Raw genomic sequence first — 144,179 nt, forward strand, 5'->3', positions numbered from 1 at the left:
GACTGTCGTTTCAGGTTAATTTCTGGATCTCGAGTTCGAGTTGAATTATCTACAGGGATGCCGCGGCGATCTCGGTACGAGCGTGCGCCCACCAACCGGCCCTTTGACTCCAACGACAAGTGCTATGAGTGTGGTGAGCGGGGACACTATGCCTACGACTGCCACCGCTACAGTCGACGCAGGAGGAGCAGGTATGCCTCCTTAACCAATGCATCAGATTTTGGTATTTTTTCTTATTTTGGTAGTTGTCGCTTATTTTTCATTGTCTTATGTAGATTAAAAAAAGTAAAGATGATTATTATACAATCTTGACAAACTGCCTGTGTCTAGGCTACCTGTTGTTGTTGCTACTTTTGTCTCCGCTTGTCACTTAATCCCTTTTAAAATATGGAAATACTTCTGAACTGTTATGTGGGAATCTTTTTGTTAACAACTCACCTGGTCAAAACATTTCAGGTTTCGTCGTTTGATTCAGAGTGTCACGATCCTTAACGATTTCATGAGGCATCTAGCAAATTCCACACTTTTGATCCTTCTATGACCATGGGGTTGATCGATCAGCCAGACCTCCCCTTCTCAAGCAACTGCCACATCTAGCTGCACCTTAAAGATTTCATAGAGGGCTGACAATGCACCAGATGATTTGGTTATCAATTTGGGCCTGGGGTTTTGTAAAGAGGACAACCTGGTAGACCATGGTCCCGTCTAGAAAAATCGCCTTGCATCTATCAAGTCTCAATCAAGCGATTTGGCTGTCAATACGACCATCATCGTTAGAAATCGAAGAACACGACTAGATGCAGAGGTCGGCTGATAGATACTTCTAGATCGCCTAGATCTGCTCGAACCTTGGTCCAAAGTGGGTCAACCGGGCAATCTTGCAAGGTTTATTTCAAGTACCAATTAATGTGTTTTTATCTCCAATGTAATGTATGACTTGACAATAACATTCCTCTCTTCCACTCTTTACTAGAGAACTGAAAGGCCTGCTTTAAGCAGGATACGTTAGCGCCATGAACAGCTATGTCTATATAGTGACTCCTACTACCAGTATCATTGCACGTGTAATGTTAAATCTAATGTAATCCCCCCCTTTTTGTGTTTTGATTTGAGTGAGTGTCAGAGCGTCAGTGGGCTTAGGGTGATTGTTGTTGTCAGTGGTCAGGTTAGAAATAAAAACAGACTAAGGCAGTCTTATGTGGGGTTTCGCGGGGCCTGCTCTGAACTGTCCTTCTTTCCCTCCCTCCCCCTCGTTTGGATGTGGTTTAGGTCCCGGTCTCACTCCAGGTCCGGTGGGAGGAGGTACTCTCGCTCTCGCAGCCGGGACCGTGGCAGGAGGTGAGCGCTCGTATGCATTGTCCTTTCTTGTTCCAAAGGCGCTGTTGTCCAACTTCCTCAATCATCGATGGTTCCTCAAGGGTCTATTCTTGGTCCTCAAAGGAAAAACAGGTTTTTAGAAATGTTGCAAATGTAAAAGAAAAATATATATATAAAATCACATTTACATAAGTATTCAGACCCTTTACTCAGTACTTTGTTGAAGCACCTTTGGCAGCATTTACAGCCTCGAGTCTTCTTGGCTATGATGCTACAAGCTTGGCACACCTGTATTTGTGGAGTTTCTCACATTCTTCTCTGCAGATCCTCTCAAGCTCTGTCAGGTTGGATGGGGAGCGTCACTGCACAGCTATTTTCAGGTCTCCAGAGATGTTCAATCGCGTTCAAGTGGTGCCTCTGTCTGAGCCACTCAAGGACATTCAGAGACTTGTCCCATAGCCACTCCTGTGTTGTCTTGGCTGTGTGCTTAGGGTCATTGTCCTGTTGGAAGGTGAACCTTCGACCCAGTCTTAAGGTTCATATTTCCCTTGATCCTGACTAGTCTCCCAGTCCCTGCCGCTTAAAAACATCCCCAAAGCATGATGCTGCCACCACCTTGCTTCCCCGTAGGGATTAAGACCTCATTGGAGTGCTGCAGAGATGGTTGTCCTTCATCTCCACAGCAAAACTTTGGAGCTTTGTCAGAGTAACCATTCGGTTCTTGGTCACCTCCCTGACCAAGGCCCTTCTCCCCCGATTGCTCAGTTTGGCTGGGTGGCCGGCTCTAAGAAGAGTTTACATTTAAGAATGATTGAGGCCACTGTGTTCTTGGGGACTTTCACTGCTGCAGAATTAAGTTGTAGAAACATCTCAAGACTGATTAATGGAAACAGGTTATTTCAACAAAGGAGCTGATCGTGGACTTCAGCAGAGGGAGCACCCCCCCCCTCATCCACATTGACGTGACCGCAGTAGATAAGGTGGATCACTGACGAACTGAAATGGTCCACCATTTCCACACAGATAGTGTGGTAAACAAGGCGCAGCAGCGCCTCTTCAACCTCAGGAGGCTGTTGAAATGTGGCTTTACACCTAAAACCTTCACAAACTTTTACAGATACACAATTGAGAGCATCCTGTCGGGCTGTATCACCGCCTGGTACGGAAACTGCACCACCCGCAACTGCAGGGCTCTACAGAGGGTGGTGTGGTTGCCCAACGCATCACCAGGGGCAAACTACCTGCCCTCCAGGACACCTACCTCACCCGATGTCACAGGAAGAACAAAAATATCATCAAGGACAGCAACCACCCGAGCCACTGCCTGCTCACCCCGCTATAATCCAGAAGGCGAGATCAGTACAGGTGCATCAAAGCTGGACCGAGAGACTGAAAAACAGCTTCTATCTCAAGGCCATCAGACTGTTAAATAGCCATCACTAGCACATTAGAGGCTGCTGCTTTTATACATAGACTTAAATCATCACTGTCCACTTTAATAATGGAACACTAGTCACTTTAATAATGTTAACATATTTTGCATTACTCATCTCATGTATATACTGTATTATATCCTATTACACTATATCTTACTCCACACCGCTCTGACATTGCTCGCCCAAATATTTATATATTCTTAATTCCATTCCTTTAATTTAGATTTGTGTGTATTGTTGTGAAATTGTTAGATCAGGGCTGCCCAACCCTCTTCCTGGAGATCTACCATCCTGTGGGTTTTCCGTCCAACCTTAATACCCTGACTACACTGCTCGCGTGTGTGAGCGTTGCAAAATAAATGTAGAAATCTATATTATTCAGTTATTGCACCCACGCTGCCCGCGCGCAGCAACGTGTGTCTGCGTTGCTAAGGGCTAAAATAGTAGTCAGTTTTATTTGTGATGCAGATTGGGAGAGGCAGGACTTGCAGTGCATCTCCTCATTGGTTTATAGAAGCAGGTATCCACGTGCCATCTCCTCATTGGTTATACCCCCAGAAAAACGAACGAGCCACTCGCAATATAAAGTCAAGAAAAGAAAAGGCCTAGAAGGAGGAGAGATGACTAGAAACGATTCGGTTGACCGTCTTATGTGTGGATTAGTAGAGGCCCTTGTGCATTTCAGGTAAAATAACAACTATATAATAACAAGTATATTAATAATAACTATATTTAGCTAGCTAGCAACAGAAAGCTAGCTAAATAGGACAAATTAGCTAGCAAGTGCTAGCTAGCTAAATTGCCATAAATGTTGAATGGTTTAGAGTTTGTTTTGATATTTTAACCTGCGTGTCGTGATCGCGTTTGATGTGGGGGGACAAAATAAATGTATGCACGATGGCGCACACGTGCAGCCGGTTTGGGTTCCGTGTAATTTAACACGCCTGGTTCTACTTATTAGTTGCTCAACAAGACCTTAACTAGCTGAATCAGATATGCTAAATTAGGGTTGGACTGAAAACCTACAGGACAGTAGATATCCAGGAAGAGGGTTGGGCAGCCCTGTGTTAGCAATTACTGCACTGTTGGAGCTAGAAACACAAGCATTTCGCTACACCTGCAATAACATCTGCTAAACACGTGTATGTGACAAATACAACTGGATTTTATTTATTTACCTGAGCTCAATTTTGAGTCTCACAGCAAAGAGTCTGAATACTTATGTAAATAGGTTTTTATATATTATTTTTGCAACAAACAAAAAAACTGTTTTTGCTTTGCCATCATGGGGTATTGTGTGTAGATTGATGAGGAAAATGTTTTGTTTTGTTTTTATTTTTTTAATAAGGCTGTAACAAAACAAAATGTGGAAAATTTGGAAGGGGTCTGAATACTTTACAAATGCACTGTATATACACTGAGTGTACAAAACATTAGGGACACTTTCCTAATATTCAGTTGCACCCCCTTTTGCCCATAGGTATCAGGGCATGTGTGTAGATTGATGATGTTGATTCATTACAAATGTTTTGTTTTGTTTTTATTTTTTTAATTACAAAGGCTGTAACAAAACAAAATGTGGAAAACTCCGCTGTTTGGAAGGGTTTGTTCCACCATTGAATACAGTTTTACAAATGTACTTCCTCAATGGTATATACACTGAGGGCCTGTACAAAACATTAGGGACACTTTCCTAATATTCAGTTGAACACCACGGGCCCGTTCTGGATGAGTTGTAGGGGTTTAATGCCCAGTAATAGAAAAGTGCCTCAGGATTCCTGTGTCGGGGCATGGAGTCCACAAGGTGTCAAGTGTTCCACAGGGATGCTGGCCCATGTTGATTCCAATGTTTCCCACGGTTGTGTCAAGTTCTCTGGATGTCCTTTGGGTGGTGGACTCCCCCTTCATCTCTACACTGATTGAAGTGGATTTAACAAGTGACATCAATAAGGGATCATAGCTTTCACCTGGTCGGTCTGTCACGGTTCTCCAACCCTGTTCCTGGAGAGCTACCTTCCTGTATGTTTTTGCTCCACCCCCAGTTGTAAACTAACCTGATTCAGCTGCTCTAACAGCTTATTATTAGAATCAGGTTTGCTAGGTTAGGGTTGGAGTGAACCTACAGGACGGTAGCTCTTCAGGAACAGGGGTTGGAGAGCCCTGGGTTGTCATGGAAAGAGATGGTGTTCCTAATGTTTTGTACACTCGGTGTAGAGTAAATTGTCATTACACTTATGCCATACATAACTCCACATACATACATTCACCACATAAACATATACAGATTTGTATGTGTTACGGTAGTACGATAGAGTAGTTGATCAGGAATGGCTAATAGCTTTGATATCTATGTTCTAGATCAAGATCCTTCTCTCCACGCCGCTCTCGTTCTCCTAGAAGATCGAGAGCCCTTACCCCCAAGAGATCAAGGTAAATTGTAGAAAAATGGAGTTGCTTGCATTATTTAAAGATCCCACATTGTGTATAAATAAATAAAGGTTAACTAAAAAATAATATTGTTCACTTATTTATTAAAGGATGGGTGTTGATGCTTTTCCCCCTCATTTCTTTTTAGATCTCGGTCAAAGTCCAGATCAAGGTCTAGGTCACTTTCTCGTGCAAAGACCAGGTGAGAAATATAACTATTTCAATGCTTTGATCAGCGTTTCGTTGCTGTTGTCAACAATGCAGCTACATAAATTGAGTAATTAACACTTAAACTGCTGCATTATGTCAATCCCCAAAGATTGTCACTACCGCAACAAAATACAATTTTGTGTTGACCGTTTCAGGTATTACAATGTCCCCTTCATATATTATTTCACTGACTTAAGAGACTAAATCAGGTGTCAAACTCATTCTATGGAGGGCATGGTGTCTGCGGGCTTTTCCTTTTAAATGAAGAGAGAGACAACCAGGTGAGGAGAGGTCCTTACTACATTGGAACAAAATTATAAACATAATTGTTTGTCCCATGTTTCATGAGCTGAAATAAAAGATCCCAGAAATGTTCCACAAAAAGCTTATTTCTCTCAAATGTATGTGCACAAATTTGTTTACATTCCTGTTAGGGGGCATTAATTGCCAAGATAATCCATCCACCTGACAGATGTGGCATATCAAGAACCTGATTAAATGGATCGGATCATTTTTTGGATCAGCAAAAAAAAGGGAGACAAATATAACTCTGCTTTTCATTTTACTTAACGAACACTTAAAGCAAGGAACTTTTCAATGTTTACATAAAATATTAAAATAAAATATTCAATACTTAATTGTTAAATTAAAGTGCAATATCAGGCATGATGCCTTCTTCCTTTTGTTAGGTTCTTATTTTTGATAATAAATGACTCACGGACACTAAAGGACCTTAACCAAGTTTAATTATTCCCAAAGGTTCTGCACAGCTGTATTCAGACAGCAAGACATTTCTCACCATCACAGTTATATACATCCCACTTAAGACGTTCCTCCTTCTCTCCAATCCTCTCCAAAAGAGTAACAGGATACCAAACCCGTATTGCCCCCCAAAGGGGATCTGACCTCACCTCCTGAACTCAACCCCCTCCTTCACCTAATCCACAGATGTCCATCTGTCTTTCCTGTATCAACACGGTGCTCTCCTCCCGTCCCCCAACACGCCAAAGCCACTCTGTCTTTCTACAGATCTCACTCCTTATTATACTATACGTCTAATCTATCATGTCTTTAACATCTCAAATGTTCAAAATGTCGAATCCAACACTGAACAATAGTGAAAAAATTGCCTGTCCACATCATTAAAAAAAAGTTAAGAAAGCAAAGCAGACCTGAGTATAACTTCAAATTATTTTTCAAAAAGATGATGTCTACATTGTCTGGGGAGAGGGTAGACCTCTTTGCAGTCACTATGTCACCTGCCGTGGAGAACCCTCTCGCTAGGTGCTGTAATGCCAAGCACAGCCAGGTAGGGCCTTGCCATCATGGCAATGTGAGGGCTGACTTTTCCACCTTGCCAGTGGATCACCATCCACTGGAATGCCACTTGCCTATTGTAGGATGACGCCTCCTCTTTGATGGTGTTGGCAAAGATCTTGCCTGTGTCCTTGCTCGCAAAGGTCTCCCTGAAACGCTCCTTCATGGCCAAATTATTTTGTGGAGGAGTTGCCTCTGAGAAGGCTCCTGTCGGCTCTGTGGCTTGACCCTGCAGAGAAAATTACTTGATCTATTAAACTAATTATTTATTTTCGTATTTCTTCATAGAACTATAATTGTGGCAATAACATTTAATAAAATCCATTATTGTTCCAAATCAAAAATGGATGATTCTAATAGCATTAGCATAGACTAAGATTAGACTGCAGTATATTTATTGTTTAAGTAATTCACCCTTATTTTTATTTTTACCTCTTCAGTGACCACAATCTCAGGGGTGAGATCACTGTATGTCCTCCGGTGTAGGGCAGGGTCTAGGTGAGACAGGGACTTGAACCTTGGATCCAGTGCAGTAGATCTATGAAGGTAGTCCTGTACATTAGGGGGTATCTGGGGTTAGGGACACAATTGCATTTTATTGTTGGCAATTTGAATACACAGCGATACCGTGACGAGATCCTGAGGCCCATTGTCGTGCCATTCATCCTCCACCATTACCTCATATTTCAGTATGATAATGCATGGCCCTGTGTTTGGGATGCTCTGTATCGACATGTACAACAGCGCGTTCCAGTTCCCGCCAATATCCTGCAACTTTGCGCAGCCATTGAAGAGGTGTGTGACTATTCCACAGGCCACCTTTAATTTTTTAAAAGATATCTGTGACCAAGTGATGCATATCTATATTCCCATATGAAATCCATAGATTTTTGGCAGAATGAGTTTATTTAAATTGACTGATTTTCTTATATGAACTGTAACTCAGTAAAGTCATTGAAATTGAAGCATATTGATTTATATTTTTGTTCAGTGTAATTCGTGACTTATTTCATCAATCAAATACAAGGGAAGAGCGAAACCCCGCAGATACTCGGCTCTCAGTGCATTGAGTTGAAGTGAGGGCTGAAGCCTTGTCCACACTGCAGACCTTAATGCTCAAATCAGTTTTGTTTCTCAAATGCGTTTTGTAGTAGTGACTGTCGTACTTGTGACCACATCTTACTTGCCCTTTGTGCCGTTGTCTGTACACCAATAATGTTTGTACTATGTTTTGTGCTGCTACCATGTTGTTGCTACCTTGTTGTTGTCATGTTGTGTTACTACCATGCTGTGTTGTCATGTGTTGCTGCCATGCTATGTTGTTGTCTTAGGTCTCTCTTTATGTAGTGTTGTGGTGTCTCTCTTGTCGTGATGTGTGTTTTGTCCTATATTTTATTTTGTAATCCCAGTCCCCGTCCTCACAGGAGTCCTCTTGGTAGGCAGTCATTGTATATAAGAATTTGTTCTTAACTGACTTGCCTGGTTAAATAAAAGTACATTTGTGTGTACAGACAGCAGTCATATGCTGTCATGGTTACACTGGTTGTCATAGTAACAACGGGTATGTGCACGGTGGTGTAGGCTGATTGGTGGTGGTGCTCGTGCTTCCCATCACTTTGTAGAAAACTAAGGTGACAACTTTGCCTGCCATGGACGTTTCCCAGTTGCTTTGAATGTTCAAAATCATAGTGTAAGATCAAGCCTCAAATGATAAGATGATCCAACTTTCAAAGCTGACTAGCCACAGCAGTCAACTAGCTAGCTAGGTAGAGGTTTAGCTTTCTAGCACATTCACTAATTTGTTTCTAAACGATTAACAAGCCAGTTAGCTACAATGTCATGTTCTTGTCAAACTGTCAACAGAGTAGCTTGAGTGCAAATAAATCAGATTTGACCATTCAGACAAGTCACATGGCCAGCAATCAGATTGAAGGTGGTTTGAAATATCCGATTCCATGTAGCTTTTGAATGTTCATACTGCAGGAAAAGTAACAGAAGTGATCTTAAGGTGGAGATAAATAAATAAATAAATAACTTACACGAAAAAGGGACACTTTAAATCTAAAGAATGCCTTGTATGTTTACTTCTTCAGGACTGGTTCCCCCACGAGGAGGTATGCAGAAGTATTGAGTCTGACCCCAATTTTCTTCCCACCATTCTCCTCTCTAAACGAGCTATGGAACAGTTTGACAATGCATGATAAGCAGCAAAACGAGACAATGAAAATGTTGTCTATCCATACAGTTTAAACGGTGTAGATGCATGATGGTTCATTAAGTCGGGCTACTTAAGCATTACAAATGAAAGGTAGACTCAGCAATAAATCAACAACAATTAGATTCAATCTTTCAGTTCAATGTGTGAAATATGTATTAAAAGGTTATTTGAATTGTATTCTTTAAATTCACCAAAATAATAAATTTGCATGACAAACTTATATTAAATGCATGTTCCTTAAATACTTTGCTTGCTACCAGTTGCCATTGTCGAAGTCTTTTAAGAATGAGCACTAAAATTAAAATTAAAAGCTGTTCAAAATCTAAAGATTCACCTCAAAAACGAAGGTGCGTTTTTCCTCACAGCTGAGGTAATGACTTTAATTTGGGTTTAATGCACAGCAAATAAATGAAGAGGGAAAACTAATTTCTCTTTTTCTCTCTTTCAGCCACTCTACCTCGAGGAGTCCTCGTCGAGGTGACAGCTCGGAGAGAGACGACTGAACTTTGAAGTTTTTGTTTCTTTATGTAAGCATTTCCTGTGACTAAGTTCTTTGTTAACCCATTGTATTATTTGAAAATATGTAGCTTGTTAATTTCCTCTTGAGGCATATTACTGACATTTCAAAAAGAAGCAATTGGGACCCAGTTTGGAATGTGTTTGTTTTAGAAATAGTTGTTGGTTAATAAAGTATATTTGATTTAAAACTGTTTGGTGGTGTGTTGTCCATCTGGGCACAGTTGGCCTGTATATAGCACAACTCAATGAAATGGTTAATAAAAGGTTTTTGATTGAGTGTTTGTGTTAACTCTTCCTATAGAGGGCAATGTTGCACTTCTTTGAATTTTGAAATCAGGATCATAACACACTGTTCTTGTTTTATCCTTGATACCAAACGGCTACTAAACTCAGCAAAAAAATAAACATTCCTTTTCAGGACCCTGTCTTTCAAAGATAATTTGTAAAAATCCAAATAACTTCACAGATCTTCATTGTAAAGGGTTTAAACACGGTTTCCCATGCTTGTTCAATGAACCATAAACAATTAATGAACGTGCACCTGTGGAACGGTTGTTAAGACACAAACAGCTTACAGACGGTAGGCAATTAAGGTCACAGTTATGAAAACTTAGGACACTGAAGAGGCCTTTCTACTGACTGAAAAACACCAAAAGAAAGATGCCCAGGGTCCCTGCTCATCTGCGTGAACTTAGGCATGCTGCAAGGAGGCATGAGGACTGCAGATGTGGCCAGGGCAATAAATTGCAATGTCTGTACTGTGAGATGCCTAAGACAGCACAACAGGGAGACAGGACGGACAGCTGATCGTCCTCGCAGTGACAGACCACATGTAACAACACCTGCACAGGATCGGTACATCCAAACATCACACCTGCGGGACAGGTATAGGATGGCAACAACAACTGTCCGAGATACACAATCACTCCATCAGTGCTCAGACTGTCCGCAATAGGCTGAGAGAGGCTGAACTGAGGGCTTGTAGGCCTGTTGTAAGGAAGGTCCTCACCAGACATCACCGGCAACAACGTTGCCTATGGGCACAAACCCACCGTCGCTGGACCAGACAGGTCTAGCAAAAAGTGCTCTTCACTGACGAGTCGCGGTTTTATCTCACCAGGGGTGATGGTCGGACTTGTATTTATCGTTGAAGGAATGAGCGTTACACCGAGGCCTGTACTCTAGAGCAGGATTGATTTGGAGGTGAAGGGTCCGTCATGATCTGGGGCAGTGTGTTACAGCATCATCGGACTGAGCTTGGTGTAATTGTAGGCAATCTCAACGCTGTGTGTTACAGGGAAGACAACATCCTCCCTCATGTGGTACCCTTCCTGCAGGCTCATCCTGACATGACCCTCCAGCATGACAATGCCACCAGCCATACTGCTCGTTCTGTACGTGATTTCCTGCAAAACAGGAATGTCAGTGTTCTGCCATGGCCAGCAAAGAGCCTGGATCTCAATCCCCTTGAGCACGTCTGGGACCTGTTGTATTGGAGGGTGAGGTCTAGGGCCATTTCCCCCAGAAATGTCCGGGAACTTGCAGGTGCCTTGGTGGAAGAGTGGGGTAACATCTCACAGCAAGAACTGGCACATCTGGGGCTGTCCATGAGGAGGAGATGCACTGCAGTACTTCTTAGTATCTGACTTTTGATTTTGACCCTCCCTTTGTTCAGGGACCCATTATTCCAATTCAGTTAGTCACATGTCTGTGGAACTTGTTCAGTTTATGTCTCAGTTGTTGAATCTTGTTATGTTCATACAAATATTTACACATGTTACGTTTGCTGAAAATAAACGCAGTTGACAGTGTGAGGACGTTTCTTTTGCCATGTTTACTACTACTTCTAATTTAAGCTCTTGCCTCTACAAATGTGACCTACTTGTGTGTATGGACTGACATCTATGTGTATCTGATAGTTGCACACCAGTGGCGGTCAGTGCCGTTTAAGATGAGGGAGGACACATTTTATTTTCAGGAGCATGGCCTTATTTCTATTACAGCATATTGGATGACTCTCATTCATATTCCATTCACCTGGTTCAGTGTAACAGCTATAGGTTTAGGCTGCTACATGATACTCAAATTTTCCCTATAACCATCATGAGGTTGCTACAACCTAGCCTATGAATAAAAGTTTACAACGTAGCTGTACACAGGTCGAGAACCAAATTTTAGGTGACAGACAGGGACACATGGACAGACAGTGGCATACAGCCTGATTATAAAAGGAAATAAATAAAAATCCTCAGCAATCTATGCACAATACCCCATAATGGCATAGCGAAAACAGGTTTTTAGAAATATTTTCACATTTATTACAAATAAAAAAAACTGAAATACCTTATTTACATACGTATTTGGACCCTTTGCTATGAGACTCGAAATTGAGCTCAGGTGCCTCCTGTTTCCATTGATCATCCTTGAGATATTCCTACAACTTGTTTGGAGTCCACCTGTGGTAAACTCAATTGATTGAACAAGATTTGGAAAGGCACAGACCTGTCTATATAAGGTCCCATAGTTGTGCTTGTCAGAGCAAAAACCAAGCCATGAGGTTGAAGGAATTGTCTGTGGAGCGCCGAGACAGGATTGTGTCGAGGAAGGTTGCAAGTTCAAACCCCCGAGCTGACAAGGTACAAATCTGTCGTTCTGCCCCTGAACAGGCAGTTAACCCACTTTTCCTAGGCTGTCATTGAAAATAAGAATTTGTTCTTAACTGACTTGCCTAGTTAAATAAAGGTTAAAAAAATGTATAGATCTGGGGAAGGGTACCAAAAAACTTCTGCAGCATTGTACGTCCCCAAGAACACAGTGGCCTCCATCTTTCTTATATGGCAGAAGTTTGGAACCACTGACGCTTCCAAGAGCTGGCTGCCCGGCCAAACTGAGAAATCGGGGAGAAGGACCTTGTCAGGGAGATGACCAAGAACCCGATGGTCACTCTGACAGAGCTCTATAGTTCCTCTGTGTAGATGGTAGAACCTTCCAGAGGGACGACCACCTCTGCAGCACTCCACCAATCAGGCCTTCATGGCCACTCCTCAGTAGAAGGCACATGACAGCCCACTTGGAGTTTGCCAAACGACACAGAAACATGAGAAACAAGATTCTCAAGTCTGATGCAACCAATATTGAACTCTTTGGCCCGAATGCCAACTGTCACCTATGGAGGAAACCTGGCACCATCCATACGGTGAAGCATGGTGGTGGCAGCTTCATGCTGTGGGGATGTTTTTCAGCGGGAGGGACTGGGAGACTAGTCAGGATCGAGGCAAAGTACAGAGAGATCCTTGATGAAAACCTCCAGAACACTGATGACCTCAGACTGGGGCAAAGGTTTACCTTCCAACAGGACAACAACCCTAAACACACAGCCAAGACAACTCAGGAGTGACTTCGGGACTAGTCTCTGAATGTCCTTGAGTGGCCCAGCGAGAGCCCGGACGAACTCAATCAAACATCTCTGGAGAGACCTGAAAATACCTGTGCAGCAACACTCCCCATCCAACCTGACAGAGCTTGAGAGGATCTGCAGAGAAGAATGGGAGAAACTCTACAAATACAGCTGTGCCAAGCTTGTAGCATCATACCCAAGAAAACTTGTAATCACTGCCAAAGGTGCTTCTCTAAAGTACTGAGTAAAGAGTGTGAATACTTAAGTAAATGTAATATTTCAGTTTTTTTGTTTTCAATAAATTAGCGAAAATGTCTAAAATCCTGTTTTTGCTTTAAATAAGAATAAGACTGTATCCTACCAAAATGTGGAAAAAGTCAAAGGGTCTGAATACTTTCTGAAGGCACTGTATAGGGTGTAAACAGTTGCAAACAAGAGTTTCTATTGGGCAAATGTACTTATGTTTTATCCCGTTTTGTTCTGTTTGTTTCCGTTCACACGTAAACACAGTTCACTTTCATAGCAGACGCATTGTGTTCATTATCGCATATTAGGTAAAGTAATGTCATAGTCAGCATAGCTAATATAACTAATGCATTAGTAAACCCCATACAATCATGTATTAACATTAGTGTACAGTCAGTAAGCATTAAATGAGTAATACCAAAAGCTTACCGTGACTTGGAAGAGTTCCAGTGTTGTGTTGGAAAGTCATAGCCAGCTAGCTAACATAGCATCCCTCTGTTTGAGTATGCTAAGTATGCTAGCTGCATTTGCTTGCTAAGTTAAGGGAAACTGGGAAAAAAATGACAATCTCTCTCTGTCTCTATTTCTCTCTTCTCCTTCGTTTTGGAAGATATTAATTTGTTCAAAACTGTTCAACTATTGTCTTTCTTTCTCTTTGAGTCAACTACCCACCACATTTAAACACTGCAGTGCTAGCTAGCTGTAGGTTATGCTTTCAGTACTATATTAATTCTCTGATCCTTTGATTCGATGGACAACATGTCAGTTCATGCTGCAAGAGCTCTGATAAGCTGGAGGACGTCCTCCGGAAGTTGTCATAATTGCTGTGTAAGTCTATGAAAGGGGGTGAGAATCATGAGCTTCCTAGGTTTTGTATTAAAGTCAATGTATCCAGAGGAGGACGGAAGCTAGTTGTCCTCCAGCTACTCCATAGTGCTACCTTACAGAGTGCTGTTGAGACTACTGTAGACCTTCTTAGCCAAATAGTGTTTTAATCAATTATTTGGTGATGTGATTATATTTAGTATAGTTTTATCTAAAAAGGATAGCTTTTTAAAAAATGTAAAAATTAAATTCACTCAGGAGGATGGTTCTCCCCTTCCTCCTATTAGGAGCCTCCACTGATGCACACTACAGGTAATTCTCTGTAGTGTGCAATTGTCTGTAAAATTATTTTTCGTTATGTGTCGAACCACAGTAAGACTAGCTAATGGGGATCCTAATAAAATAAAATTGTTAACACATTTGATTGTGAAAACGCCCAAGGTCACAGAGACAAAGGAGGGGGTAAGAGATGGTCATAAAATAGGATAATCATGATGCAGTTGATGAGCCTCCAGTTACCCTCACCACTCATTTTCACTTGGCCAAAGATTTGACAACAATAAAATAAAAAATCTCATGGTGCAGTAATATCTGAAGTGTTTTTCAGACATGCCAATCTGCTCTTGGGCAAGTAAAGACCAGGGAGCATTTAGCCTGTAACAGCAGTGGGAACGAGTACATTATGTGCATCCCAAATCGTACCCTTTTCCCAATATAGTGCGCTACTTTTGACCAGAGCCCTATGGCCCCCTATCGGCACTAGTCAAAAGTACTGCACTATATAGGGAATAGGGTGCCATTTGGGATGCACATTTGAAATGCAGCTGTTTACCGCTTGTTTCTCCCCCCTTGTTTTTCCCTTTTCTTCCCAGCAGTTTGATCATAATCCAAAGAGACTGCTCATATCTTTTAATAGCCTCATTAGCCAAAGGCAAAATGCCAACTACCTAATGTGCGTGACCTTATTCTGGTATGCAAGGGGTTCGAAGATGAATCAAGGTTATGTGGTGTGTTGGGGAAATGGGGAATTAAATCCTCTCACATGAGGAAGACATGCATTAGACTAACAATCATCATCGAAGCCTAAATTTCTTTTATAATGTCCACCTATATTTTGTTGATATGGCAAGTGCTGTTTCCTGCTGCTTGTGTTTATCCATGTAAACCCTCAAAACAATTTAGATAATTTAAACATAGAGCTCAATCTTTTGGTTTGTTGGTTTCTATAAAGGCAAAGGATCAGCACTGGAAAAGAACACAACCAAAAGTGAATCACGGGGTGTTATGCAATTGCAGGGATTTACGTTATAACATAACTTCATAACACTTAACTTATTGCACATGTTGTTGTGTTACAGCCTGAATGGATTAAATTGATTTGTTTTTCTCACCCATCTACACAAATACCCCATAATGATGAAGGGAAAACAAACATGTTTTTAGAATTTTCTATCAAATTTTGTGAAAATGAAATACAGAAATATCTCATTTACATAAGAATTCAGACCCCTGAGTCAAAACATGTAAGATTCATCTTTGGCAGCGATTACAGTTGCTAGTCTGTCTGGTTAAGTCTAAGAGCTTTGCACACCTGGATTGTATACTGAACAAAAATATAAACGCAACATGTAAAGTGTTGGTCCCATGTTTCATGAGCTGAAATAAAAGATCCCATATGTTCCATATGCACAAAAAACATTTGAAAAAAATGTTTGCACTAATGAGTTTACATCCCTGTTAGTGTGTATTTCTCTTTTGCCAAGATAATCCATCCACCTGACAGCTGTGGCATATCAAGAAGCTGATTAAACAGCTTGATCATTACACAGGTGCACCTTGTGCTGGGGACAATAAAAGGAGACTCTAAAATGTGCAGTTTTGTCACACAACACAATGTCACAGATGTCTCAAGTTTTGAGGGAGCATGCAATTGGCATGTTGACTGCAGGAATGTCCACCAGAGATGTTTAATGTTAATTTCTCTACCATAAGCCGCCTCTGATGTTTTAGAGATTTTGACAGTAGGTCCAGCCAGCCTCACAACCGCAGACCATGTGTAACCACGCCAGACCAGGACCTCCATATCCGGCTACTTCACCTGCGGGATGGTCTGATATGAGCCACCCAGACAGCTGATAAAACTGTGGGTTTGCACAGCCAAAGGATTTCTGCACAAACTGTCAGAAACCGTCTCAGGGATGCTCATCTGCGTGCTCGTTGTCCTCACCAGTGTCTTGACCTGACTGCAGTTCGGTGTCGTAACCGACGTCAGTGGGCAAATGCTTACCTTCGATGGCCATTGACACAATGCAGAAAGAAGTGTGCTTTTCACTGATGAATCACAATTTCAACTGTACCTGGCAGATGTCAGACAGCATGAATGGCGTTGTGTAGGCGAGCAGTTTTCTAATGTCTACATTGTGAACAGAGTTCCCCATGGTGGCGGTGGGGTAAATGGGATATATTATTATATATTATGGTATTGGCAGGCATAAGCTTGCTGACAACAAACACAATTTCATTTTATTGATGGCAATTTGAATGCACAGAGATATGAGATGATCCTGAGGCCCATTGTCGTGTCATTCATCCACCGCCATCACCTCATGTTTCAGCAATATAATGCACGGCCACATGTCGTAAGGATCTGTACACAATTCTTGGAAGCTGAAAATGTCCCAGTTCTTTCATGGCCTCCATACTCACCAGACATTGTCACTCATGTTTGGGATGCTGTGGATAAACATGTACGACAGTGTGTTCCAGTTCCTGCCAATATCCAGCAATTTTGCACAGCCATTGAAGGGTAGTTGGACAACATTCCACAGGCCACAATCAACAGCCTGATCAACTATGCGAAGGAGATGTGTTGCCCTGCATAAGGGAAAATGTGGTCATACTAGATACTAACTGGTTTTCTAATCCACGCCCCTACCATTTTAAAAACGTTGTCTGTGGCCAACAGATTCATATCTATTCCCAGTCATGTGAAATTAGGGCCTAATTAATGTATTTAAATTGACTGATTTCCTTATATGAACTGTAACACAGAGTAAAATCTTTGAAATTGTTGCATGTATCGTTGATATTTTTGTTCAGTGTTCAATATTTGCAAATGATTCTTTAAAAAAATATTCAAGCTCTGTCAAGTTAGTTGTTGATCATTGCTATCATTGACATCCATTTTGAAGTCTTGCCATAGATTTTCAAGCTAATTTTAAGTCAAAACTGTAACTAGGCCACTCAGGAACATTCAATGTTGTCTTGGTAAGCAACTCCAGTGTATATTTGGTCTTTTGTTTTAGGATATTGTCCTGCTGAAATGTGAATTTGTCTTCCAGTTTCTTTTGGAAAGCAGTCTGAACCAGGTTTTCCTCTAGGATGTTGCCTGTGCTTTGCTCTATTACGTTTTTTTTCATCCTAAAACTCCCGAGTCCTTGTCGGAGACAAGCATACCCATAACATGATACAGCCACCACCATGCTTGAAAATTTGAAAGTGGTACACAGTGATGTAGGTCAATGTTTTTAATTTGCTGTTTTATACTCTTGTTTTTCATGTTGTCTGTCTGTAATTTTTTTGTAATGACTTGGTGCTGCCTCTCTTGACCAGGGCGCTCTTGAAAAATATATTTTAATCTCAATGAGCCCTTCCTGGTTAAATAAAGGTTAAATTAAATACAAATAAAAATGTAGCATTGGATATGCCCAAAACATAACGCTTTGTATTCAGGACATAAAGTTAATTTCTTTGTCCCATTTTTTGCAGTTTTACTTTAGTGCCTTACTGCAAGCAGGAGGCATGTTTTTTAAATATTTTTTATTCTGTACAGGCTTCCTTCTTTTCACTGTCATTTAGGTTAATATTGTGGAGTAACTACAATATTGTTGATCCATCCTCAGTTTTCTCCTATTACAGCCATTAAAGGCTGTAACTGTTTTCAAGTCCCCATTGACCTCATGGTGAAAGCGTTTTCCTTACACTCCAGAAACTGAGTTAGTAAGCATGCCTGTATCTTTCTAGTGATTGATACACCATCCAAAGTGTAATTTTTTACTAATAGGTGCTCTTCTTTGCGTGGCATTGGAAAACCTCCCTGGTCTTTGTAGTTGAATCTGTGTTTGAAATTCCCTATTTGTCTGAGAGACCTTAAAATGTATTGTTTGTAGCGTCATACCCAAGAAGACTTGAGGCTGTAATCGCCAAAGGTGCTTCAACAAAGTACTGAGTGAAGGGTCTGAATACATATGTAAATGTGATATTTCAGTTTTTTTTTTTTTATAAATTCGAACAAAAATCTAAAAACCTGTTTTTGCTTTGTCATAAGGGGGTATTTTGTGTAGATTGATGAGGGGAAACGACAATTTAATCCATTTCAGAATAAGACTTGTAAAGTAACATGTGTGGATAAAATCAAGGGGTCTGAATACTTTCTGAATGCACTGTATACACTGAACAGAAATATAAACGCAACATGCAACCATTTTTAAGGTTTAACGGAGGTACAGTTCATATAAGGAAATTAGTGAATTGAAATAAATACATTTGGCCCTAATTTATGGATTTCACATGACTGGGAATACATGGTCACAAATACCATTTACAAATATCAAATACCACCACTGGCTTTCTAGTCGCTACCGATCCATGTTTCATTTTCGTTTGGTTTTGTCTTCATTATACACACCTGATTTCTATTACATTAATTATGTTCCTTATTTAACCCTCTGGCTTCCCTCTCTGTTTTGTGCATTATTGTTTGTCATGTGGGTTCGTGTTCTTGTGCTTTGGATTTTTGTGTTTTCCATGTTGGAATATTATTCTTCATTTTTGAGTAAACTGTCAGACTATACTCATCTCTGTGTCCTGCGCCGTGACTCTACCTTTCTCCATTCACCAACACCCTCACAATGGCTGACATTTTACATGCCTGTAACCAATTGTGCTATTTTGTTTGTTTTTTTGCGTTGTTTGTAACTTATTTTTTAACTTATTTTGTGCATAATGTTGTTGCGACCGTATGTTATGACCGAAAAAAAACTTCTGGACATCAGTACAGTGATCCCTCACCACGAACTGGAAGAAGCTTTTTTCTTTTAATGAGTCCGATGAGGAAGATGTACTGCTCTCCTGGGAACAGGCCCAGATCCCCGTCATTTGCGTGAAGAAAAGACAGAGGGAAAGAGGATGCAGATCAGGCTGCCTTTTGAGAATCCGTAGGCGAGCGAGTAAACTCCTACTGCCATCAATTCTACTTGCTAACATGCAATCCTTGGAAAAAAAATTTGATGACCTACGATTTTGATTATCCTACCAACGGGACATTAAGAACTGTAATATCTTATGATTCACCGAGTCGTGGCTGAACGACGACATGGATAATATCGAGCTGGAGGGATTTTCAATGCACCGGCCGAACAGAGAAGCTACGTCTGGTAAGACAAGGGGTAAGACAAGGGGTGGGGGTGTGTGTCTTTTTGTAAATAACAGCTGGTGCATGATGTCTAATATTAAAGTCTTGAGGTATTGCTCACATGATGTAGAGTACCTTATGATAAGCTGTAGACCACACTATCTACCAGGTGAGTTCTCATCTATATTATTCGTAGCCGTTTATTTACCACCACAGACCGATGCGGGCACTAAGACCGCACTAAACTAACTCTATAAGGCCATAAGCAAACAAGAAAATGCTCACCCAGAAGCGGCGCTCATTGCCAAATGTCACATGTGCAACCAGAGGAAAAAAAATCTTGACCACCTTTACTCCACACACAGAGACGCATACAAGGCTCTCCCCCGACCCTCCATTTGGCAAATCTGACCATAATTCTATCCTCCTGATTCCTGCTTACAAGTAAAAACTAAATCAGGAAGCACCAGTGACTCGCTCAATACGGAAGTTGTCAGATGACGGGTATACTACGCTATAGGCCAGTTTTGCTAGCACAGACTGGAATATGTTCTGGGATTTATCCAATGGCATTGAGGAATATACCACCTCAGTCATCGGCTTCATCAGTAAGTGCATTGACGACGTCATCCCCACAGTGACTGGACATATCCCAACCAGAAGCGATGGATTACAGGCAACATCCGCATCGAGCTAAAGGATAGCGCTGCCGCTTTCAAGGAGCGGGACACTAATCCGGACGCTTATAAGAAATCCCGCTATGCCCTCAGACAAACCATCAAACAAGCAAATTGAATCCTCCTACACCGGCTCAGACACTCGTCGGATGTGGCAGGGCTTGAAAACTATTACGGACTACAAAGGGAAACCCAGACGCGTGCTGCCCAGTGACGCGAGCCTACCAGATGAGCTAAATGCCTTTTGTGCTCACTCCGAGGCAAGCAATACTGAAGCATGCACAAGAGCACCAGCTGTTCTGAATGACTGTGTGATAACGTTCTCGGTAGCCGATGTGAGCAATACTTTTAAACAGGTCAATATTCACAAAGCCGCGGAGCCAGATGGATTACCAGGACGTGTACTCAAAGCTCAAAGGCTGATCATGGCTCACATCAACAGCATCCTCCTGGATACCCTAGACCCACTCCAATTCACATCCCGCCCCAACAGATCCACAGATGATGCAATCTCAATCGCACTTCACGCTGCCTTTTCCCACCTGGACAAAAGGAACACCTACGTGAAAATGCTGTTCATTGACTACAGCTCAGCGTTCAACACCACAGTGCCCGCGAAGCTCATCACTAAACTAAGGACTCTGGGACTAAACACCTCCCCCTGCAATTAGACCCTGGACTTCCTGACGGACCGCCCCCAGGTGGTAAGGGTGGGCAACCACATGTCTGCCAAGCTGATCCTCAACACTGGGGCTCCTCAGGAGTGTGTACTTAGTCCCTTCCTGTACTCCCTGTTCACCCATGACTGCGTGGCCAAACACGACTCCAACACCATCATTAAGTAATGGGCTGAACAGGCCCCCATTAACATCAACGGGGCTGTAGTGGAGCGGGTCGAGAGTTTCATGTTCCTTGGTGTCCACATCACAACCAATCTATCATGGTCCAAACACACCAAGACAGTTGTGAAGAGGGCACAACAAAACCTTTTCCACCTCAGGGGACTGAAAAGATTTGGCATAGGTCCCCAGATCCTCAAAAAGTTCCATCCTGACCGGTTGCATCACCCTCTGGTATGGCAACTACAGAGGGGAGTGCGTATGAACCAGTACATCACTGGGGCCAAGCTTCCTGCAATCCAGGACCTATATAATAGGTGGTGTCAGAGGAAAGCCCATAAAATTGTCAGAGACTCCAGTCACCCAAGTCATAGACTGCAAGTGGTACCGGAGACTCCTTAACAGGTTCTACTCCCAAGCCATAAGACTGCTGAACATATAATCAAAAGTCCATCGGACTATTACATTGACCCCCCACCCCCCAATCCATTTGTTTTGTACACTACTGGTACTAATTTATTATCTATGTATAGTCACTTCACTGCTTCACCTACATGTACAAATGACCTCTATCCTGTACCCCCGCACACTGACTCAGTACCAGTACCCCCTGTATATAGCCTCGTTATTGTTATGTTATTGTGTTACTTTTATTATTTTTTACTTTAGTTTATTTGATAAATATTTTCTTAACTTTCCGTGAAATGCACTGTTGGTTAAGGGCTTGTAAGTAAGCCTACACTTGTTGTATTTGTCATTTGTGACAACTAAAGTTTGATTTGATTTGACTGTGGCCTGTGGAATGTTGTTCCAATCCTCTTCAATGGCTGTGCGAAGTTGCTGGATATTGGTGGGAACTGGAACACACTGTCAATCCAGAGCATCCCAAGCTTGGTCAATGGGTGACATGTCTGGTGAGTATGCAGGCCATGAAAGAACTGGGACATGTTCAGCTTCCAGGAATTTTGTACAGATCCTTGCGACATGGGGCAATGCATTACCATGCTGGAACATGAGGTAATGGCGGCGGATGAACGGCACGACAATGGGCCTCAGGATCTTGTCATTGTATCTCTGTGTATTCAAATTGTCATCGATAAAATGCAATTGTGTTCGTTGTCCGTAGCTTTGCCTGCCCATACCATAACCCCACCTCCACCATGGGGCACCCTGTACACAACGTTGACATCATCAAACCGCTTGACCACACAACGCCATACACGGTCTGCCATCTGCCCGGTACAGTTGAAAACGGGATTCATCCATGAAGAGCACACTTCTCCAACATGCCAGTTGCCATCAAAGGTGAGCCATCAAAATTTGCCCACTGAATTCGGTTACAACCCCGAACTGCAGTTAGTTCAAGACCCTGCTGAGGATGACGAGCACTCAGATGAGCTTCGCTGAGACGGTTTCTGACAATTTGTGAAGTTATTCTTGGGTTGTGCAAACTCACAGTTTTAATCAGCTGGTCTCAGACGATCCCGCAGCTGAAGAAACCGGATGTGTAGGTCCTGGGCTGGCGTGGTTACACGTGATTTGCGTTTGTGAGGCCGGTTAGACTGTCAAATTCTCTAAAACAATGTTGAAGGTGGCTTATGGTAGACAAATTAACATTCATTTCTCTGGCAACAGCTCTGGTGAACATTCCTGCAGTCAGCATGCCAATTGCACGCTCCCTCAAAACTTGAGACATTTGTTGCACTGTGTTGTGTGACAAAACTGCACATTTTCGAGGGGCATTTAATTGTCCCCAGCACAAAATTAACCTGTGTAATGATCATGTTGTTTAATCAGCTTCTTGATATGACACATCTGTCAGGTGGATGGATTAACTTGGCAAATGAGAAATGATCACTAACATGGATGTAAACTAATTTGTGCACATTTGAGAGAAATAAGCTTTTTGTGTATATGGAACATTTCTGGGATCTTTTATTTCAGATCATGAAACATGGGACCAACACTTTACATGTTGCGTTTAGATTTTTGTTCAGTATAGTATTCAATTTGATATATCTTTGTCCATATTTTCCATTTGTTTCTAGTGGATAGGCGATACTTTTCAAGATTAAATAGCCTAGTTAAAAAGCATCTAATCAATAAGGGCCTTATTTTCAATTAACTTTGCATGTCCTTTTTCAACCATGGACTTTTTCACAACTGTTGCCAGTTTGGCGACAAAACATTGACAACAAATACATATTGACATAGTAAAATAAATAAAAGTGCGTCAAACAAATATAAAGGATATTTCATGCTAAAACCCTCATATTAAACATCAATGGTATTCACTAAGTTTTATATTTAGGATTAGGATTGTTTTACAGCTTTGTCATTGTATTTTTTATTTTAAAAGCATCCTTTTTGGTTGTTTTATATATTTAACACGTGGTAAGGCCACACAGCGAACTCCAAGATGGCGTAGCAGTGCAGACGTGTTTGTCATTAATTAAAAAGTCTTTTTGTGTCTTTTTTTGTATATATTTTAATATATTTCAGTCTCTTTTTCCATTTTTAAATTAAATTTACCTTCCGGCAACCCGCCTCACCCAATGTGATACGGATCTGCTATTTTTTAGACCTTATAGCTAGAAGCTCCATCAGCAGCTAGCCAAAAGATGCTAACCAGCTAATTAGCTACTAGCTATTTAGTCATTGTTAGCCACTGCTAGCGGCCTTTACCTCTAGCTCAGACACCAGCCACTTTTACCCTGGATAATACCCGCCAGTCTGCACAGCGCGATATAAACCCTGAGCATATTGGACTGTTTTTCTCCACCATTACTCCAGATTATCACAGATAGCTGCATGCTACTGAGTGGCCCAGTCCCGAAGCTAGCATTTGAGCCAGGCCCATCTCCCAGCCAGCTCAGTGGACCCTATGAACACTTGGCTACACTGCTGATGTCTCCCGAACTCTTCACTAACACAACTTGAAGCCACTACATCGCCAGATTCCTGCCGTAAGCTCTGGAGCTTTGCATCGGATCATCGCAGCTACCTAGCTGCTACCGAGTGGCTATAGTGGCTAATGCCCTTGTCCTGAAGCTAGCACCAGTTAGCCTCGAGCCAGGCGCATCTCCTGGCTAGCAAACTAAATTACTCCAGCTACAATACCTCTTTTGCCAATTGGCCTGGACCTTTTGTTGACATGGAGCCCCGCCGATCCATCACGTCTGGTCTGCTGACGTAATGCCGTCCGATGTGCCCTCAACCGGCACCACTCAACATGCCTCAGATACCTCTTTTGTCCCACCTCCCACACATGGGTGACCTCACCTAGCATAACTAGTGCCTCCAGAGATGCAACCTCTTATCGTCACTCAATGCCTAGGTTTACCTCCACTGTACCCGCACCCTACTATACCCCTGTCTGTACATTATGCCCTGAATCTATTCTACCACGCCCAGAAATCTGCTCCTTTTATTCTCTGTCCCCAACACACAAGACGACCAGTTTTGATAGCCTTTAGCCGTACCCTTATCCTAATCCTCCTCTGTTCCTCAGGTGATGTAGAGGTTAACCCAGGCCCTGTGTGTCACCAGGCACTCTCATTTGTTGACTTCTGTAACCGTAAAAGCCTTGGTTTCATGCATATTAACACCAGAAGCTTCCTCCCTAAGTTTGTTTTAGCACACTTCGCCAACCCTGATGTCCTTGCCGTGTCTGAATCCTGGCTTAGGAACGCCACCAAATATTCTGAGATTTCCATCCCAAACTATAACATTTTCCGTCAAGATAGAACTGCCAAAGGGGGAGGAGTTGCAATCTACTGCAGAGATAGCCTACAAAGTTCTGTCATACTTTTCAGGTCTATGCCCAAACAGTTTGAGCTTCTAATTTTAAAATTAATCTTTCCAGAAATAAATCTCCCACTCTTGCCACCTGTTATAGACCCCCCCCAGCTCCCAGTTGTGCCCTGGACACCATATGTGAATTGATTGCCCCCCATCTATCTTCAGAGTTCATTCTAAACCTAAACTGTGATATGCTTAACACCCCGGTCGTCCTACAATCTAAGCTAGATGCCCTCAATCTCACACAAATCCTCCAGGAACCCACCAGGTACAACCCTAAATCCGTAAACATGGGCACCCTCATAGATATTATCCTGACCAATTTGCCCTCCAAATACACCTCTGCTGTTTTCAATCAGGATCTCAGCAACCACATCTGTTATGGGTCCGTGGTCAAACAACCCCCCCTCATCAGTGTCAAACGCTCCCTAAAACTCTTCTGCGAACAGGCCTTTCTAATCAACCTGGCCCGGGTATCCTGGAAGGCTATAGATCTCATCCCGTCAGCAGAGAATGCCTGGTTGTTCTTTAAAAGTAATTTCCTCACCATTTTAAATAAGCATGCCCCTTTCAAAAAATGTAGAACCAAGAACAGATATAGCCCTTGGTTCACTCCAGACTTGACTGCCCTCGACCAGCACAAAAACATCCTGTGGCGTACTGCACTAGCATCGAATAGTCCCCACGATATGCAACTTTTCAGGGAAGTCAGGAACCAGTACAGATAGTCAGTTAGGAAAGCAAATGCTAGCTTTTTCAAACAGAAATTTGCATCCTGTAGCTCTAACTCCAAAAAGTTCTGGGACACTGTAAAGTCCATGGAGAATAAGAGCACATCCTTCTAGCTACCCACTGCACTGAGGCTAGGAAACTCTGTCACCACCGATAAATCCATGATAATCGATCATTTCAATAATCATTTCTCTACGGCTGGCCATGCTTTCCTCCGGGCTACCCCTACACTAGCCAACAACTTTGCATCCACTTTCACAACCCCCCCCTGTTTCTCCTTCACCCAAATCCAGACAGCTGATGATCTGAAAGAGCTGCAAAATCTGGATCCCTACAAATCAGCTGGCCTAGACAATCCGGACCATCTCTTTCTAAAATTATCAGCTGAAATTGTTGCAACCCCTATTACTAGCTTGTTCAACCTCTCTTTCGTATCGTCTGAGATCCCCAAAGATTGGAAAGCTGCCACGGTCATCCCCCTCTTCAAAGGGGGAAACACTTTAGACCCACTTTAGACCTATATCCATCCTGCCCTTCCTTTCTAAAATCTTTGAAAGCCAAGTTAACAAACAGATCACCGACCATTTCGAATCCCACTGTACCTTCTCCACTATGCAATCTGGTTTCCGAGCTGGTCATGGGGGCACCTCAGCCACGCTCAAGGTCCTAAACTATGTCATAACCGCCATTGATAAAAGACAGCAATGTGCAGCCGTCTTCATTGACCTGGCCAAGGCTTTTGACTCTGTCATTCAACACATTCTTATCGGCAGACTCAATAGCCTTGGTTTCTCAAATGACTGCCTCGCCTGGTTCACCAACTACTTCTCATATAGAGTTCAGTGTGTCAAATTGGAGGGCCTGTTTTCCGGACCTCTGGCAGTCTCTATGGGGGTGCCACAGAGTTCAATTCTCCGACTCTTTTCTCTGTATATATCAATGATGTCGCTCTTGCTGCTGGTGATTCTCTGATTCACCTCTACGCAGACGACACCATTCTGTATACAGCTGGCCCTTCTTTGGACACTGTGTTAACAAACCTCCAAACGAGCTTCAATGCCATACAACACTCCTTCCGTGGCCTCCAATTGCTCTTAAATGCTAGTAAACCTAAATGCATGCTCTTCAACCGATCGCTGCTCGCACCCGCCCGCACGAGTAGCATCTCTACTCTGGACGGTTCTGACTTAGAATATGTGAAGAACTACAAATACCTAGGTGTCTGGTTAGACTGTAAACTCTCCAGACTCATATTAAGCATCTCCAATCCAAAATTAAATCTAGAATTGTCTTCCTATTTTGCAACAAAGCCTCCTTCACTCACGCTGCCAAACATACCCTCGTAAAACCGACCATCCTATGACTTCGGCGATGTATTTTACAAAATAGCCTCTGACACTCTACTCAGCAAGCTGGATGCAATCTATCACAGTACCATCCGTTTTGTCACCAAAGCCCCATATACCACCCACACTGCGACCTGTATGCTCTCGTCAGCTGACCCTCACTACATATTCATCGCCAGACCCACTGGCTTCAGGTCATCTTTAAATAAGTATTTGTTAGGTATCTCAGCTCACTAGTCATCATAACAACACCCACCCGTAGCACACGCTCCAGCAGGTATATCTCACTGGTCATCCCCAACACCTCCTTCGGCTGCGGGTGGTTCTCTGCAGCCAATGATTGTAAAGAATTGCAAAAATCGCTGAAGTTGGAGTCTTTTATTTCCCTCACTAACTTTAAGCATCAGCTGTCAGAGCAGTTCTCAACTTTACATTTTTGGGCCCTAGCTGTTATTCTCAGCTAAATAATTTGGTAACACTCTCGTAATGCATTTAACCTACCTGCAGCCTACTACAGTGTTAACAATATTTTCTTCTAGATATTGCTAAACAGAAAGCCAATATACAGCAAATAAAATATTATTTGCCTGAAGCATTTGGCATATTTAATATGCCACTAGCTGTATTGCAAAGAGCCTTTTAACAATGTCTGCCATTAGACTGAAGAGACCTGACGCAGGTGGACACTCTCTCTGCAATATTAATAGCCTTGTTCTTCCTTTTTATTGTTTTCAGGCCAGACCTTACGGCCATCTGAATCCCAGCCGTGTGTCTCTTAAATAATCATTGCATTGGGCCTTGTAATAAGAGCACTAAAGATTTATAGCACAATAAATACTCCAGCTACTGTTCTGTGTTGTTCTCCCACCTGTTCTCTCTTCAGAACAACACAACGCAACACTAACAGAGATTAAGCTTCCAGTTGGGCGATGAGTTTCTTTTTGGGGGTGGATTTGTGGACGGGAAGACTTTTAAATGTCATCACTGAATACATTTGAATAATGTATTCATTATTACCAAAGCACCTTGAGCCCCTGTAGTTGTGAGCATGCCAAAGTGGTTGTATTAGAGAACACAGGCGGCGTGGGGGGCACAGTGGGACTCAACCAATCAGATGAAGCCTTCATTCACACACACCCAATGGGAGTGTTGTCAGATAGGCGGAAACCAAGGGCTTTGGTAAAATACTTGGCCTTGTCTTGTCTGGAGCCCACCGTCATCGCTGTGGATTTGTGTGCGTGCATGTTCACTGACCCTGGTGGCCCCTGTGGAGGCTTTTGTGCGCTGTAAAATTCAGCCATGGGTCCTATTCAGAACAATGTTTTCTTTTATTCTAAGAAACCATATTTGATTCCATATTCTGTGGAGTTTCTTTTTGCCTCCGACAGCAATCATTGTTTTATTGATTAAACAAACTCCCTCGGCACAACATTTTTGTTTTATCGAACTCTGGAGACTTGAGATTGAGAGTACGGAGTGCAATTGTAATGTATGGAAGTATGTATTGGTTTCTATGGCTCATGCAGAGGACAATGTTGAAAGACAAGTATAGATGTTTTAGGCTGTAACTTCTCAGCAGAGGTGTGTGTGTGTGTGTTTGGGAGTTCTTGGAACTGATTTCTCCTCCTTCATCCATGGCTTTCTCTTTCACTGAGCACCTCTTCACAGGGTTGAGAGCCTAATCGATTTTTATCTTCCCCAGCCACCCACTCGGCCTTCAGAAAACTGTGCAAGTTTTGACTTATCGCATAGATAATCCAGCTAGAGTCGTCAATCACAGAGTCATTTGCGCTCATCTCGTTTGGGGTGAATATTCAGTGTTTTAGTGGAGCAATGGCTTTGAGCGGAGTTCATAGTAATGCCATTCAACCTGTTCTGTTACACTCCATCATCTACCTAAATGTCTGCCCTTAACACTGTTGCTGCCCAGATTCATGACCCTCTAAATGGGGTGCTTGAAAATATTTCTCAGGGGTCCTTTCAAATTAGCATTAAACATCAGGGGGGTAATAAATAACAAAGTCTAATTGAATTATAACACTCCCCAGAAAAAAGGAAATTATTGTGGGTTCGTTTGTCTAAATTACTTTCTAATGACACCCTGCAGGTCTTTCTGCTGCAACTGAGTTAGAAGACGGAAGCTCATTCAATTCATTCAGCTAGTTCGTCTTCCCAACGACGTTCAAGGCCAGCCTCTGTACAGTATACCTTTGGGGCTGACCAAATTGGCTGCTCCTATCTTGGGCCTCCCACGGTGCCAGTTTTGAGTGCTTCAGTTCCACTGTCGGTGCTTATGACAGCTAATGCTGAGCCAGTCCTGAATGCATACAAGTTATTTTAGATGATTTGCCCCTAACTGACTGCGCTCTTAACTGTCCAACTGGGATGCCTTGGAATATCCGAAGTCCTCGCTTGGGTAGCTGATCTGATCCATTTTGGGGGCGGGTGCGTCTTAAGGAAGACGCTCCAGTAGTCGAGGATAATCCCGCTACTTTCTCTGGAACTCCTGGGCAGAGCAGAGTTGGCAGTGGCAACAGGCGAGAAAGCAGAACAAGGACTCCATTGAGGAGGACTTGGTTGCCAGCGGCCCTTTGGCACAGTCAAACTGCACCAATTCAGGAGTACACAAGGGGGAGAGGCTGATCACCAGGGCACAATGGTCTATTACATATAAACTGAAAACATCTTAACATGCTCCCCGAGGCAGGGGAATGACCAAAACTCCTCCTCCTGAGATTTTCTTAATATAAAAATGTTTTGGGTATCCTAGCAGTTCAGTGAACCTTCTTTTTCATTTGCTCTGTGTCGGAATTGAGTATGTTACACCACTCACACCTTTTTAATAATGCAGTAGGCGTGTCACCTTTTCCAGGTACATTTTTTTTCCGAGGGGACAAAGGAGCGTGTTATGGAGTGGAGCTGGCAGGTGTAGAGTAAAGCAGAGAGAGAAAAGCCAAGGGCCTTTGAGCACAACTGTCAGCCTATTTTTAAGTGTCAGGGACCAAGGTGTACTCCAGCGCTACGGCTCCATTTGACACAGAGGCTGAGGTCTGCCACAGAGAAGACAAGCAAGGTGGCCCAGAAAACAAACACAAAGCAAGTGAAGCAAAAAACAGACCCAGTATGGAGGAGAACTATTCTGTTCCCAGATCTATTTGAGCTGTCTTGACAACTCCTATAGTCCCAGTGACAGCACAAACAGATCTGGTAGCAAGCTAGAGGAGAGCACAGAGGAACCAGAAGTGGGGCAGTAAGTAGAAGGTTGGAAGGTACTTTGGACAGAGACGGACAAGGTCTAGACTTCTTAACTAGGTGAATTAACTTCAATTAAGTTACATTAACACATTGACTTGTTGGACACAAGAAGAGTTAAATAAACAACTAATTTGTAAGCCCTATAGCGGAAATAACAACACACACACACACTTACCGTCAAACTTTCTCAGAAGAGGTACTTATTTGTAAGCCCTATAGCAGAAATAATAAATTGCTATGACTTTTGTTTGCTTTGGTCACACACACACAAACGTACTGTCAAACTTTCTCAAACTCTTGCTCTCACTAGTTGACAACACCATAAGCAAGGCTAATTGGGGGAGGGAATTGCACAACAATAGCTTTCAGAAAGAACAGAAGAACAAGACTCTCGAGTGCATCTGAAAACCACTCGGCTCTAATTTCCTCTTTGTCTCTCCCCCTTCAACCATGTCTCTTCCCCATTGACCATTTCATGCTCTATTTTATAGTGGTTTCATTAGAGTAAGAAAAGCCTGAAATAGGTCATAGTTGGCCTTTTTACTCTCACCCGAGGGGGCCGATAGTCTAAACTCCAAATTAGACCACTATGTGAAGTGCATTGAGCTGTACCTGACGAACTTGAGGAAATGTCTCAAATCTAATCAAATCAAATCAAATTTTATTTGTCACATACACATGGTTAGCAGATGTTAATGCGAGTGTAGCGAAATGCTTGTGCTTCCAGTTCCGACAATGCAGTAATAACCAACAACTAATCTAACTAACAATTCCAAAACTAATATCTTATACACAGTGTAAGGGGATAAAGAATATGTACATAAAGATATGAATGAGTGATGGTGCAGAGCAGCATAGGCAAGATACAGTAGATGGCATCGAGTACAGTATATACATATGAGATGAGTATGTAAACAAAGTGGCATAGTTAAAGTGGCTAGTGATACATCCGCTTTCACAACAAACACTTGTACCATTATGCAATTTGATTGTGTGATGGCTGTTTCTGCATAGCATGACATAACATTCATCTATAAAATACTCAAATGTTTTTGTTTCCATATTACTATTGTCCGTGTAGGATTCAAATTTTAGAGTTAGCACATTATTTTTAAGTTATAGCACATTATTGCATCCCATCATCAAATCAAATTCTGTCTAATCAATACATCTATTGTCCTCAATATGGCCAGGCTGCGGCCTGTGTAGGCTGATCGACATTCAAAGTCATACGCCTTCAGGGCCAGACATTCACTCTCGCCGCAGTTCATTCCTAACTGTAAGAAATCTGAATCTGATGCATGAGGACAATTTAGCATGAGTTCGCCTGGGTTTACCTCAAGGGGACTGGCAGAGGGCCTGGCATATGGCATCATTTAGCACACGACGGCTGTGGTTCACATGTCCCCGCTCTGACAGGCACACCAACCACGCACATGTCCCCGCTCCGACAGGCACACCAACCACGCACATGTCCCCGCTCCGACAGGCACACCAACCACGCACATGTCCCCGCTCCGACAGGCACACCAACCACGCACATGTCCCCGCTCCGACAGGCACACCAACCACGCACATGTCCCCGCTCCGACAGGCACACCAACCACGCACATGTCCCCGCTCCGACAGGCACACCAACCACGCACATGTCCCCGCTCCGACAGGCATACCAACCACGCACATGTCCCCGCCCCGACAGGCACACCAACCACGCACATGTCCCCGCTCCGACAGGCACACCAACCACGCACATGTCCCCACTCCGACATGCACACCAACCACGCACATGTTCCCGCTCCGACATGCACACCAACCACGCACATGTCCCTGCTCCGACAGGCACACCAACCACACACATGTCCCCACTCCGACAGGCACACCAACCACGCACATGTCCCCGCTCCGACAGGCACACCAACCACGCACATGTCCCCGCTCCGACAGGCACACCAACCACGCACATGTCCCCACTCCGACATGCACACCAACCACGCACATGCTCCCGCTCCGACATGCACACCAACCACGCACATGTCCCTGCTCCGACAGGCACACCAACCACGCACATGTCCCCGCTACGACAGGCACACCAACCACGGCACCTCATCTCTCACAAACTCTCATATTAACACCCATTATGCTGAATGCTGTCGACGATCAATACCTGCAGCTGCCTCTTTCTCTCCTCTCTCTTCTCCCCCCCTCTCTTTTTCTCTCTCTCCCTCTTCTCTCCCCTCCAATAAAGCAGTGTGCTGAAAAATGAAACAAGACTAAATGGAAGGTCTTGGAGGTAAACTTCTTTGTACCCTATGCTTGTGATTCAAGGCTGAGCCACCGCTGCGCAAAAGAGGGAGACATGAAAAATCTGTTTGATCCTTCCCAACCACCTGTACATGCAAATCAGACAGGCTTTTTTAGTCCCATCACACACATAATTGGGAGGCTCATTTGGGTGTGTGTGTGTGTGTGTGTGTGTGTGTGTGTGTGTGTGTGTGTGTGTGTGTGTGTGTGTGTGTGTGTGTGTGTGTGTGTGTGTGTGTGTGTGTGTGTGTGTGTGTGTGTGTGTGTGTGTGTGTGTGTGTGTGAGAGAGAGAGAGAGGGAGGTGCACGTGTCTGTTTGATGAGTCTACTGACTCTGTGTTTGAATAGTATGTGGTTGCAGGTGCCTGTGTGCGTGTGGGCACTGGCAGAGGCGTAGCCTGCCCTCCTGGTGCCCTGTCACCACCATGCTAATGCTCTTCTCTAGGCTCGGTGTTGACCACAGAGGGTCCATGAGTCCACGCATCTTTACATACACAATGTGTTAAAACAGGGTATTTCAGTTGACTTCCCGAATTGGCTGGTTTTAATTTGACTCTGTCGCATCAGTAATTCTGTAACTCACTGTTGTGTATTTTATGAAAGCCTATTTTATATACAACTACCGTAGTGAAGCAGGACTAGCTTGCTCCTCATTCAAAAAATGTAATTGAATTTGGGCTGGCTTAGATTTACAACAATATATTTTCCTGTGTTCAAGCCTACTGTGTCACCGGCTATCATGAAATTTGATTTCCTCCATCTTCCAGTAAACAAATGATCCTGGGTGGCTGCTACATTAATTTGCATGAAGTGATCGAGGCTAAGATAGAGAGAGAGGGAGGGAGGGGGAAACAGACCTGGGTTAAAATCATTTTTGAAATCTTTTAAATTCTTTGAGCATTTGCTCTAGCCTGCCTGGAGTGCCATCTGGCCGGGGTTTACTGTTTTGGGACTATTCTATTGGTCCATTAAGCCAGGCAAGCAGTTTAATCAAGCACCGATAAAGGATTTGAAAGGATTTAAATAGTATTTGAACCCAGGTCTGTGGGGAAACAGCCTATGTGTGTAGGCAGATGAACAAACACCCACAGGATGTAATCGCACAGTTGGATGCACTGATCCTACATCTTCATTGTCCTCCCAACAGATTCATGCAGGTTCAGAGCTTCATCATTGTTCGTCCCCTCAGCATGGGGTGGTACTCGAGTGTGGTGACCATACGGGAAATGGACAAAAGGAAGCAGGGGGTGCCCTTGAGGGTCTTGTGGTAATGCTGCAGCCACCGGTAATACTGCATTCAGTGTAAGCATAGGTTCTGTCCTATCTTTCAGCATTGTCATCCTCTCACTATCTGTTCAATAACATCAAAGGAATACCTTAAAATATACTTTAAAAAGGTAGCAGTAAGACGTAGCCATAGAAATGAAATGACATAGAAATTCATTACATTCTATTTGTGTGGTTGTCTACAACCTAGGAGGCCTGGACTGAAAGGCGATATGTGGACTTTTTGGTCATCTATGCGACCCAAACTCTAGGTGTCCCTAAAGTAAATGGACATGTCTCGTGTGTGTGTGTGTGTGTGTGTGTGTGTGTGTGTGTGTGTGTGTGTGTGTGTGTGTGTGTGTGTGTGTGTGTGTGTGTGTGTGTGTGTGTGTGTGTGTGTGTGTGTGTGTGTGTGTGTGTGTGTGTGTGTGTGTGTGTGTGTGTGTGTGTGTGTGTGTGTGTGTGTGTGTGTGTGTGTTTAGGTGATTGTGCTTTGGTGTAAATCCATTCAAACAAGGTAAAATGAAAACCATTAACAGAAAATGCCACATTTTTCTTTATGTGGATTTCCCTCAACTCACATTATTAAGAAATGTGACTTTTTATAGCTCAACTAGAATTGAACCCTCCTGGGTCTCTTGAGATTGGTTTAAGTTATTTTGTGTTTTTTATTCATTGAGGCAACAAGAGAAATACATTAACTCAGAAAATCAACATCCACAAGGGTCCAGGAGGACAAGTATGAATAAAAATAGATTTAATCCATCCTACCAATTCAAAATCCTCCTTCAGCAACAAGCAACATTGATATTTTACATCCATGGATCCTTGTCAATTAATCATTTGTGTTGTGCGTAACAGCAGTAAAAACCAACACTGTGAAAATACAAACCTTATTTGCCAATGAATGCTAATGAATAGTCATTATAAAAATTATTATAATTGTACTGTATCTCGACAACATTGCATTCTTTCCTCCTGTCATGAAACTGTTTCCACAAATGAGTCTCTTTGTGCTTCAAGCTAAAAAAAAACAATGATAAACAAACCGTGATGGACTAAGAAACCCATGAACTGTAAAAAAGTTCAAAACAAAGTCATTACAGATGAATTAATACATTCTCCCATGACTGCCTTTTCCAACCATCACTGAACGTTGTCATTTTTACTCACTAGATCCCTGTGATTAATTATGTAGGCATAATTGCCTTTACTTTATTTTGTATTTTTATGAATTTACAGCAACAATTTATTTGAAAGTGACATAATATACTGTAAATCAAATGACAGTCATGCACATAATTGTTTTGTATGTGTGGCCCCAGTGGGAATTGAACCCTCTACCCATGCCAATGCAAGCACCATGATCTACTACCTGAGCCACACAGGACATCCAGTTGACTATTTGAGACACAAACGTGTTAACTGGTCACATTGCTGGTCTCTATCGCTAATCGGCTACAACACATTCAGATTCCAAAGTTTCAGTGCATCGTGCTTCAGAGCAGGGGTATGGCAAAGACAGACAAATTGATAGAAATTGACATAAACGGCTATGTAAAGCTTCAGGTTACAACAACCTTATGTAGGCAAGTGAGTGAGCTGTATAGGAAGTCTTATTCATGGATCCGGCAGTAGAGAAATGAGAGCACTGCTCCCTGCATCACACATACATCATGATACACATTGCTTGCTGTAATATAGAATTTCAACAAAATATTGACTCAATGTTTTTTTTGTTAGTCAGTTAAGTTTGTCCTCTTTGTTCCCACGTTGAACATAAGGCTTCCACGAGAGAGAGACACACAGCTGCTGTTCGTCTGCCTTTTTGGGGATGGTTTTCCATGACAGGCCACTGTCCTTCATCTGCTTCTCCACAGTTTTTTGCCAGGTTTCTTTTGGGCAGCCACGCATCCTTTTTCCATCTGCTGTCCAGTGAAGGGCTGTCTTTGGGAATGCAGGCTCATTCATTCAGCATACATGCCCTAGCCACCTCCGTCTTTTCATTTTTGGGTTTTTTGTGATGCTGTCTTTTGGTGTAACTCTTCGTTTGACATCGTGTTTGGCCAGTAAATGCCACGGATCTTCTGGAGACACTTGTTTTGGAAAGTCTCTAGTTTTCTAGACAGTCTGGATGTTTGCCTCCAACATTCAGAGTCGTACAGAAGCACACTGAGGACATTACTATTGAAAAGGATGAGTTTGGTTTAGATTTTGAGTTGTTTGATTTCCATATGGTTTTTAACACGTCAAAAGTGTCAGTGGCTTTTATGATCCGGGTGTTGGCATCCTTTTCTGAATCTCCACCATTAACGACCTTGCTGCCGAGGTAGAGGAGTTCTTGAACTTCCTCCACCGCTTCTCTGTTTATGTTAATGTGTGTGTCTTGTGGTTTTTCCTCGCGAGCTTAGTTTTCTTTGCGTTAATTTTCAAACCAATTTTGTAGGGATGTGTTTGTCAGCTTGTCAACCTTTTCTTGCATGTCAGATTGTCTGCTGGAGAGCAGGGTGATGTCATCTGCATAATCCAGATCTTCCAGAGTTCAGGTGACTGTCCATCTGATGGCACTTTTTCCATTTGTCATGGTCTGCGTCATAAGCCAGTTAATGGCTTTAATGAACAGTGTGGAGGAGAGGATGCATCCTTGTTTAACTCCAGTGTTGATTTCGAAACACTTGGTTACGTGTCTCCTTGATGGACGTTGACTATTTTGGGAGGGATTCCATAGTGGTGAAGTATTTTCCACAGGGATGGAGTGGAGTGTCGAAGGCCTTTTCAAAATCAAAGGGTGGTGTATATGGAACTGGTCCCCGGGCTCAATATTGAATACAGGGAATAGGGTGCCATTTGGGACCCTTATTCTTATTGTATATTGTCAGTCACACACTGTTATTGGAGAAATGAAGCCTCCAAAATGTAACATGTGTCCTACACTTGTATTGTACAATATTGTTCAGCTGTAGTGTTTCCATAGAAACCTAACCTTAACATTTTTCTCAAGTCTGTGGTGTGATGTGATACAATTTTTTTTTTATTGTTATGGCACAGTCATCTCCATCCTCCTCTTAAATTCTTCAGCCTTCTCTTTTTAAATGAAATCGTAAATGTTGGCTACTGGGGTAAATGGAGGTTTGAAAATAATAATGTGATTGGATAATTGGATTGGAATCAGCTGCTTATAGTGGCCAAATACCATTGGAAATTATCCCACACATACAGTGTACTTTACTTTGAAGAAAATATCCTTTCTAAACATTTCCATCTGGAATGGATGTGTTTCTTATAAAACAAGTGAACGATAGGAAATTGAGGACAGATCTTGAACCCAGGCAACAAGATTATATTGGAAATCTTGGAAATATAGTGTAAATATGGAAACATGGGGTAACTACTGTAGCCCCCCCCCCCACCTAAAAACAATGTCCAATTTCTTACACAAAAAAGGAGCGTTTTTTCAAAAGTACTGTAGGCACAGTGCCTTCAGAAAGTATTCACACTATTGACTTAATCCACATTTTGTGTTAGTCTGAATTTTGTGAGATTTTTGATTTTCACTGATCTACACACAATAATGTCTGAGTGGAATTATGTTTTTATAAATATTTTACAAATTAATAAAAAATGAATAGCTGAAATGTCTTGAGTCAATAAGTTTTCAACTTTTTTGCTATGCCTAAATATGTTCAGGAGTAAAAATGTGCGCAGCAAGTCACATAATAACTTGCATGTACTCTGTGTGCAATAATAGTGTTTAACATGATTTTTAAATGACAACCCCATTACTGTACCCTACACATAAAATTGTCGTAAGGTCCCTAAGTCGAGCAGTGAATTTCAAGCACAGATTCAACCACAAAGACCAGGTTTCCCTATGGTTCACAAAGAAGAGCACATACTGGTAGAAGAGATAAAAAAAGTTTTATCCCTTTGTGCATTGTGCCGTTATTAATTACACTTTGGATGGTGTATCAATACACCCAGTCACTACAAAGATACAGGCGTCCTTTCTAACTCAGTTGACGGAGAGGAAGGAAACCGCTCAGGGATTTCAACCACAAAGACCAGGGAGGTTTTCCAATGCCTCACAAAGTATGGATACTTGGTAAAACATTTAAAAACAGACATTGAATGTCCCTTTGCGTATGGTTAAGTTATTGCACTTTGGATGGTGTATCAATACTCCCAGTCACTACAAAGAAAGTCTTTCCTAACTCAGTTGCTGGAGAGGAATTCACCAGTTACAGTCACAATTTAAAACAGTTACAGAGTTTAAAGGCTGCTAAGGGAGGAAACTGAGGATGGATTATTCCACAATACTAACTTCAATGACAGAGTGAAAAGAAGGAAACCCGTACAGAATAAAAAATATTCCAAAACATGCATCCTGTTTGCAGAAAGTCCCTAAAGTAAAACTGCAAAAAATGGGGCAAAGAAATTAACTTTATGTCCTGAATACAAAGCATTTTGTTTGGGGCAAATCCAACACAACATATTATTGAGTACCACTCTTCATATTTTTAAGCATGGTGGTGGCTCTGCATCATGTTACAGGTATGCTTGTCATCAGCAAGGTTGTTTTTTAGGATAAAAACGAAATGGAATAGAGTTAAGCACAGGCCAAATCCTAGCGGAAAACCTGGTTCAGTCTGCTTTCCAACAGACACTGGGAGACAAATTCACCTAAAACACAAGGCCAAATATACCCTGGAGCTGCTAACCAAGACCACATTGAATGTTCCTGTGGCCTAATTACAGTTTTGACTTACAGTTGTTTGAAAATCTATTGCAAGTCTTGAAAATAGCTGTCTAGCAATGACCAACACCATTTTTTAAAGAAGAATGTGCAAATATTGTATAATCCAGATGTGGAAAGCTCTTAGACACTTACCCAGAAAGACTCAGACCTGTAATCGATGCTCAAGGGGTATGAATACTTTCTGGGGGGGGGGGTCAGTTATCCCCAACATAGTCGATTATGTATCTTTAGGCTCCCCTAATGTAATATATATATATATATATATATATATATATATATATATACACTTTATAGATGTAATTTAATTAGATAACATATAACGTTTTATAAATGACGAAATATTAGACCAACTTACCTCAGAATCGTTTTGTTAAAGTGACTTATACATTTTTGATAAGACAGATAACATTTTAGTTGAGCAAGAGTAGTGGCAGCCAGGGAAAGTGTTGGGAAAAAAATTGGTGAGATAAAGTGGTTTCTGTGAGAATTACAGGGGGGGTGCAGTTACCCCGGGGGTCTAGTTACCCCACGTTACTTTGCTGCCTACAATCTATGACCTCTAACAAATATTGAAATAATAAAATAGCTTGTGAGATCCGTCTACATAGTTAGAACAGGCCTAGCTGGACTTGCAATGTGGTTTGCAAGAAAGCAAATGCAACCATATGAATGTAATGAAACCTGCTACCATGCATTGCATCAAATTATAAAACCATTTGTTTGACAGGAAACTCATTTATTGACAATTATTTTGACTTCTGGATCCGTGAGTAGGTTGGTGAAGCAGTAGGACATTTGAAAAATCCCTTTTGATTGCATATTTTTCTGTCGAGGCCAGTACCATTGTTTTATGATACGTAGTCTCTTGAAACACTACATACAGTGCCTTGTGAAAGTATTCGGCCCCCTTGAACTTTGCGACCTTTTGCCACATTTCAGGCTTCAAATATAAAGATATTAAACTGTATTTTTTTGTGAACAATCAACAACAAGTGGGACACAATCATGAAGTGGAACGACATTTATTGGATATTTCAAACTTTTTTAACAAATCAAAAACTGAAAAATTGGGCATGCAAAATTATTCAGCCCCTTTACTTTCAGTGCAGCAAACTATCTCCAGAAATTCAGTGAGGATCTCTGAATGATCCAATGTTGACCTAAATGACTAATGATGATAAATACAATCCACCTGTGTGTAATCAAGTCTCCGTATAAATGCACCTGCACTGTGATAGTCTCAGAGGTCCGTTAAAAGCGCAGAGAGCATCATGAAGAACAAGGAACACACCAGGCAGGTCCGAGATACTGTTGTGAAGAAGTTTAAAGCCGGATTTGGATACAAAAAGATTTCCCAAGCTTTAAACATCCCAAGGAGCACTGTGCAAGCGATAATATTGAAATGGAAGGAGTATCAGACCACTGCAAATCTACCAAGACCTGGCCGTCCCTCTAAACTTTCAGCTCATACTAGGAGAAGACTGATCAGAGATGCAGCCAAGAGGCCCATGATCACTCTGGATGAACTGCAGAGATCTACAGCTGAGGTGGGAGACTCTGTCCATAGGACAACAATCAGACGTATATTGCACAAATCTGGCCTTTATGGAAGAGTGGCAAGAAGAAAGCCATTTCTTAAAGATATCCATAAAAAGTGTTGTTTAAAGTTTGCCACAAGCCACCTGGGAGACACACCAAACATGTGGAAGAAGGTGCTCTGGTCAGATGAAACCAAAATTGAACTTTTTGGCAACAATGCAAAACGTTATGTTTGGCGTAAAAGCAACACAGCTCATCACCCTGAACACACCATACCCACTGTCAAACATGGTGGTGGCAGCATCATGGTTTGGGCCTGCTTTTCTTCAGCAGGGACAGGGAAGATGGTTAAAATTGATGGGAAGATGGATGGAGCCAAATACAGGACCATTCTGGAAGAAAACCTGATGGAGTCTGCAAAAGACCTGAGACTGGGACGGAGATTTGTCTTCCAACAAGACAATGATCCAAAACATAAAGCAAAATCTACAAAGGAATGGTTCAAAAATAAACATATCCAGGTGTTAGAATGGCCAAGTCAAAGTCCAGACCTGAATCCAATCGAGAATCTGTGGAAAGAACTGAAAACTGCTATTCACAAATGCTCTCCATCCAACCTCACTGAGCTCGAGCTGTTTTGCAAGGAGGAATGGGAAAAAATGTCAGTCTCTCGATGTGCAAAACTGATAGAGACATACCCCAAGCGACTTACAGCTGTAATCGCAGCAAAAGGTGCCGCTACAAAGTATTAACTTAATAAGGGTGCTGATTAATTTTGCACGCCCAATTATTCAGTTTTTGATTTGTTAAAAAAGTTTGAAATATCCAATAAATGTCGTTCCACTTCATGATTGTGTCCCACTTGTTGTTGATTCTTCACAAAAAAATACAGTTTTATATCTTTATGTTTGAAGCCTGAAATGTGGCAAAGGGTCGCAAAGTTCAAGGGGGCCGAATACTTTCGCAAGGCACTGTAGTCTCTGAAACATTCTGAACTGTGTGTTTGTGTGTGTGTGGGTGTGCATGCATTTACATTATTTTATTTTTTTACACAACATACCCTCATAGTTTCTGTTTTTTATTTCAATTATTGAAGGGAATGAGTGTGCTAAAGCTACCTATTTTCATGCTGACTGAGTTAAAACCCTCTTTGAAGTGAAAGCGAAGTGCCCTATTGTCTACTCAGTGGTGGTGTCCCAATGGCACCCTATTCCCGATACACAGTAGTGCACTAATTTTGTTCCCTGTATAGTACACTAATTTTGACAAGGGTCCATAGGGCTCTGGTCAATAATACTGCACTATATAGAGAATATGTTCCCTTTCGGAACACAGGCTCAGTGTGTCTGGGCACATTTTTATCCGGGCACATTTTTATCCTGGCACATTATAAAAGGACGGTTGTTAGATGAGTTGACTCAGATGAGTTGACCTTAAGATTATTAAATAATCTTTTCATCTCTGGCTGGGAGATATACTGCTCTCACTTCACAGTAACAGGCTCATAGTGTACTTGAGTACTGGAGTTCTAAGAGAAGCACGCTGTTGTAGGTGGAATTTTAAAGGTATTCTGAAACGAAGACCTAAGTATATGATATTATCAGGGCCTTTGGTGTAGACCTGTATCAAATAGAAAGTTCTTACATTTAAGAGCAAAATACCTGTCATAGATATGTGTGTCAAGAAACTATTTGACACCATAAAAGTAAAGTACAATGTCATCATCATATTATTATTATTATTATACCTAAACTTTCATGAGAGATAAATTCAAACGTGTAAACAAATATTTAGTAACATCTCAACAAGAGATCTTACCGCCATCTTGGACTGAATATTTATTTTATCTCTCCATTGCAGTACTGAAGATAATATTATGGAATTCGGGAACAGCTTATCTCATATTTCTAGTGACATTTAACTAGCAGCTTGAGGGGAATTCTACCCAGAAAAGCCTAATTGACTAACCATTTAGATTAATCAAATCTTTAAACATCAATACAATAAATTAATACTATGCTTAATTTACCATTTCTCACCCAGGTGAGCAGAATTTCCAATGCCCAAATCATATCTTGTAGTAAATCGTTGTCGTTACTCAAATGAACCATAGCTCCATTAAAATGGTGTTAGGTCATGAATGCAAAGAAGGAATGTTCCCTCGAGACCGTGGAAATGAGATGTTTCTTCTCAAGGCATTTGACTTAATTCATTCACTTTACGTGAACACCGGGGGTCCTTTCAGCAGAGGTGAAAGAGAGAAAAGGAAGGAAACAGAGAAGTAGCCATATCCGGATCAGAGGAAGGAAAATAACCTAATACATGGATTTATTAGGTAGATAAAGACTTAGCTGGGAGTGTTTTTGTTTCAATCTAGTGTAATATTTGTGTTGTGGAGAAATGAACAGGCAGGAGACGGGAGTACAGTTAGTTTTCATTTAGTCAAAACCCCTCGTGACCTACAGTTCCCAGCACCCCAGTGCTCATGTGCATTTCCTATTAGGTGTAGTAACGTAACACTGCCGTAATGCATTACTGCTTAGTAACAGCACAGTAACTAATAAAAGCAGATGTAGATCCCCAGATACTACATCTAGCTGAAAAACTAGATGAGTATCCACAGATGGAGAGAAAATCTTGTTGAAAAATAGAGGAAAGTACTCTGAACAGAACTGTCCTGTGTTCATCTTTGCCTTTCTTCTCATACAGTCCTCTAAAATGGAGACAGAAAATCAATTGACACTCACAACTCTTTGTTGCCTTGTGCACATTCTGAACACAGCCACTCCAAAGTACAGACTGCCACAAAGCTTAAAAGATTGATGCTCAAAGCTTTTATCCTTAGCTGCTCACGCTGTTCCATGGCTCCTTGGCATGGAACAGAATGTCCTTAAAGGGGCTATCAGCAGTTGAAATAATAACAAACCATTTTTCACCGCCTCTGTTTTGGTAAAAAGCTGAGGGCTGGGGCTGGAGAAATGTAACCACTCTCAAATGCATACAGTGCCTTGCGGAAGTATTCGGCCCCCTTGAACTTTGCGACCTTTTGCAACATTTCAGGCTTCAAACATAAAGATATAAAACTGTATTTTTTTTGTGAAGAATCAACACCAAGTGGGTCACAATCATGAAGTGGAACGACATTTATTGGATATTTCAAACTTTTTTAACAAATCAAAAACTAAAAAATTGGGCGTGCAAAATTATTCAGCCCCTTTACTTTCAGTGCAGCAAACTCTCTCCAGAAGTTCAGTGAGGATCTCTGAATGATCCAATGTTGACCTAAATGACTAATGATAATAAATACAATCCACCTGTGTGTAATCAAGTCTCCGTATAAATGCACCTGCACTGTGATTGTCTCAGTGGTCCGATAAAAGCGCAGAGAGCATCATGAAGAACAAGGAACACACCAGGCAGGTCCGAGATACTGTTGTGAAGAAGTTTAAAGCCGGATTTGGATACAAAAATATTTCCCAAGCTTTAAACATCCCAAGGAGCACTGTGCAAGCGATAATATTGAAATGGAAGGAGTATCAGAACACTGCAAATCTACCAAGACCTGGCCGTCCCTCAAAACTTTCAGCTCATACAAGGAGAAGACTGATCAGAGATGCAGCCAAGAGGGCCATGATCACTCTGGATGAACTGCAGAGATCTACAGCTGAGGTGGGAGACTCTGTCCATAGGACAACAATCAGTCGTATATTGCACAAATCTGGCCTTTATGGAAGAGTGGCAAGAAGAAAGCCATTTCTTAAAGATATCCATAAAAAGTGTTGTTTAAAGTTTGCCACAAGCCACCTGGGAGACACACCAAACATGTGGAAGAAGGTGCTCTGGTCAGATGATACCAAAATCGAACTTTTTGGCAACAATGCAAAACGTTATGTTTGGCGTAAAAGCAACACAGCTCATCACCCTGAACACACCATACCCACTGTCAAACATGGTGGTGGCAGCATCATGGTTTGGGCCTGCTTTTCTTCAGCAGGGACAGGGAAGATGGTTAAAATTGATGGGAAGATGGATGGAGCCAAATACAGGACCATTCTGGAAGAAAACCTGATGGAGTCTGCAAAAGACCTGAGACTGGGACGGAGATTTGTCTTCCAACAAGACAATGATCCAAAACATAAAGCAAAATCTACAATGGAATGGTTCAAAAATAAACATATCCAGGTGTTAGAATGGCCAAGTCAAAGTCCAGACCTGAATCCAATCGAGAATCTGTGGAAAGAACTGAAAACTGCTATTCACAAATGCTCTCCATCCAACCTCACTGAGCTCGAGCTGTTTTGCAAGGAGGAATGGGAAAGAATTTCAGTCTCTCGATGTGCACAACTGATAGAGACATACCCCAAGCGACTTACAGCTGTAATCGCAGCAAAAGGTGCCGCTACAAAGTATTAACTTAATAAGGGGGCTGAATAATTTTGCACGCCCAATTTTTCAGTTTTTGATTTGTTAAAAAAGTTTGAAATATCCAATAAATGTCGTTCCACTTTATGATTGTGTCCCACTTGTTGTTGATTCTTCACAAAAAAATACAGTTTTATATCTTTATGTTTGAAGCCTGAAATGTGGCAAATGGTCGCAAAGTTCAAGGGGGCTGAATACTTTCGCAAGGCACTGTAGATAGAGTTATGGAAGCAAGGACTCACCACGCATGATACAAAAGTATAGTTTTAACCAAGTTTTTAGGCTATAAAGTATTTGTTTGTATTTACTTTGTTTAGAAACATTGGAGTAAAACAAGCTTCAATTCTGGCTTCTGTTATATTCTTCAAGAGTCAATGGGTGCATATAATTAATTTACAAGTCGGAAAATGAAATGCAATTTCATTTGTCACATGCACCGAATACAACAGGTGTCGGTAGACCTTACAGTGAAATGCTTACTTACAAGCCCTTTTAACCAACAATGCAGTTTTATGAAAAATAAGTGTTAAGTAAAAAATAGATAAGTAAAAAAATAACAAATAAAATAACAAATAGTTCAAGAGTATCTGCTGCTGCAACGACCTCTACTGCTCATCCTGTGTCTACTTGATCTGCCGCCACTCCCCCAGTACTCTCACCCTCTCCCTCTCCCTCTCCCTCTCCCTCTCCCTCTCCCTCTCCCTCTCCCTCTGTGTGTGTGTGATTGTGTGGGCAGAGACAGGTGTGCTGGAGTCAGAGCAGATCCCCACCAGCTACAACCTGTTCCATAATCAAGACCTCTACAAATACTCAGTCCTGCCACTTCCACGCTGACAGATCGTAATCTCTGCTCAATCAGTCTACGCTTCTAGCCGTTTGTTACGATTATATCCTGTTGTGCCTGTTTTCCTTGCCTGACACTGTTTTCCTCTCCACTACAGTTCCGCCCGCTCTGACTCTGGTCCCTGTCTCCAGTTCAACGTCTCGTCATCCTGCTACTCTGTCCTGGATTCCCCACTCTACTTCTCCCTTGGATTCCCCTCTGGACATGCTTACCCTGTCCCAACCACTCTAACTCCAGCCTCAGCCTCTGCACATGGTATCCTCACCCGAGCTTCCCCTGGCCTGCACTCCATCTTCCCCTTGTGTTTCAATAAATACCTTGGTTACTTCATCCCAGTCCCCTCGTCTGAGTCTGCTCTTGGGTTCCCCTGTTCCACTCCACTCCGGGGCACTGGTTAGACAAGGTAATGGAGGTAACATGTATATGTAGGTAGAGTTAAAGTGACTATGCATAGATAATAACCAGAGAGTAGCAGCAGTGTAACAAAGGGGGAGACAAAATGCAAATAGTCTGGGTAGCCATTTGATTAGCTGTTCAGGAGTCTTATGGATTGGGGGTAGACGCTGTTAAGAAGCCTTATGGAACTAAACTTAGTGCTCCGGTACTGCTTGCCGTGCGGTAACAGAGAGAACAGTCTATGGCTGGATTCTTGGACAATTTTTAGGGCCTTCCTCTGACACCGCCTGGTATAGAGGTCCTGGATGGCAAGAAGCTTGGCCCCAGTGGTGTACTGGGCCGTATACACTTTTTTTTTCAGTCTCCTGAGGTTTGGTCATGCCTTCTTCATGACCGTCTTGGTGTGTTTGAACCATGATAGTTTGTTGCTGATGTAGACACCAAGGAACTTGAAGCTCTCAACTGGCTCCACTAGTGCCTCATCAATGGGAATGGGGGTGTGCTCAGTCCTCATCTTCCTGTGGTCCACAATCCTCTCCTTTGTCTTGATCACATTAAGGGAGACGTTGTTATCCTTGCATCACACAGCCAGGTCTCTGACCTCTTCCCTATAGGCTGTCTCATCAATGTCAGTGTTCAGGCCTACCACTGCCATGGGTGAACAAGGAGTACAGGAGGGAACTGAGCACGCACCCCTGAGGGGCACCCATGTTGAGGATCATTGTAACAGATGTGTTGTTACCAACAATTACCACCTGGGGGGCGGCCTGTCAGGACGTCCAGGATCCAGTTGCAGAGGGAGGTGTTTAGTCCCAGAGTCCTTAGCTTAGTGATGAGCTGTGTAGGCACTATGGTGTTGAACGCTGAGCTGTAGTCAATGAATAGCATTCTCACGTTGGTGTTTCTTTTGTCCAGGTGGAAAAAGGCAGTTTGGGGTGCAATAGAGATTGCATCATCTGTGGATCTGTTGGGGCGGGATGTAAATTGGAGTGGGTCTAGGGTTAATGGGATGATGGTGTTGATGTGAGCCATGACCAGCCTTTCTAAGCACTTCATGGCTACAGACGTAGGTGCTACGGGTTGGTAGTCATTTAGGCAGGTTACCTTAGTGTTCTTGGGCACAGGGACTATGGTGGTCTGCTTGAAACATGTTGGTATTAAAGACTCAGTCAGGGACAGGTTAAAAATGTCAGTGAAGACACTTGCCAGTTGGTCAGCGCATGCTCAGAGTACACGTCCTGGTAATTAGTCTGGTCCCGCAGCCTTGTAAATGTTAGCCTGTTTAAAACTTTTTCGGGATTGGTGTCCTACAGTAACGTAGGCTAATGCGATTAGCATGAGGTTGTAAGTAACAAGAACATTTCCCAGGGCATAGACATATTGTTACAGGAATTAAATTCCTCTGTTTTAATACCCAATTAAAATTAAACACTCTGTCAATTCATAAGAATTTGTATGACTCTTATTTGTATAAAATGGACAGAGCCCAGTCTTAAAGTCAATCAGCAGCGTTTATTCACGAGAGTACTGCCCATTATACATTTTACCACAGGTTATAAACTGAAAATGACATCATTTGTTTTAGTACTAGGCCGTGTCATCTCTGCTCCAGTACAATGGCTGTATGGTTCTCACATCGTCTCTCCCTATTAAGATAATTTATGACCGTGCCAAGGCCAGCCTGTGTAGATAAGCCTTCTCGCCAGTCTGGCTATAAGTTCAATCATTTCGACCATGGTACAGACAGTCATTGTTCTAATACTTGATTATATTTACACACATTATATTCAGTACTAGGATTAAAAAGACAATTCATACATATACAGTAACATAATAGTATTCTGATTAGTACATATAGAGTAACATAATAGTATTCTGATTAGTCAGTCCTGATTGAAATGTATACATGATTAGTCGTTATTGATAAAAAATTCCCTTAACACATATCTGATATTGGCAGAAGGCTTACATTCTTGTTAATCTAACTTCACTGTCCAATCTACAGTAGCTATTACAGTGAAAGGATACCATGCGATTGTGCGCAAGGAGAGTGCGCAATTTTGAACATGAAAAGTTATTCATAAAACAAATTAGGCACATTTGGGCAGACTTGACACAACATCTCGAACAGAAATGCAATGGTTCATTGGATCAGTCTAAAACATTACACAGTGGCCAAAATCTGAATTGCACCTGGTCTGGAATAATACATTATAGCCTTTCTCTTGCATTTCAAAGATGATGGTACAAAAAAAATACAAAATAACGTTGTTTTTTCTCTTTGTGTTATCTTGTACCAGATCTATTATGTTATATTCTTCGACATTCCTTTCACATTTCCACAATTTCCACAAGTGTTTCCTTTCAAATGGTACCAATAGTATGCATGTCCTTTATTCAGGGCTTGATCTACAGGCAGTTAGATTTGGATATGTGATTTTAGGCAAAAATTTTAAAAAACATTTTTTACTAAAAAATTGTTTTACTATAGTAAGAGTCAAACCGAAAATGCTTGATATATAATTAAACATTGTATAATGTGTTATTCAATACATGTTGTTTGGATTTGATGTTTGCCTGAAAGAAAATCAATTTTACCCTGTAGCACTCTAAGTAGGCATGGTCAAATTTGACAAAGGTGTTATTTTAGGATAGTTATAATGGAAATAACGCAACTTGTTATGCAACAGCTAGTTGTTTCAACACATTTTTATTAAGTAACTGGTTCCATAGCCTTTTTTTTGCTTACTCAACTTTTCAGTCCAAGTGTTACCTGAACTAAAAAAAATGTGTTGGCCAAACTTATCTCCAACTTGAGAAATCGTAGGCCAAAATTACTTAAAATGATTTGTTTGCTCAAATTGTGTCATATGTTCATTCAACTACAAATTATTATTCGGGCATTTTACCTAAAAATGGTAGTGGAACTAGTTACACACCCATAGTGCTTTTAACATGCAAAGATTACATACATGATTATATTGTGCATGTTCATTTAGACAGTATTTCATATTCAACATTGGATTTGAAATCACCACATCTTGGTTTACGGCATTCCAATCTTCCTGCTTTGTAACTGTGTCAATTACTGATTTCACCTGTATTGCTAGACTTTGCACTTCAAAGTAAATCTCAGCTCTGTTAAAAGTACACTCAAGAAAATATATTTTATTTATCATAGTGATTAAGGAGTAACATTAAAACAGAGCAATATGTCCCACCAACATTAGACTATACAGAAAAACCTAACATTACAGAAAAAAAGTACATCAAATCAATAATGAGAGAATAGTCAGATTAAGTGATAATTGTAACAGACATGGTGGCATAGCAGGAAGATCAGAACGTCATGAACCAAGAGGTTGTTAGTTCAAATCCCCGTTGAGGAAATGTTAAATACAAATTATTGTATAAATGAACATGCACAAAGTAATCATGTGTGGCGAATATGTAAGTTTACATTATATGTCAAAAGCACTGTGTGTGTAAACAGGTTCCCTGCCAGGTTAAGAAATCCCCTTCCCGGCACACCATGATTCCCTGTAAACAAATCTGTGCACCAAGAAGCAATTTGATAAAGTCACATTTATTTATTCTGTTTAAAAAAGTTTTGCAACAGCTTTGCAACCTCTTGGCTACTCTTGGCCAGGTAGCCACCTGGAATACTTTTCCAAAAGTCTTTAGGGTGTTCCCACTTTGCTGAGCACTTGTTGGCTGCTTTTCCTTCACCCTGTGGTCCAACTCACCCCAAACCATCTCAATTGGGTTGAGGACGGGTGATTGTGGAGGCAAGGTCATCTGACGCAGCACTCCATCTTCTTGGTCAATCTCTCCTCTTGGTCAAATAGCCCTTACACAGCCTGGAGGTGTGTTTTGGGGTCATTGTCCTGTTGGAAAACAAATTATAGTCCCACTAAGGGCAAACCAATGTGATGGCGTATTGCTGCAGAATGCCGTGGTAGCCATGCTGGTTAAGTGTGCTTTGAATTCTTAATAAATCACTGACAGAATTACCAGCAAGGCACCCCCACATCATCACACCTCCTCCTCCATGCTTCACGGTGGGAATCACACATCCGTTCACCTACTCTGCGTCTCACAAAGACAAATATCAAATTTGGACTCATCAGACCAAAGGACAGATGTCTAATGTCCATTGCTCATGTTTCTTGGCCCAAGCAAGTCTCTTCTTATTATTGGTGTCCTTTAGTAGTGGTTTTTTGCAGCAATTCAACCATGAGGCCTGATTCACGCAGTGTCCTCTGAACAATTGATGTTGAGATGTGTCTGTTACTTGAACTTTGTGAAGCATTTATTTGGGTTGCAATCTGAGGTGCAGTTAATTGTTGATTTCTGAGGCTGGTAACTCTAATGAACGTGTCCTCTGCAGCAGAGGATTCCTTTCCTGTGGCGGTCCTCATGAGAGCCAGTTTCATCACAGCGCTTGATGGTTTTTGTGACGGCACTTGAAGAAATGTTCAAAGTTCTTGAAATTTTCTGGATTGACTGACCTTCACGTCTTATGACGGACTGTTGTTTCTCGTTGCTTATTTGAGCTGTTCCTGCCATAATATGGACTTGGTATTTTACCAAATAGGGCTATCTTCTGTATACCAACCCTACCTTGTCATAACACAACTGATTGGTTCAAATGCATTAAGAAGGAAAGAAATTCCACTAATTAACTTTTAACAAGGCACACCTGTTAAATGAAATGCATTCCAGGTGACTACCTCATGAGCTAGTTGAGAGAATGCCAAGAGTGTGCAAAGCTGTCATCAAGGCAAAGGGTGGCTACTTTGAAGGATCTCAAATAAAAATACATTTTGATTTGTGTAACACTTTTTTGGTTACTACATTGTGATTCCATGTATGTTATTTCATACTTTTCATGTCTTCACTATAATTCTACAATGTAGAAAATAGTAAAAATAAAGAAAACCCCTGGAATGAGTAGGTGTGTCTATACTTTTGACTGGTACTGTATATATTTATTTAAATTCAAAATAGTTGCCTCTTGGACCCCCCACGGGCCAGAGCCCAGGGGCTTCGGCCCCAGTAAGCCCTTGCATTAATCCGGCCTTGCTGGTTCCACAGCCTTTTTTAGGTAAGATGCCCAAATACATTTTTGGAGAGATAAATGTGCACCAAATCATTTTTTTGTGTTCAGGTAGGTCTAACACTTGGACTGAAAAGTTGAGTAAACCAACAAAACGGCTGTGGAACCAGTTACTTAATAATAATTTGTTGAAAAAACTAGATTGTTTTCTTCATTATATAGTTCGAAGTCTAATAGTACCTTACTATTACATAGTAATAACAGAATAGTAATTGATTAATAGCCTATGGATTGCTTATAGAAATTAAGTGCTATTTGCATGTGAAAGTAGGGCGGCAGGTAGTGTAGCTGTTAAGAGCATTAGTAACTGAAAGTTTGCTGGTTCGAAGTCCCTGAGCTGACTGTGGAGGTCGGTCACTTAACTATAATTGCTGCTGTAAGTAAGAGCATCTACTAAATGACTAAAATGTCAAGTGTAATGGGATACATTTGCTTCATTGTTTACCTTTTAATTGGGCCTACAGACTGTGGCTCTTCGTATCTTCGCTTTTTACGCATAACCCCCATAGCCAATCAACGCTTGTATTCAGAAGAGAAGCAAAGGTTGCCCAATGGAAAGAAATCTGCAATGTGAACAAAAGAGTGAAGACGCACGCACAAGGGGGCGTATTGGGGGGTGACATTGCCGTCAATTGCGCACAGCTGTCAGAATTCTAGTTCGCTTGGTCGGCATTTTATCGTAGAGCCACATGCATGCAACTTTCTGGACTGCTTTTTTGTGATTAATTTCTCAGGTGGTGAATTAATCTAAAACCAACAAATAATTGAATTCATCAACAATGTCTCTCATTGAGGAATACGAGGAAGGGGAATACGAAAGAGCACCTAAGCGTCTCAAGACGATGGATGTGGAGGAGGGGGAGGATTCAGATACAGCTTCCGCGGGGCTGCTAGGAGACGAAGAGGATGCTACGGGGACCCCCGGGGAAAACCGGGCCCGGTGGGCAACAACAAAATATGGGTCTGGAAGAAAGGTGGGTGTAGATATAGCATTGCTCATTGTCTTATGTTCCTTAGATGCTTGGCTTGGAAAAAGAAAGTGACCATATTAAAATAAAAAAGTCAGTGTTGTTTCCTATGTCTCATACATTTATTGGGCAAGTGACAGTCTTCAATAAACTTTTTGGACTAGGATTGGCAGATGGGCCAATGATCCAGCCGCAGTTCTGAGAATCTTAAGGCTTCTTGATTCATTATGGACTGATTTCCAATAATGACAATTTAGGTTTGTGTCAAATATATTATGCTAGAGAAATGTTCTTTAGAAAGCATACAAAATACAAATGAAAGATGAAAGCATAGACTATAGAACGTGTGTGGAGCTGTGTACAGTAGCTCATGTCTATCAAAACACAAGACTTGGGAGTTCTCAACCGAACGAAGCACGCTATTTAACTTCGTTACCCCATAATTTGATTTTACATTCGTGGCGGCTTGAAATCTATTTTGTCTCAATAATAATGAGACAAATAATACGCAGGTTATCAGCGTTCATCATCAATTTAGAGACTGTCCCGGGAAGCAATGTATCCGTGGGTGTCTTTGCTTAACCACATTTAGACAAACGCTATGAACTGGGGCTTAAGATATGTATTATTTGGATGAATGTCACTGTGAAGAACCGTATCCCATTTCTCACCCAAGGCTAACATTGTTTCACCAAAGAGGATGACAGAGATATTCTGATGTACCCACATTCAGTCACAACATAATATTATCCTCATAAATAAGTATTTACATGGTTATCTACATAAGTATGAACACATATGTTTATCCACACGCTGAAATAGACTTCAAACCCCATGGTATTCTATATGTAGATTTGTGGTCTAGGATCCTTTATGAGAAATACAGGAGGGTTTGCTCAGGATTCCAAATCACACATGCTGCATCAGGTCCATCTCCAGAGAGAGAGCTGTAAGAGAAATGTAACCATTTGAATACAGAGTGAGTACTGGTTGAGCACTGCTTATCTGGACGTATTAGACCTTCGCTGCTCTCTGTGAAGTCACAGAGAGTGCTGTCACTCGTCCAATCAACCGAAAACACACACTCTTGTGCAAACTGTGGACCAGTACCTTTGTGTCCGTCCTGGCATTTCTTAAAGACCCGCAGTCTAAATAAATGAAACATTAATTTTAAATATGTGTGGCCTAGTCCTGGAGTAAAAAGCATTCTAAATGGAGATTTTCAATTGAAAGGGCTTTTTAGTCCAAGACGAGACCTAATCTGTGTCTATAAACCTGGCCCAAATATTCTCAATCTTGGATATTGGATATCCCTTCCCCAAGCTGTTGCTGTAGTATGATAATGTATTCTTAGTCAACCTACCTCGTAAAATAAGGGTTAATAAAATAAAATAGATTTTTGTGTACTTTGCCTTGATGGTCATTTGGTCATTTAAGAAAAAGTCCAATCAAGAGGTAACACTCTTCCTCTTTGGCGTGCTTTTATACATCACACACCTCGCCTGTGTTCAACAGTAGAATGGTAACATGTTTGTCTCCCATCCTCTTTTGATAGATTGTCCATTAAAGGATTATCAATAAGAGTCCAATCATGGGGAAACAATTTCTCACCATGGAATAACATATGACATCACACCCTCTCATGTGATTAACAGTAGCACGTTTTTACGGTTACCTCCGCTCCTCTTTTAATTGCCTGCCTGTTAACGGATTATCACCGGTACCCTCTGGTAACGGATTGTCCATCATTTTTTATTGACACAAGGAAGGTGGAAGTGGAGACTTCCGATATGGTTTAATTCGCTACACTTTTATTGGTATGTCGATCTCCTACTTAGCTTTGGAACAATATCTCCTCAGTATATCTCCTCAGTATATCTCCTCAGTATATCTCCTCAGTATATCTCCTCAGTATATCTCCTCAGTTTGGGCAGTGACAGAGGCTGCATATCAAGGCCCTGGTCAAAAGTAGTGCATTATATAAGGAATAGGGTGCCATTTGGAATGGAGCCAGACAAGCACATCGAAAGAGCCTAGGTGGGCGGCGGGAGACTTTATCGTGGCTCAATAGAACATTAACATGTTTATTACGTGCCTAGCAATGAGGCTCGTTGGTGTGTTTGATAGGGAGAGATAGTTTGAAGTGCAGTTTGCATTCTTAATCGTATCCCATTGGCATATGCAAAGAGGGAATTACATTGTGGTCTCTTGGACGGTAGTAATGCCACTACTGGCGCGACGCAAGGCGCTATCTCATAAAGCCAAGGGCCCTGGCTGATAAACATCTGGGTGCGCAGCAAAGCTTTGTTCGGATGCCGGGATGAATCTCTGAGTCATTGTATGAGTCCCAAATGGCAAAATATTCCCTTTATAGTGTATTACTTTTGACCAGAGCCATATGGACCCTGGTCAAAAGTAGTGAACTATATAGGGAACAGGGTCCCATTTGGGAGGAAGACACAGTCCCTCATTGGGTTTCAGTGTATAACCGTTTGGCATTTGTGGGCAAAAAAACAAAGCAATTTTTGCATTTTGTGGCTCGGAATTAATCATTTCCACAAAATATTAGCATGTTACAAATGTTTGCTCATACCAGTGTGACTGCATGGAACCTGCTTTCGGAGATAGGACTGTGGCCATTTGGCTAAGAAATTAGCTTCAGTGTGGACCTGGGTGGCACAGCTCTGGGTGAACTTTGACTGGGACTATATTCCAATATCCAGTCTAACTATGGACATTAAATCGAACACTAGAAACAAATATTTTCCCCTGTACACGTGTAATTATTTTACTGTAAATTAGTTTGACTGCCTTCCTTGTATTTATATTTCTGCTAAATGTTATTCTATTTTATTCTATATCGCGTAAACGCATCTAGGACCAGGCTAGGTTACCACTGTCTGGTCTACTTCGTAAACTAGATTTGGGCATTTCCATGTCTCTACATTAGGAATAAGCAAAGGCTTTGATTTCTGGTTAAACAGATGGAAAAGGGGTCTTAGAAAACATCTAGCAGAAACAGTTTTAAAATCTATTAGAAATATATAAAAAGACAATGATGTTGAAGTAAAGACCCCTGCCAACTAATATCATTTATATTTATTTTTGCCATAATGGTTTGCCTCCAGTAAGTTTAAGAAATATAGGCTAGTCTTGTCATCCTGTTACCAAAACCCCACATATCTTTAAGAAATGTTCTAATTTCTCTTCCTAGTGAGGGAGGATAATGAATGTTCACAGAAGTAACAAGTAAAGGTAGACCTACTCATTAGTTATAGTGGTTTTACGAATAACAATTTGGTTTATGATTTATTAAGTGATTAAAGCAAGTTATTCTGTCACCAAATCAGTAACAGAGTGACTGCAACTGAATTGGCTACAATGGAAATTCATAGTAATCACAAATCACCTTTGGGTTACCTGCTACTGTCCTTCCTTCCACTGTTATGTTCAGCTCATAACTGTTTTCTTTCTCCTTCTGTCTCATGGTTAAACCAGAAGTGTGAAAACAGTCTGGACAACTTACACTCTCTCCAGTTAATGTCACCCCTTCCAGATCTTATTGATACCTAGGCTGAGAATTACCAGGGACCTCACGATATGATATTATCATGATACTTAGGTGCCAATACAATGTGTATTGCGATTTTCACAATTATATATGTATTGCAATTCCATACTGTGATTTTATTGCGATTCGATGTTCCAAACATATTGCTCACCATATGTCTGCTGCAGAGAGACAAGCGAGAGCCATGAGAAAACCAGTTTTGATCAGTCATGGAAATAAAAGTGCAGAAAACAAATTGGCTCCATTTAAAAAAAGTGCAGTATAGTATTGGTCAGTACAATCAAGTACCATATTGTACTGTACAGTAGAGAAGGGTTTATTACAGTACAGTAGAGCACACTAGAGTAAAGTACAGTATAATTTACTGCATTATACTGTACTATACTGTACTGTACTGTACTGAACTCTACTGTACTGTACTCTACTGTGCTGTACTGTGATGTCCAAAATTGTGAAACATAGTGATTGGCACTGTTTTGGTCCGGTTCGGACCAACCAAATGTGGTATTATTTGGGGGCTGAGCTCATTATAGTAATAGTTAGTGTGTAGAATAATACCCAAACCTGCAAAGGAGCATATATCATTGTTCTACCTTTTTGTACCTATTCAGGATACATCACCATGCAGCTCTGTATAGTACAGATCAGGGAGGGACATACGATGTCACTCTGCTACCATCATTTTGTTACTGGGTGTTAAGAATCCAATTCACTTACTGAAAGTCAATAACCAAAATAGATTTTTTCAAGCTCGAGGTGCATTGTCATAGCTGACACCCCATTCTTTCTGCAGACATCTTTGGATATTCATTCGGATTAGATACATTATTTAACATTTTTTGGCGGAAAATGTGGCCACATACAGTGCCTTGCGAAAGTATTCGGCCCCCTTGAACTTTGCGACCTTTTGCCACATTTCAGGCTTCAAACATAAAGATATAAAACTGTATTTTTTTGTGAAGAATCAACAACAAGTGGGACACAATCATGAAGTGGAACGACATTTATTGGATATTTCAAACGTTTTAACAAATCAAAAACTGAAACATTGGGCGTGCAAAATTATTCAGCCCCTTTACTTTCAGTGCAGCAAACTCTCTCCAGAAGTTCAGTGAGGATCTCTGAATGATCCAATGTTGACCTAAAGGACTAATGATGATAAATACAATCCACCTGTGTGTAATCAAGTCTCCGTATAAATGCACCTGCACTGTGATAGTCTCAGAGGACCGTTAAAAGCGCAGAGAGCATCATGAAGAACAAGGAACACACCAGGCAGGTCCGAGATACTGTTGTGAAAAAGTTTAATGCCGGATTTGGATACAAAAAGATCTCCCAAGCTTTAAACATCCCAAGGAGCACTGTGCAAGCGATAATATTGAAATGGAAGGACTATCAGACCACTGCAAATCTACCAAGACCTGGCCGTCCCTCTAAACTTTCAGCTCATACAAGGAGAAGACTGATCAAAGATGCAGCCAAGAGGCCCATGATCACTCTGGATGAACTGCAGAGATCTACAGCTGAGGTGGGAGACTCTGTCCATAGGACAACAATCAGTCGTATATTGCACAAATCTGGCCTTTATGGAAGAGTGGCAAGAAGAAAGCCATTTCTTAAAGATATCCATAAAAAGTGTCATTTAAAGTTTGCCACAAGCCACCTGGGAGACACACCAAACATGTGGAAGAAGGTGCTCTGGTCAGATGAAACCAAAATTGAACTTTTTGGCTACAATGCAAAACGTTATGTTTGGTGTAAAAGCAACACAGCTCATCACCCTGACCACACCATCCCCACTGTCAAACATGGTGGTGGCAGCATCATGGTTTGGGCCTGCTTTTCTTCAGCAGGGACAGGGAAGATGGTTAAAATTGATGGGAAGATGGGTTGAGCCAAATACAGGACCATTCTGGAAGAAAACCTGATGGAGTCTGCAAAAGACCTGAGACTGGGACGGAGATTTGTCTTCCAACAAGACAATGATCCAAAACATAAAGCAAAATCTACAATGGAATGGTTCAAAAATAAACATATCCAGGTGTTAGAATGGCCAAGTCAAAGTCCAGACCTGAATCCAATCGAGAATCTGTGGAAAGAACTGAAAACTGCTGTTCACAAATGGTCTCCATCCAACCTCACTGAGCTCGAGCAGTTTTGCAAGGAGGAATGGGAAAAAATTTCCGTCTCTCGATGTGCAAAACTGATAGAGACATACCCCAAGCGACTTACAGCTGTAATCGCAGCAAAAGGTGGCGCTACAAAGTATTAACTTAAGGGGGCTGAATAATTTTGCACGCCCAATTTTTCAGTGTTTGATTTGTTAAAAAAGTTTGAAATATCCAATAAATGTCGTTCCACTTCATGATTGTGTCCCACTTGTTGTTGATTCTTCACAAATAAATACAGTTTTATATCTTTATGTTTGAAGCCTGAAATGTGGCAAAAGGTCGCAAAGTTCAAGGGGGCCGAATACTTTCGCAAGGCACTATAATAAACGGAGGAAAATGTTAACGACATTATGTTACTCTGCACTCTGTTTTCAAAGTAAATGTGTTTTTATCACATTTTCTGTGTAAAGTCCTAAAGTTGTATGGTTTGTTTAACTTTGCAATCAATGGTTTCTGTTTGGCATACTTTTAAAGTGGAAAAGTCAGAGTCTCAGTGTCATTCTGTTACCGTAGAATTGCCCATTTCTCAAAGATGGGCTGAACCCTCTGTCTCTGCCTCCTTCTGACATCCTGTCAGCCTGAGGCAGACTGAAGTATACCAACCAGTCTTTGTCTTGGCCTGTACCTGTATAAAGTATGCCAATTTGCATTGAAAGTGATCCAGTGTTGTCTTCGGTCAATATAAAATCTCAAATCGTATGCTTTTATCCTGTCATAAAGATGAGTATCAAGGACAGGCAATCGTTAGAAACAAAAAAAAAACATTTGAGATGAGATAAAGGAGACTCCAGGGGTTTCATGTTTGACAAACCAGCAATCAACACTGTCAAGGCTGAAGAACACATCTCTGTGTTGTCCTGTTCTCTCAGCTTGTTTTCCACATTCCCCCACAAGGTAGTTACAAAGCAAGCATCTGTTGACCTCTGAAGAAATACTACTACCTACGACAGATGCTGAAGATGGCAAGATGGTTTATTTTAAAGTGGTTGTGCCTCTTTCTCTACCTCTCTCTCTCTCTGTCTCTCTCTCTGTCTGTCTGTCTTTCGCTCTCTTTCTCTCCTAAATTCATTGAGCTATAGTGGAAAGGCTTAATGCCCCCAGGGTGGTGTTTGAAGTGAATCCGAGACGTAAGTTTAATTATCGTCAGTTCTATCTTCTTCTTCTTCTTCTTCTTCTTCTTCTTCTTGAGTTGAGTTGAGTTTATTTATTTTTTTACAGGGACAGTGCACATTAATCAACGTTTCAGTAAAAGTGCCGGTTTTAGCCAGCCGGCTAATTTTCAACCGCAGTCCCTGGGCAGGTTATTAAAAACAATTACAATATAGACAATAGCAACATAGAACAAGCAAGACGTAGCATACAGACAGAGCAACATAGAGCAAAAAGCAGCAAGACAAAATTCATAAAAGCAACAAAGTGTTGCCACACCTCACAAGCTACAGACAACAGACAACATGGAAAGCGGCAACACACAGCTAGGGACCATGTTCACAAATCTGATTGACCTTTAGCCATGTCTTCAAGCATTTTGTGAAAGTGTGATATGTGGTGCAGTTATGTGTGTCTGATGGCAGTGTATTCCAGACATGGGAAGCTCTCACAGAGCATGCAGATTTACTAAAGGTGCTTTTCCTTAGGGGAACTATACAGTCACCTCTCATGGCAGACCTGCTGCCATATGTCTGGGTTTTCTGTTTAACAAAAATATTGAGTGGAGTTCTTCTTCTTCTTCTTCTTCTTCTTCTTCTTCTTCTTCTTCTTCTTCTACCCTGCTGACAGGCTCTTAAGCAGATTCCCACTGTGCTGATGTTATCAGGAGTCACTTAGGAGCTTATAAATTCAACTCAGCCGAGGCCTGAAACAAAATTCTCCACCTGTCCCCATTCTCTTTCAGTCTCTCGATCTATCCTCTCTTCCTTTTCCTCCAGCTTAGCTGGCCCCATAAGTGTCATGCTGTGAGGCAGTGAGGCAGTAAGGCTGTGAGGCAGTGAGGCAGCTATGCCCGCCGTAAATGCCTTTCTGTGGACACTGTCAATATTGGACAGTTTTCTATTGGATATAATTTTATATTGCTCCCAAATCAGTAGCGAAAAAGAGGTATAGCAGTCTAATCCCAGAACTGTTTGTGCTCTGTAGCCAACTCCTATCACTAGAAAAGCAGGGCCTCGAGAGACCCCACTCTCAGCCAATGAGCATTAATTTTGACTGCAACGTTCCAACAGTGTAATAGATACATTTCATATATGCTATCATATATGCTATTTGGTTGTGTTTATGAAGGTATTGGGTAACATTAGAATTAAAAAAAATATATATATTTCAAAGAACGCAATAGCATTTTCATTAGTTTACTGTAGGCTATCTGCTACCACATGCTCATATGTGTAGTGCGTGGAACAGTGGTTATTCTTGGAAAAGGGATATTTTGAAATACAGCTAATCTCTTACATTTTGAGACTTATTTTCAAAGGTTAGTGTTTTGGAAACTGGAATCTGCTCTTTCTGGTGCTATATAGAAATCAAAACATCTTAGCTTCGTGTGACTCTGTAAGAGGGTTTGATGCTCCGGGGAAAAAAATGACATGTCCTCTTAAAATTGCTAATAACACTGTTAGCGATATCGAAATTCTGAGAACATACCTGTGTTAAATAGACTTATTTAGGGAAAGTCGAGTAAGGTGGAGAGGGGATGACTTTAAAAAGAGATATTTACATTTTAAATGAATATGTAGTCAACATTTTGTGTTTCTAGTGCTATGGCCGTGCTTCTAGTGCTATGGCCGTGCTTCTAGTGCTAAGGCCGTGTTTCTAGTGCTAAGGCCGTGTTTCTAGTGCTAAGGCCGTGTTTCTAGTGCTATGGCCGTGCTTCTAGTGCTATGGCCGTGCTTCTAGTGCTAAGGCCGTGTATCTAGTGCTATGGCCGTGCTTCTAGTCCTATGGCCGTGCTTCTAGTGCTATGGCCACGCTTCTAGTGCTATGGCCACGCTTCTAGTGCTAAGGCCGTGTTTCTAGTGCTAAGGCCGTGTTTCTAGTGCTATGGCCGTGCTTCTAGTGCTATGGCCGTGTTTCTAGTGCTAAGGCCGTGTTTCTAGTGCTATGGCCGTGTTTCTAGTGCTATGGCCGTGCTTCTAGTGCTATGGCCGTGCTTCTAGTGCTATGGCCGTGCTTCTAGTGCTAAGGCCGTGCTTCTAGTGCTATGGCCGTGTTTCTAGTGCTATGGCCGTGCTTCTAGTGCTAAGGCTGTGTTTCTAGTGCTATGGCCGTGTATCTAGTGCTATGGCCGTGCTTCTAGTCCTATGGCCGTGCTTCTAGTGCTATGGCCACGCTTCTAGTGCTATGGCCACGCTTCTAGTGCTATGGCCGTGCTTCTAGTGCTAAGGCCGTGCTTCTAGTGCTATGGCCACGCTTCTAGTGCTATGGCCGTGCTTCTAGTGCTATGGCCGTGCTTCTAGTGCTATGGCCACGCTTCTAGTGCTATGGCCACGCTTCTAGTGCTATGGCCGTGCTTCTAGTGCTATGGCCGTGCTTCTAGTGCTATGGCCGTGCTTCTAGTGCTATGGCCGTGCTTCTAGTGCTAAGGCCGTGCTTCTAGTGCTATGGCCGTGTTTCTAGTGCTAAGGCCGTGTTTCTAGTCTGCTATGGCCGTGTTTCTAGTGCTATGGCCGTGCTTCTAGTGCTATGGCCGTGTTTCTAGTGCTATGGCCGTGTTTCTAGTGCTAGGCCGTGCTTCTAGTGCTAAGGCCGTGTTTCTATGGTGCTAGTGCTATGGGCCGTGCTATTCTAGTGCTAGTGCTATGGCGTGCTTCTAGTGCTAAGGCCGTGTTTCTAGTGCTATGGCCGTGCTTCTAGTGCTATGGCCGTGCTTCTAGTGCTAAGGCCGTGTTTCTAGGCCGTTTCTAGTGCTATGGTGCTATGGGTGCTTCTAGTGCTATGGCCGCTTCTAGTGCTAAGGCTGTGTTTCTAGTGCTATGGCTAGTGGCCACGCTTCTAGTGCTATGGCCACGTGCTTCTAGTGCTATGGCCTAGTGTGCTTCTAGTGCTAAGGCCGTGTTTCTAGTGCTAAGGCCGTGTTTCTAGTGCTATGGCCGTGCTTCTAGTGCTATGGCCACGCTTCTAGTGCTATGGCCACGCTTCTAGTGCTAAGGCCGTGTTTCTAGTGCTAAGGCCGTGTTTCTAGTGCTATGGCCGTGTTTCTAGTGCTATGGCCACGCTTCTAGTGCTATGGCCACGCTTCTAGTGCTAAGGCCGTGTTTCTAGTGCTAAGGCCGTGTTTCTAGTGCTATGGCCGTGCTTCTAGTGCTATGGCCAAGCTTCTAGTGCTATGGCCGTGCTTCTAGTGCTATGGCCGTGTTTCTAGTGCTATGGCCGTGCTTCTAGTGCTATGGCCGTGCTTCTAGTGCTATGGCCGTGTTTCTAGTGCTATGGCCGTGCTTCTAGTGCTATGGCCACGCTTCTAGTGCTATGGCCGTGCTTCTAGTGCTATGGCCGTGTTTCTAGTGCTAAGGCCGTGTTTCTAGTGCTATGGCCGTGTTTCTAGTGCTATGGCCGTGCTTCTAGTGCTATGGCCGTGCTTCTAGTGCTAAGGCCGTGTTTCTAGTGCTATGGCCACGCTTCTAGTGCTATGGCCACGCTTCTAGTGCTATGGCCACGTTTCTAGTGCTATGGCATGACAGCACAACGAGATCTGGGACCAGGCTACAGATGTAATGCCACAAAAATACACATTTTGAAACCTAGTTGGTGAAGATGTCTGTAAAATTGAGATCGCCTAAAGCTATTGTACCTAAAACACGAAAACAGTACTACTGTCCAATTGAAGAGTGTAACAAGAACTCAGAGGCTTGTGCTGTGAAGCGTATTCCCATTGGAAATCACTGTGCAAACAATTGAAAAAGCAAACATTAACAGATGACTGTAGTAGAGGGAGAGAGGGTTAGGATTTTTGCGGGTGGCTTTGTTGACCGACTCTCCTCATTACCAGGATAAGGCTGTGTTTCTCTCTGTCCAACTCGCCCTCTCTTTTGCAGAGGCCTCCCCGTCTGTCTTAGGCCTCTCCCTTCCTCTCGTTCTCCATCTCCTTTTCACTCCCTCCCTTTCTCTATCCCTCTCTCCCTCCCATGAACACAGTACAGCAGTAGTTGCAGCGTCATAGCCAGAGTATGCCCCAAGTTCCATTAAGCTAGAGTTTGATCAAACCACTGCTGTGAGACACGGGGAATAGGGTGGGTCACCCTTCCAAGACTGACATGATGATGTTCTAGGAAATACTGGTTAAGATCTCTGTTGATGGTTGTGAAGCTTGAAATGTCGGCATTCAATAAATAAGTGATACTCTGCACGAGCAGTGAGAGAGAGCTTCTTTTCTTTGAACTATTATTCAATGTTTCCCAGCCTACACACCTACAAAGCAATGCCTAGATGTAAAATTGCAGTGCATTTCACTTACAGGAAATGCTGTTTCCTGACTTGTGTTCATTATATACATACAGTGGTTTTTGTGACCATTGGCCATTTTCAATGGTGCCAGTCCTAACAAAGAAACATGGAAAATCTATTGAGGTAATACTGGTACACCAAAAATGGTTCTACAGCAATTCAATGGTAACATTAGTAAGGGCTGCTATGATATACAGTGCATTTGGAAAGTATTCAGACCCCTTGACTTTTTCCACATTTTGTTACGTTACAGTCTTATTTTAAAATGGATAAAACATGTTTTTTTATCCTCATCAATCTACACACAATACCCCATAATGACTACATTTTTGCAAATGTATAAAAAATACAAAACTGAAATATGACATTTACACACAAGTATTTAGACCCTTTACTCAGTACTTTGTTGAAGCACCTTTGGCAGGGATTACAGCCTCGAGTCTTTTGGGGTATGAAGCTACAAGCTTGGCACACTTGTTGTCACAATCGTCGTATGAAGAGGACCAAAGCGCAGCGTGGTTAGAATACATTCTTCTTTATTAATGAACAACACGAAGAACACTTAAACAAAAACAAAAAAACGAATAAGACGAACGTGACCGCTATATAAACAATGTGCTAACGTGCAACATAACATAGACAATAACCCACGAAATACCCAAAGAAGATGGCTGCCTAAATATGGTTCCCAATCAGAGACAACGATAAACACCTGCCTCTAATTGAGAACCAATCTAGGCAACCATAGACCAACATAAACACCTAGATGAAAACAACCCCATAAATCTACAAAAAACCCTAGACAGTACAAACACCCTAGAATAAAACAAAAACACACATATCACCCCATGTCACACCCTGACCTAACCAAAATAGTAAAGAAAACAAAGAATACTAAGGTCAGGGCGTGACACTTGTATTTGGCAAGTTCCTCCCATTCTTCTCTGCAGATTTTCTCAAGCTGTGTCAGGTTGTCAAAACCTAATCTAAAGGGGAGGGTCCGGGTTGGCCTCTTTCACAGCGGCGGCTCGGGTGCTGGACGTGGACCCCACTCCACCATAGTCTTAGTCCGCTTTTGTGGCCTCCTAGGAACGGCGACCCTTGTCACCAACCTACGACTGGCAACCCTACTAAAGGGCCCCACTGGACTGAGGGGCAGCTCCGGACTGAGGGGTAGCTCAGGACTGAGGGGTAGCTCCTGGCTGACTGACGGCTCAGGACAGACTGGCGGCTCTGACGGCTCAGGACAGACTGGCGGCTCTGACGGCTCAGGACAGACTGGCGGCTCTGACGGCTCAGGACAGACGGGAGACTCTAGCGGCTCAGGACAGACGGGAGACTCTGGCGGCTCAGGACAGACGGGAGACTCTGGCGGCTCAGGACAGACGGGAGACTCTGGCGGCTCAGGACAGACGGGAGACTCTGGCGGCTCAGGACAGACGGGAGACTCTGGCGGCTCAGGACAGACGGGAGGAGACTCTGGCGGCTCAGGACAGACGGGAGACTCTGGCGGCTCAGGACAGACGGGAGACTCTGGCGGCTCAGGACAGACGGGAGACTCTGGCGGCTCAGGACAGACGGGAGACTCTGGCGGCTCAGGACAGACGGGAGACTCTGGCGGCTCAGGACAGACGGGAGACTCTGGCGGCTCAGGACAGACGGGAGACTCTGGCGGCTCAGGACAGACGGGGAGACTCGGGAGGCGGCTCAGGACAGACGGGAGACTCTGGCGGCTCAGGACAGACGGGAGACTCTGGCGGCTCAGGACAGACGGGAGACTCTGGCGGCTCAGGACAGACGGGAGACTGGCGGCTCAGGACAGACGGGAGACTCTGGCGGCTCAGGACAGACGGGAGACTCTGGCGGCTCAGGACAGACGGGAGACTCTGGCGGCTCAGGACAGATGGCAGACTCTAGCAGCTCAGGACAGACGGGAAGGCAGACACGGCTACGGGGCCTCAGGGACGGGAGTGGTGACAGACGGCACTGGTGGTACTGGGCCGAGGACACGCACCTCAGGGCGGGTGCGTGGAGGAGGAACAGGAAGAACTGGGCTCTGGTGACGCACAGGAAGCCCGGTGCGGGGGGCTGCCACCGGAGGGCTGGTGCGTGGAGATGGCACCGGATAGACCAGACCGAGAAGGCGCACTGGATATCTGGAGCACTGAGCCTCCCCAACCTTACCTGGTTGAATACTCCCCGTAGCCAGGCCAGTGAGGCGAGGTGCAATAGCCCACACTGGGCTGTGCAGGCGAACCGGGGACACCATGCGTAAGGCTGGTGCCATGTATGCCAGCCCGAGGAGATGCACTGGAGACCAGATGCGTAGAGCCTGCTTCATGGCACCTGGCTCGATGCCCACTCTAGCCCGGCCAATACCAGGAGCTGGAATGTACCGCACCGGGCTATGCACATGCAACGGGGACACCGTGCGCTCCACCACATAATACGGTGCCTGCCCGGTACAACGCCCTCTCTCTCCACGGTAAGCATGGGGAGCTGGTGCAGGTCTCCTACCTGACTTCGCCACACTCCCCGTGTGTCCTCCCCCAATACATTTTTGGGGCTGCCACTCGGGCTTCCAGCCGCGCCGCCGTGCTGCCTCCTCATACCGGTGCCTCTCTGCTTCCGCTGCCTCCAGCTCTGCTTTGGGACGGCGATATTCCCCTGGCTGTGCCCAGGGTCCTTTACCGTCCAGAATCTCCTCCCAAGTCCAGAAGTCCTTTGATTGCTGCTGCTATCCGTTACAACGCTGCTTGGTCCATTGTTGGTGGGTTATTCTGTCACGATCGTCGTATGGAGTAGACCAAAGCGCAGCGTGGTTAGAATACATTCTTCTTTATTAATGAAGAATACGAAGAACAAAAACAATAAAATTGAATAAGATGAACGTGACCGCTATATAAACAATGTGCTAACGTGCAACATAACATAGACAATAAACCACAAAATACCCAAAGAAGATGGCTGCCTAAATATGGTTCCCAATCAGAGACAACGATAAACACCTGCCTCTAATTGAGAACCAATCTAGGCAACCATAGACCAACATAAACACCTAGATGAAAACAACCCCATAAATCTACAAAAACCCTTAGACAGTACAAACACCCTAGAATAAGACAAAAACACACATATCACCCATGTCACACCCTGACCTAACCAAAATAATAAAGAAAACAAAAAATACTAAGGTCAGGGCGTGACACTTGTATTTGGCAAGTTCCTCCCATTTTTCTCTGCAGATCTTCTCAAGCTGTGTCAGGTTGGATGGGGAGCGTTACTGCATAACTATTTTTAGGTCTCTCCAGAGATGTTTGATCGGGTTCGAGTCCGGGCTCTGGCTGGGCCACTCATGGACATTCTGCGTTGTCTTGGCTGTGTGCTTAGGGTTGTTGTCCTGTTGGAAGGTGAACCTTCGCCCCAATCTGAAGTCCTGAGCGCTCTGGAGCAGGTTTTCATCAAGGATCTCCCTGTAATTTGCTCCATTCATCTTTCCCTTGACCCTGACTTGTCTCCCAGTCCTTGCCGCTGAAAAACATCCCCACAGCATGATGCAGCCACAACCATACTTCACCACAGGGATGGTGCCAGGTTTCCTCCAGATGTGATGCTTGGCATTCAGGCCAAAGAGTAACATTTTGGTTTCATCAGACCAGAGAATCTTGTTTCTTATGGTCTGAGAGTCCTTTAGTTGCCTTTTGGGAAACTCTAAGTGGGCTGTCATGTGCCTTTTACTGAGGAGTTGCTTCCATCTGACCACTTTACCATAAAAGCCTGATTGGTGGAGTCTAATCAATTGAATTTACCAGAGGTGGACTCCAATCAAGTTGTAGAAACATGTCAAGGATGTTCAATGGACAGGATGCACCTGAGCTTAATTTCGAGTCTCATAGCAAAGGGTCTGAATAGTTATGTAAATAAGGTATTTCTGTTATTTTTTTATACAGTTGCAAAAATGTTTTAAAAAACTGTTTTCGCTTTGTAATTATGGGATATTGTGTGTAGATTGATGAGGGAAAAATGTATTTTATTCATTTTAGAAAATCCTGTAACGTAACAAAATGTGGACAGAGTCAAGGGGTCTGAATACTTCGGAATACTTTCCGAAGGCACTGTGTGTGGTGTTGGATGTTGTCTGGCCTGTGGCCACCCTCTTCCTTGAAACCCCCTTTATAACCATGCAGCGGTTGGTCTGGCAACTCTCTCAACGCAAATCAAATCAAATGTTATTTGCCACATGCTTTGTAAACAACATGTGTAAATAACAGTGAAATGCTTACTTACGGGCCCTTCTCAACAATATATATTACCTCTGTTGCCCTGTCTGTCTTCATTAAAGTTTAATGTTGCGACTCCAGTGGGGGTAGGGCGCAGGAGGGAAGGGGATGGAGGTGGGGGAGTTGAAACGCAGGTGCTTTATCTCCGCAACTCTGTGATCTCGACATCGTTTTCAGAGGGAGAGCTTGAAAGCAGCATTTCGCCCCCTTGGAAAAGGAGAGTTCTGAAGGCTGGCGGTGGTAGCTCCCGACATGCCCTACTTAGCTGGCTCATCGCAATGCGGGCTGTTATTTCTTCCAACCCTTTCTGACATCAGAGAGACTGGCGGAGAGGCGTTCCTTGGCTTTTGCGAGTCAATGTTTTATGTAATCCGGCGCTGGAATTAATGCTGATCCCGACAGTTCATTTTTTTGTGGTTTTTGAAGTATATGCAAATGAGGCCTGTGCCCTAGCCTATTAATGCTTCTCCAAAGCTAACATCAGGTGGAAGACTAAATGTTGTTTTTTCTGCCCCATTTACATTGTTTTTAGTGTTGTTAACCATGGTAAATGTTATACAGATATCGGCACACTTATTGAAACAGGTTGTCTGAGGATTACATTTTTTTTATTTCACCTTTATTTAACCAGGTAGGCCAGTTAACCAGTTAGGCTAATTTACAACTGCGACCTGGCCAAAATAAAGCAAAGCAGTGCCACAAAACAACAACACAGAGTTACACATAAACAAACAGACAGTCAATAACACAATAGACAAATCTATGTACAGTGTGTGCAAATGCAGAAGAGTAGGGAGTTAAGGCAATAAATAGGCCATAGAGGTGAGATAATTACAATTTAGCATTAACACTGGAGTGATAGATGTGCAGAAGATGAGTGTGCAAGTAGAGACTGGGGTGCAAAAGAGCAAGAGGATACATAACAATATGGGGATGAGGCAGTTGGGTGTGCTATTTACAGATTGGCTGTGTACAGGTACAGTGATCGGTAAGCTGCTCAGACAGCTGATGCTTAAAGTTAGAGAGGGAGATATAAGACTCCAGCTTCAGTGATTTTTGCAATTCGTTTCAGTCATTGGGAACAGAGAACTGGAAGGATCGGTGGCCAATGGAAGTGTTGGCTTGGGGATCACCAGTGAAATATACCTGCTGGAGTGTGTGCTACGGGTGGGTGTTGCTATCATGACCAATGAGCTGAGATAAGGCAGGGTTTTGCCTAGCAAATACTTATAGATGAGCTGTAGCCAGTGGGTTTGGCGACGAATATGTAGTGAGGGCCAGCCAACGAGAGCATACGGGTCCCAGTGGTGGGTAATATATGGGGCTTTGGTGACAACTGATGGCACTGTGATAGACTGCATCCAGTTTTCTGAGTGTTGGAGGCTATTTTGTAAATGTCATCGAAGTCAAGGATCGGTGGGATAGTCAGTTTTACGAGGTTATGTTTGGCACCATAAGTGAAGGAGGCTTTGTTGCGAAATAGGAAGCCGATTCTGGATTTTATCTTGGATTGGAGAGTTTACAGTCTAACCACACACCTAGGTATTTGTAATTGTCCACATATTCATAAGTCAGAACTGTCCAGAGTAGTGATGCTCGTCGAACAGGCGGGTGCGGGCATTAATCGGTTGGAGAGCATGCATTTAGTTTTACTAGCATTTAAAAACAGTTGGAGGCCACGGAAGTAGTGTTGTATGGCATCGAAACCCGTTTGGAGGTTTGTTAACACAGTGTCCAAAGAAGGGCCAGATGTATACAGAATGGTGACGTCTGCATAGAGGTGGATCAGAGAGTGCTGTGCAGCAAGAGCAACATCATTGATATATTCAGAGAAAAGAGTCGGAGAATTGAACCCTGTGGTACCCCCATAGAGACTGCCAGAGGTCCGGAAAACAGGCCCTCTGATTTGACACACTGAACTCTGTCTGAGAAGTAGTTGGTGAACCAGGTGAGGCAGTCATTTGAGAAACCAAGGCTATTGAGTCTGCCGATAAGAATGTGGTGATTGACAGAGTCGAAAGCCTTGGCCAGGTCAATGAAGGCGGCTGCACAGTGCTGTCTTTTATCGATGGCGGTTATAATATAGTTTAGGACCTTGAGCATGGCTGAGGTTCACCCATGACCAGCTCGGAAACCAGATTGCATAGTGGAGAAGGTACGATGGAATGGTCGGTGATCTGTTTGTTAACTTGGCTTTTGAAGATTTTAGAAAGGCAGGGCAGGATGGATATAGGTCTATAACAGTTTGGGTCTAGAGTGTCTCCCCATTTGAAGAGGGGGGTGACCGCGGCAGCTTTCCAATCTTTGGGGATCTCAGACGATATGAAAGAGAGGTTGGAACAGGCTAGTAATAGGGGGTGCAACAATTTCGGCGGATAATTTTAGAAAGAGAGGGTCCAGATTGTCTAGCCCAGCTGATTTGTAGGGATCCAGATTTTGCAGCTTTTTCAGATCATCAGCTGTCTGGATTTGGGTGAGGGAGAAGCAGGGAGGGCTTGGGCAAGTTTCTGCAGCTGGTGCTGAGTTGTTGGCCGGGGAAGGGGTAGCCACGTGGAAAGCATGGCCAGCCGTAGAGAAATGCTTATTGAAATTCACAATCATGGTGAATTTATCGGTGGTGACAGTGTTTCCTAGCCTCAGTACAGTGGGCAGCTGGGAGGAGGTGCTCTTATTCTCCATGGACTTTACAGTGTCCCAAAACCTTTTGGAATTAGTGCTACTGGGTACAAAATTCTGTTTAAAAAAGCTAGCCTTAGCTTTCCTAACTGACTGAGAATATTAGTTCCTGACTTCCCTGGAAAGTTGCATTTCACGGGGGCTATTCGATGCTAATGCAGAACGCCACAGGATATTTTTGTGCTGGTCAAATGCAGTTAAGTCTGGGGTGAACCCATACAGTATCTGTTCTTAGTTCTGCATTTTTTTGGAATGGGGCATGCTCGAAGCAGGATGTGCTCGAAGCAGAGATACATTTACAACTAATTTACATTTTGAGGAGGCTTTATTTATATATAGTAGCTGTTGGCATTTTGTCAATACGACTTAGCATTTTACAATGCAAGAACACCAAACAGAGATGATGAGGGGATTGCAGTTCATATGTTGTCATTGCTGCTGATTTATTTATACATTTGCATTATCTTCTTTGATTTCCTGTTTGGGGAAAGTACTGCATTCACATTGTAATTGTAGAAAGAGATAAATAATGAAATAAATCATTCAATATGAGGGTATATTGGCACCCGGCTAAATCCTGTCCGAATGATGAACCAGCCGGTTCTCGAGATTCCTCATCCAGGTGTGACTTTGGTAGTAGTGGCAACATGCCGTAATGTAACCCACTGTGAGATTGTTTGGCCGAGCCCTTCCCTTCACTATCATCATCAATCCCAAACGTATTTATGTTTTTTTTTTTACATGACAGAGATAGTGAAGAGAGAGAGGAAAGTGTGGGTGCGGTGCAAACTAAATTCAAACGCCGACGCCTGCATGTCATATCTTAACTTGACCAGTTTCTCACAGCAGGAATGTATGTACTCACTATTGTGTCTGCTAAATGACAAAAATATAAATGTAAGAAAATATTCCTGCAGTAACAGGAAATGTGAATTTTCATGTGGATTATAATTCATGGACGTTTTGGTTGATCCATTTTTCGTTTTAAAGTGTAAATTACTAACTTTAAAAGCCTTTTTAAATCTCTAATACACAACAAGTTTGCATTTCCTGCAGGGCAGGAAAATGATCTGCAACAACAGAGTGATCAAATGAACCTGTACATCAAGTAAACCTGTACATGTTCTCTGAAGACGGCAGCAACAATCACAGCTAGACCAATCCAAGCCACTGTCTTCACTGTTTCTGTCAGCCTCAAAAAAATGGACCAACATCATCAAAGTCTGACAATTAATAATCAAGTAAATGCTTAGCATTTATTGGCGCTTTCAGCTTGAAGTGCAATCGGGCTACATAATGGCATGTCTGACTTTGGCCTAAACTGAGGAAGAGACGGACCTCACTGGCCCTTCTGAAACATTTGGAACATTAGTTTATTTTGAATAGCTGCGTTTCAAATGGCTGTTTCAGTATGGTTCCAACCAGGGTTCGAAGCAGGGTCTCTCGTGTGTCACAAGACTGCTAGCTCTTGAGCAAAAGCCAAGGCTAGTCATTAGCTCGGGAAGTTAACACAAATCCTCAGGCCTCTGGCAAGGTTAGTCATCACGTGAGCATGGTTTCACCTCATTACACCTTCACTTATCTAGTAGTAAAGGTCCTCTTCACCTTTTCCCTACTGTATGTTTTAGACAGCATTTGATGAGAATAATAATCATTTTGTTATCTCTTCGTGTGATTAGGGTGATTATGTGTTTTAGTGATTAAAAACACTCATTTGATATGTAAAAATATGATAACTAATATTCCACCACATCTGTTGACAAGTTTGGCCCTTTTTTACATTGGCATAATTATAGAACATTTGCATTTCAGACAGACCTGCAAGCCAATGATGTTACCCAAATTAAAATCGGACGATAGTTTTTTCTTCTGCGATAATTAGAAGTGAAAGGCACATTCCACTGAGGCATATGGCTCGTGTGTGTGTGTGTGTGTGTGTGTGTGTGTGTGTGTGTGTGTGTGTGTGTGTGTGTGTGTGTGTGTGTGTGTGTGTGTGTGTGTGTGTGTGTGTGTGTGTGTGTGTGTGTGTGCGTGTGTGTGTCTCTGTGTGTGTCTCTGTGTGTGTCTCTGTGTGTGCCTCTGTGTGTGTCTCTGTGTGTGTCTCTGTGTGTGTGGTGTTAGGGTGTATGTGAAGCATGTTCTCTCTAATGCTAAGTAGTTTATTAACCTCACACTCAAAAGGTATGCTGATCAGTGGGGACATTATTTAACTTCAAGGTTGAAGGTGAAATTCTCAAAGGAGCAATGGGATGTATTCACTCTGAATACATTGAAAGCAAAGAGAGGAAAAGCAATATGGTGGTCGCTACACTGATGTTTGAATTAAATTCATAGAAAAGTGTCATATTCAAACAGCAGTGTCGGGATTTTTTCAATCCATGCAACTGGAATCTTTACACAAAAAAAATCAAGATCTCAGATCTTGGATCACATCCCCCCCACCCATATAATCTTATCACGATCTAAAAGGCAAAGCTGATCCTATGTTAGCACTCCCAGACCCTCTCCGAGGAGGTCTCAGGGGGAATTGGATATGCAGAATAACTTCCACCTGTACAGGTTACCCACTTGTACATACAGTGAAACAAGACTATACAGTATAAGCACGTCCAAATTATTATTATTATTATTATTATCATACAGGCCCTGGTCCGTCAGATAGGACCTATGAACAGTTATCATGTTTTTCAAGCAATTTTCTGTCAAAGGTCGATGATCAATTTCATGGTAAATATGGTGATTGTGACAGGCCCTCACAGATAACGACCTTGAATGATTTTAAAAAATACACACATTGATTGCAATGCACCGTGCGCGCCACAGTCTATTTAAAGCCTAGTTTTTGCACGTGCCAAAACCCCACATTTTCATTGTGCGGACAATATCCCAGAAACAATCCAAAAGCCTGCAGCCTTGTGAAATTAGGCTTCCCCTTTGAAGTGAAAATAAAAAGCTTTGACGCGCACAACGTTAAAACAACATAGAAAAAGCGATGAGGGGATAGAAGTCTGTGAAGATCATCAAAGCGGTTGAAAATTCCTGCCCAATGTCAATGTGTAATTTTAAAAGTAGGGCATAGAATCCAATCATATCCATATTAATCACCTCTGTGGCTGCATGGGTGAGAAGAAAAGGAGAGAGAAGGTGTACATCCCCAATGGCACCCTATTCTCTGCACTACTTTTGACCAAGGCCCATAGACAGAAAGGGCACGGGCAGCTGGATGAGGGGCATAGTTTATGCCTTCCTCTTGTCATTTGATGATGGTAACCACCCATGCTCTTTTCTTTTATATATTTTATTTTACCAGGTTAGTCTCAATATAATACAAAATCTATTTTACAAGAGAGACCTGGACCGAAATAGTAGCGCACACAGTTTCAGAAACTTTTACAACATAAAACACAAAGCACTACAGTTTAAAAACATACATTTACACATTGAGCAGCAAGATGGTTTGGGGAGGTGTGGAGCAACTAGGTTCAAATGTATCTCTGGTCAAATGGAAGCTGTCTCAGTTTGGCCTTATTAATAAAAACGTACCAATGACTTAGTCTCCGAAGAGCTAAGGAAGGCCAGCCCACTCTCATACAGTGATGAGTTCTAATTTATTGGATAGCGCTCTACCTTCGATTGAGCGAAAGTCCAGCAATGACAACCTAACCCCTGGGGTTAGGTTGTCATTGCAGTAATGCTAGTTAGCATTGTTGTGTGTATGTATAGGTGCGTGTGTGTCTATTCCATTGCAGGGTTGTGTGCTGTCCAAATTACCCTCCAGGTGATTGTTTGAGAGAATAGCCATCTATTTAATGAAGAAGGATACACATAATAGCCTCCAGCATTAACTCAAAGGACGTTAAGCATAGGGATCACACTATCGCCCTTTCTTGAGTTGTGTTTGTGTCTGCTGTGGCCTTAGCCTGATGACGCTAACACTGTTTGAACATGGTTGATTACCGTGGTTGCGGAGGGGAGTCGACATTGGCCAATGCAGTGCAGTATTTTTCTGACAGCCGGCTTCGAAGGCGTCCCTAAGTGATGTATTGTGCATGATATTGCTTGCTATGCCCACACTCTGCAGTTCTGGGTTGAGGAGTTGAAAGAGATGTGGCTGTGTGTGTGTGTGTGTGTGTGTGTGTGTGTGTGTGTGTGTGTGTGTGTGTGTGTGTGTGTGTGTGTGTGTGTGTGTGTGTGTGTGTGTGTGTGTGTGTGTGTGTGTGTGTGTGTGTGTGTGTGTGTGTGTGTGTGTGTGTGTGTGTGTGTGTGTGCGTGTGAGAGGCACACACAAACGGCAAAATATCTACTTACATTTTGGGGGGGAAGAGTCTTTAATTGAACCAAACGAACAATGGTCTTTTCTCATATGAAAGACTTGAAGCAGACCTCTGTTCTGTTTGTATATTGTTCTGTTTCTACATCCTCAGTTTGTATATTTCATGAAGGAGTTTTAATGGAAAGATATTGGGATTCTGGAAGTCACATTGCCAGAGGCACTTACCAGAGTGCCTGAAACACTAGTGGAATTCATAAGTGTCTGCGTTCTCCCTTTACCTGAAAAAACACAGATAGGAACCGGGAAAGAACAAGAGCTTCAAAATGTCTTCTTGTCTCATCTTCTGGCCTCTGGAATTATAATAATAGTCCCAAAACAGCAAACCACGCCCGGTAAACCACATCCAAACAAGGTAGAGCAAACGCTTGAGGTATTTGAGTACACATAATAACATTGGAACCCAGGTCTGATGGTGTGCTAGGCTCTCTTTATCTGCATCGTCTTGCCTTGTCTATCAAATAAAATAACATTTTTCAAATTGTATTTGTCACTAACCAACAATGTAGTTCAAGAAATAGAATTAAGAAAATATTTACAATTTTTTTTAAAGTAACACAATAAAATGACATAACAACAATGAGGATATATACAGAGGATACCGGTACTGAGTCAATGTGAGGGGGTACAGGTTAGTCGAGGTCGTTTGTACATGTAGGTTGGTGTAAAGTGACTATGCATAGATAATAAACAGCGAGTAGCAGCAGTGTAAAAACAAAGTGTGTGTGTGGGGGAGGGTCAATGTAAATAGTCAGAGTGGCCATTTGATAAATTGTTCAATCTTATGGATTGAGGGTAGAAGCTGTTAAGGAGGCTTTTGGGCCTAGACTTGGCGCTCCGGGGACCACTTGCCGTGGAGTAGTTGAGAGAACAGTCTATAACTTGGGTGACTGGAGTATATAGGTCCTGGATGGCAGGAAGCTTGGCCCCATTGGGCAATACGCACTACCCTCTGTAGCGCCTTACGGTCGGATGCCCAGTAGTTTCCATACCAGGCAGTGATGCAACGCTCAGGATGCTCTCGATGGTGCAGCTGAACTTATGTGACACGGTGGCATCAGAGAAGAAGGAGGCTGAGGAGGTTTGTTGCACGACACGTGGCAAGGAAGCTAAATAAAATATTTTACCAGGATTGTTTTAACAGAAAAGGGGCTCTTCTGAACCCAACTGGCGAGCAGAATAATTGAATATGACGGGGGTGTTTAATATGTTCACTGAACCGCATGCTTGATTGGAGAATGATCCAGAACCATTTTTTATTTTTATTTTATGAAAGTGTGTCAAACTTTTGTCATATGGAGACTTCATGGTGTAATTTTCTGGTTGTAAACTGGTTTTCTGGTTGAGGAAACCTCACATAACCATATTGCAACCAATTACTACTACAACTACTATAGATTATAAGAACTACTACAATGTAATGGTATCTACGTTTAGGAACCAATTCATGTTATGTCTTTGTTATATCTGTATATGACTCTCTATATCATCTTCAAATTCAGTTTCAAATGTGGTTATGCAGTCTCTACTACCCGCCTGCCAGGTTTGCTCAATAAAACAATGTCAATTGTTCATGACCAAAATATATCAATTCAAATGTGTTTTTTTGCAGTAGAAGAGGAGCCTTGTTTTCATATAATCCCCAGAAAAGTAATTGCTTTTGACAAAATAAAGCCAAAGATACTACTTGTACCTCCTGATTTTCTTCCATTCTATCCGACAGCCAAAAGGGAATCTTCATCTAACATTTCTATTTACACTCTACACTAACGTTGTATCTCAAATGGCACCCTATTCCCTATATAACACACTACTTTTAACTAGAGCCCTATGAGCCCTGGTCAACAGTAGTGCAATATATAGGGAATAGGGTGCCACTAGGGACGCAGAGGCTGAGACAATAATCAGAATGGTTCAGTTAATGACGACTCTCGAAAAACGGCACTAAAACAAATGTTCCCCCGTCAGATTGTTTGTTCCGTGGAACCCTGGCTGTTGGCGAGATAAATTATGCATTACCTCTGCCTTGTTAGCCCCGTTTGTGCAGAGTTTGACCTGGCAAATGTTTACCGCTCTCGTTTAGCGGTAGCAGACAAGGCCAGGTTTAATGAGAACATTCTGGAAGAGAAGGAAGGAGAAAAAAGAAATGAGAGAAGAGAGAAGAGGAACTTGGTTTAGTTATTGGCCCTCGATCAGCAAAACCAAAACGCCTGTTAGTTGCAAGTCAACGGGGGCCTAGAAACTAAGTACCAAGCCAGGGATGATCAGTATGCATGTTAAAATGGAAATTATACATCAACATCCGTCCTTGATCGCAAATGTCACTGAAAGGGATATGAGATCCTGTTGCTATGGAGATGGAGAAAGGGGAGGGAGGGGAGCAGGGGATGGTACTTAATGCCCTTTGCCGCGGTCGTGCCGCGAGTATGAGATACCTGTTCAACTGTCATGTCCACTCTGTTCTATCTGATAGTGGTGGTGTGTGTGCACGAGGGGTATGAGGGGGGACAGCAGCACTCAGGGGTCCTAACCCTAAAAAAGGCAAGAAGATGTTCTTCGCTCAGCAGAAACATGGTCGTCTCGCCTGGCACGGACAATAAAACCCCGACCCCCTACTAGCGTCATGTGAAACAAACTGCCACACTGATTAATGCCACAGGCTTTACGGTTGTCAGGATGTTTCACTGATGACCTACAGCTGGTATCTCCCTCCGCTCTACTCTGCTGCTCTGGTCCCAAAGACTAATTCTAACTTTATTGTTCCCTGTGGGGAACTGCTTTGAGACAGTTAATGCCTTATAAAAGGCTGTGTTCCAACTTCCAACTCAACCCTTTGGTCTGAGTAGATTCGGTTGGTGACGCCCAACCTGGCCCGGATGGTGACTGACTCAGCAGAAACCACATCCAGCCAGTGACACGAGAGGTTGTGCTTCAGCAGGTGAGCACAGAGTCGGAGCAAAGAAGTAACGCTGTACGGTTTTTGATGCATTTGGGCTGGTGGGCCGTGCAGTTAGAGAAAGTATTGGATATTTGTGGCTCGAAGTTGATAATCTGTTGGTTTCTAGATTGGTTCCTCTCTAATGAAGTACTCTACCGTTGATTTTATGGTGTAGACACACTCTCTCACATATACAAACATACACACACATAACCTGGCACACTCTTTCTCTCTCTCGCACACAAACATACGCACGCACACACACACACACACACACACACACACACACACACACACATACACGCACACACACACACGCACACACACGCACACGCACACACACACAAACAGTATGTCAACCCCTGTATCTGGCCTACAGTTACACAACACTGTTAAACATGTGTCTTTTCTCTGACAGAGCCCTGTTCGCCCTAAGTTGCTCTTTGAGTGTCTGCATCATTCTAAATATAACATGTATGAGTGGAGAAGAGATATGTGATGCTGACACCTAATGTTAAAGGGTACACTTTGCTTAGAAGGCTTCTGGAGAGGTTAGTTGTTTTTGGGGACGGTTAGTCAAATTATTCTGTATTGAACCCTTTTGAGAAAGTTCTGTAACACCTAAAAAAGACTAATCAAAAGTGTGCGTGTGTGAGGATTGTATGTGTATTGTAAAAAGTGGTTCTTGAAATGTACTTTGTGGCAGGCAATGGTTATATCTACACTAGAATGGTTTTAAAGTGTACTTTAAAATGTACTTTAAAGAACCTTCATGAGAGTTATCCCAAAAAGTTTGCTCAAACTGCGACAAACCAAAGTGTGTGTGCGTGTGTGTGTTTAGTTTTGGCAGATGGTTGTCTCCCAGGTTTTGTACTGTGTTGTGAGATGAGGTAAATTGGCCTCAGAAAGCCTTCAATTCAGTTGCCGGAAACAAGGTCGCTGTCTGCATCGAGCAAAAAAAGCTCTCATGCTTTTTCTCATGCTAAGGTGTTAGTGGCAATGCTTTGGAAGGTTGACATTTTGTACTTTCGTTGTTGTTTTTACCATTTTGAGTGAGCTGATTTTCCAACATCAACTACCAGCATTGTTTAAACAAACCAAAAAAGGACTCCTGAATTAGCGGATCTCTCAGAAGACACAAAGTTACTATTTCAACATCACAGGGAGTAAAGCCTGTACCCCCTAGCTTCAGAATTTAAAAAATAAAACAAACAAGACACTTTCCAAGAATATCACTCAATAGTATTGGCAGGGCATTGTTCTGCAGATTGTAAGCCAGAGGGACATGGCTTGCATTGCAGTAGAGGTGGATCAGCCTTTGATGTAGCTACGTTTCAGACTAAACTGCAAACAGAGCTGCGTAGATGTGTATCCTGTGTGTGGCCGGCGAGGCCCTCTGCCGCAGCATGCTTCTGGATGCTGTTTCACACCCGCAGCAGCAGTAGCTTGTGACTGCGGTTGAGTCGGAATTAGTGGGAATTGTCATTATCAGCTACTGTGGGAGAGGAGTGAGACATTCACATGTGGACAAATACAATTTATGTATCTCTTTGGAAACGCAATCGTCTGATCCAGCAGTCTTATCCAATGTGTGTGTGTGTGTGTGTGTGTGTGTGTGTGTGTGTGTGTGTGTGTGTGTGTGTGTGTGTGTGTGTGTGTGTGTGTGTGTGTGTGTGTGTGTGTGTGTGTGCGTGCGTGCGTGCGTGTGTGTGCATTAACCTTTTGTGACATTGCATTTTATCGCCTCGGCTGGCTGCAGTGGGGTATTTGCTGGATTAATGGGATGAATCGTTGCTCCGAGACCCCCTTTCTTGTGGACAGAACTTTTGCTCACGTTTCCTCAGTGCTATTTTTAAAGGAGGGAAGAGGCAGACTGAAAATGTAATTTGGTGAAAATAGCTTCGGGCGTGGGACTGACAAAAGGGGCCACGGTCTGTTGAGGTGTGAGAGAGAGAGTGAGAGAGAGAGTGTGTGAGAGAGAGAGAGAGAGAGAGAGAGAGAGTGAGTGAGTGAGTGAGTGAGTGAGTGAGTGAGTGAGTGAGTGAGTGAGTGAGAGAGGAAATACAGACAGAGTGAAAGACAGGAAGGATGAAGAAATAAAACTAAAGACAGGAAGAGAGTATAGATAGTAAGAAAGAAAGAAAAAAAATGAACAAGGAAATAAAGAAATGGAAGAAGGAAAGATACAGAGAGATACTTTCAACTTTGAAGACACCCTTGAAAGTTTGGGTAGTTAAAGTAGTGGTAGGTATGCCTGACTGTGTTCAAGTGCAGGCATCAAAAGAAGACAGCTCAGATATTTTCCAAATAGCAACTGCTCGAGAGCCAAAATGTGGCTTTGAAATAGTTTCTATGCTTAATTTTACCACAGCGAAAAACACACCACTTATTCTATTTTTCCCTTTACCACTGTGACAGGCGACAGTTTTACATGTTTTTCTCTACTCTCCAATATCCTGAGCATTAAAACAGATCGCCAGGATATGAATATATCAATGTCTTTTTGTTGAGCTACATGTTGAATTGAAGTTCTTCTTCAGACAAACACTGTCCATGGATTGCGGTTGTCATTTCTAGGGCTTCTTTGAGTTATTTCCAGGGATGTTTGTCTGTGTCCTGTTTCTTCTCTACACTTGCACTCACAAACTCCCATCATGGATTTAAAAGCTAATGATCGGTGTAAGCATTGGCTGTAGGGAATTTCCATCCTTGTTAAATCCATGGAAGAAAGTGTGCAAGTACATACTTCGGAAGAAGGGTGGTGAATTTAAAATATATATGTATATATTTAACCTTTATTTAACTTGGCAAGTGACAACACAGCCTATCTATCTCTCTTTCTAGAGAGGCTGGGGGTAAGAATGTGGTCAATTGTAAATTAATCTCGTTTTATTAAGCACAGTGACTGTCGGCGAGGATTCAATTTGTCTCTGTGTCTGAAGTAGAGCGGTGTGGGGCTCGGCATTGTCCCAGAGCGCATGGAGGACTAGACGGGAGGAATTCATCGCGACGGACAGCTCCCGTAATCAACCGTCCTGGGCTTCTGGAAGAGCTAGCGTTGAACGAAGAAGAGGGCCAAGCAATTGGTTGCCTCGGACATGCTGTGGTCCTTGTCGATGCGGTTTCTCCAAGCCGGGCTATGGTGGATACAAGGCAGCCCAAGTTGTTTTAAGAAAACGAGAGACTGGATTTCAGACAATCTGTTTTGTTGTAGAGCAGACGCTTTGCAGTCTGATTACAATTACTGTTAGCTTATTTTCTTATGTACTATAGCTTCAGTCTCATCAGGGTGACTTGTTTCTTCATTCAGACAAATGATATCCATTTGGAAGATTATACGAATGGATGCTATAACCTGTTCACTGCAGCTTCTGTTTTTTTGGTTCATTGTGATTCTGAAAAAATCTAATTACTTAAAATCGGGCTGAGGTCATTCATTCATTTTGAAGGGGTTTTATTGTCATTTCATATTGGTCTCCCCAATTTTACACCTCTCGTTTCCTAGCGGCCTTTAGTGGATAATTACTTTTAATTTGTTTTGTTTTTTTATGTGCTTTGCATCATTGTTTGTAATTAATTGGAGACTAAGAAAAGCTTTTTGAATGTTACAGCATTCAATTCGCAGATTAATTGTGTAATTTTTAGGTATTGGCTTTTGCTGCATTTTCATGGTTCATCTGTGCAGCACATAAGCAAAACTTTTATTTTATATTTCAACATACATATTTGAATGCCTGAATAGCCAGTCCAACATGAATGTATCAGTGAGCGTTCAAATATGTTTTCCCTCTACTTTCATGAATTTTCAAACAGAGCTTTCAAAGATTTTGCGCAACAGTTTACAATGTGATTTGAATGCTCTGCAAGTTGCTATTTCAGAAGTCCTTCCCCCTAAAGGTTTTCATCATTAGCATATTTTCTTCACTTTGAAACAACCGTGAAGGGTGTGTGAATTGTGAAGCCACTGTATGAATTAACAGCCTGTGCTGCGATTTAACAACATCCAGCTGCAAGACAAGGGGCCACAGTCTGAAGGCTTGCAGTAGAGTTGGGTATAAATTATGTTTACATTTAGATTGTGTGACAGACCATGATATACTGTACAGTGCATTCAGAAAGTATTCAGATCCCTTATTCAGATCCCTCTTTTCCTTCTTCTAATCGGTATATGTCTTTGCTTTTCGCTCTTTCACCTCTGCTGGACAACGACCCCTCTGAAAATCTGTAGTTCTACTAAGAGGGCCTCAAGTTGTTCACCTAAAATGAATGAATGAAGTACAGTGCATTCGTCTGTCAGGTTGGATGGGGAGTGTCGCTGCACAGCTATTTTCAGGTCCCTCCAGAGATGTTCGATTGGGTACAAGTCAGGGCTCTGGCTGGGCCACTCAAGGACATTCAGAGGCTTGTCCCGAAGCCACTCCGGCATGGTCTTGGCTGTATGCTTATGGTCATTGTCCTGTTGGAAGGTGAACCCTGTGTGCTTAGGGTCGTTGTTCTGAGCGCTCTGGAGTAGGTTTTCCGTTCATTTTTCCCTCGATCCTGACTATTCTCCCAGTCTCTGTCGCTGAATAACATCCCTACAGCATGATGGATGGTGCCAGGTTTCCTCCATATGTGACGCTTGGCATTCAGGCCGAAGACTTATCAGACCAGAAATCTTGTTTCTCATGGTTTATGTGCCTTTTGGGAAACTCTAAGTGGGCTGTCATGTGCCTTTTACTGTGGAGTGACATCTGTCTGGCCACCCTACCATAAAGGACTGATTGGTGGAGTGCTACAGAGATGGTTGTCCTTCCGGAAGGTTCTCCCATCTCCACAGAGGAACTCTGGAGCTCGGTCAGAGTGACCATCGGGTTCTTGGTCACTTTCCTGACCAAGACCCTTTTCTCCCAATTGCTCAGTTTGGCCAGGCGACCAGCTCTAGGAAGAGTCTTGGCGGTTCCAAACTTCTTCCATCTAAGAATGATGAAGGCCACTGTGTCCTTGGGGACCTTCAATGCTGCTTCACAAGATCTGTCCCTCGACACAATCCTGTCTCGGAGCTCTACGGACAATTCCTTTGACCTCATGGCTTAGTTTTTGCTCTGACATGCATTGTCAACTGTGGGACCTTTTATAGACAGGTGTGTGCCTTTGTAGAAACATCTCAATGATGATCAATGGAAACAAGATGCACCTGAGCTCAATTTCGAGTCTCATAGCAAAGGGTCTGAGTACTTATGTAAATAAGGTATTTCTGTTTTTTATTTGTAATACATTTGCTAACATTTCTAGAAACCAGTTTTCAATTTGTCATTATGGAGCATTGTGTGTAGATTGATGACATTTTTTTATTCAATCCCTTTTCGAATAAGGCCGTAAAGTAACAAAATGTGGAAAAAGCCAAGGGGTCTGTCACGCCCTGGTTGAAGTTATGTTTGTCTTCATTTATTTGGTCAGGCCAGGGTGTGACATGGGTTATTGTGGTGAGTTTTTGTCTTGGGGTTTTGTGGGGTGTCTAGCATAGTCTATGGCTGCCTGAGGCGGTTCTCAATCAGAGTCAGGTGATTATCGTTGTCTCTGATTGGGAACCATATTTAGGTAGCCATATTCTTTGAGTGTTTCGTGGGTGATTGTTCCTGTCTCTGTGTTTGTTATCACAAGATAGGCTGTATAGGTTTTCACGTTCCGGTTGTTGTTTTGTATAGTCAGTTATTTCATGTCGAGTTTCTTTTTGCATTAAAGATCATGAATAACCACCACGCTGCATTTTGGTCCGCTTCTCCTTCAACAGACGAACGCCGTTACAGAATCACCCACCACAACAGGACCAAGCGGCGTGGTAACAGGCAACAGCAGCAGCAGGAGCAGCGTGGCAAGACTTTCTGGACTTGGGAGGAAATCCTCGACGGGAGAGGAACCTGGGCTAAACTAGGGGAGTGTAGCCGCCCCAAGGTGCAGCTAGAGAAGGAATGGACATGGGAGGACGAATTGTTTGGAGAAGGACCCTGGGATCAGCATGGAGAATATCGCCGCCCCAAAGAAGAACTGGAGGCGGCGAGAGCTGAGAGCGGCAACAGGAGCAACAATATCGGGACTGCACTACTTGGGAGGAAATAGACAGGTGGGCGGTCGACCCAGGGAGAGTGCCGGAGCCCGCCTGGGATTCACTGGAGCAGTGCGAAGAGGGTTATAGGAGAATGGAGATGGAGATGGAGATGGCGAAGCAAGCACGGTGGCGCGGAAGGAAGCCCGAGAGTCAGCCCCAAAAATGTCTTGGGGGTCTCACAGGGAGTATGGCTACGCCAGGTAGGAGACCTGCGCAAACTTCCTGTGCTTACCGGGGGGCTAAAGAGACCGGGCAGGCACCGTGTTATGCTGTGGAGCGCACGGTGTTTCCAGTGCGGGTGCATAGCCCGGTGCGGTACATACTAGCTCCTCGTATTGGCCGGGCTAGAGTGGGCATCGAGCCAGGTAAAGTTGGGCAGGCTCGGTGCTCAAGAGCTCCAGTGCACCTGCACGGTCCGGTCTATCCAGTGCCACCTCCACACACCAGTCCTCTGGTGGCAGCTCTCCGCACCAGGCTTCCTGTGCGTTACAGGGTCTGAATACTTCCCGAAGGCGCTGTATTTGCTTGCCGGTCTGTAAGTGGTTCTCGTGTCAAAGAATCTGAAGAGGCGGAATTTCCTTAGGCCTCAAGAATGAGTTCAAAAAAAGTATTTCAAACCAAACCAAATTGCCACAAAACACAAACAAATTCACTATACACATTCAGAAAAGAGTGTTAAGGGATTGACAAGAGAACATGTTGGGTTGTCACTCCGTGTGCACCCCAAAAGCATGTCAAAGGCGCTCAGTGCCAATGCTGACGATGACTTTGATGTTTGGTTACATTTACATTATGTTAAACCTTCTTGGCTGTGAAAGCGGCCTTCTTATGTATCCATGTGGTATACCTCATTTGACCTTTCAACCCAATTTGACCGGTGTCCCCCCCTCTCTCCTCCAGGACAATGGGGAGGATGTCCACAGGATCGCCCCCTCTCCGGTGGTACACGTGCGGGGGCTCTGTGAGTCAGTGGTGGAGGGGGACCTGGTGGAGGCCCTGGAGAAGTTTGGCAACATCTGGTAGGTGATGTTTCTTTGCCTGATTTCCATTACATGGGATGCATGTGCGTATGATTATTTTAAATGTACTATAGAACGGTAGTCCATTACATAACTGTATTCATAGTTCAGAGTGGTACTTATTGTAACGGATTTTTCACTTACCAGGAAGAGCCAACTACTAAATGACTAAACATGTCAGTATTCTAATACTATTCTGCGTCTGAGCAGCTGATTGAATGCATCAACAGAATCTATTGAGATGCATCTTTTTTCCCTGTGTGCAGTCTGATTGTTTTTCTCCAACAAAGCCACTAGGATTGTGACTCTTTGTCCTCTTAGAATACAACTTCCTTTTTCTGGATTTTTATCTCCCATTAGCCATTTCTTCAGTGTTGGAAATCCATTTTTGATGCATTTATATGCAATAACAATCTCTCGGGTTATCATATTTCTCGTAGAACAAGGACTATTAAGGGCTTGGAAAACGTTGTTTGACATTTAGGACCTGTATTTTTAGCTCATGTCTGTCCTCTAAATTGCCTGCTTTTATCATCAGACCACACGTTTACCCAAGGGTATAACTGCTCCGGGGACAAACATATGATTCTCTTATTGCCTGGGGAAGCCTCATTTGGGGACGAAGCAACACAACAGGGAATTCACAGCAGAGGCTTATTTGCAGAGCCCCTTCACGTTCACTTAGAGAATCTAAAAGAATTGATTTGAAGTTGAGGTGAATTTCGGTGAAATTTGGAAAAAGACAATGACCCCGTAGACACACTCAAGTTGCACAACTGAAATACAATGCATTTCGACACAATGCTTGTGACACAAGGGAGAGTTTTTCTGCGCAAAAGTATTGATGCACACATTTTCTGGAGACACCGCACAATGGTTGTGTAGACTTTTTGTATGTAGACAAACTCTCCATTATATCACAAACATAGCAGTTGTATCACAGCCATTGTGTCAAATGTGTACGGGGCCAATATGCCTGTGATTATTGTAAATATCTCCCTGTCCCCATCCATCCCAGTGTCACTTGATATTTCTGTAACCTGGGGAGTATTATGGGATGTGGATTTGATTGCAAGGACTTGACTTGTGCGCTGGTAGAGTATGTTCCCCGGTGATGTAGTCGGAATTGAAATCGGGCGACGGTATTTTTAGGTTGGTGCAATATCGATATACTGTATGTCCCTCCGAGTACACCATAGGCAGACATATTGGGACACGGTGAACGTGAGCTGTCAGCTCCACTCAAACAGTGCCCTCAAGGACAGCATTCACATTAGAATGATGGGGAGGCTTTATTGTGCAATGTTATTTACGAAGGTGGAGTGTGCTCTGTCTGCAATTTAAGTAGTGCATTATCATGCAGTTATAGTATAGGGATGACCACCTGATAATATCTTAGAATCCCAATCATCCAAAACCAGCCATTCTTAGTAGATAATGTAAGATACTAGCTAGATGAATAGTTGTTGACTGTAAAATAAAGCATAACCAGGGGGACATTTAATGACATTAACTTATTTTTGACCAAATGAGCAGCTACTGCCTTTTTGCTTGGTAGGGCAGAATATCAACACATCGAGAGGTGAGAACTTAAAAAGAGTTTGGTTTCTATTTGGCCTCTCCACAAATGTTGAGTTACAAAGCAATTACCTCAGTGTGGTTTGAGAGACAAATCGAGACAAATCCTCATACAAGTATCTACTTTTATTTTACCATCACTGCATGACTGTATCAGAAAAACATTGAGATATCTAACTAGGGAATTGAGGAGCTAAAATTGAATATGGGCCACTGAGTGAAACACTGGCTAGGTCTTCAGTGTATGAATGGTTCCCGTGGCAGGATGTAGATGATTCCTGAATGCTGATTCAGATCGATACGATTGTTGCCAAAGGAGAGCTGTGTTAAGAGATGTAATGGACGTAGGACTTGTTGCTTACTAATTCTAAAGTTGAGGATGATAGTATGGTTATGGATTGTACATCAATGGAAAAATGTGTCTTCCTTATAGGGAGTTTCTTCCTTTTGCTTGCTTTTGGGGGCTAGACCAGGTAAAAGCATTTTGTGACAAAGGTTGTTGTAATATCCCCCCCCCCCCACACACAGTCTGATTTGTTTGTCGAGTGTTGCACAGCACCCAATAAAAGGGGAAACCTTTTCTCTGTCATGAGACAAAAATGACGAAACTCCCACAACAATCGTGTGCCTTATAACCACATTTCATGCTAAGTAGCTATCTACATTTTCTAAATGTGGTCTGTCACCAGAGATCAGCCTTGATGTTGCGGTGGGTTACTAATTGTGTCTTTGTCACTGGGTCTTCATTTGACAGCTACGTCATGATGATGCCGTTCAAGCGTCAGGCGCTGGTGGAGTTTGAAGCCATGGAGAGTGCCGACCAGTGCGTGACATGCGGAGTCAACGAAGCTGTCTACATTGCCGGCCAGCAGGCCTTCTTCAACTACTCCACCAGTAAGAGAATCACGCGGCCAACTAATGCCGATGACCCCAGTAGTGGGAACAAAGTCCTGCTCCTCTCCATTCAGAACCCCCTCTATCCCATCACCACTGTAAGTTCATGAACTTCATGCCAGTTCAGTGCAATGGTTGAGTTTACAATGTCGACAATATTTGTGTTCAGTATGGTTTAGTTGACGATTGTTTAGTTAACAATGGTTTAGCTTTCAATAGTTTAACTTACGGTAGTCAACCCACTGGGCACAAGCTAGTTAAATCAATGTTGTTTCAATGTAATTTGTCAACATATTGTGATGTGGAATATACATGAAAAAATTGGATTTGAAAACAGTCATGAACTGTCATCAACTGTCGTTTTGAGGGGTTACATTTGAACCACAGGATTATGTCATCGTGGTAACCAATTTTCAACGTAGACAAACCTTGTATAAAATATGTTGAATTTTTACCTTTCAACAACGTCAGATCTTCAACGTAATATCCACAAGAAGAAAAAAACAATAGGCTGGGCAGCTGCTCCTAATGGACAGTTGATCTATCTACAGCTATTCCTTCTCTCCCATCCAGGTTTATAACCAAACCCAGGTTAGCATTAATATTTGTCACTGACTATTACCATAATATAATAATATATATACCTTTTAACAGATGCTTTCATTCAAAGCGACGTACAGTCAAGCCTGCATAAATTTTACATGTGGGTGGCCCAGGGAATCAAACCCACAATCCTGCCGTTTCAAGATCCATGCACTACCAACTGAGCCATACAGGACCACTTCATTGGTGCCGCATGTTACGGCCTGTCGGCAATCTCCATGGCATCGAACGCCATCATCATGACATAGCTGTCAAAGGAAGAACCAGTGACAAAGGCACAAATTAGTAACCCACCGCAACATCGAGGCTGATCTCTGGTGACAGACCACATTTAGAAAATGTAGATAGCTACTTAGCATGAAATGTGTTTATGGGTTCAGAGATTACATCTATAGAATACGGCACACGATTGTCATGCAAGTTTAGAGATTCTGTCTTTACCAAGGTGCTATCGTGAGAGTGATTGTTGAAATCTCACTGTTGCCATCAAACTCATTCCAAAGGGTAGGTTCACAGAGCAAATTAAATGTAACCATACTTTATCAATCATTCTGTATATCATCAATGATGCTATTTAGCCCAGGATTCAACAAAAAAGAGACAATACATATAGGCATAGGGTTTCAAGCTTTGGTTGATTTCAAATGGAGTCTACGAGTGTCACGCCCTGGCCTTAGTTATTCTTTGTTTTCTTTATTATTTTGGTTAGGTCAGGGTGTGACATGGGGATTTATGTGTTTAGTCTTGTCTAGGGGTTTTGTATGTTTATGGGGCTGTGCCCTTTCTAGGTAAATTGTATGTATGGTTGCCTAGATTGGTTCTCAATTAGAGGCAGCTGTCTATCGTTGTCTCTGATTGGGAACCATATTTAGGCAGCCATATTCTTTGGGTATTTTGTGGGTGATTGTATCCTGTGTCAGTGTTTGTGCCACACGGGATTGTTTCGGTTCGTTCACGTTTATTGTTTTTTTTGTATTTGTGTTCATGTTGAGTTTTTTGTATTAAAAACCATGGACACCTACCACGCTGCGTATTGGTCCGATCCTTGTTTCACCTCTTCAGAGGAAGAGGAGGAAATCTGCCATGACAGACTCACCCACCACAACAGGACCAAGCGGCATGGTGACAGGCAGCGGCAGCAGGAGCAGCGCAATCAGGACTTCTGGACATGGGAGGAAATCCTGGACAGTGAAGGACCCTGGGCACAGCCAAGGGAATATCACCACCCCAAGGCAGAGCTGGAGGCAGCGAACGCGGTGAGGCGGCATTACGAGGAGCAGGAGAGGCAGCTATGTCAGGATTATTGGACTTGGGAGCAGAATCTGGACTATACGACTTGGGAAGAGATAGACAGGTGGGCGGTCGACCCAGGGAGAGTGCCGAGGCCATCTGGGATTTGCTGGAGCAGTGCGAGGAGGGTTACAGGAGAATGGAGTTGGAGAAACGAGCACGGCGGCGCGGTAGGGAGCCCGAGAGTCAGCCCCTAAAATTTCTTGGGTGGTGGGCACAGAGGAAGGATGGCGAAGCCAGGTAGGAGACCTGCACCAACTTCCTGTGCTTACCGGAGAGCGAGAGAGACCGGGCAGGCACCGTGTTATGCTGTGGAGCGCACGGTGTCCCCACTGCGGGTGCATAGCGGGTGCGGGTGCGGTACATAGCAGCTCCTCGCATCGGCTGGGCTAGAGTGGCATTGAGCCAAGTGCCATGAAGCCGGCTCTACGCATCTGGTCTCCAGTGCGTCTCCTTGGGCCGGTGTACATGGCACCAGCCTTACGCATGGTGTCCCCGGTTTGCCTGCACAGCCCAGTGCGGGCTATTCCACCTCGCCACACTGGCAGGGCATTCAACCAGGTAAGGTTGGGCAGGCTCGGTGCTCAAGAGCTCCAGTGCACCTGCACGGTCCGGTCTATCCAGTGCCACCTCCACGCACCAGCCCTTCGGTGGCAGCTCCCCGCACCAGGCTTCCTGTGCGTGTCCAGAGCCCAGTACTCCCTGTTCCTCCTCCCCGCACTCACCCTGAGGTGCGTGTTCTCGGCCCAGTACCACCAGCGCCGGCACCACGCACCAGGCCTACAGTACGCCTCGCATGTCCAGAGCGGCTAGAGTCTCCCGCCTGTCCAGAGCGGCTAGAGTCTCCCGCCTGTCCAGAGCGGCTAGAGTCTCCCGCCTGTCCAGAGCGGCTAGAGTCTCCCGCCTGTCCAGAGCTGCTAGAGTCTCCCGCCTGTCCAGAGCTGCTAGAGTCTCCCGCCTGTCCAGAGCTGCTAGAGTCTCCCGCCTGTCCAGAGCTGCTAGAGTCTCCCGCCTGTCCAGAGCTGCTAGAGTCTCCCGCCTGTCCAGAGCTGCTAGAGTCTCCCGCCTGTCCAGAGCTGCTAGAGTCTCCCGCCTGTCCAGAGCTGCTAGAGTCTCCCGCCTGTCCAGAGCTGCTAGAGTCTCCCGCCTGTCCAGAGCTGCTAGAGTCTCCCGCCTGTCCAGAGCTGCTAGAGTCTCCCGCCTGTCCAGAGCCGCCAGTCTGCCAGTATCCGCCAGAGCCGCCAGTCTGCCAGTATCCGCCAGAGCCGCCAGTATCCGCCAGAGCCGCCAGTATCCGCCAGTCTGCCAGGATCCGCCAGAGCCGCCAGTCTGCCAGGATCCGCCAGAGCCGCCATTCAGCCAGGATCCGCCAGAGCCGCCATTCAGCCAGGATCCGCCAGTCAGCCAGGATCCGCCAGAGTCGTCAGCCAGTCCGGAGCTGCCCCTCAGTCCAGTGGGGCCATTTAGTAGGGTTGCCAGTCCTAGGTCGGCGGCGAGGGTCGCCGTTCCTAGGATGCCACAAAAGCGGAGCCTCCACTGTGGACAGACGCCCACCCAGACCCTCCCCTATGGATTTAGGAGTGCGGCCGGGAGTCCGCACCTTTGGGGGGGGTACTGTCATGCCCTGGCCTTTAGTTATTCTTTGTTTTCTTTATTATTTTGGTTAGGTCAGAGTGTGATGTGGGGTATTTGTGTTTAGTCTTGTCTAGGGGTTTTGTATGTTTATGGGGCTGTGACCGTTCTAGGTAAATTGTATGTCTATGGTTGCCTAGATTGGTTCTCAATTAGAGGCAGCTGTCTATCGTTGTCTCTGATTGGGAACCATATTTAGGCAGCCATATTCTTTGGGTATTTTGTGGGTGATTGTATCCTGTGTCAGTGTTTGTGCCACACGGGACTGTTTCGGTTAGTTCACGTTTATTGTTTTTTTGTATTTGTGTTCATGTTGAGTTTTTCGTATTAAAAACTATGGACACCTACCACGCTGCGTATTGGTCCGATCCTTGTTTCACCTTTTCAGAGGAAGAGGAGGAAATCTGCCGTGACAACGAGTTAATACTAGATATGTTTGATTCACAACTCCATCTCAACCAAAAAATAAAAGTTGAAGCATAGGATTAAATAAAATAAAACTGTATTTAAAGTGAATTTAAAGTATGATTTGATTTAGTCCTATTTTTGAACATATATTGGTTTGGTTGAAATGGAGACGTGAATCCAACATATCAATTATTAATTTGTTGACAAACTGGAATTGAAGCCAAACTCAGTGGCACAGATATCCAGGCAGAAGATGCATCTCCTTTAAATGTTGATATTTGGTTGTGTTGACAACCAAACACAATTCAATATCACTTTTGCAATACGGTAAATAGCCTATTAACTTGTCGACAAGTTAACAAATTATCATTTGGATTCACGTCTCCATTTAAACCAAAAATAAAAGTTAAACAATAGGATTAAGCCAGATGGAACTATCCAAGCAGTTGATACTGTAACGTCCAAAGAGTGAGTGTGTGTGTGGAGTCAGGTGCAGAGAGCCAAGGATATGGGTAAAAACCACGCTTTAATGTCCAACCAATAAAATGTACAAATAGGTGACTCCGAAACACAGGCTTAAAACACTCCACCTAACATACACACTGGTCAAAAACGGACAGCGGAAAACCCACAATAACAAACCCCATAATTTAACAGAAACAAGCCCGCACAAACACAAGCGGGCTAATCGAACTTAAATAACACCAACCCAAAAACCCCCAACAAGGAACAGGTGAAAACAATTAGACAAAACCAAACGAAAAGGGAAAAAAGGATCGGTGGCAGCTAGTAGACCGGCGACGACGACCGCCGAGCACCACCCGAACGGGAAGGGGAGCCACCTTCGGTGATATTCGTGACAGATACATATCCTTTAAATGTTGATATTTGGTTGCATTGTCAACCAAACACAATTCAATATTACCTTTGTAAGACAGTAAATAGCATAATGTTAAGGCTATTTTGCAAACTAATAACAGTATTTATTCAACCTTAAAATGAGTAGCACATCCATGGCTACATTATGAGGTTTTGTAACAAATGTCTTCTCATGTAATCATAGAAAGCATTCAGCGTCGTAGATCTGTAGAAATCTTTGCAATTGCAATAATAATCTGTACAAAAACTCAAACGGCATCGATCCACCATGTACTTTAATGTCATCTCAGGTAACGACAATCCAGGTCATGTGATTGTGCTATTAGATCAAGCACAGTGATAACACATTAAGCTGTGTTAAACTAAATATCTGACATTGTATTCCCATTTGAACTTTGTTGTGCTTTTAAATGGTTGAAGCACAGTGAAAACACATTTAGGTGAAAACTAAAACCAAAAACCAGACATTGATTTTCCATTAGAATTTGGTTGTGCTTTTAGGGTTAGGGTTAGGGTTCTCTGGTTGAAAGCATGGTGATATCACATTGGGAATTAAACAAACTTTTGATTGTCTTTTTGAGTGGGTGAAAATAGGTTGGAACCACATTGATCAATGTATCTACCAAATATCACCCAATTCTCCACGTTGAAATGATATGGTGTGTCCAGTGGGAAGCTTGCAAGGATTTTGTTCACAATGGTTTAGTTTAGGATGGTTTCATTTAAAATAGTTTATTTGGTTTGGCTTACAATGGTTTCAGTCTTAATTCATGATAGGTTTGTTTATGATGGTTCAGCTAACAATGGTTTAGTTTATCATGGTTTAGTACACAATGCCATGGTTTAACTTATGGTATTTTAGCAAACAATGGTTTAGTTTATCATAGTTTAGTACACAATGCCATGGTTTAACTTATGGTATTTTAGCAAACGATGGTTTAGTTTATCATGGTTTAGTACACAATGCCATGGTTTAGCTTATGGTATTTTAGCAAACGATGGTTTAGTTTATCATGGTTTAGTACACAATGCCATGGTTTAGCTTATGGTATTTTAGCTAACAATGGTTTAGTTTATCATCGTTTAGTACACAATGCCATGGTTTAGCTTATGGTATTTTAGCTTACGATGGTTTAGTTCATGATGCAATTGGTTAAGTTTGCAATAGTTCAGCAATGGTTTTGTTCACAATAGTTTACAATGTTTAAGTTCACAATGGTTTAACTTTACAATGGTGTTGCTTACAATGATTTAGTTTACAACACTTTAGCTTGGATTTCCTGAAAGCCTTGTGGCATGTTATTTATCTCGGCAACCCAGCAGCTCAGCCACAAAACGTAAAGTCTAAGTCAATCTTCTATCCATGAACAAATATAATTAAAAGAAGCAAGAAGAAATGCGTTTCTACTTGTGGTGTCGGTCTGGGTCATCTAGAAAAATACCACACGAACTACTAAGCGTTTAGGAAACTGTTCCTAATTATTGTGTTCATTAGAGCATTAGTCAGAACCCAGTCGTTGCTCTTCTATCTTCTAGGATGTTCTGTACACAGTCTGCAATCCCATAGGCAACGTGCTGCGCATTGTCATCTTCAAACGCAATGGAATCCAGGCCATGGTGGAATATCCTTTCTGGAGTCAAGCTGGGCTACTGCAGGCGTGTGTGTCCGTGCATGCACGGGTGTGTTTGTGCATGTAGAGTGGAAGCATGTGCATGTGTATTGATTCAAGAGTCTGTCTGTATGAGTGATTTTGCGTAAGTGTCTGTGTATGTCTCCCTGTGGGTTTGTATGAGTATGCACACCTGCATCAGTATGTCATTTTGGAGTGGGAAACAAGCTGTCAGTCAGTGCTGGCCCCACACACAAACGCACTCAGGCTGTAAAAAGCTTCAGAGTAGAGGAGCAGAGCCCACTCCACTCGACCGGGTCCTCGAGAGCACTGAATCAGCATGAGCAGCATTCCAGCGGACGAGATGGCCCTTCATCAAATATGGATGACTGTCTCTCGGCATCACACACACACACTCCTGGCACACACACACTTCGCATGAATAAACACCTGACAGCACCAGCGCTCACTTATATGTCGGAAGCAGGGTGTGTGTGTGTGTGTGTGTGTGTGTGTGTGTGTGTGTGTGTGTGTGTGTGTGTGTGTGTGTGTGTATTATGGTTTGCACACCTCCAGTATGTGTAGTGGGTTAGTGGCCATATTTCAACACACTTTTCATTATGTAAGTCTTATATCAGATTAACAGCCTATGTATTAATTAGAATGTTGTAGGCCAGTCAGTGCATGCAGTTCTGGAGTGTGAACCACATTTGTGTTCAGTTTTTGTATCTTCTTGGGAAAATGATCAACAATGGGAGGTACGTTTTAACTGATATACTGAAGTACTGATACTGTTCCCTTATTTATAATCACATTGTAACGCAATGGGCAGCTGTTTATATTTACTGTCTGGCATTATAAGACATTTCACTTTGTCTCCAAGTTGGCTCATTATGTGGATCATGTACAGCTATCAGTCAAGAGTTTCTTGCTCATGGTAACACTAGGAGCAGAGATTGGCCAATGGGAATTCAGGAGACAAGGGATTGTTGTCACTGTGTTGTTTCAGGTTTGGGTTTTATGGGAGATGGACGCTTAAACCCCCTGTTTTATTGCCACTGGGATGTGGTTGCCGCGGCAATGGGGGTTTCTAAGGTGCTCTGTGTTGCATGTGTGTTTGATCTGATCTGTGTGTGTGTTCCAATGGGCGTACCATCACATACTGCATTTTATCATATAATATTTGAAGACAGGCTCAACAAGCGACAAATAGAAAGACAATTTGGCCCACCTCAATTAGATTTCAATTATATTATATTAACAGAGACATTTTGGACCATTTTAGGTTTTAATAGTGCATTTTACTTTTACTACCGAATTTTCATAACGATCTACTCGTCTGCAAGCTGGAAGCAGAGCAGTCATGATGTTAGAGACTACAGTCACTACTCAGCTACACTGGAGTAGCTGTAATCAGCACAGTCACTGCCAATAAGGTTATAGAATAGGGCCTTGTTCAAATACTCTTAAAATGAATCCTTCCTTCCTATCTTCAACTAATTACTGATCTGACATGAATGGATTGATGTAAGCAAGCTTTCCATTGTAATTGCACCAGTTATGCCTTGTCAGATGAGGGATTACTTACAAGGCAGCGAAGGAGGAGAATGTATTTTAGGAGGATTCGAACAGGGCCCTATTCTATAAACTAATCTGCAATTGCAATTGCTGAGCTGACTACAGCTTCTCTGAAGCAGAACTACATTGGGCTGAGTGACCCAAGAGTATGCGAACAAGCCTTAGTCGTCTGCAGGGTGGCTTGTAGTTCTTCCTCCATCTCCTATGTTATTGCCTTCTGGTCATTGTGATTCTACTCTGTTTGCCACACAATGTTTTGAATTCCACTGAGATCCTCCCGGTTGCTCTTCCTTAATGGTGTCGCCACGTTTGAAACTGTCAAAAACGCCCAGAAGGCGAAATCGGCTCTCAACGGAGCAGACATATACGCCGGCTGCTGCACCCTGAAGATCGAATACGCTCGGGTAAACACACACTCACAAACCCACATACACACACAGTGCTCACACACACTCCACCAGGATCCCTGTGGACCCCTAACACACATGCAGCGGTGCTCTGCTCTCTCTCCCCATGCAGCCCACGCGACTCAACGTCCTCCGCAACGACAATGATAGCTGGGACTACACCAAGCCCTTTCTCGTCAGGCGAGGTACGATATCCTTCCTTCTCTGCTGAATCTCTTCCTGTACTAGGGTCATATTCCTTAGGTATCAAACTGAAGAAAACAGACTGGAACAAGGAGAGACTACCTGGACTTATAAGAATAAGACTACCTCCAATAAGAAACGCTCATTTTCGATCTCTGTTGCAAAACGTTTTAAACCATCCTCCGTTGCATACTCTAATGAATACAACATTTGTGTGTGCGTTGTGTATGTCACTTCTGTTTTACAAAGAGCTGATATTAAAATATGTTGAGCAGAGCAACCCTCAAATCTGTAGCCATGGTTGTCAAACCATTTCAAAACCCTTTCAACCTTCACACTCCTACAGACCCATAATCAGTTGAAATGAGCTGTGACAAGAAATGAGTTCCGCCATTGTGGTTTTACATTCGTTCCTTAAAGATCGGCCATGAATCTCAATTTGCCAGTTCGTCTGTTGTTTTCTCTTCAACATTAGGCCTCAGTCTTTGTCCCTGCCTAGTCTTCTTCATTTCCTAACTAAAATTAGTCAAAATAGCCTCTCTGTTAAAAAAACATTTATTTTCTTTCAGTCATTCGCACTTGTGCCATCAACGAACCTTGGTAACATACATATCCTTTTGTTTTACGTATTAATTGCCAATAGAAATGTCCAATTTAGCTGTTTACCACTTCCTGTGCGTATAGTGTTGTAGCTTGCTGTTGCTTTAGCGCCCCCTACTGCTCAGTGCTGCAGGTCAGAGTGGGTACGGCCCAGCTGTCAGTACAGCGTTTCCCAAACTCATCATCAAGCTTTGATTATTTGAATCAGCTGTGTCGTGCTAGGGCGAAAAACTAAACGTGCACCCAGGGGGGCCAGGACCGAGTTTGGGAAACCCTGGCCTAGTAGTACCTTCACGTTTTAATCATAAATGGTATTTTATCCACTAACCCCAACCTTACCTTATCCAGATATCAAATGTTATTAGTCACATGCACCGAATACAACCACCTTACATCTTAAGCACCTTGCATGCAGATGTGTTTACGTACTTAGTTAGGAAGAGAGACATCTGATTGGGTATACATGCTCTAAGAAGCAATTCAATATTTTATTGCAACCAATCAATCACATTTATTTTATAGTCCTTTTTACATCAGCTGATGTCACAAAGTGCTGTACAGATACCCAGCCTAAAACTCCAAAGAGATTTTAACAGTACATGATCGTTCTTCCAGACGTTCATAGATGACCAACAGGGTCAATAGTTTAACAACTCAGGAGTAAATGTCAGTTGGCTTTTCATAGTCAAGAAAGGATTCAATTATCTGTGAAAACAGATTAAATCAGATATATTCATGAGTGGCACGTTTCATCACAATATTGTTTTGAATGTTCCTTTTAGGACTGATGACCAGCTGAGCGTTCTACTCAATGCAGTCTCAATGGACACTGATGAAGATTTAGTCTAAAGTACATTACTATGGCTTTGAAACCCAATGACATTTCAAAAGGGGGCAAGTCATTTTTAGGACAAGATTTTGTCATCATTGTGATGTCGCCAGATTTACTTTAGATACAGTATAACTTTAGATTGAGGGGAGAGCACTAACATTTTAGCTAGCTAACATTAGCATTGCTAGCTATTTCTGGCAAATTTTTGTGGCTGATGACAAAATTGCCATCTCTCTAAAACAAACTTGACGACAATGATGGCAAAGTAGTTTTCTACAAATGATTTGTCTACTTTAGCAATGTCATTGTATTTCCAGGCCACTATAATGTACATTTGATTAAACAGTCATTAACCCCCGTTCCGAAAGACTGGGCATTAACAATCAGACATCAATATGCTGCAGCATCTGTAGAACGTTCGTTGATAACAATGGCAACGGTGCGACTGAGTGACGAAGGTGCAACCCATGAATATGCCTCCACTTCTATCAGTCTGTCCTTGAATAAGTCTTTATGGAAACATTGGCTGTTTTTATCTAATGCAGCAAGTCTTTGAAAAATTCAAACATTCATCCCTTAGCCATGGCCATGGTAGCCTACATTGCATGGTACAAATGCTGACACAAAATATTGAAATACAATGAGCAAGCTCATGTCCTTGGATTTGTCAGTGCTGAGTAGGCCCAGAGAATAAAGCAACATCGATGAAGGGCTATTGCTAATCCCCCCCCCCCTCCACGCCCCTTTAATCTTTCATTTGGTCATCTATCTATTTTACTACTCAATCGGTGAAAACATCATAGAATCTGATAATAACAGACCTTGACTTTGCTGAGCCTATTCCCCTGTCCCTTTGCTGAGCCTCCACCAATGAATTGATACATATTAATTTGATATACAATTATACAGTATTCTGACCCCTTCCCTTTTTCCACATTTTTGTTACGTTACAGCCTTATCCTAAAATTGATTCAATTGTTTTTCATTTTCCGCAATCTACGCACAATACCCCATAATGACGAAGCGAAAACAGGTTTTTAGACATTTTTGCACATTTATAAAAAATAAAAACAGATACTTTATTTACATAAGTATTCAGACCCTTTGCTATGAGACTCGAAATTGAGCTCAGGTGCATCCTGTTTCCATTGATCATCCTTGAGATGTTTCGACAACTTGATTAGAGTCCACCTTTGGTACATTTAATTGATTGGACATGGTTTGGGAGGCAGACACCTGTCTATATAAGGTCCCACAGTTGACAGTGCATGTCAGAGCTAAAACCAAGCCATGAGTTCGAGGGAATTGCCGGTAGAGACAGGATTGTGTCAAGGCACAGATCTAGGGAACGGTACCAAAAAAATGTCTGCAGCATTGAAGGTCCCCAAGAACACAGTGGCCTCCATCAGTCTTAAATGGAAGAAGTGGAAACACCAAGACAATAGCTGGCCGCCCGGCCAAAATGAGCAATCGGGGAGAAGGGGCCTTGGTCAGGGAGGTGACAAAGAAGCCGATGGTCACTCTGACAGAGCTCAAGAGTTCCTTTGTGGAGATGAGAGAACGTTCCAGAAGGACAACCATCTCCGCAGCACTCCACCAATCAGGCCTTTATGGTAGAGTGGTCAGATGGAAGCCCCTTCTCAGCAAAAGGCACATGACAGCCCACTTGTGGTTTTCCAAAAGGAACCTAGGACTCTGAGACCATGTAAAACAAGATCCTCTGGTCTGAAGAAACCAAGATTGAACCCTTTGTCCTGAATGCCAAGTGTCACATCTGGAGGAAACCTGGCACCATCCCTACAATGAAGCATGTTGGTGGCAGCATCATGCTGTGGGGATGTTTTTCAGCGGCAGGGACTGGGAGACTAGTCGGGATCGAGAGAAAGATGAATGGAGCAAAGTACAGAGAGATCCTTGGTGAAAACCTGCTCCAGAGCGCTCAGGACCTCAGACTGGGGTGAAGATTCACCTTCCAACAGGACAACAACCATACGCACACAGCCACGACAAAGCAGGAGTGGCTTTGGTACAAGTCTCTGAGTCTTTGGCCCAGCCAAAGCCCAGACTTGAACCTGATCAAACATCTCTGGAGAGACCTAAAAATAGCTGTGCAGCGATGCTCCCCATCCAACCTAACAGATTGAGAGGATCTGCAGAGAAGAATGGGGGAAACTCCCCAAATACAGGTGTGCCAAGCTTGTAGCATCATACCCAAGAAGACTTGAGGCTGTAATCGCTGCCAAAGGTACTTCAACAAAGTACTGAGTATAGAGTCTGAAAACTTATGTAAATGTGAATATTTCCGGGGGGATACATTTGCAAAATGTTCTAAAAACCTGTTTTTTTCTTTGTCATAATGGGGTATTGTGTGTAGATTGATTATTTAATCCATTTCAGAATAAGGCTGTAACATAACAAAATGTGGAAAAAGTGAAGGGGTCTGAATACTTTCCGAATGCACTGTAAAATAGCGTTGTCCCCACACCAAATATTATAACATTACAATGCTCAATTAAAGACAACCCTTGGTCTCTGAATTTGTACTGGGGATGCTTTAACAATATGAGGTGCCATAGATAGACTACAGCCCATAATTATATTCATATAAATGGGAGCATGGATTTTAACCAAGCAGAAAGCCTGCCTTATGTGACTTGGGCTTGATTAAACATCCGTTGAACGGTGTAATTGACATGCCAGTCCCGATTCCCATTCTCTCTCCACAAATGGAGGGTAAACAGTGTCTTACCGCCCAGAAGCCAGGGCTGCTTTCCAATCGATCGCCTTGCCGTATATTGGATTTGAAGGTCTGTTTGACTTTGACGGCGTCAAGGACTTTTTGCCATGGAGCTGAAGATGTGTGGTCAGCTTCCAATTGTTTTTATTGACCAGAGGAAGGAGACAGAGAAGCAACTAGAAAAATAGCAAGAGGCTGAAAATAAACTGCCGACACGATAAAAGGCTGAATAATAATGAATTGGAAGCTCTTTAGTGCAAGCAGAGAGAAATTAAAATAAAACAGCACCACACAAGCCTCTTGAGCCGCAGACGGTAAATTTAAATCCTAATCAGCTTGCATTTTGGGGAAATTGAAATGCTATATTCACACTTGAGGCCCTTAACATATCAGATGCTCTTCAAAAATAATTGTTTGGTGTATATACGGTATCTTATTATACAAACATAGAGAAGGACAGCGTGTAAAGAGATGTAATTCTTCTCATCAGAATCACATAGTAGTTTATGAATGTTGTCTTTCAAACCCCTTGTTCGTTCTTTTGAGTACATTGCCTCGAAGGTACTCAGGAACATTGCCTCAAAACACAAGTAAAGTCTAGAAGTGTATTCACACCTGCAGGGGACGTGCCTTATTAAACATTTAGCTAAGGCACGAGAGAGACACGGCATGTGTGTTCCACACATCTCTTACCCCTTATCTGTAAAGTAAGATACAATTTCGATAGATTTACCTCAACTACTGGGATGACGTCATTGTCAGAGGCCTCTCTCTCTCTCTCTCTCTCTCTCTCTCTCTGTCTTTCTCTCTCTCTTCCCTCCTCACTCTCTCCCACAGTCTCTCTCTCTTCCTCCCCCCTCTCTCTTTCGCTCTCTCTGCCACTCTGTCAGGTGAATAGCGAACCTGTCGGCTCAGTGCAAGCATCAAGGTCACTCCTCCTCTCCTCTCAGTTAATCCTTCTCCTCTCCACTTTCTTTGTGGTTTCTGTACAAATATGGCAACCCACCAATCCCACCGGTTCCTGCCTGCCTAACTGCTCGTTTTGTACCAATTAGCTTAGCTCTGCATGAGCTCGGTCCCCCGTGGCCCGCGGGAGCTGGCGAGAGGATGGCATGCGTTCTTTTAACTCAGCGCCGCGCCGCACCTTCCATTTATGTCTGTGTGAGTAGCACCAGTTCTCTCTCGCATTGTTGAAGTTAGACTTTGAAAAAAGGATGCTCAAATGATGTAAGACAGGTTGAGTCATTGCACTGAAAGACACGTCCATGTGAACACACTTGCATGCTCTACAGTGCACACACATACACACACAGTTTGGCACACACACTTCTCTCAAATCCTCAGAGTAACAGGGTTCACTGAGTTGATGGTTGTGCATATGTCATTGAAATACTCCAACTCTCCCAACACCACTAAAATGTTAAGGAATACTTTTATTTTAGTTGACTTTTGTTTGATGAGTAAGGGATGCAGTGAGAAAGCCTGGTCCTATATCTGCTTGTGCTGTACAGACAAAGCCCCATAGAGGTATACAGCACAAACAGATCTGGGACCAGGCTAACAATGACAGAGGCTGTTTCCAGCAATGCTCCATATAGTAGTCTGTAACTTCATTGGGATACGTTACATAAAAACAAATATATTGCATATGCTTCAGTCTTCGTTCGACAGCACCTAGAGTGCGTTTGTCTGCGTCTCTGCCAGTAAGCTGCATTGGGGAAAAGACTGAAAATATGCTTGTCTTTGTTCTGTTAGTCCTTTTCCTGGTGCACAGTAAGAGGATTAGGGTAGAAGGGTGCTTAATATACCTTTTTTCATGTCAATGCATTTTCCCTCCTATCTGGGTCAACGTTTCCACCTGAGGCCATTGAACTGTAACTGTGATATTTTAACAGTCATTTTAACACACCTCTCTTCCCCCCCCAAAAAAACACTGTTTTATTGTTCCTCTGAAATTCACCCAAGCTCGGTCAGCCAAGGAAGAGAAATGTGTCATTTGAAGTACAAGGCCAAATTTGAACCAAAAGTGTATCGTTTTGTTGTTATGCCAATTACCAAACGTGTTAAGCAGTGTCTAGATTTGCTGTTACTAAATCGAATCCGCTTGCGTAGTGTGGTTTTATGGCTTTCAGTCATTCCTAGGCTGGCGTGCAAATGTGCCAATGTGTAGGTGTGTATATGTGCTTGTGTGTTAGTCTTGTGTGTGTTCGTCCTATGTGTGCATGACCGTGTCTGTTAGTCCCCATGTGTGTGTATCTGTGCGTGTCTGTGCATGTTGAGTGGATGGATGTGCATTTGGCACCTGGTGGCATTGTCACTTAACATTTGCCTTACACTGTGTATTCTGTCTGTGTTGCAGAGCGAGGGAAGGGGAGACAACGCCAGGCCATTCTGGGAGAGCATCCGTCCTCCTACAGCGACAACGGCTATGGTCAGTGTCGCTCACATTCGCTGCCTCTCTTTACCCCTCCCTCCCTCGCTCTTTCTCTATTTTTGTCTCATGTCTCTCCTGCCCTCACTAGGCTGGACAATAAAATGAGTCAAAATTCACCCAAGGCTGGAAAATGGCAAAGGAACGTTGGCTAAGCTGGAACACTTGCGCGGGCCTCTAGTAGATGAAGGGAATGGAAAGTTCCCAGAGCCTGGAGTGACGCTTGGAATTCCATTTTGCCTAAATGACTCCAAAAAATGTCCCCGCTGCTTTGCCGTATTTTACCACAACAATCTGTTCTGAAAAATAACAACTCGAGTAGAAAGTAAACATCCGCACCTCGATGATGCCAAGTGTGCTTATGTTTGTGTAACGAGGAAGTTGGGAAAAATTGCAACTTATGACTATTTCTGTTCTAGCGATCGATGACAGCAGAGTACGCTTCCCAATTTGATGCAATTAGAAAGAAGAGATGATCCTGATTCAAATGGTGTCCGATTTGAAAAAATCCAAATATGGACATTGTGAGATTTCTGGCGAAATATACCAGCATGCCTCTCCATAAGAAAACAATGGGGGGAGCTCAGCGTTCCAAGGGCAAACAGTATTTCAGAGCTAGCGTTTGATGACAATGGAGTACGCTGCCCAGCCTTACATAATTAGAAAGAGGAGATTTTCATGATTCAAATTGTGTCCAATTTGAAAAAATCTAAATATACACATTGCAAGATATTTGGCAAAATATACATACATACCTACATTTCCCTATAGGAAGCAATGGGACGACTTCAGAGTTCCATGAGTCATTTATTGTTGTTGTTTACATTTAAACTATCAGCAAGGTGGGCAGGTCTCATTGCCAACTATAGCAAAGCAGGCATCGTGATGTAGAACAATAGGCAATATTGTTCTACGTCACAACAATAGGGAATAGAACATTCGGAAGGCGAGTTGGTGCCATGGTGCTCAATAGAACAATAGGACCTGGCAGGGTGAAAAATGCCCTAAAATAAGGCCTGTTTTTTCGTGATTACTTCAAAACTAAGGCAAGCAGCTGGGACATATGGTAAAATTATGAAACTGGGCTCCACGTTGGATGCAATTAACTCATTTTTTATCAGAAAAAAAACATTACCAAAAAAGCATAAAAATGTAAAGTGTCTAGCACACACACACACACACACACACACACCCTCACTCTTTATCCCTCTCATTCTGACTCATCTCTCTTTCTCTGTCTCTCACTCCCTCTCTCAGCATCACTCTCGATCCCTCTCTTTCAGTCTCCTCATCTTTCTCTTCTTCCACCTTTCTTTCTCCCAGTATCTCCCTTTCTCTGTATCCCTCTCTGACTCATCATCTCTTTCTCAGAATCTCTCTTTATCATTCTATCTGTCTCACCACCTCTACAGTATCTCTTTTCTTTCCCATCCCTCTCTTAATCCATCCATCCATCCATCCATCTCTCTCTCTATGTGACTGTCATTGTGCATCTGGGCTTTGGGTATCCTGTAATTAAGCTCCAACCCCCACAGACACTTACATCTGAAGGAGGTGGTGGAGGTTGGATGGATGGATGGAAAAACAGGGGAGGAAGGGGTGGTCTCTACATATGTGTGTGTGTCATACAGTCATTGGTGTGTGTGAGTGTGTACATCTGTGTCAGGAGTTTGGAAAGAGCGTAATGATGTGATGTGAGCGGCCGCTCTTGAAGGCACTTGGTAATTAGCCAGATCTGCAGGGGAAACGGGGTGCAGTGGTGTAGAAAATGGTCTAGAACTTTTTAGTACTGCTGGAATTGTTTATCCTACTTCATGGGGGGCTGAGAGCTGAGGGGGGACGATTGCACTGTCATCTCAACCATCCCCAATAAGGTCATCCTATGTCTGTGACAGCTTTTTCTTGTTCTTTCTTTCTCTCTCTCTCTCTGCCCCCCTCTGTCTCTCTCTCTGCCCCCTCTGTCTCTCCCTCTCTCACACTCTTTCTCTCACTCTATTTCTTTCTCTCCCTCACTTTCTCTCTCTTCCCTTCTCTATATTTTGTCTCTCTCCCTCTGCCTCTCTCGTTCTATCTCTCTCTCTCTTTCTCTCCTGCCCCCCTCTCTCTATCCATCTCTCTCTCTATCCCCCTACCCTCACCCCCTTTCTATCTCTCACTTTCTCTCAGTCTTATTCTCTCCTTCTCACTCTCTCTCTCTCCCCCCAACTCTCCAGGGTCACACTGCCCCCTGCTGCCCCTGCCCAGTAATAACAGGTACAAGAGGAGCTCTCCCCATGACGCCCAGGAGGTGGTTGCCTACCCCCTGCCCCAGACCTCCTCCTATATGGGCCATGCCTCCAGCTCGTCGGTCGCCATGGTGAGCGGCCTGCACCCAGCCAAGATGAACTGCACCCGCATCTTCAACCTCTTCTGCCTGTATGGGAATATTGAGAAGGTCAGTGTCAGCGTCTGTTTTCTCACGAGATGAAAGCTAAAGCTACTGCGATTCAAAAAACATCATTAATTTCAAAGTTATAAAATGGATGTATCAATCCTGGATTGCCTCTTTAAATGAGAGGGCTGAGGGCAATAGAGTGACAGCTAGTGTGACTAGGGGGTGGATGCAATCAAGTTGCCATGGCAATCTTTATGCTGTAGCTTTGGTTACAGAATTACTGCCAGCAACCTACCACTGTGAGGGGAGTACCTACCAGTTTGATTCAATTGAACCTTGACCTGTAATATGTTTTAGAGTGAGACTTATTCCATTTGGTCTCTGTATTAACGTGGATTAAAACAAAAGTGTGCTTAGTGATTAGTTGACAAATTTAATCAAGTGTGCTGGTACTGTAGTACTCGAAGAGAAGACATTAGTAGGGGTAATGCAAAACTAACCCAAGGTCAGCGTCACCTAGTAGAATATCAGAAGGTCTGTACGGATTCACAGTGATGCCATTCGGTCTTATTTACGCCCCAGGTGAAGTTTATGAAGAGTGTCCCGGGCACCGCACTGGTAGAGATGGGAGATGAGTACGCTGTGGACCGATCCATCACACACCTCAACAGCATCAAGGTGTTCAGCAAGAGGCTCAACGTCTGGTGAGGAGGCTATATGTTTCACCTTTGACCCCAACCCCCTGAACCCTAGCTTGATGAGCGTGACATTCATCTTTCCTCGATTCCTCACGTCCTCTCTCCTTGCCTCCTTCTCAAAAGCACCTTGGATCTTCTCCTCAAATGCGTTTTGAGAAGGAGGCAGGAAGAGAGGATGTGAGGCCATCCTTTGAAAAAGAAAGCTATTACCGTCATCATTATCATCAATTTGTTGCTTAGCAAGTTCTGGTTTTGGGAATCTTCAAAGCGTTAGCAAAAAGGGACAGTGGAGGTGCACAAAGGCCTTATTCGTCTCGACAGCGTTGGCTGTTTAAAGGCTCTGTGTGGGTTGCGTTGAGTCGTCCTATTGAATTGGCAGCCTCCATCCATCAGAATAATGAATTGCCTAAGCTGTTAGATCCAGATGAGTCTTTCGTTCAGCTCCGCTGATATTCAACCCCGCCGCAAGGAATTCAAACAGTATTTGATTATATTGGCGGACGGTCCATCAGTTACTGACTGCATATTGTTTGTAACATGCTATATGTTGTGAAAGAGATGGATGTCGTGGCATGAAATACATATTTTTCTATAGCATGCTATAAACCATGCCCCAAATAGTATAGCATGTTACAATACAAACAATGCCCGAATAATTATAGCATGTTAAAAATGGCGCTGCCATAGCCATCTCTAGGCCTCTGAATGAGAGACTGCATAGCATTGAAAAACTTAAAGGGCATTTCATAAATCCCCTTCAACCCGTTGGGAGTTAGTCTCGCAGCACTAAGCTGATACATACCTAACCTCTCGCTCCCCTCGGCCCTTGAGAGCCAATTTGTTATTAGAGGGTCAAGACAGGTTTTTTTTAAATGTTTACTCTTCCTGTCCCTATCTGTACCTTGGCCTCATGAATGCATAAACCCCATTTAAAATGCTTCCTTTTTGTTCACCCACTATAGGAGGAAACATGGAATTACATATAGATTATCTATGGCTGCAAATCTAGCAGCTGTGTTCCTCTCCCATCTAAATATCTATCTCTTCATCCCTCCCTCCTTCCCTTCCTTGATCTTTCCCTCCCTCCAGTGTGTCCAAGCAGCACGCGGTCATCCCCAGTCAGGTGTTTGAGCTGGAGGACGGCAGCAGCAGCTACAAGGACTTTGCCATGACCCGGAACAACCGCTTCAGCAGCGTGGGCCAGGCGTCCAAGAACATCATCCAGCCGCCTGCCGCGGTGCTGCACTTCTACAATGTCCCGCCCTGCATCACTGAGGACGAGCTGCAGAGGGTGGGTGTGGAGGGGAGGGAAGGGGGGAAAGGGTGGCTGTTTAGGCTGGAATGGTGACTGATGTCTTGAGAGGTGGGAGGTGGGGGTAAGGAGAGGTTGAACCATTTCTATAGTGGAATTTAAAGTTTGGATGACCCTGATAATGGGTAGCAGGAGACACCTGCCTATAGGGTAGAGAAGACACAAGCAAGTGGGGAGATAGTTCTTAACATTTTAATAAACAGTCATTCAAATCTTTGCAATATGTCAAGTTATTTGGCACCAGACAGACAATAGCCCAGTGGCCCTCCAAGACCAGGTTTGAATAACACTGGCCTGTAAGAAGCCTATTTCTTGTCCAGTGTTGAGATTCATATCATAACATCGCCATCTAGTGGATAATATATACAACACACTGAATGAAGCAATGTTGACGCAATAGCTGAACCTTTTCTGTTGTGTGCTTTATGTTTAGTTATGTACAGAGCATGATGTTCCCGGTTTCATCAAGTTCAAAGTCTTTGATGCAAAACGTAAGTGCTCATTTCATTCATTATGTTGGACTAAATGGACATTATATAACATGAGTCAATTCAGTAGAGGTACAGGTCATAGACATTCAGCTCTGTTTCTAAATAATGTGTCAGCAACAGCTAGGCACCTAGATTATAAATGTAATTAATAAGGAATAATATACAGAGATAAATATTATTCTACTATGACTGATATGAATAGACCATTATGAATGATTTTCCTAGAAATGTTTCTAAATGCTTTCAAAATGCTTTCCCACTCCCTTCTAGCCGGCTCCAAAACTATCTCAGGCTTATTCGAATTTGACAACAAGACACATGCTGTGGAGGTTCTAACAGTCCTCAACCACCACCAGATCAGAATTCCAAGTAAGTACTGTGTCCTGCTCCGGGGAGAATGACATCAGAACGCTTGCTTCAATAACAGAAAAAAAAGAGCGAGAGATGATGAGAGAATGATAGAAAGAGAATGGGTCACAAGGCAGTAGGCTGGATTCAAACCTATGCCAACACCACATGTGTGCCAGAGCCCTAGAAAACCTCTAGAAAACCCATGCCACCTCCTCTGTCTCTTTTAAGTGACATCTTCAAGATATTTAACATGGTTCTGACTGCAACTATCAACCCCAAAAATAAATAATAAGGTTGATGTCCGCGCCCCCCCATGAAAATCAAATTAGCATAATACACATTTCCCCATCAAAATCCGTCAGTTTAAGCTAGAGAGATATCAGTTTTTCTTGCATTGCATGCATCTCAATCCACCGCATCCACCTATGTCACACTTCCGCATCTGCAGTGAAAGGTGACAGAGCTAGAGCGGTGTTAGTCAGAACATGAGACATCCAAAAAATCTGTCTTCTCACAAAATGTACATATCAGTGTTTGCACTAGGATGCCCACGAACTGGCACAGAGAGACAGGAAACACAGGGATAAATACACTGGCACAGAGAGACAGGAAACACAGGGATAAATACACTGGCACAGAGAGACAGGATACACAGGGATACATACACTGGCACAGAAAGACAGGAAACACAGGGATAAATACACTGGCACAGAGAGACAGGATACACAGGGATAAATACACTGGGGAAAACAAGCGACACCTGGAGGGGGTGGAGACAATAACGAGGACAAGTGAAACAGATCAGGGTATGACAATTACTGTATATGGAGACTGTTTAATGCCAAAAATATGGGGTTAAATACATGTCAAAATAAAAATAAATATTTCCTGATATTTCTTATATCTTTCAGATGTAGGAGAGACATTTTAGAAAAAAACATTATTTGTATATTTTGGGGGGACTGTCTGTTGTTCCATGTAGTGGATCTGTTAATAAATACGTTTGAACGGGCATTATGGCCCAAAATAGTTTTCATCAAATATATATAGAAATATTTATTTGGGATTCTTCAAGGGGTCATAAAATACTAAATCAATAGCTAAATGATTCTTGGTATGACCTTCTTAAACGAATACATATAGCTTAGTAGAACCCCCCCAGTTTAGACAGGGCTTAAACTTTTTAGTGCCAAAAATAAGAGGTTAAATGCATTTTTATATATATATATATATATATATATATATATATATATATATATATATATATATATAATGTATATAATGTATATAAACGTTTCCTGATCTCTCTTATATCTCTCAGATATAGGAGAAACATCAGAACAAACATCCTTTTGATATTTTGTTGGGACGATCTGTTGTTCCGTGTAGTGAATCTGTTATTCAATGCGTTTGTATGGTCTAATAGCAGTAAGGCCTCAAAAAACAATTGGACATGAAGGGTCCTATAATTATAAATCAAATAGCTAAATGATCCTTGGTATGACAATTCCATATAACTTAACTTAGTGCCCCCCCCTATCAGTTAACAAAACAACTATACTACCTTAGCATAATGTTAATAATCAATAGCTGACTAGCACAGTCTGATTGCATAGAACCCCCCCCCCCCAAAAAAAAAGTATAAGTTAGTTGAAAACATTAATGTTGATAATGTAGGCCACATCTAAGGCTGTGTTTAGACACTAATTGGTATTTTGACCAATCACATCAGATTTTTTCACCAGATCTTTTTCAGAGCTCATTCGATTGCCAAAAAAATACCAAATAGTGAGAGAACATTTTTGGGTGGGAATTTGGATGCTCGTCTAAACGCAGCCTAAGTGAATTTCATTGTAAACCATTGTTTTTTCACTCAGATTCGAACCTTATAGAGGACATCATGTTGGAGGAAGTATCACTAGCCTGTAGCATGGAGTAAACCTAGGTAGTAATGCTAGCTTGTGCATGTCATTAAGAGGTGCTTATCTTCACTCCATGCGACAGGCTGCATTACACTTCTTTTGAGGGGATTCCCTAATAAAACTCCAACAGTCGTACTGTAGGTTGGTGGAAATTAGGCTGAGTAATAAACTGCATTTATCAATCGGACTCCATTATTGTGTGAATAAATGCAATAGACTTTCTGGAGGATCTAGCACGATGGTGAATCATTGCATCACCGACTCAGTATGACTCTAATGAACATGTGTCTATCTTGCACCGTTATGCAATTACTAAGAGGCTAGATACAAATAGCTAGTCCTTGCGACCGATGTTCTAGCATTCATTTATTGGGGCAAGCAGCTCAGAGATGTCAAGTTGGTACCCAAGCATGTGCTATGTGTTTAGTGTAATTAACAAACGTTCAAATGAAAGACAAATAGTCAATCAAATAATTACTCTGTAAAACGAGATATTCATTTACTCAATTCAACTAATACAATGTATTAGTCATGAAATAATTGACACTCAAACATTACAGTGTACATGAAATACACGATACATTACAGAATGACACAGAGTAAATGATTATCACCAATAGGCTAAGACTTAACGTGGTTACACATGTCATCAGTTCAGAATCATCTCTAAGAGGACAAAAACTGTGTGTGTCTGATACACATAGGAGCTTGGTAGCAAGTTCTCAAAGTATGAGCGAATTCACTCCCCTCTTAACCAAATTCAAGCGGGAACGTACCCCAACCTGAATTAACACTTCTTCACACTTTGCTAGTGAAAACAAAAGGTAGGAACAACACACCCAGATTCTTATTTAATCAACTCTAATCAATGTTAATGTTATGACCGTTAAACAGGAATGTGCCTGATAACCCATCAACCCAATATCAAAAATGTTGTCTCTTTTTTAAAAATTTATTTATACATATCTACCCCCCATCACTCCAGTATCCCTGCACATGTAAATATGGTATTGGAACTTACTTTTGAAATATTTCCTGTATATAGTATGCTTCATTATACTTGTGCATGTGACATTAAAACTTGATTCTTGAAACGTGATCCTGACTAGTAAATACCAGGCATTCAGTTGAAATGTTGATACATAAAGAGACATGACATATTATATGTCAGGACCCGGTTTTGAACCTGGGTCTCCGGAGTGAGAAACAGTCACTTAACCAACTGAGCCACGAATAGACAGCAGAACCCAGAAGATGAGGCAGACACAGCAGTACTTAAGACGGTGTATTTAATAAAGAAAAAATCCTAAAAAACAAAAAATGGCAAATCCAAAAGGTGGTAGGAAAAAACACAAAAAGACCTCAAAAGAAACTCACCAAAAATAAACAAAAACAAAAAACAGAATACCACAAGAACTTCACCCGGAATCGACAAGAGCACACAGAACACTAGGGCAGGGTGCTAACATACAAACACAGAGCACAGAACTGAGGGAAACAAAGGGTTTAAATACAATCAGGGGAAACGAGACACAGGTGCAAATAATAATGGGGATCAAGGGAAAAACATAGGGACAAAAAGCACAATGGGGACATCTACTGACAAAAACCCGGAACAACCCTGGCCAAATCCTGACATTATAAGCATTATTATAAGACATTATAAAGGCTTGTGAATGCTTATAACAAGTAGTAAACAATGATACCTGCAGGCTACCTCCCCTGTGATCTAGGAGATCTATGGAACAAATGTTGCTACCAAGTGTTTATCAAAGTTAGCCAGTAAACTCATTGATGATATCTCTTTTAAAAAAACACTGTAACACTTAATAAGTTGTCCTTTTATATGGAGTGAATCTTTCGCTGGCTAATTTGCTGCCTCTGCTTCATGAAATATCCCACCAGGGCATTGTTCAAACTGACTCTAGTGTCAACACATGATTATTTAGAGCAAATGTTCATACACACACACACACACACACACACACACACACACACACACCCCTCAAAGTAAATGTGTAGAGTTAAACATGTGTGCAAGTCGTGTATTTTTTACCCTCTCCTCATCCCTTCTTCCTATTCTGTCTTTCCATCTGCAGATGGTTCCAACCCTTACACCCTCAAGCTTTGCTTCTCCACTTCCTCACACCTCTGAGACCTGGAAAACCAAGATGGCCGCCACACTAGTTTGCCATCAACAAGGGGAGAAGCGGATAGGGGAGAAAGGAAGAGCACCCAACAAAGGAGAACAAAAGAAACAACGCAAGGGTGGTTAGTCAACACACTTTTTCGGACCTGAGAATGGAAAGGCGGGGTGTTAAAAACACTCAAGATCATTTCTCCCCCTCATATGAACTATTTTAATGGATTCTTTTTTATGTCTTTTTTCCTTTATTTACAAAAACTATTTGAAGGAGCTGCAAGTGGTTGGGCTGACAGTTGTAACTGACAGAGGGAGAGGAAAGCCCAACTATGCATCCTGGCAGGGCTGCTTACTCTGCACGACAATTGATTTGACATTTCCTGTGCTGACTTGACGAGGGCCGAATTTGACTGTCTTTTTATTGTGTGACCTATTTTAGTGGTCAAAAGACAGTGGACTACGTAACGTTTTAATTCCTAAGCTGATGTCGATGGCCAGTGGCCAGTTTTACAACTTTCAGACGATTCCCAAAGTTGGACCATGAGAACTGTATACCCAGTTTTTCCCCTATATTAGTTTCTTCCTTAGACGGGATGCAAAAGCCCTCGAAGCAACATCTAGGGCAGCTGGGATAAAAATTACAAATTGAAGCCAATGGAGGGCAAATAATTTTAGGTGGTGGAGGGCTGCTCTAGCTAGGGGAAACACTGGTGGAAACTAGTGGAAATGTGTGTGCCTAACTCTGCAATATAAGAGATTACTCAGTGTTTGTAAATGAACAACCAATCCATATTATAGTGTACATATATGTGTATAGCAGTTGAGTGGGTGTCCGGGTGCTATGTTAATAAGAGCAGTTCCTTATGGAAAAAAACACAATTTTACATGTGAATTGTTCCAAGAAAACACATGTGAAATCATATGATTTTCCACATGTGAAATCATGTATTTTTTCTGTAATGGGTGTTTCTACATTTTCTCTGTCGATGGTCCTCTTCTTTGGAGGACCATTTGAATTCCAACTAAAATGAACACTTGAGACTTGTGTCAGAAGTCGGTGTCAGCTTACACTCTGATGGTCAACAGCAACCCGCCATGTCGGTCCCTGGATCTAGGGATGGGAAACACTGAATCAGAGGGGTGAAATACTCAGCCACTACGACACGTCTGTCTTCTCTCAAGACGCCATTTTTTGAAGAGGACATTTGCTTTTCCCAAACTGTGTTTCAAGAATTCCAAACACTGAAGGTCCATGCGGGTTGTATGTATTTAGTGTTCCCAGTTATACTGTGTCTCCATGTTTGTACTTGGCACACCACTAACACGTCTGAAGAATTCTCTGTGAGCATGTGCAGAAATTAAAACATTTGCCAGTCGATACACAAGAAGGTCATTTTATTCCCATTCCAATAGGTGCTTATCCAATTAGAACACTATTATATACCCAGTTCCGTTAACACTTTGCAATAAGGTTACCTTTAAGGGGTTATAGTTTATTTAATATTGAATTAAACTTTTATAGAACATTATATCACTACTAAATGCCATTTGAACAATGAGAACAGTGAGTCTTTTTGAGATTTCTGTAAATTCATCGGTTTAGCAAGGTCAAGGTAGGACTGTCAGTTCCTGATTAGAATTTGGTGTCCTGGCATCTGGGCCACAGTGTAATGGAAAACACTTTTACACTTCAGACTGCTTTAAGTAATGTGTAAGCAATTAAGCAGGCAAATCATATTATGATTACAAGCAAAATTATTTTAGGATATAGTCGTCAAGATATTGGTCGCATCTTGGCATCCGGCTGGTTCTCACAGTGAAAAGATTTGCAAAGCATCTTGCTTGAAAAAGCAATTGCCAAACTATCTGTCTATATACCGTACATTCGGAAAGTATTCAAACATCTTGACTTTTTACACATTTTGATAACGTTACAGCCTTATTCTAAAATTGATTTTAAAAATAATATTCCCTCATCAATCTACACATAAAACAGGTTTTTAGAAATCTATTAAAAATAGAAAACTGAAATATCACATTTACATAAGTATTCAGACCCTTTACTCAGTACTTTGTCAGTGATTACAGCCTCGAGTCTTCTTGGGTATGACGCTACAAGCTTAAAACACCTGTATTTGGGGAGTTTTTCCCATTATTTTCTGCAGATCCTCTCAATCTCTGTCAGGTTGGATGGGGAGCATCGCTGCACAACTATTTTCAGGTCTCTACAGAGATGTTCGATCGGGTTCAAGTCCGGGCTCTTGCTGGGACACTCAAGAACATTCAGAGACTAGTCCCGAAGCCACTCATGTGTTGTCTTGGCTGTCTGCTTAGGGTTGTTGTCCTGTTGGAAGGTGAACCTTTGCCCCAGTCTGAGGTCCTGAGCGCTCTGGAGCAGGTTCCCATCAAGCATCTCACTGTACTTTGCTCCGTTCATCTTTCCCTCGATCCTGACTACGTTAGTCTCCCAGTCCCTGCCGCTGAAAAACATCCCGGTTCCAGGTTTCCTCCAGACGTGACGCTTGGCATTCAGGACAAAGAGTTCAATCTTGTTTTCATCAGACCAGAGAACCTGGTTTCTCATGGATCTGAGAGTCATTTAGGTGCCTTTTGGCAAACTCCAAGCAGACTGTCATGTGCCTTTTACTGAGGAGTGTCTTGTCTTCTGGCCACTCTGCCATAAAGGCCTGATTGGTGGAGTGCTGCAGAGATGGTTGTCCTTCTGGAATGTTCTCCCATCTCCACAGAGGAACTCTGGAGTTCTGTCAGAGTGACCATCGGGTTCTTGGTCAACTCCCTGACCAAGGACCTTCTCCCTTGATTGCTCAGCTCTAGGGCTCGGTGGTTCCAAACCTCTTCCATTTAAGAATGATGGAGTCCACTGTGTTCTTGGCGTCCTTCAATGCTGTAGAAGTTTTTGGGGACGCTTCCCCCGATCTGTGCCTTGACACACACCTGCCTGGGAGCTCTACAGACATTCCTTCGACCTCGTGGCTTGGTTTTTGCTCTGACATATACTGTCAACTGTGGGACCTTATATAGACAGGTGCGTGCCTTTCCAAATCATGTCCAATCAATTGAATTTACCACAGGTAGGCTCCAATCAAGTTGTAGAAACATCTCAAGGAGGATCAATGGAAACTGGATGCACCTGGGCTCAATTGGGAGTCTCATAACAAAGGGTCTGAATACTTATGTAAATAAGGTATGCCTGTTTTTTATTTTGAATACATTTTCAAAAATGTCCAAAAAACAGTTTTTGCTTTGACATTATGGGGTATTGTTTGTAGATTGAAACATTTCTGTAATCAATTTTAGAGTAAGTCTATAACGTAACACAATTTGGAAAAAGGGAAGGGGTCTGAATATTTTCTGAATACGCTGTAGCTCTGAGTTACATTATCCAGAACAGTGATTTCCAGACATTTCCTTGAGTTCCCCCAGTTCCATTTATTTGATCTATTTCTGTACGAGCACACCTGATTCAACTGATCAACTAATTATAACGCTCGTCGTTGGAATGAGGTGAGGACCAAAGCGCAGCGTGGTAAGTGTTCATCATTATATTTATTGAACAGAGAACACTAAACAAAATAACAAAGGAGAATGAAACGAAACAGTTCTGTAAGGTGACATACACATAACAGAAAACAATCGCCCACACCACACAGGTGGGAAAAGGCTACCTAAGTATGATCCTCAATCAGAGACAACGAACGACACCTGCCTCTGATTGAGAACCATACCAGGCCAAACACAAAACCACAACATAGAAAAAAGAACATAGAACATAGACATAGACCCACCCAACTCACACCCTGACCATACTAAAACAAAGACATTACAAAAGAACTAAGGTCAGAACGTGACAGCACCCCACTCCATTATAGTCTCGGCCCACTTACGTGGCTCCTTGGGAGCGACGACCCTCGCCGCCGACCTCGGACTGTGGACCCTAGCAGAGGGCCCCGAATGGACGGGAGATTCCGGCAGCACCGGACAGGCGGGAGACTCCGGCAGCGCCGGAGTGAAGGGTGATTCCGGCAGCTCCTGACTGACGGGCGGCTCTGGCAGCTCCTGACTGACGGGCGGCTCTGGCAGCTCCTGACTGACGGGCGGCTCTGGCAGCTCCTGACTGACGGACGGCTCTGGCAGCTCCTGACTGACGGACGGCTCTGGCAGCTCCTGACAGACGGGCGGCTCTGGCAGCTCAGGACAGATGGGCGGCTCTGGCAGCTCAGGACAGACGGGCAGCTCTGGCAGCTCAGGACAGATGGGAGACTCTGGCAGCGCTGGACAGGAGAGAGACTCTGGCAGTGCTGGACAGGCGGGAGCACCTGGAGGAAGGAGACGGAGAGACAGCCTGATGCGTGGGGCTGCCACCGGAGGCCTGGTGCGTGGAGAAGGCACCCGGATAGACCGGACCGTGGAGGCGCACTTGAGGTCTCGAGCACTGAGCCTGCACAACCTTACCTGGCTGGACACTCCCCGTAGCCAGGCCAGTGCAGCGAGGTGGAACAGACCGCACTGGGCTGTGCTGCAGAACCGGGGACACCGTGCGTAGGACTGGTGCCATGTACCCCGGGCCGAGGAGACGCACTTGAGAGCCAGATGTGCTGAGCCGGCTTCATGGCACCTGGCACGATGCCCACTCTAGCCCGGCCGATACGAGGTGCTGCGATGTAACGCACCGGGCTATGCCTCTTTCCCGGGGACACTGTGCGCCTCACGGCATAACACGGTGCCTGCCCGGTCCACCTCTCTCCCCCAGTAATTTTTTGGGGCTGCCTCTCGTCCCAGTTGCGCTGCCGTGCTGCCTCCTCATACCACCACCGCTCAGCTTTCTCTGCCTCCAGCTCTGCCTTGGGGCAGCGATATTCCACAGCCTGTGCCCAGGGTCCTTCTCCATCCAGAATCTCCTCCCATGTCCATGAGTCCAGAGATTTCTGCTGCTGCCCGATACCACGCTGCTTGGTCCTTGGTTGGTGGGTGATTCTGTACTAACGGAATCCTCAACCTCTGGGTGAGTCCGCTATCTATAAAGTTCCCAGCTGCGCCTGAATCGACTAGCGCCTTATGCTGGAGAGAAGGAGAAGATTTGGGGAAACAAATTAATAAAAACATGTGACCAACAGGAAGCTCTGGGTGAGTGTGGTGCTGACTCCGAGAAGTGTTCTGCCTACCCTCTCGACTCCCAGATGGACTCCTCCAGCACCGACCGGAAGTGTGCCCTCTCCAGCCGCAGCTGGTCCAGGAGGAGCCTCCTCCTCCGGTCCCCCTCGATGCGGCCTCCCCTAACTCCATAGGTATGGGAGCGGGAGGGCCAGGAGGGGGAACAGACAGGACCCTTTCAGAACGTCCGCGAGCAGCCAGCAGATTGTCCAGCCTGATCGACAGGTCTATGAGCTCGTCCAGGGTGAGCGTTGTGTCCTGACAAGCCAGCTCCCTGTGGACGTCCTCCCTCAGGCTACACCTGTAATGGTCTGTTAGGGCCCTGTCGTTCCACCCCGCACCAGCGGCCAAGGTCCGGAACTCCAGCGCGAAGTCCTGTTCACTCCTCGTCTCCTGCCTGAGATGGAACAATTTCTCACCAGCCGCTCGGCCCTCCGGAGGGTGGTCGAACACGGCCCGGAAGCTCCATCGTACTCCCTCGGAGGCGCAAGACGCAGTGCGCTGGTTCCAGATACCGCTGGAGGAGGTTGTAGCGTTGTAGGTGGGGGAGTTGGAGGGGAAGTAGGGAGACCCCTCCTCTCCCATCGGTCCATCCTCTCCATCATCTGATCCATCGCCGATGCGATGGAGGATGGACGTATGATGAAGGACACACTCCTCCATCGATGGAAGAGGGGTGGTCGCTGCTCCTGCTGACTCCATAGTACTATGGTGCTGCAGGAGTCCTGTGTTTTGTGGGTGAATATTTTCCGTTTCAGTGTTTGCATCATTCGGGACTGTTTCGGTTTTCATTTTGATTCTCTTGTTCTTTTTGTATTTTGTATTCATTCTCATTAAAAGACATTATAGATACGTACCACGCTGTGCATTGGTCCGATCTCTCCTACTCCTCCTCAGACGAGGACAACGATCGTTACACTAATCACGTTTTTATTTAGTTGAATCATGGATGCTAGTACTGGAATAGATCCAATATGTGGAATAGTGGCGGGTCCTCAAGCAGAGGTTTGTTAAGCACTGAGGCTGGTTCTTTGGGAGAGGTTTGTGAAAAAATGATCTAGAGACCATCCATCTGTATCTCTGCTCTGTATTCAACTATAACCACGTGGACCCATGGTAGTGGCTCCTGCCCGGCTGCCCCTCTGGTCTTGGGATCTTGAGGAGATGTGCGTGGGGTAAACACAGCTGTGTCCCGAAAAGACCAAACCCACTCTGCATGTCTGCGTGCTTCAGTGATGCATGATAAGCAACCGTCTGGCCTCCCTCTCTTCTCTTTTTCACACTTCCCTGGCTGTAGCAATCCCTGTTTTTCTCACCAGGGTCATATTCACTAGGCACAAATGGAAGCCATCAGACTGAAATCCGATGCAACACATTTAGCTATATTTTGAACTAATGTATAAGACCAGCTGTGGGAGCCTGAGATTGGAAGATCTGTCTCTAAATGAACCTCAACCAAATACTGTCGTTGACAGCACTAGGACTGTACATTTCTAAAATTATAAAGGCCTAGTGCCAAAAATGTGTTTTTTTACACTTGCCCTGGCACTAGGAAGTTAGCAGCAGTCATGGGGAGCAGGTCGATTCGCATTCCAGTGCTGGTTTTTGAGTCATATCCTGAGCTCCCCCCACGGCGTTGAGAGAGTAGCCTAGCTAGCCTATAGTGTGAGTAACCTAAACGGGCTACTAATGTGGCGTGACTTCGTAGGCTATACCTGACCCCTTTGAAATTTAAAGATGTACTCAATGTACTCATAGAGAGCAGAGAGAAGATGAGGAGTGAGAATAATTACTCTTCTTATTTTTTATTTTACCTTCATTTAACCAGGCAGACCAGGTGTGAACAAGTTCTCATTTACAACTGCAACCTGGCCAAGATAAAGCAAAGCAGTGAGACAAAAACAACAACACAGAGTTGGGATGGGATAAAGTGCAGTCAATAACACAATAGAAAATCTGTATACAGTGTGTGCAAATTAAGTAAGGAGGTAAGGCAAAAAAAATAGGCGGGCGGGCGGGTGTGGGCAATGATAGGTTGAAGAGCATGCATTTAGTTTTACCAGCATTTAAGAGCAGTTGGAGGCCACGGAAGGAGTACTGTATGACATCGAAGCTCGTTTGGAGGTTTGTTAACACAGTGTCCAAAGAAGGGCCTGATGTATACAGTGTGGTGTTGTCTGCGTAGAGGTGGATCAAAGAATCACCCTCAGCAAGAGCGACATCATTGATATATACAGAGAAAAGAGTCAGCCCGAGAATTGAACACTGTGGCACCCACATTGTGACTGCCAGAGGTCCGGACAACAGCCCTCCGATTTGACACACTGACCTCTATCTGATAAGTTCAGTGATTTATTCAGAAGTTCTCTTGAGCCATCAGAAAGAGCGGGAGAGAGAGAGCGAGGGAGATTGTGGCTTTCAGTCACCCGTGTCATAGAAACTCTCCTCTGTAGAACTCTGTGGTTTACTTTTTTCAGAGTTGATTTTCTCCTTCAGGACCTGACTGGAGTATCAAAAGCTCACTACACACAAGCAGATGAAGAAAACCATCAACTCTCCCTCTGTTACCTGTGGCACCTTACTCCTAATATACAATCACAATGAGTTCCTGAAACGATCAGGTTATTAATTCAGAAAACTTTTTGTGAATATTAATTGTTGATGGTGTGTGTGTAACCCTTAAAGAGGCATTTTACTCAAAATAAAAATATATATACAGTACCATTCCAAGGTTTTTCTTTATTTTCACTATTTTCTACATTGTAGAATATTAGTGAAGATATCAAAACTATGAAATAACACATGGAATCAAAAAAAGTGTTAAATAAATCAAAATATATTTTACATTTGAGATTCTTCAAAGTAGCCATTTGCCTTGATGACAGCTTTGCACACTCTTGGCATTCTCTCAACCAGCTTCATGAGAAATGCTTTTCCAACAGTCATGAAGGAGTTCCCACATATGCTGAGCATTTGTTGTCAGCTTTTCCTTCACTCTGCGGTCTAACTTATCCCAAACCATCTCAATTGGGTTGAGGTCAGATGATTTTGGAGGCCAGGTCATCTGATGCAGCACTCCATCCCCCTCATTGGCAAATAGCCCTTACACAGCCTGGAAGTGTGTTTTGGGTCATTGTCCTGTTGAAAAACAAATGATAGTCCCACTTTACGCAAACCAGATGGGATGGCGTATTGCTGCAGAATGCTGTGGTAGCCATGCTGATAAAGTGTGCCTTGAATTCAAAATAAATCACAGATAGTGTCACCAGCAAAGCACACCCACACCATCACACCTCCTCCACCATGCTTCACAGTTGGAACCAACAACAACAACATGGTCCACTCACACAGATAGTGTGGTGAGGAAGGCGCAAGCTTCAGGAAGATGAAGAAATTTGTCTTGGCACCTAAAACCTTCACAAAATGTCCACAATTGAGTGCATCCTGTCACCGCCTGGTACGGACACTGCACCTCCCGCAACAGCAGGGCTCTCCAGAGGGTGGTGGGGTCTGCACAACGCATCCACTGGGGACAAACTACCAGTCCTCCACGACACCTACATCACCCAATGTCACAGGAAGGCCAAAAAGAGTATCAAGTACAACAACCACCCAAGACACTGGCTGTTCACCCCGCTATCATCCAGCATAGGTGCATCAAAGCTGGGACCGAGAGACTGAAACACAGCTTCTATCTCAAGGCCATCAGACTGTTAAACTTGCACATTAGAGGCTGCTGCCTATATACATAGGCTTGAAATCACTGGCCACTTTAATAAATGGAACACTAGTCACTTCAATAATGTTTATATATTTTGCATTACTCATCTCATATGTATATACTGTATCTTAGTCTATGCTGCTCTGACATTACTCATCCATATATTTATGTATTCTAAAATCAATTCCTTTTGTTTGATTTGTGTTACTTGTTAGATATTACTGCACTTTCGGAGCTAGAAAGACAAGTATTTCGCTACACCTGCAATAACATCTGCTAAACACACGTATATGATCAATAAAATGTGGTTTGGTTTGATTTGACGTGTGGAGATCATCCGTTCACCTACTCTGCGTCTCACAAAGATAAGGCGGTTGATACCAAAAATCTCACCAGGGCTCACCAGAGCAAAGGACAGATTTCCACCAGTCTAATGTCCATTAGTCGTGTTTCTTGGCCCAAGCAAGTCTCTTCTTATAATAATATTGGTGTCTTTTAGTAGTGTTTTTTTGCAGCAATTCGACCGTGTAGGCCTGATTCACGCAGTCTCCTCTGAACAGTTCATGTTGAGATGTGTCTGTTACTTGAACTCTGTGAAGCATTTATTTGAGCCGCAATCTGAGATGAAGTTAACTCTAATGAATTTATCCTCTGCAGCAGAGGTACATCTGGGTCTTCCTTTCCTGTGGAGGTTCTCAGGAGAGCTAGTTTCATCATAGCGCTTGATGGTTTTTGCGACTGCACTTGAAGAAACTTTCAAAGTTCTTGAAATTTTCCTGGATTGACTGACCATGTCTTAAAGAAATGATGGACTGTTGTTTCTCCTTGCATATTTGAGCTGTTCTTGAACTTGGTCTTTTACCATATAGGGCTATCTTCTGAATACCACCCCTACTTTGTCAGAACACAACTGATTGGCTCAAACGTATTAACAAGGAAAGAAATTCCACAAATGAACTTTTATCAAGGCACACCTGTTAATTGACTACCTCATGAAGCTTGTTGAGAAAATGCCAAGAGTGTGCAAAGCTGTCATCAAGGCAAAGAGTGGATACTTCGAAGAATCTCAAATTTAAATAGAAACACTCACATCATGTGTTATTAGTTTGGATGTCTTCACTATTATTCTGCAATGTAGGAAATAGTAAAAGAATAAAGAAAACCCCCTCGAATGAGTAGGTGTGTCCAAACTTTTGACTGGTACTGTATATTTTTCATTTGTACACTTTTGATACAGTCCAACATGTCATCGTTCAAGTTTTTAAGATATTACTTTCATCCTACTGGACCCAGTTTTTAAAAACATTTAATCCATACCAAAATAATTGTGTGTTGTCTAAATCCTGATCCCCAATAAATTCACTTCCCCCGATATTTTGGACACAGAAATAAAAATATTTTGTCCACATGTCATGAGATTATACGACAGCCAAGCCAACACCTTACACCAAGAGGTCCAAACCTGCAAGAGGTTGCAAGGTTTTGGGTTAAGGTCGTTACATTACCCCCATTCTTTCGGGAGCGTGTGTTCATACGCTCCTCTATAACAAGTTCCTCATCTGCAGGGAAACTCAGGTCTCTGGCGTAAAAGGTAAACACCCTATGTTTTGCGCCGACAGGGTTAACCCACTTGGTGGGGATTGTAACGTGGATCATATAGCGAGGTTTGCTGCGATATCTAGAATATATAAAGACATTGTCAACCTTACCTTAAACATGGATTCTTCTTATTTTACACCCTATTGGCTTCTGCTAGTTTTTGTCAGCCCTTTGAACAGTCAGCTTATTCTTCACTGGCCGGAGGCAAAAACGCACCTGTGTCGTGACGTGACTATCTTTAATGTGATGACTTCTATTTATCAAATAATGACCTACAACGTTTAATTATTACTCGAAATGAACATGTAACAGTTAACTCATTTGGAATTTGGGGCACCACTGAAAGAGTTGTTTACAGAGTTACTATCTCCCGACTTAAACTCTAAAGATGATCTAAATATCTCTTACATCAATAACAGTCCATTATTAATTATTACCTCATCTGTTTCCTTCTGAACGTCGCATAATTGTTGGGTATCTGCATGAACCCTAACCTAAGTGATGAAGTGATGAAGGCCAGCCTCCTGGAGTCGCCTCTTCACTGTTGACGTTGAGGCTGGTGTTTTGCGGGTACAATTTAATAAAGTTGACAGTTGAGGACTTGTGATGTGTCTGTTTCTCAAACTAGACACTCTAATGTACTTGTCATGTTGCTGGGTTGTGCACTAGGGCCTCCCACTCCTCTTTCCATTCTTGTTAGAGACAGTTTGCGCTGTTCTGTGAAGGGAGTAGTACACAGCGTTGTACAAGATCTTCAGTTTCTTGGCAATTTCTCGCATGGAATAGCCTTCATTTTTCAGAACAAAAATAGACTAACGAGATTCAGAAGAAAGGTATTTTCTTCTGGCCATTTTGAGCCTGGAATCCAACCCACAAATGCTGATGCTCCAGATACACAACTAGTCTAAAGAAAGCCCGTTTTATTGCTTCTTTAATCAGAACAACAGTTTTCAGCTGTGCTAACATAATTACAAAAGGGTTTTCTAATGATCAATTGGCCTTTTAAAATTATAAACTTGGATTTTAATTTTTTTATTTCACCTTTCCCTAAACAGGTAGGCTCGTTGAGAACAAGTTCTCATTTGCAACTGTGACCTGGCCAAGATAAAGCGTAGTAATTCGACACTTACAGAGTTACACATGGAATAAACAAAACATACAGTCAATAATACAGTAGAACAAAAGAAAAAGAAAAGTCTATATACAGTGAGTGCAAATGAGGTAAGTTAAGGAAATAAATAGGCCATGGTGTCAAAGTAATTACAATATAGCAATTAAACACTGGAATGGTAGATTGGCAGAAGATGAATGTGCAGGTAGAGATACTGGGGTGCAAAGGAGCAAAATAAATAAATAAATAGCAGTATGGGGATGAGGTAGGTAGATAGATGGGATGTTTACAGATAGGCTAAGTACAGGTGTAGTGATCTGTAAACTGCTCTGACAGAGATGTGAGTCTCCAGCTTCAGAGAGTTTTGCAATTCGTTCCAGTCATGGGCAGCAGAGAACTGGAAGGAAAGACGACCAAAGGAGGAATTGTCTTTGGGGGTGACCAGTGATATATACATGCTGGAGCGCATGCTACGAGTGGGTGCTGCTATGGTGACCAGTGAGCTGAGATAAGGCAGGGCTTTACCTAGCAGAGACTTGTAGATAACCTGTAGCCAGTGGGTTTGGCGACGAGTATGAAGCGAGGGCCAGCCAACGAGAGCATACAGGTCGCAATGGTGGGTAGTGTATGGGGCTTTGGTGACAAAACAGATGGCACTGTGATAGACTGCATCCAGTTTGTTGAGTAGAATGTTGGAGGCTATTTTGTAAATGACATCACCAAAGTTGAGGATCGGTAGGATGGTCAGTTTTACGAGGGTATGTTTGGCAGCATGACGAAGGATGCTTTGTTACGATATAGGAAGCCGATTCCAGATTTAATTTTAGATTGGAGATGCTTAATAATGTGAGTCTGGAAGGAGAGTTTACAGACTAACCAGACACCTAGGTATCTATAGTTGTACACGTATTCTAATTCAGAGCCGTACAGGTGCAGGCAGCTATCGATTGAAAAGCATGTATTTAGTTTGACTTGCGTTTAAGAGCAGTTGGAGGCCACGGAAGGAGAGTTGTATGGCATTGAAGCTAGTCTGAAGGTTAGTTAACAACAGTGTTCAAGGAGGGGCCAGAAGTATACAGAAACGTGTTGTCTGTGTAGAAGTGGATCAGAGAATCACCAGCAGCAAGAGCAACATCATTGATGTATACAGAAAAGAGAGTCGGCCCGAGAATTGAACCCTGTGGCACACCCATAGACTGTCAGAGGTCCAGACAACAGGCCCTCAGATTTGACACACTGAACTCTATCAGAGAAGTAGTTGGTAAACAAGGCGAGGCAATCATTTGAGAAATTATGTTGAGTCTGTCAATAAGGCTGTCGAGTCTGAAACCAGATTGCATAGCGGAGAAGTTATGGTGGGATTCGAAATGGTCAGTAATCTGTTTGTTAACTTGGCTTTTGAAGACCTTAGAAAGACAGGGTAGGATAGATATAGGTCTGTAGCAGTTTGGGTCTAGAGTGTCACCCCCTTTGAAGAGGGGGATGACCGCGGCTGCTTTCCAATCTTTGGGAATATCAGACGATATGAAAGAGAGGTTGAACAGGCTAGTAATAGGGGTTGCAACAATTTCGGCAGACAATTTTAAAAAGAGAGGGTCCAGATTGTCTAGCTCGGCTGATTTGTAGGGGTTCTGGGGACTTTACAATGTCCCAGAACTTTCTTGAGTTAGTACTACAGGATGCAAATGTCTGTTTGAAAAATCTTGCCTTATCTTTTAACTGCCTGTGTATATTTGTTCCTAACTTCCCTGAAAAGTTGCATATCACGGGGGCTATTCAATGCGAATGCAGAATGCCACAGGATGTTTTTGTGAGGGTCAAGTGCAGACAGGTCTGGCGTGAACCAAGGACTATATCTATTCCTAGTTCTGCATTTTTTGAGGGGGGCATGCTTATTAAAGAATAGCCAGGCATCATCTACTGACGGGATGAGGTCAGTGTCATTCCAGGATACCCCGGCCAGGTCGATTAGAAAGGCCTGCTCGCAGAAGTGTTTCAGGGCACGTTTGACAGTGATGGGGGGTGGTCGTTTGGTCGCAGACCCATTACGGATGCAGGCAATGAGGCAGTGACCGCTGAGATCTTGATTGAAAACAGCAGAGGTGTATTTGGAGGGCGAATTAGTTAGGATGACATCTATGAGGGTGCCCGGGTTTACTGATTTGGGGTTGTACCTGGTAGGTTCATTGATAATTTGTGTGAGATTGAGGGCAGAGGGAGGTCTATAGCAAGCGGCAACAGTGAGAGACTTGTTTCTGGAAAGGTGAATTTTTAGAAGTTTAAGCTAAAATTGTTTGGGTACAGACTTAGAAAGTAATACAGAACTCTGCAGGCTATCTTTGCAGTAGATTGCAACACCGCCCCCTTTGGCAGTTCTATCTTGGCGGAAAACGTTATAGTTAGCAATGGAGATTTCAGGGTTTTTGGTGGTTTTCCTAAGCCAGTATTCAGACACGGCTAAGACATCTGGGTTGGCAGAGTGTGCTAAAGCAGTGAGTAAAACAAACTTAGGGAGTAGGCTTCTAACGTTAACATGCATGAAGCCAAGACTTTTACGTTTACAGAAGTCAAGAAATGAGAGCACCCGGGAGTGGGAGTAGAGCTAGGCACTGCAGGACCTGGATTAACCTCCACATCATCAGAGGAACAGAGGAGAAGTAGGATAAGGGTACAGCTAAAGACTATACGAACTGTCCGTCGAGCACGTTCAGAACAGAGAGTAAAAGGAGCAGGTTTCTGGGCACGATAGCATAGATTCAAGGCATAGTGTACAGACAAAGGTAAGGTAGGATGTGAATACATTGGTGGTAAACCTAGGCATTGACTAATGAAGAGAGAGATATAGTCTCTAGAGATGTTGAAACCAGGTGATGTCATCGCATATGTAGGAGATGGAACAACATGGTTGGTTAATAAGGCATATTGAGCAGGGCTAGAGGCTCTACAGTGAAATAAGACAGTAATCACTAACCAGGACAGTAAAGGACAAGGCATATTGATATTAGAGAGAGGCATGCGTAGCCAAGTGAACATATGGGTCCAGTGAGTGGTTGGGCTGGCTGGGGTCACGGCGATTCAGAGAGTTAGCAGGCTAACAAGCTAACAGTTAGTAGGCCAGAGCTAAACAAGCTAGCAGCTAGTAGACCAGGGCAGGCTAGCAGTTAGCAGACCGGGTTAGCAAGCAAGCAGTTAGAATGGGCTAGCAGTCAGTAGACCAGGGCAAGCTAGCAGTTAGTAGACCGGGTTAGCAAGCAAGCAGTTAGCAAGGCCTAGCAGTTAGCAGACCGTGCAGGCAAGCTAGCAGTTAGCAGACCTGGTTAGCAAGCAAGCAATTAGCAAGGGCTAGCAGTTAGCAGTCCGGGCAGGCAAGCTAGCAGTTAGCAGACCAGGGCCCGGCAGTTTAGCAGTTAGCAGACCGGGTTAGCAAGCAAGCATATAGCAGGGGCTAGAAAGTTAGCCTTTGGGGGGGGACGTCACGATGGGGGTAAGTCTGTTTTTGCCTCTTCGTGCGGTGACGTCAATAGACCAGTCGTGGAATTAGTAGGGTTCCAAGTAGCTCTAGGTAGCTAGCAGGCCAATATTGTAGCCCAGGAGTATGCTTCGGTGGTAGCACAGGAGCCCTGGCCGGGCTAGCTTCATGCTAAATTGGTGCTTGCTCTGGGATGGAAACGCTAGTCAGGAGTAGTCATCCTGGATTGTGGTTAGCTAGTTGTGAAGATCCAGATGAAAATGTTCAGTTTGCGGTAGGAATCCGGGGATAAAAATAACAGGTCCGTTATGCTCTGGTTAGAGTCACTTTGTTCGAACTGGCGAGAGCTTTCCGGGCTGAAGGTTAGCTGATGACCGCTGGCAATGGTTTGCTGACTGATATCTGGTAGTTAGCTGGCTAGCTTCAGTTGAGGGATTCCAGATCCAAAGTAAATATAAATACTTTAGGAAAAAAAAGCAGATCCACGCCACATTGGGTGAGGCGGGTTGCAGGAGAGTATTTAGATGTTGAGGTTTAGCAAAATATTTTAAAGGATATGCGACGAAAAATATGTAAAACGATATATACAAGGGACACGACATGACAAAGACGTCTGACTGCTATGCCATCTTGGTAGCTAACACAACGTGCCATTGGAACACAGGAGTGACGGTTGCTGATAATGGGCCTCAGAAATTCCATAAACAATCCGCAGTTTCCAGCTGCAATAGTCATGTACAACAATAACAATGTCTACACTGTATTTCTGATCATTTTGATGTTATTTTAATGGAAAACAAGGACATTTCTAAGTGACCCCAAACTTTTGAACGGTAGTGTATATTGGGAGTAGTGCCTTTTCTTAGCCTACATTGTGTTAGATGTGCAAAAGTAATATCGCACAACTCAATGAAACCTTCACTCTTGTGCAGACATTTAGAAACAAAACATGCCAATTTGAAAAATAAGCCACGGGAGATTTTTGAGCAAGTATTAAGACGACTTTCGAGTAGTAAAACATGTATAAAAGCAACAGATACCATTAATAAGAAGGCGCTAGAAGCATCTTACATGGTGAGCTACCGAGTGGCTAGGACAGGCAAGCCCAATACTATTGTGGAGGACTTAATTCTTCCTGCTGCCACAGATATGGCTGGGACAATGCTAGGGGAGAAGGCCAAAAAAACTATACAGACACTCTCTCCATCAAACATCACTGTTTCACGATGCATCAGTGACATGGCAGGAGATGTTTTGAAACAATTACTGCTTCGCATACAAGCCAGTCAATTCTATGCATTACAGTAGGATGAGTCAACAGACGTGGCACAGGCCTGGCACAGCTCCTGGTATATGTCCGTTACGTTTTTGGGGGGTCAATTATTAAGGAAGACATCCTCTTCTGCAAACTACTGGAAACCAGGACAACAGGAGAGGATATTTTTAACGTACTGGATAGCTTTGTGACATCAAATGGACTTTGGTGGTCAAGATGTGTTGGTATCTGTACTGATGACGCAAAAGCCATGACAGGGAGACATAGTGGAGTGGTAACGTGCGTGCAAGCAGTTGCTCCCGACGCCACTTGGGTACACTGCAGCATCCACCAAGAGGCTATTGCTGCCAAGGGAATGCCTGACAGCTTGAAAGATGCTTTGGACACAGTGAAAATGGTTAACTTTGTGCATGCACGCAGTCACCAGTTGTAAGGTGTTTCTTCCGACACATTGGTGCGGCTGGCTTCCGGGTTAAGGGGGCAGTGTCAAAAAGCGGTGCGGCTTGGCAGGGTCGTGTTTCGGAGGACGCATGGCTCTCGACCTTCGCCTCTCCCGAGTCCGTACGGGAGTTGCAGTGATGGGACAAGACTGTAACTACCTATTGGATATCATGAAAAAGGGGTAAAAAGTACAACAATATATGATTATGATTTATTTTCAGGGTCGTGGTCATTAGGCACCAAACAGAAGACAATGGACTGAAACAGGCAGGGAATAGCTGATGAGCACATCCCTGATGTCTTTTATCTTTGAGTCACCCCTCCCCCGCTTCAGGCAGTGGAGCAAGGACATTAGTACTTGGGGTAAAACATACTCCCCTGACCTACTTCAGCCTACCCCAGGATAACTTGTACCTGTCTTGTGATCAGAGTGTTATCAGGCCATATCTCAAACCTGTTAAATGGCATCATGCAGATTCGAAGCAGTCTTCTATGTCCTGCCAATGCCCCTGTAAATAAATAAACATATGTCTTCACTGCAATGGAGAACGACTTCCCTTCTTATTGAAGCCACGGAAGTGCAAGGCCAACCGTGGTACTGCAGGCATTGTTTACAGGATCCTCATTATAGTGAATGGAATAATTGCAATATTCGTGTAAATAATATATATTTTTAAGACAGTCATGGAACAATATTTACCAATATTTGCTTCTGATACACCAGATGTATGTCCTTGAACCATTTTTTTCAAAAATAACACAGAAGAAGTTAATTTATAATATATATAGTTGCTAATAGCAGGCTGCAGTACCCCAGTCGGCCTTCTACTTGAGTTACTCAATGACAAGGGGCAACACTGAGCTAACCTGCAACTTCACTTCCTGGAGTAGCTCAAACTACGCATGTTATGTCTACATGAGACGCCATCTTAATCGACTTCATTTGGCTTCAGTGCGGAATTTACTTTTCACACAGGAATGAATGGTGTCGCGCGATTGATGGCTTTGTCCATTCATATATACAGTCATCCCTTCACTAGGATGCTATTTGAATGTTTTCGGGCCAGTTTCTCAGACACAGATTAAGCCTAGTCCTAGACTAAAAAGCATTGTCAGATGAGAATCTCCATTGAAATAGCCATTTAGTCCAGGACAAAGCTTAACCGGTGTCTGGGAAACCGCCCATAATGTATAATATATGCCATATAGCCTGTTATGTTCCCCGGTTTCTGTGTTGTGGTTTTGTTTGTATGTGTGTGTTTCAGGATGGATTCCTGAAATTCCCCCCTAAGCAGCTGATTGGTCGGCCACATCAATAATTGGAGCTGACCTCGCCCTCTCTGTCAGAGGATACAGCTTTATCCCATTAGACTCATTCTCCAGCTATATAAGCCAGTGTTCTGTTGCTGAGAGGGGAGTTGATGAGTGTGTCCACCAGATACTGAATCCAGTATCCGATGGACGGTATAAGCCGGCTGGCCTCCAATGACACGAGGCGGAGGGGAGGTCTGTCTGCCGGGACAAGGGGAGAAAAAACAACAGGTTTTAATAAGGAAATGTGAAACGTGGGATTAATCTTAAGGGATCTGGGTAAGTGTAGGCGATAAGAAACTGGGTTAACTCTCCTGGCAACCTTAAAGGGACCGATGTATCTTTGGGACAGCTTGCGAGACTCCACCCGTAGTGGTAAGTCTCTTGTGGAGAGCCAGACACTCTGGCCGGGGCGCAGGGTACGTCTGTTGGCTTGTTGTTGGTACCTCTGTGAGGAACGCATAAGATTGACGGTCTTCCTCCACATAAGCCGACATGATCTGACGAACTTCAAGGCTGAAGGCACTCTGACTTCTGCCTCCTGGTCCGGGAACAATGGAGGGGCATAGCCAAACTGACATCGTGCGGGGACATACCAGTTGCGCAAGGTGTTGTGCGCGTAGTAAAGGACGACCATGTGGACGGGTTGTTACGAGTCATACATCGGAGGGTGGTTTCCAGCTCTTGATTCATCCTCTCTGTTTGGCCGTTGGACTGAAGATAGACTGGCAGAAGCTCCATGAGTTGGCAGAAGGCCTTCCAAAACCTTGAGGCGAACTGGGGACCTCTGTCAGAAACCATATCTTGAGGAATGCCGAATCGAAACACATGATTAATTACCAATAGCCGTTTCCTTGGCAGAAGGTAACTTAGTCAGAGGGACGAACCTGGCCGCCTTTGAAAACCTGTCGATTATGACTAGGATAGTAGTATTGCCATGGGATGGAGGAAGGCCAGTAATAAAGTCCAATGAGATATGGGACCAGGGTCTGTGGGGAACAGGTAAAGGGTGAAGGAGTCCTTGAGGGCGGAGGTGAGAAGATTTGCCCTGGCAGCACACGGGGCAGGCATTGACGAAAGTGGCAACGTCTTCTCTTATGGTAGGCCACCAGAACTTACGCTGGATGAACTCCAAGGTGCGACCTACGCCCGGGTGACAGGTGAGGCGAGAGGAGTGCCCCCACAGAAGGACCTGAGTCCTCCCTGCCTTGGGGACAAACAACCGATTGGCAGGACCTCCTTTCGGATCCTTCGATAGCTTGAGCTCTTCTCACGGTATCCTCAACTTGCCACGAGATCGGAGCGACGATCTTAGCAGCAGGAAGGACAGGCATGTCCGTGTCATCTCGAATGGCAGGAGCGTAGACTCGGGACAGGGCATCCGGTTTGAGATTCTTCGACCCGGGCCGATAGGTGAGGATAAACTGGAATCGACTGAAGAAGAGAGACCATCTAGCTTGTCTAGAGTTCAACCGCTTCGCCTGCTGGATATACTCCAGATTTTTGTGGTCCGTAAGCACTTGAAATGGGTGAGAAGCCCCTCGAGCCAGTGTCTCCATTCCTTCAATGCCATCTTAACCGCTAGGAGTTCACGCATCGTAGTTCCTCTCAGCCGGGGTAAGCCGGTGTGAGAAGAAAGCGCACGGATGAAGCTTCTTGTCTTCACCCCTCTGAGACAGGACAGCTCCGACACCAACCTCTGATGCGTCTACCTCCACCACAAACGGTTCATCCGTAGTCGGTAGTATCAGGATGGGAGCAGAGAGGACGCGCTGCTTGAGTCCTTGGAAGGCCGTCTCAGCTTCTCTTCCCCACAAAAACCTTGCATTGCCACCCTTGGTTAAAGCTGAAGAGGGGCTGCCACCAAGCTGAAGTTCTTGATGAACTTGCAGTAAAAGTTTGTGAAGCCCAGGAAACGCTGAACTTCCTTAATGGATTTGGGAGTGGGCTAATCCGCTACCGCCCCTACCTTCCTGGGGTCCATTTGGACTCGACCGGGTTCCACTACAAATCCCAGGAATTGTACTCGGGATGAATGGAATTCACATTTTTCCGGCCGTACAGATGGCTGTCTAGGAGGTGTTTGAGTACTTGTTGACATGCTTTGTGTGTTCTTGAAGGGAGCTCGAAAAGATGAGGATGTCATCCAAGTAAACGAAAACAAATATGTTAAGCATATCCCTAAGCACATCGTTTATGAGCGCTTGGAACACCGCTGGGGCGTTGGTCAGGCCGAAGGGCATCACCAAGTATTCATAGTGACCAGTAGGCGTGTTGAAAGCGGTCTTCCACTCGTCACCAGGTCTGATCCGCACAAGATGGTATGCGTTCCGCAGGTCAAGCTTAGTGAAAACAACTGCTTCCTGGAGCAGCTTGAAGGCTGTGGCCATAAGGGGTAGCGGGTAACGGTTACGGACGGTTATGGCATTGAGTCCCCGGTAGTCGATGCAGGGACGTAATCCACCGTCTTTCTTGGCCACAAAGAAAAACCCTGCTCCCGCCGGGGAGGTGGATGGACGCATGAGGCCTGCTTCCAGAGCGTCCTTGATGTAGGTATCCATAGCAGCTCGTTCGGGTGGAGATAGGGAAAAGATCCGACCCCTGGGGGCAAGTGCCCGGAAACAGGTCGATGGGGCAATCATAAGGTCTATGGGGTGGTAGCATGGTGGCCCTCTGTTTGCTAAACACCAGTTTGAGGTCATGGTAACACTCGGGAACTCGGGTCAGGTCGATGGATTCTAAAGACTCGGGAGTAGAACTCGGGAATTCGGGAAAATGTAGCTTGGCACGTAGGACCCCACTGCTTGATAGTGCCCACAGACCAGTCGATGTGAGGGTTACAATGTAAATGGTTATGGCTGTGAAGCCAGGGGTATCCAAGGACGAGAGGGAACTCGGAACAGGAGATCAAATGAAAGTTCATCAATTCCTGGTGTTGTGAAACTGAAAGTCGCAAGGAGGTAGTGACATGAGTGACAAGTCCAGATCCCAAAGGGCTTCCATCCAATGTAGTAACCCTCATGGGGTCACTTAGAGGTTCAGAGGGAACGCCATTCTCCTTCGCCCAGACACCATCCATGAAGTTACCTGCGGCTCCAGAGTCTACCAAGGCTTGAAGGTGAAGCTTGTGGTTGTCCCAGCAAAGGGTGACTGGAATGAGCAGACGGGAGTTGGACGGATGGGAGGAGGTTATGTTTCCCGTTACAGTTCCTCCCGGTCTGTGTTTCCCTGGAGCCCGGGACACGTGGAACGGAAATGGCCCGGTTTGCCGCAATATAGACAGCGTCGCTCCCTCATCCGGCGGTCTCTCTCAGCCTGGGAGATGCATATCTGCATGGGTTCCGGTGGAGCCAGCGAGGATAAAGGTGGGGACTCGGAGCTGGGACTGATAGGGGCTAGAGGTCTACGGTTGAGTTCTCTCTCTCAGACGCTGGTCAATGCGTGAGGCCAACTTGATCAGGGACTCGAGATTGTCCGGTGGTTCCCGAGTGGCCAGTTCATCTTGGATAGTGTCAGAAAGGCCTTTCAGAAAGCACACCGTGAGCGCCTCGTTGTTCCAGCCACTCGCTGCTGCCACCGTGCAGAACTGGATGGCATAGTTCACGCTGCGCCGACCTTGGTGGAGAGTCAGGAGCTGTTTGGCTGAGTCAGGACCACTGCTTGGGCCTTGAAACACTCGTTTTAATTCCTCAGCAAAGGCAGAGTAGCTGGCACAGCAGGAACTATGGGCATCCCACACAGCAGTAGCCCAGGCCAGGGCTTTTTCTGACAGCAGGGTGATGATATATGCGATCTTAGACCGGTCGGTGGGAAAAGACGAGGGTTGCAGCTCGAAGGAGAGAGAACATTGGGTGAGAAACCCTTTACAAGCACTTGGATCACCTGAGAACCGTTGGGGAGGTGGAAGACGAGGTTCAGCCAGGGGCTTTGCCATGGGTACGTGAATCTGAGGTACTGGGACGGGAACTGTTGCCGGGGTTCGATCAGATATCTGCTTTATGGAAGTCAGCATCTCCGACAGAAGATGAGAATGTCTAGCCATTAAGGCCTCTTGCTGAACCAGGGCGGCTTCGTGGCGTTGGACAGTCTCCTGGTGGTGGGACAGCATGGCAACAAGGTCCTGGGAACTGGCTGCCTCTGGGTTCATTTTTGGCTCTGTGTTTCTGTCAGGACCCGGTTACGAACCCGGGTCTCCGGAGTGAGAAACAGTCACTTAACCAACTGAGCCACGAATAGTCAGCAGAACCCAGAAGATGAGGCAGACACAGCAGTACTTGAGACGGTGTATTTAATAAAGTAAAAAGTGAAGTCCTTCAGGAAAACATGTAACTCCACAACCTCAAAAGGAATTCCACAAGAACAAGGTAATCCACAAGGTAATCCTCCAAGACAAAAGGTAAACCCACAAGGTGGTAGGTAAAGCATAAAAAGCCTCAAAAGATACTCAAAAATAAATAAACAAGAACAAAAAACAGAATTCCACAAGAGCGTCCACCGGGATCAACAAGAGTACACAGAATACTAGGGCTGGGTGCTAACATACAAACACAGAGCAAAGAACTGAGGGAAACAAAGGGTTTAAATACAATCAGGGGAAACGAGGCACAGGTGCAAATAATAATGGGGATCAAGGGAAAGCAAAAGGTCAAAAAGCACAATGGGGGCATCTAGTGACCAAAAACCGGAACAACCCTGGCCAAATCCTGACAGGTAAGACCTGGGCGGACCCCCCTGTATTTTGGGTAGCGCACCAGGTGGTGCTAAGTTAGGTAAGTAGTGAGCAGGCAGGTAAGGTAGGAGAGGGGGCTTTGACATTTATTTTCTTTGGTTCCGTTCAGCCCCTTTTCCCCAAATTTACCATGTGAAGGAAGCAATAAATTCCCAGTAAATGGGAAATTCTCTGCCTTGTCATCCTTACTCGCACCTACAGTCCATACCTCTTTCACTCCACAGGGAGTTGAGTTGTAGCAGGGTGTTGGTTTCCCTCTTCCTAGAGGCGTACGTAACATAGCCACACTTTACCCAATTCAATGTACAGTGAGCCATAGGAGTTGACTCTTCAGCACAAACAGCAACTTGTGCTGATATTGGATCAGATCTCCCTTGTCCATGTAGTCTTATTATTTATAATCTAAAATGCAAAACTGATCCTAAATCAAAGCTCCTACTCTGAGACGCTTGTTTCATACCACCCCAGGTTCGTAGGCTGAGAAAAGGGGCTTAAAAATTGTACTAACGACTAAGGTTTGAAGGCTGTACACCATGTCCCTGGAACCCTAACACCATGTCTTAGTTTTACACAGGTCCCTGCAGAGTTTTGCAGTATTGCTTAACGAGCTAAGACCAGAGCCTCAGCCAGCTCTGAGGTCATTAGCCAAGCAAGATCAATAGGGAGCTATTGAAAATGAAAAATATATAACAGCAGGGAAAGTGTGGCACTCCATGTTGCCCTCATCACTTCAGACCTGTGTGCATTCCAAATGTCACCCTGTTCCCTGCACAGTGCACTATTTTTGACCATAGACCTATGAACCCTGGTCAAAACTAGTGAAAAGGGTGCCATTTGGGACACAATGTTGGTATTGATCTCTTACCGGTCCGCTGTATATCACTCTCCTAATGAACTCACCCATGTACCAAAGGTCACAGATAAATACTAGGCCATGAGGACTACATTTTACATCCCCAGTCCATGTGACCAATCCTTTCGGAGGAAGACGGAAGATGTCTCTGTTATTGTGATAAATTGTGTTGGACTTCAGAGACGGGAGTCCAGAAAAAGTATGTTTGGCTGGCTGTAGTGTTTTAAACTTTAAAGGGTGTTCCACTTGTCTGAAGTCTTATCCCTGATGCAGATATATTTCACTTACTTAGGTATTTGATAATATTGTGTTTTGTCGGAATCATAGTATGACACTATGTATACTACAATATGTGCACTATAATCACACTATAATCACACTATGATGATACCCTATTCATTCTGAAAATATGTCTGAACCAGTGTTCACCCTAATCCAATTCATATGACAAAAATGATATGTTATATAACAACAAAATTAAACTGACCAAAATTAACTAACTTTTCATAAATCTAATCAAATATAATATACAGCAAATTACAGTAATCACAGACATGTTGTTGCAAATGATTGTCTAATAATGATGATAATGGTTTCAAATAATACAGCTACAGACGTTTTGTGAATAATACTGCGAAACATAAATGTTATCTAACCAGATTCATACAGCTGGGCAGTTTAATGCCTCAGAATGTGAAAATCAACTGTAACATCATGAGATTAGATTTGATTAGTCACGTGCACAGGGTCGCAGATGTAGTTGCAGGGTACAGGGAAATTCTTAAGCTCAGAGCTCTATGTGAATGAAACAATAAAGAAAAATATAAATCAATAAATTGTATTTTTAAATACATATTTACAACTGTAAAAATGAAAAATGTCCATTGGGGTGGGGGCAGGATAAATGTCTATTACTATTAGTAATAGCTGTAACGTGAAAGTTGTGGCCATTAGAATGGTACCCCCAGGTCTAATAGAATCTCCCTGTCCATAAATTTTATCTCAATGGCGTTTGAGGCCTTTGTTAGTAAGCCTTTGTGTGCTTGCCTTGGTAAATGTCTTTGTGTGTGTGTGTGTGTGTGTGTGTGTGTGTGTGTGTGTGTGTGTGTGTGTGTGTGTGTGTGTGTGTGTGTGTGTGTGTGTGTGTGTGTGTGTGTGTGTGTGTGTGTGTGTGTGTGTGTGTGTGTGTGTGTGTGTGTGTGTGTGTGTGTGTGTGTGTGTGTGTGTTAGTCCTTCTGTGTGGGTGTGCGTGTGTATCAGGACAGCTCCGGGCATTGACATTTCTCAGTATGATTCAATCACCCTCACTTGCCCAGGTCAGGCTCCTATCACATGACATGGGCACAGGGCTTCCTAGTGCCCCAAGCCATTCAGAGACAGGAAAACATGTGAACTGAGTCAGCACTGTGTGAAATGGCTTTCATTACAGTTCAAATCTGTATTTTCCACCACCGAATGGCCTGTGAAAACACCCTGTTCCTGGGTATGTTCCCTAGCCCAAGGAGGAAACTGACATCGGCGAAGGTCAACCAGAGGGCACTGATGCTAGTTTTTTTGCTTTGGACACATAATGTGATGTTACTGATGTGTTCCAAGGGAAGGATGATGGGGTATATTGATATGATCACTGATTGGTGTTTATTGACAGTTGTGTTGCCGTGTGATCTTTGGGTGCAATGTTGAACTTGTTTATGACCATATATGGGCTTACAGTGCATTTTGTTACGTTACAGCCTTATTCTTAAATGAATTGATTAAAAAAATGTCCTCATCAATCTACACACAATCCATAATGACAAAGCATAATAATCCATAATGACAAAGCAAAAACAGGCTTTTTGAAATGTATGCAAATTTGTAAAAAATAAAAACCTGAAATATCACATTTACATAAGTATTCATACCCTTACTCAGTACTTTGTTGAAGCACCTTTGGAAGCGATTACAGCCTTGAGTCTCCTTGGGTGTGACGCTACAAGCTTGGCACACCTGTATTTGGGGAGTTTCTCCCATTCTTTTCTGCAAATCCTCTCAAGCTCTGTCAGGTTGGATGGGGAGCGTCGCTGCTCAGGTATTTTCAGGTCTCTCGCTCGGGTTCAAGTCCGGGCTCTGGTTGGTCGACTCAAGGACATGGTGACTTGTCAACTCCTGCGTTGTCTTGGCTGTGTGCTTAGGGTTGTTGTCATATTGGAAGGTGAACCTTTGCTGCAGACTGAGGTCCTGAGCGCTCTGGAGCAGGTTTTCATCAATGATCTCTCTGTACTTTGCTGCGTTCATCTTTCCCTTGACACTGATGAGTCTCCCAGTTCCTGCCTCTGAAAAACATCCCCACAGCATGCTTCACCGTAGGGATGGTTTTGGCCAGGTGATGAGCGGTGCCTAGTTTCCTCCAGACGTGACCCTTGGCCTTCTCCCATCTCCACAGAGGAACTCTGGAGCTCTGTCAGAGTGACCATCGGGTTCTTGGTCACCTCCCTGACCAAGGACTTTCTCCCCCAATTGCTCAGTTTGGCCGGGCGGCCAGCTCTAGGAAGAGTATTCCATTTAAGAATGATGGAGGTGGTCTCCCGGGTGGCGCAGTGGTTAAGGTCACTGTACTGCAGTGCCAGCTGTGCCATCAGAGACTCTGGGTTCGCCCAGGCTCTGTCGTAACCGGCCGTGACCGGGAGGGCCGTGGGGCGACGCACAAATGGCCTAACGTCGTCCGGGTTAAGGAGGGCTTGGCCGTTAGGGATGTCCTTGTCTCATCGCTCACCAGCGACTCCTGTGGCGGGCCGAACACAGTGCACGCTAACCACGGTGTTTCCTCCGAAACATGGGTGCGGCTGGCTTCCGGGTTGGATGCGCGCTGTGTTAAGAAGCAGTGCGGCTTGGTTGGGTTGTGTATCGGAGGACGCATGACTTTCAACTTTCGTCTCTCCCGAGCCCGTATAGGAGTTGTAGCAATGAAACAAGATAGTAGCTACTAAAAAACAATTGAATACCACAAAATTGGGGAGAAAAAGGGGTAAAAAAAAGAATGATGGAGGTCACTGCAGATATTTTTTGGTACCCTTCCAAAGATCGGTGCCTCGACACCTTCCTGTCTCGGAGCTCTACGGACAATTCCCTCGACCTCATGATTTGGTTTTTGGTCTGACATGCGATGTCAACTGTGGGACCTTATATAGACAGGTGTGTGCCTTTCCAAATCATGTCCAATCAATTGGATGTACCACAAGTGGACTCCAATCAAGTTGGAGAAACATCTCAAGGATGATTAATTGAAACAGGACGCACCTAAGCTCAATTTCGAGTCTCATAGCAAAGGGTCTGAATACTTACATAAATGAGGTATTTCTGTTTTTTTCCCCTTCACCTTTGCACAACATGATGCTGCCACCCCTGTGCTTCACGGTTGGGATGGTGTTCTTCGGCTTGCAAGCCTTCCCCTTTTTCCTCCAAACATAACGATGGTCATTATGGTCAAACAGTTCTATTTTTGTTTCAAAAAAGTATGATCTTTGTCCCCCTGTGCAAACTGTAGTCTGGCTTTTTTTAATGGCAGTTTTGGATATAACCTGAAAGGCCGCTCTTCCTTGCTGAGCTTTTTTAAATGGCCGTTTTGGAGCAGTGGCTTCTTCCTTGCTGAGCGGCCTTCCAGGTTATGTCGATATAGGACTCGTTTTACTGTGGATGTAGATACTTTGTACCTGTTTCCTCCAGCATCTTCACAAGGTCCTTTGCTGTTGTTCTGGGATTGATTTGCACTTTTCACACCAAAGTACGTTCATCTCTAGGAGACAGAACACGTCTCCTTCCTGAATGGTATGATGGCTGCGTGGTTCCATGGTGTTTATACTTGCGTACTGTTGTTTGTACAGATGAACGTGGTATCTTCAGGTGTTTGGAAATTGCTCCCAAGGATGAACCAGACTTGTGAAGGTCTACATTTTTTTCTGAGGTCTTGGCTGATTTCTTTTGATTTTCCCATGATGTCAAGCAAAGAGGCAGTGAGTTTGAAGGTAGGCCTTGAAATACATCCACAGGTACACCTCCAATTGACTCAAATGATATCAATTAGCCAATCAGAATTTTCTAATGCCATGACATCATTTTCTTGAATATTCCAAGCTGTTTAGAGGCACAGTCAATTTAGTGTATGTAAACTTCTGACCCACTGGAATAGTGATACAGTGAATAATAAGTGAAATAATCTGTCTGTAAACAATTGTTGGAAAAATGACTTGTGTCGTGCACGAAGTAGATTCCCTAACCGACTTGACAAAACTATAGTTTGTTAACAACATAATTGCAGAGTGGTTGAAAAATGAGTTTTAATGACTCCAACCTAAGTGTATGTAAACTTCCGACTTCAACTCTTAAAGCTCTTTAACTATTTGTTATTTTTATTTATTTTTGGGGGGGGGATAATTTTCTTAAAACTGCAATGTTGATTAAGGGCTTTTTTGTTATTATTTCACTGTAAGGTCTACTACACCTGTTATATTCGACGCATGTGACAAATACAATTTGATTTCATTTGAAGAGAGAGGCAAGAGTTGTGTAGCCGATGAACTGAAATATTTGCTAGATATCAAATCAAATCAAATTTATTTATATAGCCCTTTGTACATCAGCTGATACCTCAAAGTGCTGTACAGAAACCCAGCCTAAAGCCCCAAACAGCAAGCAATGCAGGTGTAGAAGCACGGTGGCTAGGAAAAACTCCCTAGAAAGGCCAAAACCTAGGAAGAAACCTAGACAGGAACCAGGCTGCGTGGGGTGGCCAGTCCTCTTCTGGCTGTGCCGGGTGGAGATTATAACAGAACATGGCCAAGATGTTCAAATGTTCATAAATGACCAGCATGGTCAAATAATAATAATCACAGTCAGAACAGTTGAAACTGGAGCAGCAGCACGGCCAGGTGGACTGGGGACAGTAAGGAGTGATCATGTCAAGTAGTCCTGAGGCATGGTCCTAGGGCTCAGGTCCTCTGAGAGAGAGAAAGAAAGAGAGAAAGAGAGAATTAGAGAGAGCATACTCAAGGGGGGAGGGGGCGCCAACCCAGACAGGAAGATCACATCAGTGACTCAACCCACTCAAGTGACGCACCCCTCCTAGGGACGGTATGAAAGAGCCCTAGTAAGCCAGTGACTCAGACCCTGTAATAGAGTTAGAGGCAGAGAATCCCAGTGGAAAGAGGGGAACTGGCCAGGCAGAGACAGCAAGGGTGGTTCGTTGCTCCAGAGCCTTTCCGTTCACCTTCACACTCCTGGGCCAGACTACACTCAATCATATGACCCACTGAAGAGATGGGTCTTCAGTAAAGACTTAAAGGTTGAGACCGAGTTTGCGTCTCTCACATGGGTAGGCAGACCATTCCATAAAAATGGAGCTCTATAGGAGAAATCCATATAAGCCCATGTAATGCTTTGTAGGTTAGCAGTAAAACCTTGAAATCAGCCCTTGCCTTGACAGGAAGCCAGTGTAGGGAGGCTAGCACTGGAGTAATATGATCACATTTTTGGGGGGTTCTAGTCAGGATTCTAGCAGCCGTATTTAGCACTAACTGAATTTTATTTAGTGCTTTATCCGGGAAGCTGGAAAGTAGAGCATTGCAGTAGTCTAACCTAGAAGTGACAAAAGCATGGATTCATTTTTCTGCATCATTTTTGGACAGAAGGTTTCTGATTTTTGCAATGTTACGTAGATGGAAAAAAGCTGTCCTTGAAACAGTCTTGATATGTTCTTCAAAAGAGGTCCTTCACAGTTTTATTTGAGACGACTGTACAACCATTAAGATTAATTGTCAGATTCAACAGAAGATCTCTTTGTTTCTTGGGACCTAGAACAAGCATCTCTGTTTTGTCCGAGTTTAAAAGTAGAAAGTTTGCAGCCATCCACTTCCTTATGTCTGAAACACATGCTTCTAGCGAGGGCAATTTTGGGGCTTCACCATGTTTTATTGAAATGTACAGCTGTGTGTAATCCGTATTGCAGTGAAAGTTAACATTATGTTTGCGAATGACATCCCCAAGAGGTAAAATATATAGTGAGTTACTTGAACTCTGTGAAGAATTTAATTGGGTGGCAATTTCTGAGGCTGGTAACTCTGATGAACTTATCCTCTGCAGCAGAGGTAACTCTGGGTCTCCCTTTCCTGTGGTGGTCCGCGTGAGAGCCTGTTTCATCATAGCGTTTGATGGTTTTTGCAACTGCACTTGAAGAAACTTGAAAAGTTTTCCGTAATGACTGACCTTCGTGTCTTAAAGTAATGATGGACTGTTGTTTTTCTTTGCTTATTTGAGCTGTTATTACCATAATATGGACTTGGTATTTTACCAAATAGGGCCATCTTCTGTATACCACCCCTGTATACCACAACACAACTGATTGGCTCAAACGCATAAGAAGGCACACCTGTTAATTGAAATGAATTCCAGGTGACGACCTCATGAAGCTGGTTGAGAGAATGCCAAGAGTGTGCAAAGCTGTCATCATGGCAAAGGGTGATAAAATATATTTTGATTCGTTTAACACTTTTTTGGTTACTACATGATATGTGTAATTTCATAGTTGTGATGTCTTCCCTATTATTCTACAATGTAGAAAATAGTACAAATAAAACTTTTGACTGGTAGTGTATATATACACTGCTCAAAAAAATAAAGGGAACACTTTAACAACACAATGTAACTCCAAGTCAATCACACTTCTGTGAAATCAAACTGTCCACTTAGGAAGCAACATTGATTGACAATAAATTTCACATGCTGTTGTGCATATGGAATAGACAACAGGTGGAAATTATAGGCAATTAGCAAGACACCAACAATAAAGGAGTGGTTCTGCAGGTGGTGACCACAGACCACTTCTCAGTTCCTATGCTTCCTGGCTGATGTTTTGGTCACTTTTGAATGCTGGCGGTGCTTTCACTCTAGTGGTAGCATGAGACGGAGTCTACAACCCACACAAATGGCTCAGGTAGTGCAGCTCATCCAGGATGGCACATCAATTCAAGCTGTGGCAAGAAGGTTTGCTGTGTCTGTCAGCGTAGTGTCCAGAGCATGGTCGCGCTACCAGGAGACAGGTCAGTACACCAGGAGACGTGGAGGAGGCCATAGGAGGGCAACAACCCAGCAGCAGGACCGCTACCTCCACCTTTGTGCAAGGAGGAGCAGGAGGAGCACTGCCAGAGCCCTGCAAAATGACCTCCATCAGGCCACAAATGTGCATGTGTCTGCTCAAACGGTCAGAAACAGACTCCGTGAGGGTGGTATGAGGGCCCGACGTCCACAGGTGGGGGTTGTGCTTACAGCCCAACACCGTGCAGGACGTTTGGCATTTGCCAGAGAACACCAAGATTGGCAAATTCGCCACTGGAGCCCTGTGCTCTTCACAGATGAAAGCAGGTTCACACTGAGCACATGTGACAGACGTGGCAGAGTCTGGAGACGCCGTGGAGAACGTTCTGCTGCCTGCAACATCCTCTAGCATGACCGGTTTGGCGGTGGGTCAGTCATGGTGTGGGTGGCATTTCTTTGGGGGGCCGCACAGCCCTCCATGTGCTCGCCAGAGGTAGCCTGACTGCCATTAGGTACCGAGATGAGATCCTCAGACCCATTGTGAGACCATATGCTGGTGCGGTTGGCCCTGGGTTCCTCCTAATGCAAGACAATGCTAGACCTCATGTGGCTGGAGTGTGTCAGCAATTCCTGCAAGAGGAAGGCATTGATGCTATGGACTGGCCCGCCTGTTCCCCAGACCTGAATCCAATTGAGCACATCTGGGACATCATGTCTCGCTCCATTCACCAACATCCTAGATCTGAATGAATGAAATATTCTTATTAAATACTTTTTTCTTTACATAGTTGAATGTGCTGACAACAAAATCCCTCAGGAGACCATCCGCCACCTCATCAGGAGCATGCCCAGGTGTTGTAGGGAGGTCATACAGGCATGTGGAGGCCACACTCACTACTGAGCCTCATTTTGCACCACAGACTGTCCAGGAGTTGGCGGATGCTTTAGTCCAGGTCTCGGAGGAGATCCCTCAGGAGACCATCCGCCACCTCATCAGGAGGATGCCCAGGTGTTGTAGGGAGGTCATACAGGCATGTGGAGGCCACACTCACTACTGAGCCTCATTTTGACTTGTTTTAAGGACATTACATCAAAGTTGGATCAGCCTGTAGTGTGGTGTTCCACTTTAATTTTGAGTGTGACTTCAAATCCAGACCTACATGGGTTGATAATTTGTGTGTGATTTTGTTGTCAGCACATTCAACTATGTAAAGAAAAAAGTATTTAATAAGAATATTTCATTCATTCAGATCTAGGATGTGTTATTTTACTGTTCCCTTTATTTTTTTGAGCAGTGTATATCCATTGATCTTTAAGAATATAACTTATAAATGATAAATGTCTCATGAGCTTAGTTGAACAGTCACTCCATGAGAACCCAAAATATAAGCTTGTTTTACTCCAGAGACTGCAAGAAACCCTTTAATTATTGTGAAGATTATTGTTTCCCGAGGTCGGAAGTCAGATGTTTCAGAGTTCCCAGTTGTTCTGAAGGCAGCATTTCTGTTTTGTGCTAACTCCCGATTTCATCACTACAAGCGTTATTTTCTTGCCAGATACTCTCCATGCCCATGTGCTGGATAGGCCAAGTGCAAAGTCGAACACAGCCAATGGAAATGCACACCCAGCCAGGCTCAGCAAAGAGAAAGAATGAGCGAGAGAGCAGGGTTGTACACCACAGTTACACATAGTTAAATGCAATACGTCATTCCAAAATGCTAACAAATGCTGACATTTAATCGATTACAAATTGCACGACCCTCACATGGATGAAATAAAAAAAATACCAAACCCTTCCCCTGAGTGAAACTGAAAACACGACCCTCCCCCATTTTCCTGTGACCATATTTTACGAAGACCATTTGATTCTGAGCTCGTCCATATACAGTGTGTATGTGAAAACTATTTATAAAATGCATACTTTCAGTTTTTCCGAACTCACTTCACTTTCTCATACAGTGGGAAACTTGCGCTACCCGCAGTTGTCACATGCGCATATTAATCGCTGCAACACAGATTAAACTGTTTACATGTCCTAATAATTCGAAAGATTTCTCAGAAAACCAGGTGTTCCAATTAATAGTGTGCATGTAAATGTACTAATTGACTTCAATATAAAAGGTCTGAGTGCTTTGATAGTGAACTGGCCAGTGCATTTGCAAGGACTTTTCCTACCACCACTTATTTGCATCACGTGGCATGCTCCATTTAGCTCGTACCACAAACTAATAAGGGTCCACGAAGATGCACGTTTGACTTTGGGACTGAAAAACACGTTTGTAGGCTTTAATCATTTAATCAATGACAAAAAAAGGATAGAGAACATGTTGGATCAATATGGGAAGACCACTGAGTCAATCTTTACTTCATTGACTGTGTTC

The 144,179-nt window shown here is 43.4% G+C and overlaps 2 protein-coding genes across 5 annotated transcripts in view; both read left to right on the forward strand.

Annotated features, from left to right (window-relative positions):
* Positions 1-9,721, forward strand: part of LOC135520864 (serine/arginine-rich splicing factor 7-like) — a 12,712-nt gene extending 2,991 nt beyond the window's left edge. The window contains exons 3-8 of one of the 4 annotated variants that reach the window (XR_010452460.1): positions 15-191; positions 1,270-1,338; positions 5,112-5,183; positions 5,329-5,382; positions 5,546-5,671; positions 9,374-9,721. Coding sequence is in view for 3 of the 4 variants with exons in the window: in XM_064946677.1 (XP_064802749.1) it covers positions 15-191; positions 1,270-1,338; positions 5,112-5,183; positions 5,329-5,382; positions 8,801-8,957 (529 nt within the window). In the remaining variant the exon portion in view is untranslated. The other 3 variants (XM_064946686.1, XM_064946694.1, XM_064946677.1) reach the window with 3 other exon arrangements.
* Positions 9,722-51,245: 41,524 nt separating this feature from the next.
* On the forward strand, positions 51,246-112,426 carry LOC135520885 (heterogeneous nuclear ribonucleoprotein L-like). The gene is made up of 13 exons (XM_064946711.1): positions 51,246-51,592; positions 83,977-84,095; positions 86,428-86,665; positions 92,916-93,001; positions 94,875-94,971; positions 95,087-95,159; positions 101,686-101,757; positions 103,971-104,191; positions 104,714-104,835; positions 105,919-106,120; positions 106,575-106,632; positions 106,903-107,001; positions 111,005-112,426. Exons 1-13 carry the CDS (start codon positions 51,398-51,400, stop codon positions 111,058-111,060), a joined length of 1,638 nt encoding a protein of 545 aa, XP_064802783.1. The 5' UTR covers positions 51,246-51,397; the 3' UTR covers positions 111,061-112,426.
* The last annotated feature ends 31,753 nt before the right edge of the window (positions 112,427-144,179 follow it).

This window comes from Oncorhynchus masou, chromosome 4 (genome assembly GCF_036934945.1).
Source record: "Oncorhynchus masou masou isolate Uvic2021 chromosome 4, UVic_Omas_1.1, whole genome shotgun sequence".
In the NCBI taxonomy this organism is placed as follows: Eukaryota; Metazoa; Chordata; class Actinopteri; order Salmoniformes; family Salmonidae; genus Oncorhynchus; species Oncorhynchus masou.

Bases quoted from the DNA above. Each gene is read 5' to 3' on its own strand.
- LOC135520885 (XM_064946711.1), top strand. From the start codon at position 51,398: ATGTCTCTCATTGAGGAATACGAGGAAGGGGAATACGAAAGAGCACCT. The intron at 94,972-95,086 runs GTAAACACACAC...CTCCCCATGCAG, and splicing joins TGAAGATCGAATACGCTCGG to CCCACGCGACTCAACGTCCT. The intron at 95,160-101,685 runs GTACGATATCCT...TCTGTGTTGCAG, and splicing joins GCCCTTTCTCGTCAGGCGAG to AGCGAGGGAAGGGGAGACAA.